The sequence below is a fragment of the Tasmannia lanceolata genome, unplaced genomic scaffold (genome assembly GCF_043159265.1).
Source record: "Tasmannia lanceolata isolate RefF3 unplaced genomic scaffold, GAP_Taslan_0.1 ptg000020l, whole genome shotgun sequence".
Lineage (NCBI taxonomy): Eukaryota > Viridiplantae > Streptophyta > Magnoliopsida > Canellales > Winteraceae > Tasmannia > Tasmannia lanceolata.
The window spans coordinates 22,453,099-22,567,379 of record NW_027518697.1 but is presented as its reverse complement, the minus strand read 5'-3'; the positions used below and the strand labels follow the sequence as shown (position 1 = coordinate 22,567,379).

General features: G+C 40.3%; 1 protein-coding gene across 1 annotated transcript; it reads left to right on the top strand.

Annotated features, from left to right (window-relative positions):
* Window positions 1–38,550: 38,550 nt before the first annotated feature.
* LOC143854114 (uncharacterized) lies at window positions 38,551–107,686 on the top strand. Its single transcript, XM_077363900.1, has 11 exons — window positions 38,551–39,889; window positions 40,121–40,200; window positions 49,996–50,183; window positions 67,082–67,997; window positions 68,149–68,276; window positions 78,311–78,370; window positions 78,460–78,510; window positions 78,724–78,794; window positions 100,389–100,543; window positions 100,670–102,390; window positions 106,934–107,686. The coding sequence occupies exons 1-11, from the start codon at window positions 38,721–38,723 to the stop codon at window positions 107,531–107,533; spliced, it is 5,139 nt and encodes a 1,712-aa protein (XP_077220015.1). The 5' UTR covers window positions 38,551–38,720; the 3' UTR covers window positions 107,534–107,686.
* The last annotated feature ends 6,595 nt before the right edge of the window (window positions 107,687–114,281 follow it).

Genomic DNA, 114,281 nt, shown 5'->3' with positions numbered 1-114,281 from the left:
ATTTCAAAAGATAATTCATTTGAATTTAATTTAACTGGCTCATAAAAACTCTATACTTGATAGATTACTTTGTCTTGTTTTATTTTCTCATCACATTTTACTTGAACTTAATCTAACAAAACCTGAAGGCATCGTAGATTGCGCAAACATATTGCATACACTTACATCACTTGCATCTAAACCCTTGCATCTCACGTGCACACACATCCTATTTTAGGAACCCGGAGTGTTATCTAGCATGGTTGACTGGGATTTCATCACCTGGTGCCTCTGTGCTAGAGAAGCATTCCACCCTTAGCCTAGTACCTTTATGGTACGTAAACGGATCTCTTGTTCACGTACTGATACGCCGGACACTGGTACAGTATATCGAACAGGGATTCGCGCTAAGAGAACTCTTGGCCTTACCCCTAGATTAACCCACACATGCATGTAGTATACGAACACATGTGCATCATGTGTGTGAGCCTAGTTTAGGATATCCTACCCATTGGTGTCTAGATTAGGCCGTGGTCCATCTTCCAATGGTCACGATCGGTCCTTAGATACACGAACAAAGTCATGAGTCGAGATTCTCTCTCCACTCCGATAGATTAGGATTAGGGTTGATGCCTTCAGGTAACACTGATAAAATGTGAAAAAAAAAAAAAAAAAATTTCCCTTTGGGTTAGGATATAAATCCCATAATTTTCAAAGATCTCATAGGATTAGTCATTCATGATCTATCCGTTGAAAGCAATCTTATGCTATCTCATCTAATCTTTTGATCGTGCGTCTTTCGTTCTTCTGTCATACGATTCGATCGTATCTTCATGCCATCCCCTAACTGGCAGATGCAGAATCTCACAATCTTTCGATTATGCGTTCTCATGATCTGATCATGCCTGGTCCAGATAATCCAATCTTGCTTGTACCCCTGGTCTGTTCCTCCTCTAGGGGCTACCTTTTTCAAGATTATTTTGCTAAGTCCTTCAGAGTTCACTCTCAGAATCATTGAGCTAGGGGCATTTCCCTATGCGAATCAGTCATCATTGTCCAAAATTGAAAGTATCAGCCATGATGATGTTCAGAACGAACCAGCCTTCGCCGAGCCTTCAACGCCAAACAGTTGCAGCAGTTAAAGTTTTAGTCACTTACTATTTTATGTTGAGTCAGTCATCATGGTCAGTATAATTGTTGAGTCCGGTCTTACAGTTAAAGGTCAATGCCTAGTCCAGGCAAGTTATCTTCTGTTTCTCTTTCTTATTTAGAGTTGTGAATCGTGAGCATGTTCAGGATAGGTCGTCTGATGTAATAGCTTTTCTTTAAATAAAATTTCAGTCAGTTCCAAAAAGTTCACTTGTGTCTGTTCTTAAGTGTGCTTCTGATCTTAAAATAAGACTCCCTCCTCAAATGAGGACAAAATTGACGAAACTCCACTTGAGTCACAGCAATTACTTGAACGAGAGGAGGAGCGCCAATCCCAACCTTTCAAAGATGAAATTGAAATGATAAACACTGGCACTGAAACTTTGATTCAGTGAATGCCGATTGAAAATACATTACCCTCTAAAGAGTGTGAAGAATTGATAAAATTATTTCAAGAATAAGAAGATTGTCTAGAAAAGCTACAACCGATACCAGGGGCAAGACATAGATGGAAAGCTCAAAGAAAATGAAGAAAGTGAGAAGATATATGCTATACAAGGGGCATAGAGTGGAAACAACTTTCATATTTCCAATCAATGACCTTGGTTCTCAAATTCATAAAGCCAACAAATTCAAGATGAAAAGTTCAAGAGCAAACAATGAAAAGTGATCATCAGATATCGAGAGTACGAATCCATAGATGGAGGATGTCAAAGAACAAGTTTCGCTCTATGAAAGTCAAAAGCACGTATTAGAATCTTGAAAGAAGAAGATCCATTATCTCTTACCTGGAAATGCCGTCAAACTCCGCGAAAAAAAAAAAACAAAAGAGAAAAAAAAATAATCAGTACCAGAGGGACTCTAGTAACCTAGATCGATTCCCAATCTGAACATCGAAAGGCCTCCTTTGGCCGATTAAATCCCAAAATCAAAACCCAATGTCAAAAGAATACCGATTTGCAAACCCTTCGAGCCTAAATCAAATTTTCTTGAAAACCCATCAAACTTGGGGCATTCCCCCGAACTACGCGAGACCTGATCCCTATACTGGGGTACGTAGGCAACTCGGTTGAACCGAGTTCGGTCGATTCAAAAAGGAAAAGAAATTCAATCCTTTCAAAAAAAAAAAGAGAGGGACAAGTTCCAAAAGAAGAGAAGTTAATTGTTCCAGAAAGAAAAGAAAAAAGGAAAAAAAATCAAACAATTTATCTTCAAACTAGGGGCATTCGCCCTGAACTACACACGACCTGATTCCTACCTTGGGATATGTAGGCGACCTGTTCACAGGTTCGGTCGAAATCTTTGTTGAGCCTTAAGCCATTCTTTGAAAAGCCCTATCCTACCTATAAAAGTCCTTCTGGTGTTCAGAACTAATGAGCTAGGTCCTGAGATACAATAAAAAAATGAAATGATGATGAATAAGAAAAATAACGGAGTTTGAAGATCTGCTAGACTAAAAACCTGAAAGGGCGGTCTAGGCAAAATTTAAGATCATTCCCCTGCTAAGTTGAAAACCCGAAAGGGCGGCTTAGGCAAAAGCTAAGGGGATAGCCTGCTGGATCGAAAACCTAGAAAGGTGGTTCAGGCAAAAGTTAAGGCTAGCGCGGTCCGCCAAGTTAAAAACCCTGAAGAGGTGACTTGGTCACGGTAAGAGAATCAGTATAAGAAGGCAACAGCCGGTATCAAGACTGAAGATCAACTGAAGTTCAAGCAAATTCAAGTGATATCCTCAAAACTGGGGGCATTGAAGCTAAGCAATCTTAGGGGTCGTAATTAAATTCTTGAGGCATTACTGTTTCGAGGAAGAAGTCCGGTGTTTACCAATTGAAAAACTATTCCTTGAAAGGATAGACTTACCAAACAAAACATTAACTAAGTCAGAAGCATCACTATGTTTGTCAGTATAGTCAGTCAATCTTTATTATTCTAAGTTCACTCCTTCAGGGCTGCTCAATCCTTTGAGTAGTGCCTTTCATCTAAGTTTTCTCTTTAGAAAGAGTCAATTGTCGTTCCTATGTCCAAATGATGTAACTGTCTTGGTGAAGGAGGCCAGGCCTAGGCAGCTCCCTGCAATTATACCTGAAAGAGCTCGAGAATTTAGTCAAACAACTTCATTTCAAAGAAGATCAGCTCAGAAAAATTCAGAAGTAGAAACATCAGAAAGCCCAGCTTCCGTAAAAAGATCATACCCCAGGAAGGCACCTTAAGCTTGGAAGAACCTCAGATGCAATGGTGGTTGAGCCAATTTCTCAGAAAGATGAACCATTCAAATTCATAATTCCCTTCCGGTTAGTTATCCTGGTCAAGAAATGTTTATCTAAACACCTGTCAAGAAGCAGATCCCGCTTTTCCATGTTAATATCCAAGAGAGTCGTTGTTCTAAATTACCAATCTCAAATGTCTTGTTCAAGGTTTCAGTTATCAAAATCCCCAGAAGACAAGACCAGCAGTCTCTTTGAGAAAAATCTTGTTGAAGTTTCATAAAAATGTTCCTAATCCATTCTTGCTAGTAATGGTTCTTCGTTCCAAAGGTTTGCCGTTTCATCATTCGTCAAAGTCCTAGTTTCCAACATCTTTGTCGGGCACGATCCATAATATCCCCGATTTCATTGAGTTCAAAAAAATAAAAAATTCATCAAATCCAATCTTACGTCAAATTCAAGTTCATGGAAAATCTCTAAATTCTTCGAGCCCGTTTGTGAACGGTACCTCTTTTCTCGAGCCCATTTGCAAATGGCCTCGTCTTCTCCTTGAGCCCGTTTGTGAACGGTGCCTCATCTCTCGAGTCCATTTGTGAATGGTTTCGTCTTCTCCTTGAGCCCATTTGTGAACGGTGCCTCATTTTCTGAGTTCATTTATGAATGGTCTCATGTCCTCCTTGAGCCCGTTTGTGGACGGTGCCTCATTTCTCAAAAAATCAAAAATTCATCAAATCCAATCCCCAATTCAAAAAATCCAATCCTACGTCAAATTCAAATTCATAAAAATCTCTAAATTTTTCATTGTTGAATTCATCAATCAAAGCTATCTTGTGTCGTCGAGCCCGTTTGTGAACGGTGCCTCATTTCTCGAGCCCATTTGTGAATGGTCTCGTCTTCTCCTTGAGCCCGTTTGCGGACGGTACCTCATTTCCCAAAAATAAAAATTCATCAAATCCAATCCCCGATTCAAACAAATCCAATCTTACGTCAAATTCAAGTTCATGAAAAATCTCATGTCCTCTTTGAGCCCTTCTGTGAAAGGTGCCTCATTTCTCGAGGCCGTTTGTGAATGGTCTCGTCTTCTCCTTGAGCCCGTTTGCGGACGGTACCTCATTTCCCAAAAATAAAAAATTCATCAAAACCAATCCCCGATTCAAACAAATCCAACTTACGTCAAATTCAAGTTCATGAAAAATCTCATGCCCTCTTTGAGCCCGTTTGTGAACGGTGCCTCTTTTCTCGAGGCCATTTGGGGATGGTCTCGTCTTCTCCTTGAACCCGTTTGTGAACAGGTTTCTCATTCTCTGAGTCCATTTGTGAATGGTCTCATGTCCTCTTTGAGCCCGTTTGTGAACGGTGCCTCTTTTCTCGAGGCCATTTGTGAATGGTCTCATCTTCTCCTTGAGCCCGTTTGCGGACGGTACCTCATTTTCCAAAAATAAAAAAATTTATCAAATCCAAATCCTTAATTAAAAAATAAAAATAAAAATCCATTCCTACGTCAAATTCAAGTTCATAAAAAAATCCCTAAATTCTTCGAGCCCGTTTGTGAACGGTGCCTCATTTCTCGAGTCCATTTGTGAATGGTCTCGTCTTCTCTTCGAACCCGTTTGTGAACAGGTGTCTCATTCTCTGAGTCCATTTGTGAATGGTCTCATCTTCTCCTTGAGCCCGTTTGTGAACGGTGCCTCATTTTCTGAGTCCATTTGTGAATGGTCTCGTGTCCTCTTTGAGCCCGTTTGTGAACGGTGCCTCATTTCTCGAGTCCATTTGTGAATGGTCTTGTCTTCTCCTTGAGCCCGTTTGTGAACGGTGCCTCATTTCTCGAATCCATTTGTGAATGGTCTTGTCTTCTCCTTGAGCCCGTTTGTGAACGGTGCCTCATTTCTCGAATCCATTTGTGAATGGTCTCGTCTTCTCCTTGAGCCCGTTTGTGAACGGTGCCTCATTTCTCGAGTCCATTTGTGAATGGTCTCGTCTTCTCCTTGAGCCTGTTTGTGAATGGTGCCTCATTTCTCGAGTCCATTTGTGAATGGTCTTGTCTTATCCTTGAGCCCGTTTGTGAATGGTGCCTCTTTTCTCGAATCCATTTGTGAATGGTATCGTCCTCCTTGAGCCCGTTTGTGAATGGTGCCTCATTTCTCGAGTCCATTTGTGAATGGTCTTGTCTTCTCCTTGAGCCCGTTTGTGAACGGTGCCTCTTTTCTCGAATCCATTTGTGAATGGTATCTTCCTCCTTGAGCCCGTTTGTGAACGGTGCCTCATTTCTCGAGTCCATTTGTGAATGGTCTTGTCTTCTCCTTGAGCCCGTTTGTGAACGGTGCCTCTTTTCTCGAGTCCATTTGTGAATGGTTTTCTATCCTCCTTGAGGCCGTTTGTGAACGGTGCCTCATTATCCAAGTCCATTTGGGAATGCTTCTTATCCTCGTTGAACCCGCTTGTGAGCGGCGTCTCATCTCCTTCTAAAAATTGTTTGAGAGCGATCTTTGTCCTTTCCCTTCAGAATCCATTCGAAAATGATATCTCATTCTCTAATTGCCCGTTTGTGAACGGCGCCGCATCGAGTTTTTATTATTATTCAAGTTCTAGGGTTTCATCTAAGGTTTTGCATTATGTTAAGGTGCGTTGTGTCTAGAGAGTCCTTTGTCGATTAAAACTACGCAAAATGGTTCTGTCATTTTTAACTTTGGTATTCAATGACTACGTCATCTCTACCAAAGAGGGGCATCTGTAGACACCCCATTTTGTTTTGTTTTAATCAACAAATAAATTAGTGTGTTAAATCCATGTGAGAACCCCCTCTATCATTGATTTATATGTTTTAGGTCATTAATATCTTGATCTGACTTTACGGATCATCAATCGGGACAAAATAAGCTAGGGTCACTTCATAGCCCGGACCCTGATTCCATTCCGAGACCCGATTTCCGTAAATCGTTAGATCAATGGCAGATCATGACCTGGGTCTAACCATCCAAAACCACCTAACCTCTCCTCTCATCCTAACCATTCAAACCTCACCTAACCTCACCTAACCTCTCCTCCCATCATAACCATCCAAACCTCACCTAACCTCACCTAACCTCACCTAACATCACCTAACCTCACCTAACCTTACCTAACCTCACCTAACCTCACCTAACCTCCTATCCCATTCTCCTATAAATACCCTCTCATCTCACCAAAGAAAAGGAGGAAAAAAAAGAAAAGAGGAGAGAACCCCTCTCTTAGAAAATTCAAGCCCTCTCTCTAGACCAAATCCCTCTTCTCCATAAGTTTGCATGGAATATCGTCTACAAAAAGGTATGTCTTTTGGAATTTTATTTTCTTTTCTATATTTGTAGGATTGAGTGTTGTTTTGCGTATATTTTGGTTGATGTCATGTTTAATTTTGTACTAGTTTGGCCTTGGTCATGTTCTCACTTATGCTAAATATAATTAATGTGTTAGGGTCATTAGAACCTATTTGCGATGGGATGTTGAAATCATTGGCTTGTTAGGGAATTTAGATTTCTTTTGGGAAAACAATTCATTAAAAATTTTGAACATTTACAAGAAAGAAAACTTGAATTTTACATGAATTATCAAAACCCATTTAATTTGGCTTACAAAACCTCCATCTTTCAATTGATAACAACAGCCCCCACTCCAATTTGATAACAACAGCCCCCACTCAATCTCAAGAACCCAATATCCATACCCCACCTTGCCAAGTAGATAAAAACAACCCCTTTTTCAAACATCCCATTTGAATCTAATCTCAGGCCCATTCAAGCCATTTTTCATATTCACCGTCTTTTAATCACTAAAAAAATAAGAACTATCAAAAGAAAACATGGGGGTGCCAATATCATTCCCGTCATAGTGCTAGCTGTTAGACTTTAAACAGATTTTTCGACCTCTAAACAACAGAATCGTGGGAAATGGTTAACTACAAAGTCGTAGATATTTTCGTGCCGTTTCCAACGAGTATTCGTGCTAGATCAGACAGCGAGCGGTTAAAAAGTTAAGTCCAAAATGGTTGCGGCACACCTTTAGGCATTTCCAGTTTAATGTTGCTGTCCTTTTGTTTGCAACACAAATTCGAACCTCTAAATCACAGATTTACAAACAATGGAGAACTACAAAGTTGTAGCCCTATAAAAGATCTTTCCAACGCATGTTTGTACGTTGAATTTGGCCAAGCGGTTAAAGAGTTACGACAGTTTTAGTGGGCTGCATTTGTCAGATCTTTTAATGGTCAATGGTTTGTCGAATTTGTGCAATTGTCAAAACTTGGTTGTGTTAACGTCATTTTCCAAACCAAAATCGAAAGACATTAATCTAAAGTACATCCAACCTAAAATTAACAAAACTAAAATTCACCCATTTAAAATCCACTGATAAAAATCCGTTAAAAGCCATTAACCAAAAGACCACTAAAAATTTCAAATGAAACTAAAACCTTCTAAATAAACAACTTTAAAAGCTACCAAACACACTAAATACCTTCAGATAATAAAAGCTTCAAGAAAACTCTAAAAGTTTCCACAAACCCAAAAGAATTCGAGATTCCCAAGAGCCGGTGGATTCAAAATTCCTTTAGGAACCCTTAGAGCCCAATTTAGGAACACTGGTGTCGTGTCGTGTCGTGTCCTAAGTTTTAGGGAGTCTTAGGTTTTAGGGAGTCCTAGAGTCAGGAGTCCAGCCTCATCACGGACGTTTGCTATGTATAGCAACCGTGCCATAGGTTTAGTTACACTAGTCACCCGATCTTTTCCATAGGACAAGCCTAGTAAACTAGGATGTAGGCTAACCTGCATTAGTCTAAGGGACAACTTGCATTTAGATAAGAATCATATAGCATCTTCGATGAAATCCTAAGATAATAAAATCCTCAACTTGAATTAAATAACTTCTCTTAAAACTGTTGAAACAGTCAATCCCGTCTAGGTCGGTGTCTTAGTTGAGTTAGGCATATGTAACTTAGCTTAGGTGCACCGAACTACGTCGACTCTGATCCCAGTGAGGCTTGGGTACGTAGGCAGCTTGGATGTCTGATGGCATACCACCCGCGAGTCGGCACCACAAACAAATTGTGGTGTTTTGTATATTAATTTTCTTGTAAATGCTTAATCAAATCACTTAGGACTTTCCATGAAATTAGAATTTTAGGAGAACTTTCACATAGATTGAATCCAGACAAATTAATAAATCAAGATACACATTTAGGATTCACATTGAAATTAGATCATAGGATGCATGTCACTTAGTTCGCACATTAACATAGAGTTGAATGAGCCATTTAAAATAAATTTAAAAGAGTTAGCTTTTGGAATCGAAGACCGATTATCGGGCAAGAATGGTGCATGTGGTGGATAACTCCCCATACCTTCCATTCTCGTAACCAGGTAGCGAGTCTAGATTTCTGGTTAATTACGGGTCCTAGATCCCACATCTAGGTGGCGACTCTGTCAGTCTCTTTCGTGTGGAATTCGGATTGCCTTAGTGATCCCAAGTTCACAGGAAAGATTAATTCAAATCAATAATAAAATGCACACGCCAATCGCGTGGATACGAGAGACCAAGAGAGAGAGAGCGGCGGCTCGCGCCCCGCCCCTCTCGCGGGATCCGGGTACCACACTTTGGTTCTCCACTCTCCTTGAGTTTGGCAAATGATTAGCTTCGAATCTCCATATACGTCAAGATTCTCTATGCCTAAGGCCAATGCAGCCTCAAGCCCAACAATGCATGCTTCATATTCTGCCATATTGTTGGTGCAATTGAATTGTAACTTAACGGCAACGGGGACATGCTCATTTCGAGGCGACACAAGCAATGCCCCTACTCCTTGTCCTGTTTGGTTTGCTGCTCCATCAAAATAGAGGGTCCAACCAGTTTCTGGATATTCATCTTCAACCATCATGATCTCTTCATCTGGGAACATCGGCTTGAAATGCTGACTTTCTTCTCGGGGTGCTTCCGCCAATTGTTCAGCAATGGCTCGGCCCTTTACTGATTTTTGGGTTACATGAGTGATGTCAAATTCAGACAACAATAATAACCATCTGGCAGTCCTGCCTGTCAGGGCTGGTTTTTCAAAGAGATATTTCAGAGGATCCATCCTCGACAAAAGCAGGACCTTATGTGATAAAAGGTAATGCCTGAGTCGCTGAGTGGCCCAAACTAAGGCTAAGCAGGTTTTTTCTAGGACAGTATACTTCTGTTCATACTCCAACATCTTCTTGCTAAGATAATACACAGCCTTTTCATGCTTGGTTTCTGGATCTTGCTGTGCTAACATACAACCCATTGTGGTTTCTGTTACTGACAAGTAAAGCAGCAATGGATGCCCCGGTATCACTGGTGCTACTATCGGTGGCTCAGACAAACTTTGCTTTATCTTTTCAAAGGCCTGCTGACATTCCTCTGTCCATTCTTTGGAAGAGTTCTTCTTTAAGAGCTTAAAGATAGGTTCACAAGTTGATGTCAGATGAGCGATGAATCGCCTTAGGAACTGTATCCTTCCTAGGAATCCCCGAATTTCCTTCTCGGTTCTAGGCGGTGGCATCTCCTGGATAGCCTTAATCTTCTGAGGATCTACCTCTATACCCCTTTGACTCACCATAAATCCAAGCAACTTACCGGAGGTAACCCCGAACACACACTTGCTAGGATTCAGGCGAAGCTGGTATTTGAGAATTCTTTCAAAGAACTTCTTAAGGTTCGGGATATGATCTTTCCTTTCCTTGGCTTTTACAATCATATCATCGACATAAACTTCGACTTCTCTATGTATCATGTCATGGAGCAAGGCTGTAGCTGCTCTTTGGTATGTCGCACCGGCATTCTTAAGACCAAATGGCATTACCCGATAGCAATATGTCCCCCATTGTGTAATGAACGAGGTCTTAGTCATGTCCTCGGGTGCCATCTTAATTTGATTGTAGCCCGAGAAACCATCCATGAAAGATAGTAATTCATGCCCGGCCGTATTGTCCACCAAGATATCGATATGTGGTAGAGGGAAATCATCTTTTGGACTTGCCTTGTTCAAATCCCTGAAATCTACACACATTCTCACCTTTCCATCTTTCGTCGGTACAGGTACTATATTTGCGAGCCATTCTGGATATTCCACCACTTGCAGAAATCCAGCATTCAACTGCTTAGTAACCTCTTCTTCTACTTTCAGGACCCACTCAGGCTTCATTCTCCTTAGCTTCTGCTTTTTAGGTTTAATCCCAGGCAATAAAGGTAGCTTGTGCTGAACAATGTCTTCGCTCAACCCGGGCATATCTTTATAGGACCAGGCAAAAACTTCTTTATATTCCTTAAGTAGGTTTATTAATTCATCGCGCTCTTCAGAGGATAGAGTATTTCCAATTCGTATTTCCTGTATTAAATCTTCTGTTCCGATGTTTATAATTTCGATTTCATCTTTAAGAGGCTGGGCTCGGCGCTCCTCCTCTTGTTTGAGCATATGCTGCAATTCAAGGGGAGTTTCGTCGATCCCTCCTTCCTCATCTGAGGAGGGAGTGTTATCATTATTATTAAAGTCAGAAGCAAACACAGAGACATACTGAGAATCAGATTTTATTGAATTGAAAGAAGTTACATCATTATCATTGGACTCATCCTGAACAGGTTCAGGATTCACATAGTAAATAAACTCAGAAAATGACTCGCCTGGACTAGGCACTGACACTGATTCACTCGACTTGACTAGACTTGACTTAGCAATAAAATAAGATGGAAAAACATCAGAACTCCAGTTTGAAAGATTTTCTGTTGCAGGTGCAATCTGACTCTGAGGTTCAGTAAAGGTATCATTACTCTGAATAACTGCCACTAGCGCATCTTCACAATCTGTCTCTTCTTGTTCTTCAGAATAGTAATCAACATCAGGCACATTTTCTTCAAACAAAGATTCCAGCACATCTGGCTCAAGGTAGACTAACCAGTCCTCAACAGTTTTCTCAACATAATATATCGGCGGTTCTGTTTCTGGGAGAGCAAGGCCACTGAATATTTCAAAACCGGGTATCATGATCCCTGTCACTGAGTCATACCATGGTTCAGAAAACCCATAGTATGGAAAGGTCTCACCTTCTTTGATAAAATGACCATTCATTGATAAGGGATATGGAGCCATTAGGAGTACCCTTCCGGTGTGGCGGATTTCTTCCTTCAATTTCAACAATTTTTCCATGGCTTCCTCCTCCTCTTCAGTAGGTACATATCCAAGACCGAAAATTCCATGGTTTGCTTTGATTGGGCGCCAGTGAGATGCCTTGCTTGGATCACGGCCCAAATTCATACCAGGGAAGTAGTTCATTTTTCTCATCATCTTGGCCACCACAGAACTGATGGCGAACGGCAAACACAACTCCTCCCGAGAGGCATCCTTGTAAGAGATAACAGCAACCTCGAATGCGAAACCATTCAAGTTGTAGTCATCTGCTTTTGCAACTGGAAGGATCAAAGTTTCTCCTGTTATTTGCCCTATTTCTGGCTCTTCATCACCTCTGACAGTGAACAACTTCCCATCTTTGATGAACTTCAATTTTTGGTGAAGGGTTGAAGCGACAGCACCTTCCTTATGCAACCAGGGACGTCCTAGAAGCATATTGAACGAGGCTTTGATATCAATAACTTGAAACTCAACCTCAAATTCTTGACCGCCCATAACGATCTTGGTGGTGAGGACTCCGACCACATTTCTTCGGGTGTTGTCATATGCGAGGATACCAAGGGTTGATTCGGCAAAATCAGTGGGACCGAAACCCAAGGTAATGGCAGTTCTTAATGGACACACATTCAACGCGGATCCGTTATCTACCAACACAGATGGTACTTTCTTGCCTCCACAGATAATAGTGATATGAAGAGCTCTAGCATGATTCCGACCTTGAGGAGGCAGCTCTTGATCTGAGAAACTAATGGCCCTGGTGGCCTGGGTTAGAGCAACAACTTCAGCCAGTTGCTCCGGAGATATCTCTGAGGATACCTGTGTTGTATTCAATTCTTTTAACACAGCCTCTCTGTGTTTCTTTGATGCTATCAATAATCCCCATACAGATATAACAGCCTGAGTTTTCTTTAACTGCTGCACAACTTCATCATCTGGATCTTTCACATATTGCGGCTCCTCTCCTCGAGCCAATGCCCCTGGATTTTCGACTCTCAATTCAACAGGTTTGAAAATTCTTCCGCCCCTTGTCACATGTCTGACTTCATCCAATTCAGGCTCATCATAAGTGATAATTTGAGGGAGTTGTGGCTCATAGGTGATTACCAAGGGAGGTACAGACTCTCTTAGGTGTGATTCATCACAGAATATGATTTGGGGTTCAGAGATGGGTTCTAAGGCACATATGAGGGTAAGAGGGTCAAACTCAGGATCTCCTATGGTTATGGCATTAACGGCAGCAGGAGGATTTGCATGACCAGGTAATGGGTTTTGGGTGACATTGGGTCTTGGCTGGAATGCAATGACTTTCTCATCAATGAGTTTCTGGATTCTAAATTTCAAGGCAATGCAGTTGTCAGTAAGATGACCAGGACCTCTGTGGTACTCACAGTGTAGGTCAGCTCGCCAACTTGCAGGTAGAGGATTGGGGGGAGGCCGGATGGCAGGTAAGGTTATGCGACCTGAAGCAAGACACTGCTTAAGCACCTCTGAAGATGGAATGGGAAGAGGGGTAAATTCTACCCGGGTTTGTTGCCGAGGTGCGGTTGCGGTTTGAGCATAGTCCATTACTAAAGGTTCTTGGGACCTAGAGGATTGAGCATTGGAACGGGAAATACTATTGACTTGGGCTGGAGGGGACTTTTTGAAATCTCTAGGGTTTGGGTTGCTACGGTTGAATACACCTTGAGCCATAGCCTCCTCTATCTGGGTGCCAGCCACGATGAAGTGTTTGAAGTCTGGATAGTATTGCAAAGACATGTGATACTGGAGCTGGGGGGAAATATTTTTCATGATTATCTGGACTTGTTCTTCCTCAGACGGGCGCTCCATCATCTGAGCTGCTATTCTTCTCCATCTTTTCACAAAAATCAAAAAGGATTCCCTCAAGTCTTGCTTTGTTCTCTCTAAATCCTTTCTGGTGATTTCTGTCCCATCATCATATTTGAATTGCCTGATGAACTGCTCGCCGATATCCTTCCATGTCCTGTAACGAGTCTTGTCCAAGACCATGAACCATCTCCTCGCAACCTTGGTTAGGGAAACTGGGAACAATTGAGCCATTTGCTCAGAAGATAAGCCTTGAGGCTGACACATGATGGTGAACATTTGCAAATGTGTGATTGGACAACCCACACCATCATATTTGTCGAAATCGGGCATTTGAAAATTGGCAGGAAGGCGAATTTCGGGAAATAAAGTAAGATCACTTGGATTGAAACCACCCTGGTCTTGAAACTGAATGCCTTGAACTTTCCTGGTAAGAGTCTCTAATTTCTCCATAACAGACTTATCAACCATGGACTGAGAAGGCCTACTGTGATTCTCGCTGTACTGCTCTTTTTCTAAGTCTTCTTCGACTTTATCAGGGATATTGATGAACACTGTTTGGGCAGGTGCTACTGGAGTAGCTGCTTGGCGCATATGCCCTTTATCCTTGGACAACGACGGTTCCAACTTTTCAGAAAGCTGAGCCTTGATAACTCGGTTTTCTTCTTTGAGTTCTTGAAGCTGTTGGAGAATCAAGGTAAGAGTATCGGTAATAGCAGCGGGTGGAAGACCATCTTGGTTGTCTGCCATTGGTGAGGATGAGGACGGGAAAGAAGGAGATGCTGGGGTTCTTAGAGAAGGTGGCGGAGAAACAGATTTCCTCTCTAACCGCGAAGAGACCCGAACCCAAGGAGTATTAGGGTTAGCTATGATGTTTATTGCCCTGTAATATCCGAAAGACATATTTTAAAATCAGAGAGAAGAATAGACGATGATGCACACATAGACAAAGATAATGAAAGAGAAGGATGGACTTTATTGATCAATCATTAAAATTTGAGTACATGGTTCAATCTTTCAAAGATAAACATGGAACTAAGCATTCTTTTTAGACTTCTTCTTCGGACGACAATCTTCCTCAACTGACTCCTTTAAAGGTTTGATGATTCTTGCATCCCAAGCAGATGAAACAGCTTTGACAATCTTGGGCTTGAGACCCTCAGGCGGATAGAAATGATGAAGGGGAGGCACAATGGATTGCTCCCTTCCATACTGACGCTGAATCCTGGCAGGAACATAAAAGGAAGTCTTTTTGAGACCAAGAAGGCGAACGTAGTTAGCTTCTCCGGTGTTGAAGACAGCTTCTTGGATTCCGGGAATTTGCCAATAAATCTGATCTTCTTGGCGAGAATTTAACCATTCAACCCAATCGCTTTTATGATCGAAAGAAACATCATGACGCCATTCACTGAAGGTGTATAACGTATGATCAAAATGGACAGGAGCTGCAATTTTTAGCTTGTGGCATAACCACACTTGAAGTAATGCAGGACATCCTGAGAAAGACCCAACGAAAGAGCGAATATAAGAGCTTGGACCTGAACTGGCACGAAGGTGAGCCATATCATCCAATCCATTGAAAGTTTCTGCAAGCATAGTAGGAATTGGATTGGCGCCACGATCCATTTGATCAACGAGGTCCAGAAGAACAGCTGACGCAAAGCGAGAAGGCTGGACAGTGAGGAACCTAGCAAAGGAGCAGAATCTCAAAGCGCGCCGTCGAGCTTTTTGAATATCAACAGCACCAATGTATCCAACAGGAGGGTAAATGTCAATCAGTCGCTGCATGGACACTTCTTGGCCTTTCATGAAAGAGTTCATGGATTCATCTGGATTATCCATCAAGCAAAGGAACAAAGGACGATAATCTGGAACACAGGATGGCTTCACTAGAGGGCCATCCACAGGATATTCCAATAAGGCACACCATTCTTCAAAGGTGGGACACATTTTTTGGTTGCCAAAACGGAAGACATGATGATCGGGATCCCAACACTCTGATGCGGCATAGAGTAATCCCCAATCGAGCTTGATGGTTGCCACGTAGCCGAAGAGATTTTTCTCTTGTTCACTTATGGCGTAGATATGGGATTCTCTTAATGTACCACGGATCCAATCAAGAATTGTACGAGTAGACATAGTGCCCGTAAGCCAAGAGAAGGGATATAAGAATGATCAGGATTACATGAACACGAGATTGGGATAAGTTCCTACCAGTACAAGGAAAGTATGAATACATGATCGAATCATACGATAGAAGAATGAAAGGCATACGATCGAAAGATTAGATGAGATAGCATAAGATTGCTTTCAACGGATAGATCAAGAATGACTAATCCTATGAGATCTTTGGAAATGATAGGATTTATATCCTAACCCCTAAAGGAAATTTTTTTTTAATCTCGCACATTTTAACAGTGTGACCTGAAGGCATCAACCCTAATCCTAATCAAGCGGAGTGGAGAGAGGATCTCGACTCATGACTTTGTTCGTGTACCTAGGACCGATCGTAGCCATTGGAAGATGGTCTACGGCCTAATCTAGACACAAATAGGTAGGATATCCTAAACTAGGCTCACACACGTGATACACATGTGTTCGTATACTACATGCATGTGTGGGTTAATCTAGGGGTAAGGCCAAGAGTTCCCTTAGCGCGAATCCCTGTTCGATATACTGTACCAGTGTCCGGCGTATCAGTACGTGAACAAGAGATCCGTTTACGTACCATAAAGGTACTAGGCTAAAGGTGGAATGCTTCTCTAGCACAGAGGCACCAGGTGATGAAATCCCAGTCAACCATGCTAGATAACACTCCGGGTTCCTAAAATAGGACGTGTGTGCACGTGAAATGCAAGGGTTTAGATGCAAGTGATGTAAGTGTGTGCAATAAGTTTGCGCAATCTATGATGCCTTCAGGTTTTGTTAGATTAAGTTCAAGTAAAATGTGATGAGAAAATAAAACAAGGCAAACTAATCTAACAAGTATAGAGTTTTTATGAGCCAGTTAAATTAAATTCAAATGAATTATCTTTTGAAATTTTAATGAAGTTAGGTGGTCCCCAGCAGAGTCGCCAGACTGTGGTACCCGGATCCCGCGAGAGGGGTGGGGCGCGAGCCGCCTCGCACTCTCTCTTGGTCTCTCGTTTCCACACGATTGGCGTGTGCATTTTAATGTTGATTTGAATTAATCTTTCCTGTGAACTTGGGATCACTATGGCAATCCGAATTCCACACGAAAGAGACTGACAGAGTCGCCACCTAGATGTGGGATCTAGGACCCGTAATTAACCAGAAATCTAGACTCGCTACCTGGTTACGAGAATGGAAGGTATGGGGAGTTATCCGCCACATGCACCATTCCTGCCCGATAATCGGTCTTCGATTCCAAAAGCTAACTCTTTTAAATTTATTTTAAATGGCTCATTCAACTCTATGTTAATGTGCGAACTAAGTGACATGCATCCTATGATCTAATTTCAATGTGAATCCTAGATGTGTATCTTGATTTATTAATTTGTCTGGATTCAATCTAAATGAAAGTTCTCCTAGAATTCTAATTTCAAGGAAAGCCCTAAATGATTTGATTAAGCATTTACAAGAAAATTAATATCCAAAACACCACAATTTGTTGTGGTGCCGACTCGCGGGTGGTATGCCATCAGACATCCAAGCTGCCTACGTACCCAAGCCTCATTGGGATCAGAGTCGACGTAGTTCGGTGCACCTAAGCTAAGTTACATATGCCTAACTCAACTAAGACACCGACCTAGACGGGATTGACTGTTTCAACAGTTTTAGGAGAAGTTATTTAATTCAAGTTGAGGATTTTATTATCTTAGGATTTCATCGAAGATGCTATATGATTCTTATCTAAATGCAAGTTGTCCCTTAGACTAATGCAGGTTAGCCTACATCCTAGTTTACTAGGCTTGTCCTAGGGAAAGATCGGGTGACTAGTGTAACTAGACCTATGGCATGGTTGCTATACATAGCAAACGTCCGTGATGAGGCTGGACTCCTAACTCTAGGACTCCCTAAAACTTAGGACACGACACGACACCAGTGTTCCTAAAGTGGGCTCTAATGGTTCTTAAGACGGAAACCGTGATCCAACGGTTCCGAAAGACACAAGACAAATCGATTTAAATTCTCGAGGTTAGTGAAAAAAAGGATGGAAGAGATGATGAAATAGTGTGAGGGAATGAGAAAGATAGAGAAAGGTGCGACTGAACTTGGGAGTGCCAAATTGCCTACGTACCCCGCGATGGGGATCAAGCCACACGTAGTTCCGCTGGGGAGGTTGCTTGGATTTTGGAAAACAGGATTGGTATTTGGATCAGGAATCGGGTTTGTATTTGAGCATTGGACTTGAGATTCAGAAACATTGATTTAGCAATGGGATTTTGGAATTGGGAATTTGCATCAAAGAATTGAGCATATAGGAATCATCAAGGGTTTGAATTTTGGGAATTCAAAATGGGCGGGCTTATGAGATTCGGCCAAATGGATTCAGACATGCGACTCAGATTGTGTTGGGATATGACTTGGTTAGGCAAAAGGGAGGAAGTTCTATTAGGTGTAAAAGGGCATTAGTAGAATAGGGGAATGACTCGGTTGTGACATGGAAGGCCGCAACTTGGTCGAATGCGACTCGGTTGCATTGGGATGGGTTGATTAAGGAATTGGATTGAGTCAACTAAGGGGAGAGTCCAATCAGTTAAAGAGGTTGAGCATACTCGACTAGAGAGTTGGGTCAACTCGACTAGGGAGGTTGGCTAGAGTTGACTCAGTTGAGCTGGGTTGGGATCCCACTTGGTTGGATTGTATTGGGGCGATTTGACTTAAGCTGCAAGTGGCCTGGCTGGGTTAGATTTAATGTAACCAGATTTATGGATAAATGGTGTGCCTTAGTGAGTGGACAAAGGTATGGCTTGGGTTGATGTGACTCGGTTGAGTTGTGCTAGGGTCAGGTTAGGTGGGGTTAATGGTTTAGTTGGATTGGATTGGGTTAATGGTCAAGGTCAAGTGCGGGTTGACTTGGCTTAGACTGGATTGGAACGGGTTGAGCGCGGATTGGGGTGCGGCTTGAGGTTTGGGTGGTTGGAGTATCTTAGGAACCAATAGGGCAAAGTGGCTCTTAAGGGGAATGAATTAATTGGGCCGAATGGGCCCGATGGCCGGGTTAACTGGGTTGGCCGGGTCTATTGTAGGGGTGTATGAGGGTACTGTTGGGTGGATGAATAAAAGACATGTGGTGTATGATGTGTGGCTATGGTTATAGGGTTTAAGGCTTATAGGTATGGGGTTTAGGTGTGGTTAATGGTTAGGTTGGATTGGGTTAATGGTTAGGGTCAAGTGAGTCGGGTCTAAGTTAGGAGCAAACCCGAGACTAGCCATGGTCTAACCAGGAGGAAGCAGGGTACAAACCAGGGTGCGGACCAGGGTGCACCAGGGTGCGAACCAGCAGGGAACCAGGGTGCGAACCAGCAGGGGAACCAGGGTGCAACCAGCATCGAACCTGGGTGCAACCAGGGTCTAACCAGAGGCTAACCAGGGGGAACCAGGGTGTGAACCAGGGTACGAACCAGAGTACAACCAGGGGCTGACCAGGGTGCGAACCAGGGTGCGAATTAGTAGGGAACCAGAGTGAGAACCAGCAGGGAACCAGGGTGCGAACCAGCAGGGAATCAGGGTGCAACCAGCATCGAACCTGGGTGCAACCAGCAGCGAACCTGGGTGCAACCAGGAGCTAACCGGAGGCTAACCAGGGGGAACCAGGGTGTGAACCATTAGGGAAAAATAAAAATGAAGATAAGATGGGTTAAGAGAAGAGGGAAACATGTATAACTTCAAAGTCTACCATCAAGAAGAATATGATTAAAGATTGATCCTAGATGCTTCCTAACATGGTTTTTCTTTTAAAGTAAAAGATATGCATGAAAACAGACCCTACATAGAATTGAAATAAATGCTTACCTCTTTGAAAACCCACTTTGTGTTTGATTTTTCTTTGATGTTAATCCCTTGAAGATGATTCCTTGCTTGATAATGACTGCTTTTGGTATATATCACCCAACGTATAAAATCACCCGATCCGGCAAGGATGGCCGAACCCTTGAAGAGATGAGGGAGAGGGATGAATTTTCTAAGAGAGGGGTTCTTTTTTTTTTTCTCTTGGATGGTGGGATGAGAGGGTATTTATAGGAGAATGGGATAGGAGGTTAGGTGAGGTTAGGTGAGGTTAGGTGAGGTTAGGTGAGGTTTGGATGGTTAGGATGAGAGGAGAGGTTAGGTGAGGTTAGGTGAGGTTTGGATGGTTAGGATGAGAAGAGAGGTTAGGTGGTTTTGGATGGTTAGACCCAGGTCAAGATCTGCCATTGATCTAACGATTTACGGAAATCGGGTCTCGGAATGGAATCAGGGTCCGGGCTATGAAGTGACCCTAGCTTATTTTGTCCCGATTAATGATCCGTAAAGTCAGATCAAGATATTAATGACCTAAAACATATAAATCAATGATAGAGGGGGTTCTCACATGGATTTAACACACTAAATTCACCAATCAGGGTATTTTTTAATTTTTCGGATCTAATCATCTCACCATCATTTTGTTTTTTTCAAAAAATTTGAGGATGCATACTTTACCAATGAAATTCTACGGATCAATATATTAGGTTATTGTTGGTTAAAGTAAAGCAAAATGTGGGTGTCTACAATAACCTAGCTTTGCTTAGGTGACACATTTTTCATTTCATTTTACGTGTTTATTTCTCCATTCTCAGGAAATGCATGCTTAGGTAGACGATTCCTGAGGATTGTTCCCATTTCACATGATTTTTACTCAAACTTCTTTGGAATTAATGAAAATGGCATAAGAGACCAAGTGCTTGCACTCGGGCGAATTGGGGGTGCTCTCAGACCTTCCCCATTCGTAACCAGGCACGAACCCATATATATTTCTGGTTATCCATTGCACAGAGGATTTGATTTTAGGGTTCCATGGCCTATCCATGGATGGCGACTCTGAGTTCTTTTTAGGTACATCTCGGTTTCGAGCCCCGGCTCCTGATCAGGATGTATCTCATTCGTTTTGTATCGCCACTCGTGCTATGCTGTGAGGGTGGCATCCGTTTCGAGAGTTCCTTGGCAGAGCTCTCCTTCACATTGTGGAGATCTTAGAGGATTGCTGTGGGGACCTCGCGTCCCTCGCCGCACTCGTCCTCTCCGGATCGGGGTTCCACAGGCTGGCGACTCTGCTGGGGAGTTCTTGAAACATTGCCTAACTCTTTAAAAATGCCATTTTTATTAACTTTGGAGAAATTTGAGCTAAAATCATTTTAAATGGGAACTCTATCGTTAGAATCCAGGGGCACCAGGTAGGTGCGTAATTAAAACAAAGGATTCACACACTGCACATCATGCATTGTCATATTTTATTTTATTTTATTTTTATTTTTTTTTTATTATTTTTCATTGTTTTTCATTATTGGCTCCATGGGATAGATTCAATGCGTGCCTGACTGGGATGTTATTACATCCTGATGGTACTGTTGAATCTATTTCCAAGCTATGCGCCAGCGCTGCAGCATATTAAGTATGTTTCATACGCATAGTACCCATTAGATTGAGTCCGGAGCCCTACTTTGTTTTATATATATTATATATATACTTACTGACCTAGTGAAGCCCAACTAGGGAGTACCCGTGTGTATATTGCATTCATATAGGGTCGAACATCTGTTGCTTACACATGTGGAGCCTAGAGGAGCTTTGCCCCATTTGTAGACTAGGGTAGCTCATTTTTACATTGCTACAACACTGTCCTAGTACACTCACCAGTCTGTCTTGAGTCGAGACTTCCTTGACTCCGTTAGATTAGAATTAGGGCTGGTGCCCCTGGTTAGGATTTGTGTGTATGTGTATTTACTTATATATACTGATTATGTATATTATGGTTCTCCTCTTAGTCAGAGATTCCTTTTTCCTTTCAGTCGGTTATATCCATTCCGAATTTAGATCTAGATCTAGTCAGTGGATTTTGACCGTCATTACCTTGGCCGAGTTTAGCCCTTGATCTGTTGATTATAGGGTTTGACCCATTGTTGTATATTCTCACCTTTGGTTAGTCCATCTGTTGATCACCCTTCTCTAGTAACCGTTATTCATACCTTTCGATTGAGCTAGGGTGATCCCTTGTATAGTCGTTATGCTGCCGGATTTTATCCAGAACATTTTGAGCATGACGGCTACTCTTTAGAGTCAGTTTACTTAGTCTGGACCTTGACCTCCTCGTATAGCCGTTATGCTGCTGGATTTTATCCAAAAGTATGTTAAGCATGATTGCTATCCTTTGGAGTCAGTCTGCCTTGTCTTGATTCTCATGTATACATCATTTAGTAGGATTAGATCCTTATTTGTCAACCTGTTTGTCTTGAGATCTGGCCGATAGCTCGTTTGCTGTCCTTATGACCATGGTCTATCATTTCATCTCATATTGATCGTACAGTTGTTGATATCCATCATTCAGATTTTAGATCTGGTCTTTGACCCTACTTTTGTCATTCTTATGGCCATGGTCTATTATCTGAGCCATTGATTTTTTGATCCATGTTTACCTATCATATATCTTTTACCCTTGGATCATATCGAAATCATTAATGGAAAAGTTTGATCTTACCTGTATTCTTTGAGTGCATGATCATTGCTGAGATCGAAATTTATTTTGATTATGGATGTTTATCGTTCCTGACTCTTTCATTCCCAAAAAGAAGAGCAGTTATACTCAAATGAGACTTCAAGGTGTGGATTGAGAATTCATTGAAACCCTGTTGATGTAGGTCATAATATCACTGTCTATTTCGCTTTGACCTTCATAGACAGTATTTCTTTGATTTTTAGAATAAAATACCCTTTGGTGTATTTCAAGATTACTCTTTTCTCTGTTTGTTCACAATCTTTATCCCATGACTATTGATCTAGTGTGTGTGCTTCCAAGTCAAGAGTCTATGTTTAGCGAAAGACCATTTTTTCTAAAGACTGACTATTTCTAATCATACTTGATCCAGGCAGTCTATTGTTTTACCCACATTGTCAACATAAGCCTTTTGTTGCCCCATTTAACCTAGACCTTGTGGAGTTGCCTTTTCTGTGATTTCTACTCCGGGATTGAACTTTATAGTTATCATTATCATGAGGAAAGGTGTATCACCTATAAGCTTTCAGTGTCAGTTCACTACCTTTGAAGAAGTGTCCTGTATCTTTAGATTTGTCTTTCATTGAGTGTACATCAACTTTCTTCTCTCTAAGTTGAAAAAGTTCAGTTACGTAGATGTTAAAAAAAAAAAATGAAGTCATGTCTGTCAATCTTTCTTATACAGAGTCAGTATTCTGTTTTCTATCAGAACTGTTGAAGAGCCCATTGAGGTGTGTCAAAAATCATCAATGTACTTACAGTGTTCAATTCAATAAAATTGTTGATTTCGTATCTTTGATACTCTATGATTCACTCTTAGATCTAATGTTTAAACAACTAAAGACCCCCTTCTCGGATGAGAATGCAGACGAAATTCACCTCGAGATCTGAAAGATGGTCGAACGAGAGGAAGAGCGTCGAGCATAGCCACTTAAAGAAGAAATCAAAGCCATTGATAGTGGTATCGAAATCCGAAACTCGGGATGGATGGATTGGAAAAACTTTATCTCCTAAGGAGCGCAAAGAATTGATAAACCTGTTTAGAGGGGTTTGAGGTAGTTTTGCTTGATCCTATAAGGATAAACCTGGGGAATGCCCTGTCGTTGATCAAAGCAAGACTTCATCTGCTTTAGACATCCAGTTGAGGAATAAAATTTTAAAGAGATAAGCGTCAGGCATCCTGTGGAGCTGATGAGATATTGAGAGAAGATTTTCAGACAGAGTTGTGGAATCTTGAGCATAAATTCAAGATCTTTGAGACGGGAGTGGAGCACAGTGGTTGAATTTTTGCCAGAAAACCACCAGACTCCTCAAAAAAAAAAAAAAAAAAAAAAATTTCAAAGGCTTTGAACCTTAAACAAAAGGGCTTGTACATCAAATACATCAGGAGGCCATCCTTGATCGTTTGAGCTTTTATAGCCAAAATCCTAATGTTTTAAAATCCATTTGTAAACCCTTTGGGCCAAAAGCAAAATTAAAACAACTTCTTTTCAAACACATTATAAACCCGGGGCATTTATGCACCCGAACTACGTCGGACCTGATCCCCACCTCTTCAGGGGTACGTAGGCAACTTGATTAATTCAAGTTCGGTCAAACCTTGGGATAAAATCCCCTTTGAAAATTTTGAAGCTAAATGCTAAACCATTCTTTGAAAAATCCCAAAGCGAACTACGCGGATCTGATCCTCCATCTTTGGGGTACGTAGGTAGTCTGGCTAGACCAGATTCGGTTCAAATCTTTAGAACCTTAGGTATTCAACCCTTTCGAACCCAAGCCCACCTAGAAAGTCCTTCTGGTGAAACAAGCAAAGGTTCGAGGCGAATGAAAAGAAAAACAGAAAGAAAAGAATGAGAGTCTGAAGACCCACTAGGTTGAAAACCCGAAAGGGCGGCCTAGAGATATACATTTGCTAAGTTAACAGCCAAAAGAGTTAGCTTATGCAAAAAGTCAGGGTAGTGGTCTGCTGGATTGAAAACTTGAAGAGGTAATCCAGTCAAGGGCAAAGACTTCCCATGAACAGTTGAGTTGAATAGAAGCAGAAGGAGTTCCTCAGTTACGTAGAATTCCCAAGTTTGAGTACAAGCAAAAGTTGAGATAAGTGGTCTTTCAGACTGAAAGCTTGGAAAGCAAAAGTTATGACTTCTTTTGAAGAGAGAAATCAGGGAGACGGAGAAGCCACCTCTGCACAGGGCAGAATCCTGGAATCCGAGTAGTGTCAGCGAGACTTATTTTGACACCTTTTTAAACTAGGGGCATTAAGACCGAGCAATCCGAAAGGGGTAACAACCATGACGGAGATCCCGATGGAGGAAATTAGGTCATCTTGACATAGTTTTTGAGAGTGCTCTAAGAGTGGCTAACCTTACCATAACAAAATAACACATTTTATCTAAGGGTGAATCAAAATTTAGTCAAATCATTTGAATATTGTAAGTCTTCTTTGAAAGAGTCTTCAGGAGTCTGTTCCTTGTTTATCATTGTTTTCTTTTAGAATCAAAAGTGTTTGGCACTGGAGAGAATGGGTGTATACCTTCCAAAGTGAAAAGAAAATTCAAAGTAGATCCTGGTTTAAGAATCAAAGAAGGGCAAGAGATTTTTTATTCTGACCTGCCTGAAACATCAAAGCCTCAAACACTGAGCAAAATGAAGAATTCTTACGTTCAGCCTTTGTAGAGTTGGTTTTACCACTATACCAAAGAAAGAACCCATGCAAACTCAAATTTTTTCTACTTACCTTGGTTCTGCCTTCTTAAGACTTTGTCATGGAAGCACATCATACTAGGGGCATCTTTTATGACTTGCGTCATAAAAGATATTACACAATGATAACTGGGATATCTATTCTTAGCAAATAGAAACCAGAGAAGCTTGAACATACTCTTTGAGTTGAATTTCTTGATCCAATTGTTTCTTTTGGAGTCAGTTTCAGAAACTTTAATTCCCAGCGGAGTATAAAATCTACTCCTGCATCCTTCAAACCTCATCAGAATGCTTCTCACCTGTTAAAGAGAGTCAGCACCTGAAAATCTCATCAATCTATTTGAGTTTTGCTTTCAGCAAAGATCATGCGCTCCTAGTTATTCTTGGTAAGAGATGACTGGCCCATTAGTGAAATTGATCAAAGATGGTAAATTCTTCATTCCTTTGGAAAGATTTTAACAGAGTTTGAAATTACCGAACTTGCGTTACGCGGTTTGGTCTTTTTGAAAGATTTTAACAGAGTTTGAAATTACCGAACCTGTGTTACACAGTTTGGTCGTTTTGAAAGTTTTTAACAGAGATAGAAATTACCGAACCTGTGTTACACGGTTTGGTCTTTTTGAAAGATTTTAACAGAGATAAAAATTACCGAACCTGTGTTACACGGTTTGGTCTTTTTGAAAGATTTTAATAGAGATGGAAATTACCGAACCTGTGTTACACGGTTTGGTCTTTTTGAAATGTTTTAATAGGAAAAAAATTTTCGATCCTGTGTTACACGGATTGGTCTTTTCTTCCTTCTCCCGGGTATTTAGTACCCTGATGATTAGTAATGTAATGTCAAGTAGTGACTTACCTAATCATCGTTCCGCAATGTGCAGCTTCTTAACGAGTTAGGAGTCATGTGTATCTGCGAAGAGGTTTGTAGGGGACTGTTTAGCAGGACCTACGAATTTGGGTTTATGTGGAACTGTTTAGCAGAACCGCGTGACCCGGAGTGATTCGCTACCTTGAAAGAGAGGAGTCAGAGTTACTCGGATAGTTAAACAGATTTATTTTCAGTAATGATCTGTATAACTATCGCTAGGCTTGAGACTTAGTCTCGCCTCTGGTACTTAGTACCCAGATGATTAGTAGTGTAATGTCAAGTGGTGACTTACCTAATCATCGTCCCGCAATGTGCAGCTTCCTAACGTGTTAGGAGTCATGTGTATCTGCGAAGAGGTTTGTAGGGGACTGTTTAGCAGGACCTACGAATTTGGATTTACGTGGAACTGTTTAGCAGAACCGCATGATCCGGAGTGATTCGCTACCTTGAAAGAGAGGAGTCAGAGTTACTCGGATAGTTACACAGATTTATTTTCAGCAATGATCTGTATAACTATCGCTGGGCTTGAGACTTAGTCTCGCCTCGGGTATTAGAAGTTTGAGTTTAGCTTGAATATTCGATTACCCTAATAATTGGTCGAGTCTTTGACTGATCGGCATGATAAAAAAAAAAAAAAAAACTCTTTGAGTGTTTGGTTTTGAACTTGTTTTGGACGAGTTTCAATACATTGGTCTTTGGCCTATTTTTGCAAGTTTCTAAAAAGAAAAAAACTCTTTGAGCGTTTGGTTTTGAACTTGTTTTGGACGAGTTTCAATACATTGGTCTTTGGCCTATTTTTGCAGGTTTCTAAAAAGGAAAAACTCTTTGAGTGTTTGGTTTTGAACTTGTTTTGGACGAGTTTCAATACATTGGTCTTTGGCCTATTTTTGCAGGTTTCTAAAAAGGAAAAACTCTTTGAGTGTTTGGTTTTGAACTTGTTTTGGACGAGTTTCAATACATTGGTCTTTGGCCTATTTTTGCAGGTTTCTAAAAAGGAAAAACTCTTTAAGTATTTGAGTTTGTGCTTGTCTTAGACAAATTGCAACGTGGTTTCTAAGAAAAAAAAAAATGAAAGCTCTTTGAGTAATTGAAGTGATTGGTTTGTTTGTTTGGTTTGTGCTCTTTGAGCAATTGTTATGTGTACTTTGACTTAGCCTGATATAAAAATAAAAAAAAAACTCTTTGAGTGTTTGGTTTTGAACTTGTTTTGGACAAGTTTCAATACATTGGTCTTTGGCCTATTTTGCAGGTTTCTAAAAAAATTTTAAAAAAAAAAAAAAATGAAAAATGAAAACTCTTTGAGCGACTGAAGTAATTGGTTTGTCTGTTTGGTTTCTGCTCTTTGAGCAGAGGTTATGTCTACTTTGGTTTAGCCTAATAAAAACAATGTATGTGTGTTTGTGTTTTTATAATTGTTCGTTCGTTTTTGTTATCTAGTTTAGATAGTTGAGTCATGAGTATTAGGGAGAGACTATCTCTTTGAGATGTCTTAGTTGCCGAGTTAAGAGTCGGTGAGAGGCTATCTCCCTATTGTTGGTAGAGTTTTATCTTTGTGAATATCGTTTTAAAACTGAAAACCCAAAAATTTGCTTTGCTTTCGGGTCAGTCAAAATGTGTCGTCTGTTCAGCTTTTCCATTCGCGTGTTACACACGCTCTGCCAAAGAGGGGCATCTGTAGACACCCCATTTTGACCGGACCCAAGTTCGCTATGCTTGGGAGAAACCCCATCCGATCATTTCCGCCATGTTTCGCATTTTTCCGTGAGAGGTTGAGAGAGATTATTCATAAGAATCCAAGCGAGGGAGAATTTGGACCCGTTTGGTGGGCCCGCATTGAACATTTGTTTAAAATTCGAATCAACCGAGGGCCCACATTGTGGGGCCCACGTTGTGGGGCCCGCGTTGTGGGGCCCACATTGTGGGGCCTCAGTAGGGCCTCTTGTGAGGCCTCTTATGAAGAACAATAATGATGGATTCTCCACTAAAGAAACATGATGGGCCCTCCACTAAGAACAATAATGATGGATTCTCCACTAAGAAACATGATGGGCCCTCCACTAAGAAGAATGATGATGGATTCTCCACTAAGAAACATGATGGGCCCTCCACTAAGAAGAATGATGATGGATTCTCCACTAAGAAACATGATGGGCCCTCCACTAAGAAGAATGATGATGGATTCTCCACTAAGAGGGACAACATGATGAGCTCTCCACCAACACATCTCTCTCTCTCTCTTTCTCTCCCTATATATATCTTCCTTCCCATCCATAAAAGAGAGGAGAAAAAGGAGAGATTTATCTTCCATTATCTTTTTCTCTTCCATTATCTCTTCCAATCACTCCCTCCAATCCCTTTCCCTATATTCTTCTTCCATTATCTCTCCCAATCACCTCCCAATCCTTCCCTCTAAGAGAAAGTGAAAGACGGCGGAACGGATCGGCGGCAACATTTTTTTTTTTTTTGGGGGTTTTCTTTGCTAATTGAAAGGGTAAGACAAAGCGTATATCCGAGGATTACTTACCCTAGAGACAAGGAGAGCTAGCAAGGTTGGTATTCCAAAACCCTCTTTCATATATCTTAAACTAGAATCATGCTAGGATTGAATTTGTGATTTATTTTTATTTTTTCTTATTGTTATTCAAAATATGTTTTTTTCAATCTCTGAGTGTTTTGAACATTAAGAAGTGTAGAAATCTGGAATTTCGAAGAATTTTGACTTCGTTTTGACCGTAATTTGACCTTTTGAACTTTACCCTCAAAGGGGTAAAATTCTAAAGATTGAATTTAAGAAGATGTCAACATAGATCCAAAATCAATGAAAATTTAAACATAACATAATTTTAAGATTTTGAATTAGTACGAATTTCTTTATGAATTCTTGATTTGATTTAAAGGGTTTAAAAATTCATTTAACTCTAGGGGTATTTTTGGAAAAAACCAATTTTCAAAAACTCTATAATGTTTTCAAAAGTGAAATTTGGATGAGATGCAAATTAAATCTAATCTAATCTCCCGTGAATTTTTCAAGATTTTTGGTTGCTGTTGGATATTTGTTTATGATTTTTTACGTAAAATCATGCATGCTGTATTAAATCTGATAAAAATAGTAAATTGCAATGAAAACTTCTGAAAATATTTGTTTGATAATTGCTACTGGAATTACATGTTTTCATAAAGTTTAAACTGATTTGGATTTGATTTACTATGTGTTTCTTTGTTAATTCATAATCTGGATGGATATTTGTAAAATCGTAAATTAATAGTAAATCATTTGTAAAATTTATGAAACTTTTACAGTAATCCTTTCTTATTGTAATACACATACTATAGAAATTTCATATTGTTTTGAATTGATTTGCTATACGTTACTGTGTTAATTCACAATCTGGACAGAAACTTTCAACATTGAAAAACTAATAGCAAACCACATTTAAAATCTATGAAATTTTTATTATAATCTTATATAATTAAGGAGAAGTTACTGTAAAAATTTCATCTTGTTCTGAAAAGATTTGTTATATGTTGATGTGTAAATCTACAATCTGAATTGAAACCTTTTAAAATCCTTGAGTAAATTGAATTAAAATCAAATTGTTTTAAAAATTTCCAGATCATAATATTCCATCACATATTCAATCATTAAATTATCAAAATAGAAACCTTAGGAATCACTGATTTCCTTCGTAAAATCCTGATGCTGTGATTAGTTTGTATGTTTTATTTTCTCATCACATTTACTCAAACTTAATCTAACAAAACCTGAAGGCATCATAGATTGCGCGAACTTATTGCACACACTTACATCACTTGCATCTAAACCCCTGCATCTCACATGCACACACGTCCTATTTTAGGAACCCGGAGTGTTATCTAGCATGGTTGACTGGGATTTCATCACCTGGTGCCTCTGTGCTAGAGAAGCATTCCACCCTTAGCCTAGTACCTTTATGGTACGTAAACGGATCTCTTGTTCACGTACTGATACGCCGGACACTGGTACAGTATATCGAACATGGATTCGCGCTAAGGGAACTCTTGGCCTTACCCCTAGATTAACCCACACATGCATGTAGTATACGAACACATGTGCATCACGTGTGTGAGCCTAGTTTAGGATATCCTACCCATTTGTGTCTAGATTAGGCCGTAGTCCATCTTCCAATGGCTACGATCGGTCCTAGGTACACAAACAAAGTCATGAGTCGAGATCCTCTCTCCACTCCGCTAGATTATGGTTAGGGTTGATGCCTTCAGGTAACACTGATAAAATGTGCGAAGATTAAAAAACTTTTCCTTTGGGGTTAGGATGTAAATCCCATTCATTTCCAAAGATCTCATAGGATTAGTCATTCATGATCCATCCGTTGAAAGCAATCTTATGCTATCTCATTTCATCTTGATCACAGATTTTCAATCTTATATTATCTGATTTGACTCGTGTTTTCATCTCTTTTAGAGAGTCTTTGACTCATTTATTCCTTTAGTTGGTGTTAGTGGAATCTTTGACTCGTATTTCTTTTCCTTTAGAGAGTCTTTGACTCATATATCCTTTAGTTGGTGTTAGTGGAGTCTTTGACTCGTATTTTCATCTCTTTTAGAGAGTCTTTGACTCATTTATCCTTTAGTTGGTGTTAGTGGAGTCTTTGACTCGTATTTCTTTTCCTTTAGAGAGTCTTTGACTCATATATCCTTTAGTTGGTGTTAGTGGAGTCTTTGACTCGTGTTTTTCATCTCTTTTAGAGAGTCTTTACTCATTAATCCTTTAGTTAATGTTAGTGGAGTCTTTGACTCGTATTTCTTTTCCTTTAGAGAGTCTTTGACTCATTTATCTTTTAGTTGGTGTCATTGGAGTCTTTGACTCGTGTTTCCGTTTTTAGAGAGTCTTTGACTCATCTGTTTTATTTGCAGTATTATTAGAGAGTCTTTGACTTCGTTATCTCATTTCAGTGTTATCAGTTGCTCTTATTAGAGAGTCTTTGACTCGTTTATCCTTTAGTCGCTTTTATTAGAGAGTCTTTGACTCATTTATTCTCCAGTTACTGTCATTAGAGAGTCTTTGACTCATTTGCTCTTATAATAGTATTATTAGAGCATAGTTGATTTGCCGTAAGTGTTTGATAGGTAGAGAGTTCGTTCCGAACTACGTTGGCTTGATCCTCTTCCACGAGGTACGTAGTGCAGCTTGGGATCCACATCCCAAGTCCAGCCAAACTTTTAAAAATAAACATTTCAAACCTTTAAAAATAAAAATTTTAAATCTTTCAAAGTTACAAAAATATTCAAACCATTTTCAAAAAGATCTTCCTCTAGAGTTAGGAGTATGTCCTAGCTGTTTAGGTTGTGTTCTAGAGTTAGGAGTTTGTCTTGATTTGTATTGATATGGTATGTCCTGTCGTGTGAGTGTCCCTAGAGTTAGGAGGCCTCGAGTCGATCGGTTAGACATTTAGTCGAACCGATGGCTAGACTAGGCATATAGTCATCCCGTGGTTTTCATTAGGTTGCACGGCCTAGTTACACATAGGATTGTAGGAACCACCTGCATTAACTTAAGGCTAATCAATCTGCATTTAGTTAGGGCATATAGGATGTCCTAAAATCCACCATTCATTGGAATTTAAATAATAGTTCAAGAAGCTTTAATAACTAGTCCGGTCTTTTAGATCGAGTCTAGGATAGAGGTCTAGGTGTCTTAGGCATCATAATTTTGAATAGGGCATCGAACTACGTGGGCTCCGATTCTTCCCGAGGCCGGGATACGTAGCGCAGCTAGGATGGATGGCCATTCTGGTCCGAGTCCAGTCCTGCATTAGAGTTAGGACTTGTCTTGTCCCGTCATACATAGCATAGATTTGTGTCTCATGTTTTGATATGTTTTCTTACTTTCTTGTACTGATACTATACCTTTGGTTGTAGCTTGCATGTGCGTGTCCACCAGAAACTTAGACACCCATTAGGCATGTCACTCATAACCTAGCTTTGCTTAGGTGACACATTTTTCATTTCATTTTACGTGTTTATTTCTCCATTCTCAGGAAATGCATGCTTAGGTAGACGATTCCTGAGGATTGTTCCCATTTCACATGATTTTTACTCAAACTTCTTTGGAATTAATGAAAATGGCATAAGAGACCAAGTGCTTGCACTCGGGCGAATTGGGGGTGCTCTCAGACCTTCCCCATTCGTAACCAGGCACGAACCCATATATATTTCTGGATATCCATTGCACAGAGGATTTGATTTTAGGGTTCCATGGCCTATCCATGGATGGCGACTCTGAGTTCTTTTTAGGTACATCTCGGTTTCGAGCCCCGGCTCCTGATCAGGATGTATCTCATTCGTTTTGTATCGCCACTCGTGCTATGCTGTGAGGGTGGCATCCGTTTCGAGAGTTCCTTGGCAGAGCTCTCCTTCACATTGTGGAGATCTTAGAGGATTGCTGTGGGGACCTCGCGTCCCTCGCCGCACTCGTCCTCTCCGGATCGGGGTCCACAGGTTCTTTGTTTTTTCACCATTTTCAAAGCAAACTCTTTCCAAAAACCCTAGTTTCTTTTCCCAAGATAAAGAAAGTAGATAAATTCTTAGGGAGCTCACATTGAGCGTCAGCATTCTGCCAAATTTTCGAAGACTCGGAGCGACACCCTCCAACTAGCGTCGTTGTTCTGCCGAATTTCGATGAACTCAAGGCTATCTTATCCAAATAGCGCCGTTGTTCTATCAAATTTTTGGGGAACCTGAATCTCCATCGTCCGATTAGAGCCGTTGTTTTGCCAAATTTTCGGTGAACTTGGAGCTCGATCATCCAACTAGTGCCGTTACGCGACCGACTTTTCGAGAGGCGTTCCCGCTCCTTTGGTAAAATTACATTTATTTCATTGTTTCCCGCATTTCAATTATAAAACCCAGTATAGTGTAGCTATAGGGTCCAGGGCTCCTCTTGCCCCAGGTCTATAACATAAATCCCTTACCTCTCTTTGTAAATAGGGCTACATTCCCTCTCCTTATCCCGCCATTCTGTCTTCGGTCCTACCATAGACAAAAGAGATAGAGACGAGTGCCCTTGTGCTCCAACGGTGTTGGACAAATGGAGGGAATCAGAAACCCACCTTTTTCTTTCCTTTATGTCGTATCATTTCCGTTTATTTTAGTTGTCCTAATTGAGGGCATACTGCGAGATCCTCCAAGGACTCGAAACATGCGGTATATATACCCTCAATCCAGAAAAAGCCCAAACTGATTCTTTTCTTTACAAATCCTAATCAATTAAGGATTAAGACTAATCATAATAAAGATTAAAAGTTAGGATTGCTAATAAAATTCTTTAAAACTGCCAAACCAAGTCAAGAGACCGGGTTTACCCAAGCATGAGGGGTGCCTACCACTTTCCCCGAATATAACCATAACCCTTACTCAGATTTCTGTAAAGACCATGTCTTAACAAATAGAGTAAAATTACGGGTCTTGGGCCCCAAACCTAGAGTATAGCTTTAGTTACTGTTCCTCAAATGAAGCTCGGATATCTATCCCTGTTTCATCAGAAAAGTAGACACAGGTCCTAGGCCCTAACCTAGGTGGCGACTTTGAGACTCTCTTTTCTGGGAAATTCGGACCCCGATCTCAAGTACACAGAAAACGCAGATAAACAAACACCCCCTTCTTAACCTGATGTGATGATCTCGCGCCCTCTGAAAATAGAAGCGGCTGAGCGGGAAAAAATCGGCTCCCACAGACTAACGACTCGGCTGGGGAAGTTTTTTCTAAAAATGTTATAGCTCTAGAGTGACTTAACTTGGCAGCTTTTCAGAAAGTTATCAGAAAAGTTGGCTTTTTCCGCCTTCATTACGATTAATCTTAACCCTACGTTGTGCTCAGGGGTAATCGTAAGTTGCAAATCTCTCGCAAGTTATGGCTACTCCTCACAAACAAAATAAAACAAATGTTAGGTTTACTTTCTGTACCATATACTTGCTTTACTCTTCACAGATTCGCTTGAGCTAATGCTCAAAATTGCCGCCAATTGAGCGAAAATGCCTCGGGAGGCACCTACGGTTTCCTATTTAATTTTTGTCAAACACTGCACATACCATATTTTGCATACCTATTACCCTCGGGAGTAACTAGCGTTTGGTCTGGATTGGTGGTGTTTGGGATGTCATTACCCGGATTGCTGTTGGTCATGGTTCCATTTGACGTGATAGCACGACGTCTTTTCATGCCATCCTTGTGATGGCGTTAAAACAAAACTGTACTGAACTTCCCGCCGCACCAAGGCCTCTTGGTAAGGGTTGTTCACGCAATTCGGCAAGAGGGATCTTCAAGCCTTCATCACAATGCATAAGCCTAGCATATTCACATAGATGTATACTATGCCCACATAGGGTATGTTGAGCCTAGAGTTAGGTAAAGCCAAAACTGGTTACTATAGAGAGATGTGAGTATGTTCCCTAATAGGAATACACTAAACCTCTGGCCCACATAGGGCATGTCTATTGAGTCTAGAAAGGTATCCCCAGGTTGCCTCAATTCTTGCTAGGGCTTTCACTACTCTAGCTCAATGCTTATCGGTCACAGCTTATTTTTACCCAAAACTAGGGGTTATTTCAAAAACCTTATGTTTTTTCTAGAGTCATGGTTATAAATCCATATGATCACTTTTCTTGGACTTACGATCATGTATCCTGGAGGAATGTTTGTCTTATGGTTAAGATGCTTAACCTAAAGACTGATGTTCTGGTCCCATCTATTCAAAAATAAATTTCAAAATGTCACTGTTTCTCTTCGAAACCTTGACCCCTTATTTACCCCTCCCTTCTTTTTCGACCATCATCATGGTCAAAATATCAAAGCTCTGCTCAAATAAACCACTCTTCAAAGTATGGTTAAACCTATTTCTAACCATCACTGCGGTCCAAAATACATCGGGGTTCTCCCCAATAAAAATTTCAATAGGGTTAGATCATTTTCTAAACCTTAATCAAGTGACCATCATCATGGTCAAGGCATTTGAGCTCTCCTCAAAATAACCAGTCTTCTCAAATAAAAGTTAGACTTGTCCTAACCATCATTATGGTCAAAATACGTCAGGACTCTGCCCGACATTCTTCCCAAAGATAGGGTTGGATCTCTAAACCCTGATCAAATTCATTCGTTTCAGGAGCATTCTCCCATATTCATTAGAATCTCAGGCCTTAGGGGCAGGCCTCGCTTTCAACCCCTCACTAGTCCAGGTTCTATCAAAATTTGTGAAAATTATAAAAATTACAAAAATTACATACAAAAGTTTTACCGCTTGTTTTACCGTGGGCATTTGGGGAAGGTTTTTGAAGGGGGGAATCAGATTTTTGTATCTAGGGCGTGGCTATTATAATGTAATTATGTTCAGTGCGCGATCCTATCGTCGCTCCCACTCTTCTTGCTTACGGTCAACTACCCAAGTGACTGAGATAAGCCACTCCACGACACGTCCATGTAGGCAAGACTGGTGCTAGCTGTTTATAGGAGGAGATGTCCAATCTCGACCCCAACCATGAACCTTTAAAGTCTGTAATGAACGGGTATACCATATCTCACTGCTCCCTATGATCCGTGAATCGTTGAGCATGGTATTCCTACTTTGTTGCCTAGGAACGAATATGAGACGAATAACAAGCACATCACACATATTTAATCATATAATACCCATTAGATGTCATGAAATTAAACCATTATTAATATTAATGTGACAAGATATACGAAATGTACTGGATTTTAAGGCAGTAACTCTAACAATCTCCCACTTGGCCTCAAAGCCAGTTATGCATTTACCGTAGACCTATTTCCTCAGCTTCTTGTCAAAACTCCTTTTGATTAAGGTACTTGGTCAGGGGATCCACCACTTTAACCTCCAAAGCACTCTGATTTATGGCTATATCACCCTTGTTGATGATCTCAGGTATTATTAGATACCATCAAAGGATGTACTTTCACTTCGGTTGAGATCTCAGTTCCTTTGCTTGAGCATTTTGCCCGTTGTTGTAATCAGACAACTTAATGGGCCTACCAACAGAGTGTACAAACCCGAGTCCATGTCAGAACTCCTACATCCATACAGCCTCTCTCTCACCATATCTCATGTGGCGGTATACTATGCCTCAGTCGTAAGGTCCTAAATGGTATCTTGCTTGAAAATCTTCTTCAACTAATTAGCTAAAAGTGAAACTCTTTCATGCCTTTGACATGAGACTACATCTGTGTCAATTTTATCCATTGATGATTTTGTACGAAATTTTAGAAGGAAGATCTAGCTAATGAAAGCTTTGAATTCTTTTGCGAAATCTGATTCATAAGACCGGAATTCCTTGGGCGGGGTGGTGCCTAATACCTTCCACTCGCGTAACCTAGTACAAACCTATAATTTTGGTTAGACCTAAGCCTTTCGCAGAGTCAATTAAGGGTCATAGGCCCAATCCTAGGCGGCGACTCTGTAGGCCTTGTCAGATTTTGTTCTGATGAGGATCTTGATTTGATTTTCAAAAAGGTTTTTTATAAAACTCTGGAATTTTAAATAATTTCAAAAAACAAGGAGATCAAAAGACCAAATTTGTGGGGACCCTCCGCGACGCTACTACACAACCATACTGAAATTCCAGGATTTTTTTCTCTCTTTCCCTCTTCCTTCCCCATAGAAGAAGGAGAAGAGTCTCATATTTACATACCTTAACAACTAGAGCATTCGATTAGGATTTATAGGCACAAAGTCTTGAAAAGTCTTATTTCTTAATAGGGAGAATTTCCTCAAATTTTGATAGAAATCAAGTAAAAAATAATAAAACCTTGAAAACTCTTCAATAACTGCCAACTATTATCGGCTCTAGTACATGAACGTTTCCCACATGCCCATTAGGTGTCAGCGTGGCTTATAACTCTGTTGACTCAGTCCAAATGGATTGTTACTTGATAACTCTGTCATTTATGACTCGTTAAACCCAAAAATGGGTTTAAACAAGTGTTTATTTGGATTTGCTTATTACAGCTAGGTTGGTTTGGCTGGATAGCGTGTAGGGATATGAGTAGTAACTTAATTTATAGGATAAGTACTAGGAATGACTAAAAAGGGAGGAATTGTAAGTGCGAAGGTATGCAGATTTAAAAACAAATAACATGAATGAGGGTTTTCCCTGAACATGGGATTTAGCATTGATTTAGGGTGTGTTTGGCGTACCGTTTGAAATAGCATTTGAAACGCCGTTTTGCAAAACAACATTTTGGTTCAAAACAGCGTTTTGCCAAACGGCGTTTTCATGTTTGGTTGGCCAGATCAAAACAACGTTTTAAACGGCAAACAGAGGTATTGTGTGTTTGGTTGCAAATGCCCCAGAACGGAACTTTAGTGGTAAAATGACCAAAAAGGGCATTGTTTTAAGGAAGTTGCAGAGAGAGAGAGAGAGAGAGAGAGAGAGAGAGAGAGAGAGAGAGAGAGAGAGAGAGAGGGTTGGAGAAAAAAAAGGGTGTAAAAATGGGTTTTGTGATGGCAAACACGTAAAAACCCATAGCCCAAAAACTCCGTTCAAAACGGCATTTTGCAAATGAACCTCTCCCCCACAATTTGCAAAACACCGTTTTGAGGGTTTAAAACGGTGTTTCAAATGGCATTTCAAACGGTGGCTCCGCACCCAAACACTTCCAAATGGCCGTTTGGCCCCAAAACGGTGTTTCAAATGCCAAACGGTGTTTTAAACGGTACGCCAAACACGGTACGCACTTTAAGTCCAAAATCTATTCAATAGATGTGAACTAAATGCCTAATCTGGCCATTTTTTTCCTTATATTGGGAACCAATTGTGAGTCTAAAATCGATTATTGAACTAAAATTTACATTTAAACCATGTTGCTTTGCATCATGTAAAAGGAAACTCAATATTGAATGCTGGACTGAAGATTACGTTTAATTTTGACTTCTATAATCAATTGTGGACTTAAAATCATTTATTAAAATCCAAAACAAACAAGCCATTGGACTCAGTCGGTCCTTAAAATCCGAGATTTTGTATGGTGTAAGCCCGTATATCCAATATTTTTCAAAAAGTGTTGTATGGCTTCCACCATAGGATGATCCAAACCGTCCATTTGATGGGCCACAACACAATTAGGTTGTGCCTCAAAAAACATTTCCATAGGATGATCCTAATTTTCCGATCTATAGAGGATTCCATAATATGCAGTTCCTTGTAGATTGGAGGACTAGGATCATCTTATGGAAATGAGTTATGGGACAGAACCTATTTACATTGTGGCCCATCGAATGGACGGCTTGGATCATACTAGACAATAGCGGCTTATACCATATAAAAACTCAAAATCCAGAAACAAACAGGGCCCAAGTAACTTATAAGGTGGACGGCCGTGCATGCAAATGCAGGAAAAAAAAACAGTGGGGCCCACATTATTTGGGTGATCTAAACCATTAATCTCTTGGGCCCTAAGGCAGATAGGGTGTGCCTAGAAAATCTTCTCCATAAGATGATCCTAAACCCTCCAATCCGTGGTGGTTTTTATACCGTGCCTTCCATTTTGACGGATTCGGAACAGAAAATTTTCGGGCACATCCTGCCTAGTACCTACATCAGCGTCCGCCAAATGAAAGGTTTAAAAAATTTGGCCCCCAGTGTGTTTTGGCCCAATTATCTATCCGGTTTTGGAATCAAAATCGATTATCAAATTCCCAAAAAAAAGTGGACCATAGGTTAAAGATCGTACGCATTTCAGTACAATTTCCAGGTGCTGATAAATTCGCAGTCCCTGTAAGATGATTCGCACCACTGACCTGAATTGACGTAAAAAAGCGTTAAAATCTGACGTATTTTGACGCTTTTGACGTCAATTGATCTTCAAGCGGTGCGAATCATCCCACAGCGGGTGTGAATTTATCATCTCCGTAATTTCTTCTATTAGATAAAACCAATTACACGAGGGCTCCTGAATTTTTACTCCAACTGGCACGACCGATCCTCGAAAGAGAAAACCCCCCACCGTTTCCCTCCTCCGTTCTATATATAACCACCAACAAAAACCAGTCATACTGAAATTCTAGGGTTTTTTTTTTCGAAGGTAAAAATTCTAGGGTTTTTGCTCTCTCTCATTTCCCCCATGGAAGAAGGAGAAGAGTCTGATATTTACAGACCTCAACAACTCGAGTATTCGAGCGAGAATAAGTTATTCCAGGAACCTCCCAATAACCTACCCCAAACCGAAACCCTAACAGACATTGAAACCCTAACCCTAACAGAGATTGAAACCCTAGCAGAGATTGATGATTCTCATCTCTCTCGAGAAGAGATGTCCGATGTTTATATGCCTCGAGAGATCGAGCATTCGAACGAGGATAAGTTATCCCAACCCCAAACCCTAAAAGAGATGATTGAAACCCTAACAGAGATTGATGATTCTCAGCTCGTCGGATCTCGAGAAGAGATTTCAGATGTTTATACGTCTAAGCAATTTGAGCATTCGAGTGAGGATAAGTTATTGAAAGTTGAAGAACCACCTATCATTCCCCAACTCGAAACCCTAGCAGAGATTGAAACCCTAACAGAGATTGACGATTCTCAGCTTGTTGGCTTTCGAGAAGAGATTTCAGATGTTTGTAGGCCTCAGCAAATCGAGAATTCGAGTCAGGATAAGTTATTGGAGGCGGAGGAATCTATTTCCCTTCCCCAAACCGAAACCCTAAAAGAGATTGAAACCCTAACAGAGATTGACGATTCTCAGCTCGTCGTCTCTCGAGAAGATCAACAATTTGAGCATTTGAGTGAGGATAAGTTGTTGGAATCCGAGGAACCCCCGCCTCTTCCCCAATCCGAAACCCTAAAAGAGATTCTCGACCTTCCCCAACCAGAAACCCTAACGGAAATTGACGATTCTCAGCTCGTCAGCTCTCGAGAAGAGACGTCTGATGTTTACAGGCCTCAGCAATTTGAGCATTCGAGCGAGGTTAAGTTATTGCTGGTTGAAGAACCTCCCACGCTTCCCCAACTCGAAACCCTAACAGAGATTGATGATTCTCAGCTCCTCGGCTCTCCTCCACCAGTGGCAGCTGATGTGGACGCGGTCTTAGAAGAGGAGGAGTCAATGGCGGCAATGGAGGTGGATGAAGAGGTTGTGGAATCGAGTAGAAGGGGCGGTGGGAGGAAAAAGAGAGGCCGGCCTGCGCGGCTTCAGATGAAAACCCCTGTGAAAACCCCTGTGAGAAAGTTGGTAGGAGATGATGTTTGTTTCATATGCTTTGATGGAGGGAATCTCGTGCTCTGTGATCGTCGGTGAGTTTTCATTTCTTCATTCTTAGGGTTTTTTTCTTATTTGAATGCGTGCTTGGAAACATCATTTTAGATATATTTTGATAAAAGAGTCTCAAAACACGTGTAAAAGTCTCAAATCATGTGTAAATTGATGTTTCCAAGAGGATTTAAATGCTTCTTAATGAGTGCCTAGCAAAACCCTTTTCCATTTGTATTCTATTTTTCTTTATTTTTGAGCTTATTGGGTTTTAGGGGTTGTCCGAAGGCGTATCATCCTTCATGTGTTAATCGCGATGAGGCCTTCTTCCAATCAAGGGGTCGGTGGAACTGCGGTACGTTCTAATCTCTCTATATTTCTCTCGTGTCATGTTTTAATGATTTATGCTGTTTTGGGCCATTTTGGCTCTAGGAAATGTGGTTAATTTTTAATTTGGTTGGTCATGTGTGTTGTTTAGCCATGCCATGCCATGGAAGGGATACTTTTGATTGGAGATGAGTCCACCATTTCGTGCTAAAAACCCCCTGACCAGAGTTACAATTATATCTGTTTTCTTGTTTGTTTTTGTGATCCATAGTCATTCCTTTTTTGGGGGGTGGGGAGTGGGTGTATTGGTAGGTTACAATACTACTTGCATAGAGTGCATAGTAACTTTGGCACTGTTATGTTTCCCTATTCCAGTAATTTTTGACTTTTTGATGTTTTCGTACTGTATGACTTAGTGATGTTTCTGATTCATTGCCTTCAATCTTTCACCTTTGTCATTTGAAAGGTTGGAAGATGGCATTATAGGAGCAAAAATTGCCGAAGAGGAAGCAATGACCAAGCAGTGCGGAATTAAATGTTCCATCATCCCGCAAGACAAGGGAATTGGCAATTGGAAACTCCCAGCTGGTCTCCATTCGAAAAAAAAACTCCCAGCTCGTCCAAGATGTAAAGTCATTGAAGGGGACTCCAAGTAGTAGTTTCAAGTCAGCTGATGTGATAATGAAAACCGAACTCGCTATTAAGATTCACTCCTTGTGGAAAATTGTGAAGGGCGGAAAGGGTGACCCAATGCTTAGCATGTTGATCACTTTGTGAGTTTGCTCAAGCATGTGTAACCATGGTACATCATGGTTATGACTTCAATAGATGAAAAGTCTTGGTTACGTCTGTACGACATGATATTAATGTATGAGGAGGACACATGACTTGTAAACATGGGTGCAATTATAGTTTTGTTGGGATGGGTAACAAAAGATAAGGCCAATTCATTATATTATGGTGACATTATTGAAAAACGGTTTCTTTATGTGTCCCATTCCATGCTTAAATGTTAAATCTTGGGGGATAGGGAGATGTTAACCGCTTCCCTCATCAATCTATATTTGTGTCCCTAGAAGGGAAAGTGAGACGCCATTGAAAATGTACTAGCATTTGCTATGCCAAGGGGGCTGGGAGATTAAGGGGAAGTAGATCGATTGGAGGCAATAGTATTTACATTTGAATATAGGAATAGGTAGGGGATCCACTTACTATAATAGATGGATGTTTAGTGATTAAATTCCTCGAAATTGTGGACACCATCGAGAAGAACGTGGGCACATGAAATGGTTTTCAGGTTTCTGTCAATCATGTACATGCAAAGTGAGTTTGGGGACGAATTCCTGTGCTAAAAAGAGGGTGTTGTAATGAAGCTTCTTATTGGGTTTAGAATCTTTAGATGCCTTTTCCTTGGCGTATCTTCCTTGTTTCGGGAGTTGCGTTGATGGTTGTACCTATTTTTTGGTGGGTATCCCTGCCAGATTTATTCAGAAAAAAACGAATTACATGCGGTTCCCCATTACAATCATTATCTATAATTCATAACAAGCCCTGGGGAAAAGAGGAAGGATGTAAGAGCTTTTAAAGGGAAAAAGGATCTTTTACATAAGTGTTCTGCGGCTCTACTCTCTATTCTCTAAACATGAGAGAATTTCCAATGGATGAATCCATCTTTAAGCTTTTTGATATCAGTAGCAATGCTTCAGGCTCTCTAAGGGCAAGAATATTTATTGGCGATGATGTTAATAGCGTATAGAGAATCAGGTTCATTTGAAATGTTGGTGATATATTGAGCTCCAAAAGGCCAATATATGCAACGTCGCCTTTCATTGATAATGCTGAAATACGTTCACCTTTATCATTTCTGAAGATTTCTCTAATGTGCCTGTTACATTCTTCTAAAGAAGCATTTGCATATCTATCGTAATTTTACCAGCTTGTGGCTTGATCCAAAAACACTTCTCTTCTAAAAACCAGAATTTTAATTTGACAATCCAGATTTCTCCTGATTGTAATATTCTTGGAGTTGCTGAATTCATGGCAATTCAAGAAAGCAAGGCAACTCCGAATTTCACATTAAGAATTATTCTTAGTACAATGCAATTGTGCGATTCATTCTTTGCAAATATTTTGAAACTTTTCTCAATCTTAATCTGAAAGATTGATGATGCAAAAGCAAGATGGAAAGCAATGGTGAGCTGGCCATTACCATGAAATGAGAGAACCCATCTTCCTTCCATCTGAAGAGATTTCATAAGCTATAGAGGTATATGGATAGATTGCATATTGGATCAATTTGAGTACTCCACTTTATGATGATATCTTTCTTATTAAGCCTGCCTTGGGTTTGGTGATAAGTAGTTTGGGTTGTACCTTTTTCTTGTTATTGTTACATAATTTTATTTAGATGAATTGTGCATGTCACTTGGTGTTCACTTTTATTAAAGCAGTATGGATGTTTATCTTGATTATGTGATAATTTCTGTCTGTATTCGTTATTATTCTAATATTTCCCGAAGTTTCATCTTAAAATTGTATATTTTTCATATATTTCTATATGTTTCTATGATGGTACAAAATTTCCACCTAAATTTCCAACAGAAACCAAAACGTTTGTGTTTATGTGGCAACCGAAACCAACGGTAAAAAATGAAATTGAAATTGAAATTTAAAACCTTGATTCCAACAACTTCACCCTTCTGCGTTTTTTTTTCAAGCAAAATTTAGTATGGCATTGTTATCTACCTCAATGGAAAAAGCCCTTCCGCCTCTCTTCTTTGCTTAAATTAACATTTTTTTTTCGTGTAGATGCAACACTATCAAAGGTAAAAGTAATTTGTTGGTCGATAACTGTGAGCAATTCTGGAAGGTTGTTTGGTTAGATGCAACACTATCAAAGGTAAAGGTAATCGTATTTGTCTAGTTAATTTGTGGGTAGCCAATTTAGCCTATTTATTAAACAAAGAAAAAAAAAATGAAAAAAGAGGAAAGAATATCTGACCAAGAATAGCACAAGGGGAGAGCGCCATCCAAAACTCTAGAAAAGAAATAAGGATAGTATTTCTTATCGATTTACTTATTTCTTAAGAATACTAGAATCGAATTAAGTAAGTCCATAACTGGGAGCAATTCTGGAAGGTTTCGTTGTTGTTTGGTTAACCATATCCTTTTAGATTGGATAATATTTTGTATTAGGGAAGAGTGATGATTCTAGGTTCTTTGCTCGTGGCGGTCTTTCGGAATTCCCCTCTAGCTTCTCTTTGAGCTTTTGGGGCGGTCTTTCGGAATAGTGCATACTTCCTTTCGTGTATAACCCTGAAATTCTGCCACGTTCTTTTGTGGTGTGGCACCTGCCTCGTTAGCCAAGTCCGAAGGAACCACCTCAATGGTCCCACGTCTTCTGAGGGCAAGCCTCCCTCTGGGATCTTCATCTTTAACTCTTAGTCTTGCATCCTTCTTCGTCCGGCGCCAACCTACTTCTTTGGGCACACTAATCATTATCTCACCAATGGTTTCCTTGGATACCCACTGGCCAACAATCACACTACTAGGCAGTAGGCACCCAAATCTTCCATCCCTCAGATTGAACAATCCTTTCGGTCTTCTCCATCCTTTCGGTCTTCTCCAGCACTAGTACTAAAAAGTAGCAAGAAACACATTCTCACCATGCTGTTCCATACCACTACAGCTAACTCAAATGTTGAATTCAGCGGTCCTGACGCTTCCCATGAGCTCATCATGCTGCCCCATACCAACACAACTAACCCATATGTGTGATATTTTGCAAATATCACACATTGTCAATTTATACTGTGAACTGCCACCCAAGTACTTCAGCCAATGACCAACTTTTCACCTTGAGTATGCGTCTTCAGGCCGTCGAGGTCGTGAACACCTTCATCCTTAGTTATGAATTCCGTTTCATTCGCCGTTTCATTTTGGCTACTGGAACGGAACGTTTCGCTATTTCTGTCATTTTTCGTTCCGCTACGATGACCGGATATTTTTGATAGTTAAAAATATGAAAAAAATCCAAAAAAATTACAAATTTTTAAACTTTGGAACAACATAATCCATCACTACATCAAGGTTGTAAAGACTCATCATTTACTTAAAGGAAAATCACTATCAGCTATCAACTGAAATGTCTGGACTAGATGGAAAATTTTTAGAGACCAAATTATGAGTTCTTTTTACCGGACATTTTGGATTTAATAATATTTGGACATGATAGAATTTATAAATTTTTAAAATTGGATAACTATCACATCGTTTGGAAGTTAATATTTTGACCCGGCCTGATTTTTTTGTATTTTGTACTAGAACTGGAAAGTTGACTTTTTATCCTTGTAGAATTGGGTCTAAAAGCTATTTTTAATAAATCCAAATGGGCGGTATTCCCTTATTCACATGTAAATCTGAAGTAAATGGACATTTACTTAAATAACTTTACATGCAAATACTAAGAAGAGAGAAGAAGAGAAGAGAACCAAGAAGAGTAGAAGAAAAATAACTAAATTAGAGTATTTCGGACGAAACGGGCAATTTTGTCTTTTTTGTTTAAAATTTGCCATTTGTCTGGATTTCGTCCGAAATGAATGAAATGGACCGATAAACGGAACATAACGGAAAATAATAGCCATTTCGTTCTGGATTTTGGTCTGGAACGAAATATTTCTTTCATTTCGGACGAAACAAAACGAATTTAATTACTAAGCCGTCATCCTTCATGGCCACGCTCTTTGGCTCAATGGTATTAGTGTATTACTCCTCTACCTGGGAGCTCCACTCTATTCATTCCGTAGTGAAAGTGGATATCTTGGCCTAGGTTCTTAAGTTTAATAACTAAGCCGTCATCCTTCATGGCCACGCTCGTTGGCTCAATTGTATTAGTGTATTGCTCCTCTTCCTGGGAACTCCACTCTTTTCATTCCGTAGTGAAAATGGATACCTTGGCCTAGGTTCTTAAGTGTTTCCTCAATTCCTGTTCACCCAAGAGCATCTCGTCATTCAAACTGGTTATGCAACACTGAGCAAGTTATCCACCTCTGTAAGGTCTTCCAATATGATTTCCCCTAGTCTGTCACTTGTCCAAGGGTATGCATTCAGCTCATGTATTTGTTAGATGCTTTCACGTTCAGTACTCCATCACTTGGAGAAGGGTCATGCCAGCAAGCCAACCTCCTCATCACATTTATAGCCCTTAGGCCCCCATCATCACCTTATCCAACATTGCAACAGACCACGTCCAACTCCCCATCTACTTTCGACCTTACACATCGATGGGTTGCTGGAACATGCCAACCCATTCATGGACGGTTGTTGCTCTTTTGCTCTTTTGCGCATTAAGTAAATCCATTAAACAATGCTTGTACCAACTTTGATGGCACAACTTTGTTTATGCCATCGCGCATCTTCTGCCCAACTGATAAGGTAGTGTAGTTCACACCTTCAAGCTGTTATTCTTTTCCGCCGTGCTCACAAAGCAGTCCATGTGACCATCTTGGCTCAATGATATCACACACCACTGAGAAAGTTACGCATCCACTCTTCTGAAGACATGCATCTCGGCTATCTTTTGGACTTTCGAGGTGTCAATTTAAAAGACTCGCGCAGTTTAGCTTTACCAACTGTCACCACTTGGACAACATTCAATTTCGTTTCGACTTTGCCACAAATCTAAAAGGGTTTCCTGTTCTCCTGTGCCATGGCCACTGCCCTTGAGATGCATCAACCATAGCCACAAACACTCCCACAACTGTAACTATGCCAAGTACCGACATAACCAATACCATGACATGCACCAAAGCACCAAATCGACTTTCGATTAGCACTATTGTATGCAGCAATTCATATCTAATCCCAACTAATAGACAGTTGTGATGCCAACTAGCACCAACACCAACTATCTGAGGAATGCACCCCGGCAACACTGGCTTTGGAACTTGCTTTGATACTGATTATATCATGGGCCACCATTTAAGCTCTAGAACTGACTTACTCTGATGCCAACTATCAGAGCAATCATCTTTAGCTCGTCAGGATTCTTTCCTGCTTTGATGCCAACTATTAGAGCACTCATTTAAGCCCTTAGGATCTTTGGCTCTGATACCAACTGTCACGGGCCTTTTCTTTGTAAGCAAGCCCGTGCAGTGCCCTAGCATACGCATTTGCTAAGGCCAACCTTTCTCGGTGCAAGGCCCTGAAGGTCCAACATGTCCAGCACCTCCTATTGCTTTATGCTCATGATCTCCTGCTCTTCTAACTCACTCGTGCTACTTATCTTGCTTTTACCGTGTACCACATTTAACCAACTCTCGTGATCAGCCTGCATCATGAGTTCATCAAATACCAGGCCCTCAAGCCTAGTACAAGTCCATCTAGTGTGAGACATGTCGATGCCATACACACATCCGCTAAGTTTCATGACCTGGCTATTCAAGGCATAGACCTATGCCATGAATCAATCCGCAAGACCGAAGTCCTTCATATCAACTAAATTCATTTGGAGGCGAGGTCAGGTTCAGCCACACTACGCTCCCTTCTGCCAAGCCCAAAGACTTGGGTGCTCACACCACCACATCGAGAAACTATTTGTAAGGTTGTGGCACAAGTCCACTCTCCTGCTCGGATAGCTGAAGTCCACCAAGGAGTGGAGCACTGAGTTCGCCCCGTCCCGATCTGCCAAACCTGAAGGCTTGGTCATATAAGGCGCAATCGACTAATCCGCAAGACTTGCGTCTCGCGAGGGCGGGCGAAGCCACTCTAGTACGAACTCATGGAAGGCCTAGAGATCGACCTACCCACAAGATGTACCATGATGCTAAGGCGTAGTTTTAGTTAACCTCGCCCCCGCTAGTATGCACAATGCAACCATGCAGGTGGGAACCCAATCCAACATGTTGGCTCCTATCTCGACCAAAGAAATTGGAGCATCCCTTTGGAAAAGTCACAGTCCGCACTAAAGCTCCCTTGAGATATGCCTACAAGCTGCAAGTTGATTTCCCGCTGTCTCGCACGCACAAGCAAGGTCCTCACACAACCATGGTTTTAAACTTCGGCCGAAACGAAATGAAATGACCGAAATATTTCGGTTTCGACCATGGCTGAAACAAAATTTACATGAAATCGTTTTTTTACAAGATATTGGTGAAATTTCCTGTTAAAATTTCGTTTTGAGCCAATTTTACAGAATTTCCACCGAAATTTTAACCGTCCACCGAAATAGCCGAAATTTCCACTGAAATCGTCGAATTTCACACTGAAATTTTAGACATTTTGATCGAAATAAAAAAAAAAACAAAATCATTATCATAATTTTACATGATTTTGGCCAAAATTTCGGCCGAAACCGAAATATTTCTGTTTCATTGGTGGCTGGAACTGACACCGAATCCGAAATTTAAAACCTTGCACACAACTCTTTAGCACATATATAAGGTGCCGACCCACAACAAGCTGAGCCTGGGGGTAGCGTGTCACTGAAAGCCAACCCCTAAAGGAGTGGAGGTAACCACTTCGCTTTGATAGGAGTTGATGTGGATGAAAACGATAAAAGCGTGAAACAAGTCCCTTATTGTACAACTTCTATTTTCGTGATCTTATTTGTACTTTACCTTTTAGTCATCAAATCTTGTTCTTTTGGCTTGATTTTGGTATCATTAGAAAGATTTTTCGATTACCTATCTAACGAGCCCAAGATCGCACGATTTGGACGTGATTTTAGGAAGTTATGGCCGATTTACGGGCATGGTAGGTGTCTCGTATGATATTTCTATTTTAGGGCTAGTTTAGTCAACTTTTTAACTTTAACGTAGATTACTTTAGATGGACGATTGAGATTAGTTTCTTATATCTCAGTAGGTGTTATGAACGCATTGTAATGAACTTCTTTGAATTATTGAATGAAACTCTGCCTTTAGGCGTTTGAGTTCTTTAAGAACTTTTTGGGTTGCTAGGATTAGCTCCAGGAGGATCATTTTCTAGTTTCGCTATGAGATACTTGACAGGATTAGCTCCAGGAGGATCATTTTCTAGTTTCGCTATGAGATACTTGACATTGATGGCATCGGAGTAAATATCATCCCCTTCGACGGTGATTGATGTATTCTATTCCCTACAACGGTGATCGAAGGGTCCTTTTCTTCTTTATTTTTTATATCTCACATGTGCTGCTAGGAAACAACGAACCTCTGGTTTTGGAGTTTGGCTTGCATCAGGAATGCCCGCCAAACGTCTTGTAATGACATTTTCGAAGAAGCGACGAGGCCTTCCCTTTTTAATGCCAAATGCGTCCGCGTGACACTAAGCCCCAGTCAAACAAGGAGGGCACTCAGTCCAACACCACAATTGGCCCAACAAGCGCAAGTTGAAGAGCGGAAATATTCCCCACAACTCTAGAAATCACAGCCCCAAAGGGGCCACCTCGCCAGGTGTCGATGTACCTTTAGCCTCCGCAATGAACCACCGAAAAATCAAATAAGACTTGTGCATGTTAATACTGCCCTCTCAAGTCTCCTTGTTACCATCAACCGATACCACCTCTCCACGTGTCATTGATAGCCATGGAGACCTGTCACCTGAAAGGAGACCCGAGCAAAAAAAAACCATTACTTGTTACTCTGCTGGTGTCGTAAACTCCTCTTCTTTCGATGAAAAAGGCAATTCCTTTGTCAACACAAAATACAGACCTGCAGCCTACCGTCAGCCTGTCACCTCCAAGTACAGCTGACCTGCTGGCGTCTGTCAAACCAGCACAATTTGGATGTATTATGTCAATAGAGTATAATTAGCAAACGTGATTCGGCAAAAAAAAAAAAAACGGAACTGCAAAATTTCGAGTTTAATGCGGTATTGGTTCAAAAAACAGTCAGAAAAACGGAAACACTAGAAAATGAGTTTAAAATCTTGTCATTTACACAATATAACGGAGTTTTTTTTTCATTGTAAAAGTTGAACGGAGTATTAAACGGCACACCAATAATGCGAGTTTTGCTAACTATGCACTAGAGGGAACTGGATTAGCCAAGTGTAATGGGCTCATCCAAAAGCATGCCAGTGAAACCAGGTAACTATGGTACTATCAAGCATACTAGTGAACCGGGTAACTATGGTAGTATCACCTTTTAATTACGCCTTGATATTGCTTTACATGGCTGGTGCATATAAATCTCTATTCATTAGCTGTTTCTTGTTAGGCATCCATTGCAATAATCCATGATGAATTCTCATCCATGATGAAGAGCATTTTATTTCTGCCAACTGATGTCTGGCTTTTGCAGTATATTCTCTCCGCCAATAATCCATGATGGGCATGGCCTTGTTTGTTGCCAGTTGCCCCTAATGCATCAAGTTGCTCCTGGTTGTTTTTTGTCCATGAGATGTTTGCTTTCATACTACTAACCCATTCATTTTGTCTGATCATTCAGTTTACATTTCTTTCATGTTCACCTGCATCCGTATTTTTGACGTCTTAAAATAAGGGAAATGATATGGGCACAACCATATTTTTGTATTTTCACAAACCATCTCGTCTTTTAGTATTCAAAGAGCTGTCAAAAGGTTATTACATTTCCCAAAAGATCTCACAAGCGAATTAAAGAAGAAAAGGCAGCTGGGTTTGTGCAAATATCAAAATATGGTTGTGTTGATAACATTTCCCTAAAATAAATGTCTCAAATGCTGTATTCTTTTGTATTTAATAGGCTTTCTTGCAATTTTAAATACTGTTGATGTTCTCAAAGCCGTGGTACTCTTTCTTCTATTGTTTTTTTGTTATTCTAGTTTACATGCTTCTTAACCTCTTCTCTTTCTCTGGCTTAAGGTTGGCATATATGCAGCAATTGTGAAAAGCCTGCCCAACATATGTGCTATACTTGTACATATTCCTTGTGCAAGGGGTGCATCAAGGAAGCTGTATTTTTTAAAGTTAGAGGAAACAAAGGCCTCTGTGAGACTTGCATGGGAATTGTAACGCTGATAGAAAAGAATGGGGAGGCAGACCAAGAAATGGTATAGCCTTTTCCAACTCTCAGATACTATGTTGTTCATGTTAGAAGCTTATCATCATTCTTTGAGTGTGATCAAAATGAGTTCTTTATTACGGTTTGTATGCAATGCGGTAAAGAAATGCTCAGATTTGTACTCTGTGCATGTTCAAGTTTTTATAGTCCTCAGTGATATTCAATGATCTAAGTATGATATTTATGTTTCGTAGGAATCTTTGCTTGTTTGGCATATTACGTCCCATTTCAGATATCTCTTTTTTTTTGAAAAAAAATAAAAACTAAATGAATCTGATTGCCCTGCAATTCTCCATTTCTTTTGAGATGCGACTCGTGCAATTAACCTTGCCGAGTGCTGGCATATTTTGATCTAATTACACTGACTCATTGTAATTCTTTACCATTGAAAAAAGACCCATTGTAATTCTTTTGTTAATTTTTTATTTCGAAAATTAATATTTTTTATTAAGAAAAGTGGAATATAGGCATCGAATTCATGAGAACGGGAGGAGCTAAATTACAAAGATGACATTTTACTCTTCTTTTGTGTATTTTATTCATTACTGATGCCAAACTCATTCTTTTATGGATAAATATTCAGCGGATTATTACCATTCAAAAAAAAAAAAAATTCAATGGATTATGTGGATTTATTTTTCTGCTACAAAAGCTGGATCATCAATGGGGTAACATGGTTCGATTGTTTTGCTGGATATCCACTTTCTTGTCTAAAATTTATTCTTCTTGTTGTCACGCTTTTTGCTGAAAGTCCTGAGAATTTATGAGAATTTACTTTTGCTTGGTATGCAGTGATAAGTTGTTTGTTTACAGTTCAAGGTCTCCATATTCTACTTTGTAGGCGTAGGCTTAATAAGGGGCACATCCTTGCATTTGAACACCTTCAAACTTAGGAGAAGGTGTGCATTCTTCCACGGAATGTATTTGTACTCTTTCTGGACCCTAACTTTGATTCATAGCATGGACAAATGATTTTTGCCATGTTCATGATGACCATGATTCCCATGTGACAAACCCTCAAGATGTTGAATTGGGTTGATGCGAGTAGTAACTGGACCAGTATCCCTGTCTCTCTCTCTCTCTCTCTCTCAAAAAAAAAAAAAAAAAAAACAAAAAAAAAACTTGACTGGTTTCCTTCCTTCAGATGTTCACTTTCAATCCTCAACTTACCATTGCTTGTCCAATCCACAACTGATGCCAGCCTATCTAGCCCTTGCTAGACTTGTTGGAGAATTTGATCTAATTGATTGTTCCTCTCTGAATCTATGGCAGTAACCTTATTTTGAGCCATCGCGTATCCCAAATAATGTCCTAAATCATACTTGCTTGGATGCCAATTTGGTGCATGAAAATTCTACTTGTAATCCTCCAAAGAGGTTTAGTTGCTTTGGAATTGAATAAAACCATACAAAATTTACCAGTTGGATTGCATAAACATTTGAGAGAAATAATTTGACAAATAGGCCCTAAAATTGATCAAAGTTGTACAAAAGCAGAGTAGCATAAAGGAGAATAAACATATAAACCATTTGATCTTCAAAAAACATGTAATAATTTATTTTTTGTAAATTACATATATAATAATCTCCAAAGCCATGGAAATGTCAAAGCTAATGTTGTATCTGCATGGGGTACGAGTTTTGGAATCCGGCACAAGTAGTGGGTGTCGAATTCAGCAAACCTAAAAAAGAAAGATTCATGGATTCACCCAAATATTTTAATCAATTCTCAAATTTTATATTTTTACTTAATAATATGATTATAACAAGTACCATTTCCAAAAAAAAAAAAAAATGGTTATAACTAGTGTATATTAAAATTTTTACTATGTTAAGTAAATATGCTGATTTATTTCTATACAAACTTACTCTTAGGGTATCTAAAACTCAAAATGTGCAGTAATTATAAAGTTTTTGTTTTTTTGAATGGAAAGAGAAAATTTCATTCCAAGAAAAAGACCGAGGCGGTCTTTACAAAGGAGCAAGAACAATAGGAAAGAGAAAAGAACAAGCCCACATGGGAAAAAAATAGAACGAAACAGGAAAGATTTAAGAAACAGGACTAAAGAGGTAGATAATCAAACAACTCCACCTCCGTCTCAAAAGCCCCGCTCTAGCAAGATAGTCAGCTACTGTAAATTGCAAAGTTGTGGTTGTAATATTCAAAAAAAAAAAAAAAAAAAAAAAAACAGATAAGAGAGATCTATTAAGTGTTGCTGCGAATCCTAAACTAATGAAACCTGGCACGTGTCGAACAGATCCACGGGTACTTCGCCCATTAAAAAGAATCCGTGTGACATGGCCTCAAATCAATCCTAGCCATACATGGTATGCTAGTTTCTATCCTTAGGTGAAACTCAACTCAACTTAGCCTTTGTCGCAAACTAGTTGGGGTCGGCTCACTATCCTTAGGTGAATCGCTAAAAAGTCTCAATGATGGCAAAAAGAATCCTAACTTGCGAAACTGATGAGTAACTATCCTTAACAACTTTCCCCATTAAACTACAACAGAAAAGGAAAATAACAATAGAACTTTGTTGCTACCCCACCCTCAAAGAGAAACTTAGCAGGTAAGTTCAAGTTTCAAATATGTATTTATCAAATTTGATGAAATACAACGTAAATCAGCTACTAACATGCTTTTCAAAAAAAAAAAATGCTATAAGAACCAAACGCAACCACAAAGCAATCTCAACCCTTGATTTATATTGTTCTTAGCCCCTCCCACATGCACGAGACATCCTCTCTGGGAATGAAGACCTTCACCGAAGGCTTTCCGCAATTGAGAATAAGAATCTTTAGAACTGTTTATTTTTCAAAAAAAAAGAGAAGAGAATAAGAATCTTCAGACTCTGTGCTTTAAACTATTGAGAATTAGAATCTTCAAAGGCCTTCCATAGTTCTCAAGTAGAGGGAATATATAGAACGTGTACAATAATTTCTGGGGAGAGTGGAGTTGCTCCGGCCATCCAGGCAATGATCAATTGATCCTTGGTGTGCCAGGTCTCTTAATCTAGATTCTTCTCCCATTCGGGGTCCTTAGTGTCAACTCTTTCCTTTTCTCGCATTGATATTAGAGGAATAGTTAGTCCCTTAAGATGTGCTAGGATGCCTTACCACGTGCAATGGGGAATCTGACCATTCTAGAATAGGTAGTTTTCATTGGTAATATATATATATATATATATATATATATGAGGAAAGTGTTGGTGAGCTTAAGCTCACCAAACTTATGGTGAGCTTAAGCGCCCCAATCACATGGGTCCCACATTTTCTGTGGTGATCCAAACCATTCATTTGCAAGGCCCTATCATAGATAGGGTGTGTACCAAAAATCAGCTCCATAGGATCATCCTAACCCCTCCATTTGTGGAGGACAAAAATGGGCAGATTTGTGGACAAATAATGTCTGTCCATTTTGACCTCCACAAATGGATGGGTTAGGATGATCCTATGGAGCTGATTTTTGGTACACACCCTATCTATGATAGGGCCTTGCAAATGAATGGTTTGGATCACCACAGAAAATGTGGGACCCATCTGATTGGGCGCTTAAGCTCACCATTAAGCTCACCAACACTTTCCTCATATATATATATATTGACAAGCTAGGAGAGGATAGGGAAGTAGAGGAGGAATCAAGAAGATAGGAATTGAGGTAGGACAATTCTAGAGGGAGTGTTTAGGAATCAACCAAAGGCTGATTTAGGAGTTTAAAGATAGGCCAAATTTGGAGCTGTAAGCCCAATGGTTCACACCTTGGCATTCCCATCTTGTTCTAATGATTCCAAACACAAGTGATTTTATATCACTAATGTGTTTAGTTGTTGATCTCTTGATTAGTGTGCAAATCAATGATTGCTTGGTTCAAGACCTAGAAGCAAAATTGGAGCATATATTTGGAGTGCCAAAGCCTTAGGGTGATCCAAGGAGCCAAAGTGGACTTGAAGCATTGAAGCTTATAGTGAAGGTCAAGTTGTGTCCAAGTCACTTTTAGAATGAAAAAATCCTTTCCATGTTTGGAGTATATTTGAGGCACTTATCTAAGTCAATTAAAGTCCCAAAACATGATAACTAATGAGGGACAAGACCTAGGCCATACACCCAAAGGATTGGAAAATATAAAGATTGAAATGTGCAAAATCTGGCAGGACCGGTTGACTAGAGATGCATGCTGTTGGAAACAGCATGTGGTCCAGCACACTGGATCGGTCAACCGAGATGGGTTGGTCCACCGGATTGGGCTGGAAATTATAGCCGTTATAGCTCTAACAGTTAGTTTTTTGGGCATTCCGGTATCTACCGAAATAGCCCTAAAACGACTAGTTTTTGTGTAAAACTATATATATGGTTCTCTAACCAATCTAATGAAGGAAGGTTATCCCCTTGCGGCAAGATCGCTATGCGTCGCGGAACAAAAATCGCATAGATCTTTAAATTTTCTTTTAGATCTTGCTTTTGCCCAAGATCCTAAAGTCTAGATTAGTTATTATTGTTAATTAAACATAAAGAAATACCTCTTTGTAGAAGAAATCTAGGAACCACGCTGCTAGATCTACTCTAACGGTTGCGATCGTTCTGAACGCCGCGAACCCCGCAAGTTGAACCGATGGATTCTTTTCTTTGCACCATTGATTGTGGATGTGAATAACACTTATTCATTTCAGTACCTTTGGTATAGAGATCAGAGAATTAAATTGGAAGCCTTTCTCTTTGGAACTTTGGTGTAACTGTTTAACGATTGGAGAAGAGAGACAAAAAGAATGGAAAACGATTTTCCAGGGGGGGGGGGAAGAGGGGAACGGATTTTGAAGCTTCCCAAGCATCAGAAAACGTTTAGCCCTTTCCCTTATTTATTCACAAAGAGTTTGGTTTGATTTGTCCTTGTTTCCCTCTCCTAATTCCTATCTAATTGAGAAACTATTTGCATTGAGACTGCTCGAAGCATTGGGACTCCTCCAAACGTCTAAGGCTGACTGGGGCGCCCCTCACTGATTGGGAGAGTGTTTTTTTGAATCATTCTCCAGCCCATTGTGGCCTTATCCAGTAAGTGTTCAAGTTGGAAACGAATTGCTCAAGTCTAGAAGCTTCATTTTAGCAATTCCTATCCAAAGTGAAGTTCTAATGCAATTCGAACTCCTAGAGCAATTGGGAAACGTTTCCCCCAGCTCTCCCATCTGTTTTGGGTGTGTGGTGGGCCCCGCCAACCTTATCCAAAGTGTAGGACAATTCTAATTCCCTATTCCGTTCCAATTTCGCACTTCTTGCAAAACCGGTTTGGGAATAACTATTCTCATTTGGATTTCACATTATCATATTTATTATTAATCACATTAATAATAATTAATAATGTATAATAAGTGAATAATTAATTAATAATTAATTATCCACTTAATTAATTAATAACTCGCATCCAATGGGAGTTATACAGCTCCAATTTTGTTCTCGAAAAATTCTCTTAGAGTCTTTTGTTGCTTACCTAACAAAGACATGTATATATACATATATCAACATATATATATATATATTTAATTAATAAATATCCACATTAACCCAACGGATCATATGTGTCCGTGCAATTACATAAAATGATGAACCGTGATCTGTTTGGATGTTACCGGGTCATTCGAGTTATGAGTGGGGTCGTCGCAGGGATCCGACGGTCGATCCTGTAGAACCTTATGGTGGGCCCCACTGCGATCTCGCTCTGTAGTTATACTACACTCGCATTAGGTCAGTGGCCTCCATCGAGATGTAACCCTGAAGATGACCGTCGATCATCTTACCCCTAATCTCTTGTATGTGCAAGTCCTTTCTTGGCTACATCTACTTAGTTGTGTCATACCGAGGGGGGGGGGGTGGACACCTCTTACCCCCTTGGCCCACTCTTTGTATACCATTTTGGTTAAGCGGCGTTTAGCTTCCAAATGCATTTGTAAAATCCTTTGAAAACATTTCAATGTTTCATAAAACATTCCGATAAACCTTTTATCAATTCCGTCTGGCCAGGCTATTAATAGGTCTACCGTTATGACAAAATTGTAGATGTCAATCCCTAAATTTTAGGGCGAAGAATCCCATGTTGAGTATCACTATTTGTCTCGAGGGTTTGCGCTAAGATATAGCTCTATCTGAATGTGACTCTAAACTAGAATCACTATGAGATAGACTAAAGACTCTAGAACGGGCCACAAACCGATAAGATCCCTCAGGTCTAAGGACATATAGAGGGTTTTGTCTAGAAGAACAACTTTATACTATTTTGTCCACAAGTTGTTCTTTGTTTGATCCGGTTCGGTTGCGCGATCCAATCGTCGCACCCACTCTTCTTGCTTAGGGTCCATTACCCAGATGACCGAGATAAGTCACATCACGACACGTGCATATAGGCAAGACTATTGCTGGTTGTATACAGAAAGAGTTGTCCAGTCTCTTTCCCAACCAGGAACTATTAAGGCTTGCATAGAACCGAAATGCCATATCTCCTTGCTCCCTTGGATCTGTGAATCCTTTGAGCATGGCATTTCTACTATGCTACTTAAAGACGAACATGTGTCAATAAACAAGCACATCACACATTCATTAATATAATTACCCATTTATGTTATGAAATAAACCTTTATTGATTACTTAATGTCATTCTACTGGCTTTTCAGGGCATATACTCTAACATCGAACACATCCAGCACACTCTTAAACTTCATTTGAATACCTTAAAGAGTGAAAACAACTTGATTATTGCCTCTCTCATCTTTGGATCAAGGATTTGGACATAGGACTTATTTGTACATCTTCTTTATACTTTGTAACCCTCTTTGAAGGGATTTTAGTTTCAAAGGATTGTATTTGGGTGAGTGAGGGAGAGGCAGAGCTATCTCTAGGAGAGCTATCTCCAGGGCGAGTGTAGGAGACACAGAGCCATCTCCAGACCGAGTGTTGAGGACACAGAGCTTTCCTCGGTTGTAATTGGGTTTAGTCTCCACCTTTAAGGAGATTAGATAGTGAAGCTATCAAGAAGCCCTTGGGGGAGTGGAGTAGGCCTTGCTGTGGATCCTTGGACTGAACCAGTATAAAAATCTGGTGCACTATTTCTATCTCTTTCATTCATCTCTTTCATGCATTTGTGGTTTTTATTTTCATTTGTGCTTAAAGTTCAAATTTGCCTTTGTTTCTTAATTCTGCATTAACTAGGGCAAAAGTTTTCAAAACCCAATTCACCCCCCCATCTTGGGTTGCCACATCCATTACTGTGATTTCAGGAGCAACTTTGACCGTCGGTTGGATCATCCAAATCTGAAGGTTTATCAGATTTCCATGTTCGGAAAAATCATTCCAGAATTTTTAATCATGATTATGAATCTCCTAGGGCATGGAATTCTGTAGTGATTAGACTTAAGCAAGGGGAACTTTATTTGGGTGAGTGACCAATTTCGAAGATCCAAATTGAGGGTTTGGATCTTGAATTAAGTCTCCAATTGTTGAGATTAAAATAAGCGACGAAAATCAAGGAAAATTTGTTAGAGAAAAGAATTGGAAGTAGAGAAGGGAGAGAAAGAAGATGATCAAACCCCAAAGATAGAGATAAGAATTAACTCAATAGAAGTAAAGATAGGCACTATAGCATCACACCTATGATCGTTGGGTAGGAGAATCACTCATCCACAAGGCGACAAGCTTCTTCAATCTCTTTGTTTGTCAACTATCAAATTCATGGCACGAGCCTAAGAATTTATGGACTAAAGAATTCTAGACCCTTTTAAACTCGCACAAAATGTTTGCTGCCAATTTAGGAAACAAAAGCACATGCCCTATAGTTGTCTCCATTGTTGCTATTAGTAGCCTACACCCTTTGACTTCAAAAACATTAGAAAAAAAACATAAATAAAATTTCCCCAAGACAATAATACTGAATTTGGAAACTAACGTAAGAATCTTATGTGGGAAAAGGAACTAATCCAACCCTTTTACGCAAACACCTTCTAGAAATGGTAGAAACAGAAACTACTAACTTAAAGAACCTCAACTTTAAACATTTTCAAACAAAAATCCACGCCAAAAAAATACTCAAACCCAATCTTGCTCTACCAATCAAGTGTGCCCCCCTCCCCTCTCTCTATTTAACCTACAGATCCCAGAATAAGGGGATTTATCATTTTTGATAGTTTGACCAAACTCAAATTTGTCAAAATGACCAACTTACCCTGATGCATTGTTTTGGATTATTTAATAAGGTCCTGAGGGGTCTTGTGGGTCCATACTTGACCATAAACTTCCCCGTAATGGTCTTATTCTGTTGGGTTGAGGATGGTCCCTCTCAAAAAGAGGATGCCATGAAATGAGAGAGAGAGAGAGAGAGAGAGAGAGAGAGAGAGAGAGAGAGAGAGAGAGAGAGATGTATGTGGTTTTCGAAGAGAGAAAATGCGATGTTTGGTTTGCCTTAAGGTAGATAGAGGAATTAAGACTTGCGATTTGGTAGGCGAAGGGGTTTAATTTAGGGTTTCGAGTGATAAAAGAAGAGATTTTGTGTTTTCAGAATGGTCTATGAAGAGATTTTTAGTTTTTGAATGGTAGAAGTGATTTGTATGGTTTTGAATGTGGTAAGAGAGAGAATGAGAAACTAAGGTTTCAAATGAAAGAGGGAAGAGTACAAGATTCATTAATGCAGATCCAGAGGCATGTGAGAAGATCACATTTCATCGATTATTTTGGAGAAGACGCAGTTAAATGGCAAGGGACAAAAGAGGAACTTGGTGGACTGGATTTGCTACAAGTGCTCCTGACACTTCAAGAGAAGAATTCCTTGTAGGTGGTGCGAAAAATATTCACATTGCAGCTTGGTTGACAAGGAAGTGCGTGGGGGGGGGGGGGGGGAGTTGGGGGCGGGGGTTTCGGTTTCTGATTGTCTATAGTCAGTCACAGAAGGCTAAGACAACCGACTTGTGGTATTAGAAGCTCCGAGAGGACATGGTGTCAAATTCAGGGATCATTCTTATAGTCAGATCCTGATCGGTGGGACATCAATGGAAGCTATACTTGGCCCCTCGTGTTACTGGCCTGATTTTTCTTGTGTTGGAGATCTTTCATTTGCGATTCGAATTTGGAGATTTAGAGCAGTGACTAGGGATAGTTGGAGTTCGTGGTTGGGTAGTTATCACGAGAGCCAACTCAAACAAAGTTTTGGTTCAGGTTCCGCAAGTGGCTTGTCTAGGTCAGTGCACTCCAGTTGCTTTGGCTATAAGGTTGTCCCTTCTCCAAACTAGAAAGATTGACTAAATTTTGCATAGCGTAGGTGAGAGACTGAGTGGAGGTGAGACTGATCTGGTGGGAAGAAAAGTTGTCTGGAAGAAAAGTTGGTGTGTTGCTGGAAGAAAAGTTGCGGGCGGGTTCGGTTTCTGATTGTCTATCGTCAGTCGCAGAAGGCTAAGACGACCAACTTGCGGTATTAGAAGCTCCGAGAGGACCTGGTGTCAAATTCAAGGATCATTCTTATTGTCAGATCGTGATCGGTGGGACATCAATGGAAGCTATACTTGGGCCCTCGTGTTACTGGCCTGATTTTTCTTGGGTTGGAGATCTTTCATCCGCGATTCGAATATGGGGATTTAGAGCAGTGACTAGGGAGAGTTGGAGTTTGTGGTCGGGTAGTCATCATGAGAGCCAACTCGAACAAAGTTTTTATTCAGGTTCCGTAAGTGGCTTGTCTGGATCAGTGCACTCCAGTTGCTTTGTATAGGGCTGTCCCTTCTCCAAACTAGAAAGATTGACTAAATTTTGCATAACGTAGGTGAGAGCAGTGTTTAAAAACTCCTTGACTTGGCAAGGAACTCCCCCGAGTTGACTCCTTTTTGCCTGGGCCGCGTTCCGCGCTGGACCACATCCGCATTCCGCATTTTGTCCTACAGAGCCAATAAACTCCTTCGACTCTCCCAAGTTATGTCCGCGTCAAACTCATCAACCACGCTCTTGGCCGCGTCTGCGCCGAGTCAACAAGGATTTTTCTTGGCCGCATTCCGCATCACATCCGCGTTTTTAAACACTGGGTGAGAGACCGATCTGGTGGGAGGTGCGAGGAGTTTCGTGGCATACTTGGTCCTTAGAGACCTTTTTCAAGATCGGAGGTTAGCTTATAGAACTTGGATCGGTCTTGCTACCGCTGTCTTTGATCTGTCGGTGGAGAGGATGTGTGTGAAGGTGACCTCGTTTGCCATTCCAATCTATACCTTGACATTGAGATTGATGGAACTATTTTCTGGATTGAAGTAGTGGCTGAGAAGGACGACCCAGTCGATGTTGAAGCAACTAGCGAGATTAGGTGGTTTAGGGTCAGACAATGTACAATTGAGTTGGTTTCTTAAATTTCAATTTGTATCGTTTTCCTGATGACTGTCATAAAAAATGTTATTTCAAGGAGATGGTGAACTTATTACCTTGAATATATGGTTCTGACGATGCCGGCTATTAAAAAAAAAAAATTATGCGCTTCTCTCTTTCGAGTTGTGTGGTGGTATCGTGAGTTTCTTATACGATATTTCCTCATCTAGGTTGGGCTTTATTTTTTGGGAATCATACTCTGGAGTCCTTTACTTTCATTTCTCTGATAGTATTATGCAATTCAATTGTTTTGTGGGGTGGGGGGCCAGGGGGGGTCTTGTTCTTTTATCCTTTCCTACAAAAGACAATAGTTATTATAGTTTGGGCATCTTGCTTTCATGCGGTGCGCATTTTCCTTCATAGGCAACCTTTTTTTTTTTTTTTCATTTGCTGCTTGGCTCAAGCAAAGCTTATGTTTCTGCTTTGAAAGTTCTATTGTATGGACATTTTAGCATTTTCGGTTACCTGGGACATTTGGTCCTCTATCTCAAATTTGTATTGGAATGCCAACATGTGTCAATGTCTAAATATAAATGACATGGTTTATGAGCATAACATATCGAGTTTTGACATTGCTTTGTGAAATGTGGTCACTTCGTGCATGCTTGTGTACGGATTCTATTTTCTTAGGAAAAACTTTCCCCGAAAAATGAGTTTTCCACTGTTTGGTTAACTCATTTACCAGAGATTTTATATTCCTAGATTAAAGTTTTCTTCAAAAAATTGAGAAAAAAATTGATATATGCGCACACGCGCGCACACACACAGGTTATATATAGTAAGCTAATTGAAAGGTCGTATATAGGAAACAATAGTAAGCTAATGATAGGTTATATATATATATATATATATATATATATATATGTATATGTATGTATGTATGTATGTTTTTGTGTGCGTGCGGGCGGGGGTGGTGGAGTCTTTTTCTAAAGAAATGCGTTGAGAAAAGGCAAATGCATCGAACCTTTCAACGAGATAGGAACTATCGGCCACTTGCCCATTAACCCATTCACACAATTGCCAAGTCACTAGATTCACCAAGTAGGAGTTTGTGTGATTTGAGTCATTGAATCGTGGGTAGCGCAGTCTGTTGTAAGTTTAGGTCTTTGAGTCTCTGAATCGTCGTCGAGATTCCGTCGCGTGATTGAAAGACTCTTTGTGTTAACGCGCGAGAGGCGAATCGCCTTCGCATGAATCACAGAGCCGTTCCACACTAATTCAAATCAGAGGGCCACGCCAACCAAATGGAGTTGATTGATCAAGTTGATCTGCACTAATGTCAGGTTACTGATTCGCGTGGACTGTTTGAACTCAGAAAGAATAACATTAGATTGACTTTTGAACCCTTGTTCAGTCGGTGATGGGCAGTGCATCCTCGTTAAGTCTTCTGTTCACGGATTCATCTTCAATGTCAGCAACAGGGCATTCCATGCACTATAGTATCTTGACAATGAAAATTGTCAACATTGGCAACCATGGGGATGACTGGTGCAAGTCAAGAATCAATAAACAAGCCTTGTCCATAGGGCTAGTTAGAGGTTAGAGAGAATGATAGAAAATGGCTGCAATTGCAATAATAATAGCAAGACTGAGTTGTATACTAGTGAATGTTTCGCTCTTGAAAGTTCTCACTTTCCATTCAAATGAAATTATTAGCAGAGGAACGAAATGAGTGTCCAGGTTCACTATCAGAAGCAGTGGCACGAAAAATGGATGCCCGTATTATATTCAGAGTCGCAACACTGAGAAAAAGTTTTCTACAAAAAAACCTTTTGGCCAGTTTGACTGGAAGTCCCTCTGGAATTGAGTGCACTTCACCTCTCTATCTTCCTCTTCAAGACTCCAGAAAGGTACTCTTGGAACACTGATGGGCATCAAATGAAAGAATTTTTTTTTTTTCTTTTGAAAATTATAAAATGAAAGAAAAATTAAGTACTCTTTCACTTTGATGTGGAAACATAACTGCCCATCTTCTCTTTCGTCTCGGGAGAAATACGACCGGGGTGAGCTAATTCAAATCCCTCGGGGTGGGCGTGGGGTGGGGGGTGGTAGAAAGGAAAGCTTGGCTCTTGGGCCGTCTGAAGGAGATTGAGGGGAGGGTGGAGGTTGGTCTGGCCTCTGTTGTGGAAGAGGAAGAATCGGCAAAACTCAAGGAAGAATATAATCGTTTTCTGCTCCAATATGAAATATATTGGCGTAAAAAATCAAGTGTGAAATGGTTAACAGAAGGAGATAATAACACAGCTTACTTCCATGCCTTAGCGGGAGTGAGAAGACGTGGGAACCAGATTGAGGCTTTGCAAGTGAATGGGGCTATGTCGGATGACAAAGAGGCAATTACTAAAGAAATTGTGGAATATTATAAAAATTTATACTCTTTTGAAGGAGAGGATCGGCTCATTCTTGAGGGGTGGTGTTTGGGAGATTAGATGAGGAAGATAGAAAAGCTTTGGAGAGGCCTTTTTCTGAGGAGGAAGTTGAGAGAGGGGTCTCTTCCTTGGGTAAGGATAGAGCTCCCAGGACCGGATGGCTTTTGTCTTGCTTTTTTTTCAATCTTGCTTTGGAGATGTGAAAGATGACATAATGTTATTCTTCCATTACTTCTTTGAGGGGTTGGATCTTGATAGAGGGGACCGGGGCTACTTTTATTGCTCTTATTTTGAAAGGCATTGGGGGTCAAAAGTTTTGAATTTCCGCCCAATTAGCTGGTGGGAAGCCTTTACAAGGTATTGGCAAAGGTACTAGCAGAAAGAATCAAGAAAGTATTGCATAAGATTATATCCCCAAGCCAATGTGCCTTCATTCACAAGAGACAGATTCTGGATTGCTCCTTCATTGCAAATTAGACAATAGTCTACTACTCAAAGATGGGTCTTCAGGGGATTGTCTGCAAACTCGTTATGGAAAAAGTGTACGACAAAGTGGAATGGGGTTGTTTAGACTATCTCTTGGTGAGGATGGGATTTGGTCGGAAATGGAGATTGTGGATACTGAAATGTGTCTCCTCAGCCTGGTTCTCAATTCTTGTTAACGGGTCACCTAAGGGATTCTTCAAGTCCTCCATGACTTAGATAGGGTGTGACCCCCTATATCCCGTCTTATTTGTGACAGTAGCAGAAACTTTGAGTAGACTGTTGGATAAAGGTAAAGAGAAGCCGTTAGAAAAAGAAAAAAGAAAAAAAAGAAAGGCTTGATAAAAGGTTTTGAAGTGGGTTAAGAAAATATAGAGATTTCACACTTGTAGTTTGCCGATGACACACTCTTATTCAGCTCCCCAGATCCTGTAAAGGCGTTGAATCTCAAAGCCATTCTTCGGTGCTATGAAGTAATCACAGGTCAAAGATCAAATTTCCATAAGTCAAAGGTAAATGGCATCCACCTGAAAACAGAAACCACCCTAGGCTTGGCAGGAATTCTGGGTTACTCAATGGAATTGCTGCCTTCTACCTATCTCGTTTTGCCGTTGGGGGTGGGAAGACCTAAAAAAGAAAGCTGGGAGCCATAATGGAAAGAGTAGAATGAAGGCTATACATTTGGAAAAGGAATTTGGTTTCTAAAGGAGGCAGGATTACTGTAGCATACTTGTTGAATATCCCAATCTACCAGCTGTCCATGGTCAAATGTCCGGTTAGTGTGGCTAACAGGCTAGAGAAAATCCAGAGAAGGTTCCTATATAAGATTCAAGGTACATGCAGCGGACCGAATAAGATTTTGGAGTGATGTGTGGTGCGAGACACTCCCATTGAAGGATGTTTTTCCGGATTTGTTCGTGGTAGCAGAGTCAAGAGAGGCATTGGTAAATGATTGTTTTATTCGTAGGGACAATAGGGTGGTGTGGATCCCAAAATTTAGGATCGGTATTTTGTTATAGAAGTGGAGTCAGTGGGAAGACTAATGGCAACACTGGAAAGATGTTATGTTAAACGGTCTGGCTCGGATAAAAGAATTTGGATCTGGAACCTGGAAGGCAATTTCACAGTCAAATCTTTCTACATTCACTTAGTGCCATGCCCTGTATCCTCTAAAGTTGCTAAGGTATGGAGCATTCCAGCACCACCACGTGTTTGTGCCTTCGGATGGACGAGGTCACTAGAAAGGATACAAACAATTGATTTCCTAAGGAGACGGAATTGTTTAATCATAGACCATTGCACTCTATGCTTAGAGACGAGGGAATCAGCTGATCATTTGTTGGTGCATTGCAAAGTGGCAAGAGAGGAGTGGCGTAGATTATTATCAAGATCTGGAATTGCTTGGGTTTTCCCGGCGAAGCTATTGGATCTATTGGAAAATTGTGGCGTAGATTATTATGAAGATCTGGAAGTGCTTGGGTTTTCCCAGCGAAGCTATTGGATCTATTGGAAAATTGGGCCATGGCTCCTTGGAAGCAAAAAGGAAAGACTTTATGGCATGTTTCTTTTCTTGCAACCATCTGGGTACTATGGAAGGAGAGAAGTGGGTGGGTGTTCAAGGGATACTCGAGAAGCCCAACATATCTATTCACTAAACATCATAGCACTTACAATATCATGGGTAAACACGCTGCCGAGTTTTATTTTCGTTTCGGCACATGATCTATGGTATGGTTGGAAAGTAATATGCAACGAGGTAAGTGGAGAGCATAAAGCCGCTCAAGAATGGCAACTACCCACCCAAGGGTTGCTCAAGCTCAATTTCGACGGATCGAGTATGGGAAACCCGGGTCCTTCTGGGATTAGGGGAATCTTAAGCGACGATCAAGGGACAGTGATCTGGGTCTATTCGGGGCCCATAGGGATCATAGACGCAAATGAGGCGGAGGTAAGGGCGGTGCACCATGGAATAAAACTCTACAAAATGCAGAAATGGAAAAGGTAGTGATAGAGGGGGATTCAATGAATGTCATCATGTGGCTTAAAGAAAGTCATCCAATTCCCTGGAGATTTGCCGCCCTCTTTGATGAAATCCACGATTTGGGTAATGAAGTACCTCTAGTTGTTCATCATGTCATATGCTCCACCAATGGGGAGGCGGATGGGTTGGCCAGAGACGGAGTATCTAGACAGTCCATTGAATTGTTTGATTTCCTCCCCCCTTAAATGGAGCTTTTGCATTTGCTGTGCCCTCATATTGTAGTTCTTTTTAGACCCTCTCAGCCTTTGCTCTATTAATAAAATCTTTTGCCATTCAAAAAAAAAATTTAAAAAATCCTTACGACCTAGTATCATCAGTCTCACGATGTTTTTCTTCTTGGGGGGTATTAGTTGTTAGCTGGTTAGACTTAATAGAAAGGAGAAACAGAGAAGGAGAGGCAATGGGGAAGCGAGGACGAGACGGGTTGGGTAGAGAGCAGTTTCGTACCCATTGAGGAAGATGCTGCCATGTTGGATGAGCAAGAGGGGTTGGAGCAAGAGAAACTAAGTCAGCTGTTTTGCATTTTTTTCCTCTGTTTTTGTTGCTGCTGATCAATAAATTTTCTTCTTCTTCATGTCTATCTAATTCGAGCATTGACCAGTTGGAGTTTTCCATTTTGATCACCACCGATGTTCCTCCATGGCTCTCTCTCTCTGACCAATCGAACGGTGATACCATTTCTTCTCTTTTGTCCTCCTGAATATGCCCTGTTTTCTCTTTTTTATTTCTTTTGATTTGTGGACTGAAAAATAGCTTAGAAGCAATGTTTTATAAATGGGTTTCTACCAAAAAGAAAAAAAGGCAGATGGAATTGAAGCACGTGGTTGGAAGGATGAGAGGAATGAAGGTGAGGCATTGTCTCATGGCAATATTCGGATTAGCAGTCTTTTTGAATATTGACGGGATTTGGTAGAATCCAAAACTGCTGTCATTGACTCTATCTTGCAAAAACTCATATGAAAGAGAGAGAACTCAACATGTTTTTTTGTTACAAGAGAAAAAGGAAGAGGAGATTTTTCTCGTGGGAGGGGAGATTGGGATTTCAAAGGTTTTGTGGAAGCAAGCAGGATTTCTTCCACTGTATTTATTTCTGTTATCTTGTAAGTATTGTCTCAGTTCGTTGACTGCTTTTCTCCTCGTTCTTTCCTAGCTTCAGTATTTAGGTCTATTTCTCATATTTCATTCACGCATAGTTTCTCTTTTCTCACTGAATAAACCAAATGCATGACTTCTTTAACCTCTTGCAGGCTACCGTGGTTTATATATTCCACACTTGTATCTGGTTATTACGCTTTCTAGACTTGCACCTTTTTGGGATCCCATCCAGTTTTATGTTTTATATTAATTAATGAGTGCTTTTCACATTGTAAAAAAATTCAAGAGTTACTGTAGAAGGTTCTGTTACCTGTGGAACTCCATTTGGTATTTTTTCATAACTAGAATATAACTCTCTGTGTGTGTGTCTTGTGGTAAGCTGGGATTGAACTCATGGCCTATGCATTGCATCCATTGGTTTATATTTTCTTGGGCAGAGACCCCAATGTGCACATCTGTTTTCTATTATCATTACACATCTATTCCTTTTTCCTTGGGCATGAATTTTCTGGCTTTGATATATATGTAGGCTCGCATAGATTTTGATGACAAAAGCAATTGGGAGTACTTGTTCAAGGAGTATTGGTTAGAGTTGAAAGGGAAGCTATCATTAACTTCAGAAGAGCTTACCAGAGCTATAAATCCACGCAAGGGGCCTGGTGGTTTGCCTCGTAATGAGGAATCTTCTGATGAATTATATGATGCTAATAATGATCCAGGTTCCAGTTCAGATATCTCTTCAGGAAATCTTGAAGTTGGTAATTCTGCAAGAAAAAAAGGGACAAAACGGTCAAAATCCTCTACCATCGAAGAGGATTCTCCCAGTGCGATAAAATCATCTGGTACGGGAGGGAAATCTGTGGTACAGGACACCGAGTGGGCTTCGAAAGAGCTCTTGGAGTTTGTTGCTCACATGAAAGATGGCGATAAATCCGTCTTATCCCAGTTTGATGTTCAGGCTCTCTTGCTAGAATATATAAAACTAAAAAATCTTAGGGATCCGCGCAGGAAAAGTCAAATAATTTGTGACCCGAGACTTGAAAATCTCTTTGGAAAACCACGTGTTGGGCATTTCGAAATGTTAAAGCTTCTTGAATCACACTTCCTTATAAAAGAGCCTCCTCCAACCTTTGCAGATGACAGTCTAGATACTGAGGTTCTTCATACGGAGGTTGAAGGCAACAGTGATGCCATAACAAAGACTGGCTCAGATAAGAAAAAGAAAACACGGAAAAGGAATGAGAGGGGCCCACAGACTAATCTTGATGATTATGCAGCAATTGATGTTCACAACATTAACTTAATTTACTTGCGACGCAACTTGATGGAGGATTTAATTGAAGATATGGACAGGTTCCAGAATAAGGTTATTGGCTCTTTTGTGAGAATAAGAATTTCTGGTGCAGGTCAAAAGCAAGATATGTATAGGCTTGTTCAAGTAGTAGGTAAATTTTTTTATCCTTTTGTCATCAATTTCTTTATTTACCATTATCTGTTATTCTTTTTCTTATAAAAAAAATCAATTTCTTTATTTACCAGTATGTGTTTGCTTTGTGGAACAAATAAAATCACGAAGGCTGACAGTTTTCTATGCAGGTACTGGCAAGGCAGCAGAGCCATATAAAACTGGCAAAAGGACAACAGACGCTACACTTGAGATATTAAATTTAAACAAAACGGAGGTTATAACTATTGACACAATTTCAAATCAGGAGTTCTCTGAGGTGATTAAGCATTGATGTTCATATTCATAGTTTTTTTGCCCCCATCATTCTATGTATATTCAGCCTAATGACATTGTATATGGTGTTATGTAAACTTTCTGTTTGGCTGTTTTAGGATAGTTCTGAAAAATTATTCATTGTAGAGGTATTCATTTAACCGTAAAAGGTTCTCTATCCTGTAGTTTGTCACACACTAACCTCTGTCTGTTGTAATGATGTCATTGAAGGAAAACTGAAGTATTCGACTTATTGTTTCTCGACATATATGTGTGACGATCTAAATTTTTTTGTCTAGGACCCACACAGACACCTCTCAAGCTCAATCTCACATACATTACTCTTGCAGGGTTTAAAATAGAAAAATTAAGAAACATATAAAAAATAAGTACACAATCTAGAAAAAACATGTATTCTATTTAGATGTTTGCTTTCGAGAACTTAGTCTGAGCTAAAAGTCCACAATTTGATTCCTTGCATGCATCCCCACCCCTAGAAACTTTTTATATAGAATATTAATTCCCATTCCACACTCGCATTGCGGCCTTGCCGGCTACGGACACACGGCGGCAGCGAAGGTGGCTAAGTACGGGAGTGGTTTCTCCCCTTTCTTCCTACGTTTTTTTAGTGGGTGTGAAAAATACAAAAAAAAAGAAAAGAAGACAAAGAAGGGAAGTAGATGAAGAGAGCCTAGAGCCCTCGTACTGTGTTGACAATGGGGTAGACAAAGAAGACAAGAAAGAAATGGGAAAAGTGAGAGTCTATAGTCCGCTGACCAAAAAAGTGAGAGTCTATATATATATATATATGAGGAAAGTGTTTCTAGTCGGTCGGCTAGAGAACCTTCTCTAGTCCGCCAACCAAAAAACAAGGTGGGCCCACAATATTTGGATAATCCAAAACATTCTTTTGATGGGCCCTGGCATAGATAGGGTGTGCCCAAAAAATCAGCTACATAGGATCATCCTAACCCTTTGATTTGTGGAGGTTAAAAATGGACAGATTTGTGGAGTTTATACGCGTCCATTTTAACCTCCATAAATCGAAGGGTTAGGATGATCCTATGGAGATGATTTTTTAGGCACATCCTATCTATGACCGGGCCCATCAAATGAATGCTTTGGATCATCAAAACAACGTGGGCTCACTCTGTTTTTAACCTCCACAAATCGAAGGCGTAGGATGATCCTATGGAGCTGATTTTTTGGGCACACCCTATCTATGCCAGGGCCCATCAAATGAGTGCTTTGGATCATCCAAACAACATGGGCCCACTGTTTTTGGTCGGCGGACTAGAGAAGGTTCTCTAGCCGACCTATATATATATATCGGATTGGCTAGGGTCCATCGCAAAAGGCATTTCGTGGAATGTCTGTTGCTTGAGAGAGCAGTCACCTCATGAATTATTACAAACTCTGTTGGAAAGTAAGCCTATGTGGCTGATGTCTCATGCAACAGACGTTCTGTGAAATGCCTTTTCCGATGGACCCTAGCAAATCACTCAACTCAACTAAGCCTTTGTCCCAAACTACTTAGGGTCGTGTATATATATATATATATATATATATATATATATATAGGAAAGCGTTCCTGCGCTTTAGTAAATATAAAGACTCCCATTGGCTTGTTTAGTGGTCCCGCTTGTGAATAGATAAGAGGAATCCCGACTAAATCCTGTTTCACATGCATCTCGACACGACAAAAACGTTTGTTGCCCATGTGTCAGCCTTTGGATCAAGTGAACAGTTTAGATTAGAAGTTCTAAAAAACCCTTAAAAAGGTAGCCGGTAACCCAATTCCTCCTCTTTTGTAATTTTTCACGCCCAAAATACCGCATTTCCAAAGAAACAGAGTCAATCTGCTCCTCCCTCTTACGTTTTTTAAGGAAGAAAATCCAATGAAAAAAGGTGCAAGTTTCTCATTCCTCTCTATCTCCTTAACAAAAATTTCCCGTGGGTGATTTTTTGCTCAATAACCGCTAGTACGGTCAGCTTTCCTGGGAGAAGGAAAGAGGTTGAGATCGAACCTTCGTGATTTTCTGGATTTTGATGCCTTGGGAAGGAGATCAACCAGAAAGAATTAGTCCCTTATACAGTTCAGATCTGATCTTGGTAGATCAGCTGAAATTACAGGGATCGATGTGTGCAGGACTATGTTTAGTTTAAGGTTGATCCCAGTTTAAACGAATGGAGTGAATGTACTGAAGCCTGCTAGATATTTGATGATTGTTATGCCAATTGGCTGTAATTGGAATGTTTCTGTGACAAAACCATAGAACGGATTTGTTCAAGACCTCTCATACTCTTCAATTGAACGAATTCTAGAGGGCCGCAATACCATCTCTGGGATCCGATCACCGGTTGTGTTGGCTGTAATTGGAATGTTTCCTGGGAGCTTGGGATTCATGTTGTATTGCGTCCAATGAACAACAGGTACCCGGTTCAATATAATTGGGAGAAGTAATTTTTACCAAAGTGAAGGCCAACCGATTCTAAGAATTTAATCTCGGTGGGAAGCTCACCATATGTATGTTGGTATATGGGAGAAAGGACTTACTTCCTCTCACACCTAATCCAAATATGGTTTGAAATCCAATTGGAGAAGGAAGGGTCACCCATAGTCCCCGTGAAAATATCAAAAAATCTAACGCGAAATAGTAAAAACTTTCCCGAAATCCTCTTCCTACTTTTCGCCTCTGGTTCGAGGGAAAGACTGGTACGAAGCTTAGGGTTTTCATTTTGTGGTACAACAGCGAAAGAGACGAGTGGTTTTTTTTCGCCTATGGTTTGACGGAAGGGGAGAATAGTCCAGATTTAGTCGAGATTCCTCTTATCTCTTCACGAGCGGGACCCACAAAACAAGCCAATAGGTGTCTTTCTATGATGTACAGCGCACAGGAACGTTTTCCTCATATATATATATATATATATGAGGAAATGGTTTGTGTGCAGCTGCACAGATAAGCTATCTGTGCATGGCTGCACAAACCATGGGGGGCCACATTTTTTGGGGGATCCAAAGCATTCATTTGGAAGGCCCTTCCATGGATAGGGTGTTTACCAAAAATCAGCCCTTTAGGATCATCCTAACCTTGCCATTTGTGGAGGGAAAAAATGGGCAGAAACAGTGTCTGTCCATATAGGGCTGATTTTTGGTACACACCCTATCCAAGAAAGGGCCTTCCCAATGAATGGTTTGGATCCCCCCAAAAATGTGGCCCCCACTATGGTTTGTGCAGCCATGCACAGATAGCTTATCTGTGCAGCTGCACACAAACCATTTCCTCTCTCTCTCTCTCTATATATATATACACACACACACACACACACACACACACACACTAGTAAAATACCCCGTGCGATGCACGGACCGACAAAGAACTGTATGAACCACATCATAGGTTGATCCAAACCGTCCATTTGATGGAGCACAACATCAATAGGTTGTGCCCGTAAAATCATTTCCATAGGCTGATCCTAGCCCTCCAATCTACAGAGGTTTTCATAATTAAAAAAGCATAAAGGAGGGGTGTAGGATTGAAATTATGTGGCTTTAATGGGTGCCTTTGTTAAAAAGCATAAAGGAGGGGGTAGGATTGAAAATATGTGGGTTGAATGGGTGCCTTTGTTAAAAAAAGTCAAAAAAAGTGATGTGTAATTTTGATAAAATTTTGAGAGAAATTCAAATAATTCTATCCTTTTCTCTTCTGCTATATAGTATACTAGTAAAAACCTCGTGCGATGCACGGGCTGACAAAGAACTGTACGGACCACATCATCGGTTGATCCAAACCGTCCATGTGATGGACCACAACAGAAATAGGTTGTGCCCGTGAAATCATTTCCATAGGCTGATCCTAGCCCTCCAATCTATAGAGGTTTCCATAATTAAAAAAGCATAAAGGAGGGGGGTAGGATTGAAATTATGTGGCTTTAATGGGTGCCTTTGTTAAAAAGCATAAAGGAGGGGGTAGGATTGAAAATATGTGGGTTGAATGGGTTCTTTTGTTAAAAAATGTCAAAAAAGTGATGTGTAATTCTCATAGAATTTTGGGAGAAATTCAAATAATTCTCTCCTTTTGTCTTCTGCTATATATATATATATATATATATATATATATATATATATATATATATACACAAACACACACACACACACTTGTAAAAAATCCCGTGCGATGCACCGGCCGACAAAAAACTGTACGGACCACATCATAGGTTGATCCAAACCGTCCATGTGATGGAACACAACATAAATAGGTTGTGCCCCAAAAATTATTTCCATTGGCTGATCCTAGCCCTCCAATCTATAGTGGTTTCCATAATATGTTGTTCCTCTTAAATCAGATGGTTAAGATCACCCTATAGATTTTTTATTAAAAAAGGATAAAGGAGAGGGGTAAGATTGAAATTATGTGGCTTTAATGGGTCCCTTTGTTAAAAAGTATAAAGGAGGGGGTAGGATTGAAAATATGTGGGTTGTATGGGTGCCTTTGTTAAAAAAAGTAAAAAAAAGTGATGTGTAATTCTCATAGAATTTTCAAATAATTCAAAAAATCCTTTCCTTTTCTCTTCTCCTATATAGTATAGAGATATATTAGTGAGGAGAGGGACACACGACTCTCTCGCCCCCTAATTTCTCCTCCACTTGTTTCTCACGTAACATGATATCATAGGCCTAGGGTTTTCGATGCCCTAGGGACCAAACTTGAAGAACCTTGCCACTCCCGTCACCCACCAATCCGTAACCCTACAATCTGCAACCGTCCACCTTGGGCAATCCCCAAAATCCACCCCACCTATTGCGCAACCCCCTTATTGCCGTAACCTATCCTGCACAAGTAACCTATCACCCCACCTTGCGCAATCCCAAAAAACCCACCCCACCTATTGCGCAATCCCCTTATTGCGGTAACCCATCACGGGCAAAAACCCCCCTCGCTCTTATCATTGCCGTAACCCCTATCCTTCCTCCATCCTTTGGTTGCCGCGCTACCCAAACCCTAATCTCCATCCCAGACATCCCCATATTCCCGAATCTCCATATCCCATTGACTCAACCCCAAATCCCCAATTCCCTTGCCGTGATCCCCAAATTTCCATATCCCTTTTTGTAAATCCATCCATCTTCCCATTCCTATTCCCCAAACTTCCAAATCCCTTGCCGCGATCCCCAAATTTTCATATCCCCTTCTGTAAATCCATCCACCCTCCCATTCCCCAAACCTTCAAATCCCAGCGAGCCCCAAATTTCTATATCCCTCTCTGCCCCACCCCAATCCCCATCTCAACCCTTACATCTCCAAATCCTAATCCTAACCCTAATTCTTTCTCTTTGACGACCTAAATACTCTAACCCTCTTTTTCATCCTTGTGTTTGGCGGCTTCGGATGGATATGCCTGTTGATTTTCAGTGTTATTTATGGTGGTGGTGCTTGTCGGGTTCTTTTCATGTCCCGAATTCACTTGGTGATGTTGATTTGATTTATCACTGGTATTATGGCTCTCCCTATGTGTTCCTCTTCTACAAGTTTGGATATTTCGAACCTTCAGATGACCTCTATTAAATTGGATGGGTCGAATTACCCACCTTGGCACATGGGGGATGAGAATTATTTGCTTGCTCGTGGTCAAGTCGAGTTTATAGAGCATTATCCCCCTATTGATGATAAAACCTATGCTAAGTGGCGCAAGGAGGATGCTGTGATTCGAACTTTGTTGTGGAATAGTAAGGAGACAAAAGTAGCTGGCCCGATGATGTAACTTAAGTCCCTCTCAGGACATATGACAATGAGCTGACACTTTGTTTTTTGTGGTGAAGAACCTCACCCGTATTTGTGATATTTACTCTGAGTGGATGGGTCTCTAGCGTGGGGACAAGTCGGTATCAGACTTTTACTGTTAGTATGTAGCCCTTTATGAACAACTTGATCTCTACATGCCATTCATTGTAGATCCTACTGTTCTTGCCAAGCAGGACTTATGTGTTATCAAGTTTGTTGATGCCTTGGGCCCTGATTTTCTCCCGATTCGGCAATAGATTGTTGGCGCAGGGACCCTTCCCTCTCTTGATGAGGTGTTCTCTCGCGTACAACCCTTTGTGATGGTTGTTGGGCCCAGTGACCCTGCTCTTGATGGCTCTGCTCTTGGGGATGATTGTAGTAGTCGTGGTGGTGGCCGGTTTGGCTGTGGTCGAGGCCGTGGAGGTGGTTGTGATTCATGGGGAGGTCGTGGTCCTAGTGGACGTGGATCTCGTTATTGCACTCATTGTCATCTGGGGGGCCACACTATTGATTACTGTTATAATTTATATCTAGAGCTTCGTACGTCTTGTTTAGTTCACTGTAATGTATTAAGGCTATATCACTAACTGTATATGTGTGTGTGTGTGTGTGTGTGTGTGTGTGTGTGTGTGTGTGTGTGTGTTTGTATTGGTGAGGAGAGGGACACACGACTCTATCTGTCTCTCCCTAATTTCTCACGTAACAAAGATGAATTTTTCCAAAAGCTTGATAGCTGGGATTAATATGGAAGATGGTAAGGTGCTGCGTCATGCGAGGGTACTAGGGTGTAGAAAGAAGGAATTGGGCTTTGGCATTTTCAAGGCATCTGTTTGGACTCGGTGATTGAAAGAATTAAAAGGAAGCTAGCTACTTGGAAAAAGAAATACCTATCATGTGGGCGAAGGATCACTCTTATCAAAGCAACATTGAAAACATGCCTGTTTATTTCATTTCCCTAGATAAAATACCGGTGAAAGTAACGAAACGAATTGAGAAGCTACAAAGAGACTTCTTTTGAGGAGAGCATGGTTTTAAATTTTGGTTTCGGTGGAAAACGAAATGAAATTCACAGTGAGTCGGAAAAGTACCAAACTTCGCCGAAACATTTCTGAAATTTCGGTGAAACGTTTCGGTGAAGTACAAAATTTCGGTGAAACGTTTCGGAAATTTACCGAAATTTCGATGAAATTTTTACAAGATTTCGTCTGAAATTTCGTACCGAAACCGAAACGTTTCGGTTTCATTGATGACCGAAACCAAAACCGAGATTTAAAACCTTGGAGGAGAGGGCAACAAAAAGTTGAGGCACCTCATGAACTGGAAGAAGGTTTGCAATTGTAGAAGCGTGGCAACGGAACCTAACAATGTCGAACAAAGCACCCATAGGGAGAAGTTGCTTTGGGGATATGAAGAGGAGAAAGAAGCTCTATGGCACAAATTTATTGGGGATAAATATGGTAGGGCTTTGTTGGGGGGTTGGTGTTGGGAGTGTAGGGACCCTTTGGGTAGATGTTCAGGTGCGTTAAGTCCATTTGTGGTCTTAGAGGCCGGTTTGAGTCCTTGGTTAGATTTAGAGTGGAGGGGAGATGGGATAAGATTTTGGGTCCATTTCTAGATAGGTGAATCTCTGTTGTGTCACACATTTCCGAATTTATATCTCTTAGTGACCGATAGAGGGGCAAGACTGTGTTTCTTAGAGAGGAGAGGAGGATTGGGGCGTGGGTCATGATTGGGATGTGGGAATTAGAGGGAGAGGGGGGGGGGGATTGTTGTTGTTGCGAGTGTAGGGACCATTCTTTTGGTAATGGTTCGGGTACATGAAGTCCATTTGTGCTTTTAGAGGACAGTTTGAGTTCTTGGTTAGGTTTAGAGGGGAGAGGGGACACGATTCTAGGTAGATCTCTGGATCAGTGAGTCTCTATTGTTCCATGCATTTTGGAACCTATATCTCCGAGCAACCAATACAGGGAGAAGAGTATGTGTTTACTTCGAGAGGAGAGGGGGATGGGGGGTCACGATTGGGTTATTAGGCTTAGAAGAAATCTGAAGGACATTGAAATTCAAATTTTATTCTTCCTTGTTGGGCTCCTTGCCTCCTCTTATTGCACTTCCATGCATTTTGGAACCTATATCTCCGAGCGACGTATAAAGGGGCAAGAGTATGTGATTAATTGGAGAGGAGGGCGGATGTGGGGTCACGATTGGGTTATCAGGCTTAGAAGAAATATGAAGGGCATTGAAATAGAAAGTTCATCCTCCCTTTTTGGGCTCCTTGCTTCCTCTTATTGCTCTTCTAGAATTCCATATCATAGAGTGTGGCCTTCTGGTCCTCAAGGTTCTTTTTCTGTAAATTTTTTTTTCCACAGGTTGGTTAACGTGGTGAGGGATGACGCTCACGTTTCCAAGCTTTGGAAAACTATCGCCCCTCCCTCCCAAAATGGGTGTGTGAAGCTTAACTTCGTTGGTAGCTCCAAAGGTAACCCTATAAGGGCAGGCATCAAAGGCATATTCCATGATTCGAACGAGGTGGAAGCGAAGGAGGTTGGACCATTTTCAGGGTTGGTGTTCAGGTTTCCTGGGTGTTTTGGCTGTATTTTCTAGGGACGCCTTGTCCCTGCTATTTTTTAACAGAACTGTTTCTTTCAACTCAACTCAACTCAACAAAGCCTTTGTCCCAAAGTAGTTGGGGTCGGCTAAATGAATCCTTTAGAAAAATTTCATGAAGAAGGTGAAAGGAATCCACCCGTCTCTAATCTTAGTTCTAGTTGGGTTCTTCTACTTGGATCATTTTCTTCCATTTTATCCTAAGGTCATGTTCTCTGTTATGTTCCTAGCTAAACTGTTTCATTCAAAAAGAAAAGAAAAAGAAGAGTTGGTTGATTAAATGTTGGCCAGAATCTTGTAAATCACTACGATGGTTCCAGTGGGGCCCACCCATTTTGAATGCGCACATGCGCACAAACTTAGTTGATCATATCCTGTCTTTTGTGTCTCAATTTTAATCCTTTAGGTATTCTTATTTAACTTTTAGGGCTGTGTTAACTTTTAGGTATTCTTATCTTGTCTCCAAATGAATTCATCTTGGATAAGATTATAATAGTTATAGGGATGCTGTATAGTATGCAAATAAGGATGAAGGCTGCCTATGATGGAGAGCTATTATTATTTTGCTAGTTTATCTAGGATTAATGTGATGTAGGACCATAAGGCAAGAGAACTGGTTCTTGTAGCTCTGTAGCAAATATTGTGTTGAACTAAAGGGGAAGCTAGGGTTCACAGTATGGTAAGATTGGCGTCAAGCTAGATTAAACTTTGGTTTTAAATTTCGGCCCAAATATTTCGATTTCGGCTTGGTACCGAAACCAAATCCACTTTGATTCATAAACATGCAAGATTTTGCCCAAAATTTTGGAATTTAATTAATATCACAGTCAAAATATGCGAATCATGCAATTTTTCAGATAAAAAACAAAGACATTAACCCTGAAAAAAACAAATTTCACTCTCAGAAAAGTGAAGAACCACGAGCTTCCTTTAAGATATTTCTTAAAAAAGGACAAAAATAAAAAGAAAAATCAATGTTGAAGAATTTTCCTTGGATTTCGGCCGTGATTTTACAAGATTTATGCTGAAATTTCTTACCGGAACCAAAATATTTCGATTTCGCTGATGACTGAAACCGAAATTTGAAACCTCGGATCAAACTAATCGTGGTATTTGGAAGATGCGCACACACACACACACACACATGCCCACACGAACACGCACACATACACGCATTTCATATTCATTTATGCAATAGTATATATCCCAATGCATGTGGAATCTGTGCATTCTTTCATTTCGGTGTGAATGGATACTAATCAAGATATTTAGGCATGAAAGAAAAGTAGTCATGATGTTAACTATGTAATATCTGTAATCTATGCATTGTATTTTCAGAGTTGGAATAGATAGTAGTCAAGATATTCAAACGTCTAAAGAACTGTAGTCATGATATTGACTTTGTACGAGTGGTAGCCATATTCTCACATTGAGGGATGCGTTCATGATATTGATTTTGTATGAGTAGTAGCCACATTATCACATTGAGGGATGCGTTCACTGTTGGGGTTTCATTTGCTATTTGCATCATCATTAATGCTAATTCAGTTGTATTTGTAAAGGTCATAATGGTGTGACATAATTACTTCTATGCCTGGCTTCCAGTTAATTGTCCTGTTGTGACTAATTCCTTTTTTTTTGTTGTTTGCAGGAGGAATGCAAGCGTCTACGTCAAAGTATAAAATGTGGATTAATTAGCCGACTAACAGTGGTAATACTATATTTCTTTCTACTTCCTCTTTTGGTATAATAATGCACACTTTTTTATATCATAATATGATTTATGTTTCTCTTTTGCAGGGAGAGGTTTATGAGAAAGCCAGGGTGCTCCAGGCAGTGAGAGTCAATGATGTGAGCACTGTACCCCTTCATTATCTTTTGATATTTATTTGTTTGTGTCATTTGGTTACTTTATGCTTCCTATCCTGCTATAGATCTTTGTTCAATTTATTAATTTTCGGCATTTAAGCCATTCAAAAAATAAAATGAAATAGAATTTCGGCATTTAATTTCTGAACATGATTTGTGTGCTTTCAACTCACGATTCTTGTGCCCCGTGTGCAGTGGTTGGAAACAGAGCTGTTACGGCTCAGTCATCTTCGTGACCGAGCAAGTGAAACAGGCCGTAGAAAAGAATATCCTTTCATGTTTAAACTCTATCGGTGGTTTTTCAGTATCGTAAAAACAAGGAGCTGGTTATAAAATCATTTCTTGTTAACTTGCTCCATAATTCATGCGGAAATTTGATATTTCCTGTTAGTCTATCTATACTTTGGTGGCACGTTAATCTTTACTGTGGCCAGAAAAATGAGTAATTGCACTATTTAGTTGCTTTTCAGCTGTAATAATGAGAGGAATGATAGAATGAAGGGCGCCCTTGCGAAAATCAGCTTCAAGGGCGCCCTTATTGGTTGATTTATGCAAAGTCATTACGGTTTCCACTTTTTAGGTGCTATCCACTTTTTTTGGTGCCACACTTTGCAGAAATTAACCAATAGGGGCGCCCTTGAAGCTGATTTTTGCAAGGGCGCCCTTCATTCTATCATTCCTCTAATAGTGAATTCTCAGAATTGCTTCTTTTTATATAATCCCATTTTAAACCATAATAATCTGTAAGGATATGAATTTAATTAATAACTTGCATATTGATCTCTCTCTCTCTCAAAAAATGTAGAAAGAATCTTGCACATTGTTGTCTTTCCCTCAAAAAGCAAAAATGAACAAAGAAACTTGGATACCTATCATCAGAAAAAAAGAAAAAAAAGAAAAGAAAAGAAACTTGCACTCTCTCTCCAGAAGGAAAAAAGTGAAGAAAGAAACTGTCATAATGATATCTTTATGTTCTAATTATAGATGTTCATGGTCAGTAGGAATAGAGATGTTCATGGTCGATAGGTAAAATGTTTGGTTTAAAGTTTTATATGCTTTGTAGTAGTTAGATTGTGGATGGTTGAGGTGAAAGAGTTTGCATATCTGTCTCTCCCTCTCTCTCGAAAAAAAATGAAGAAAGAATCTTACAATTGGACATGAAGTGAATATGTAAGAGAAGGCATATTTCGATGGTTTTTGCCTTGCTTTTGGGGAAAGATGGAGCTCCTGGACCTGATGTTTTTTGCCATGTTTTTTTTCAAAGATGTTGGGAATATGTAAGAGAAGACATATTTCGATTCTTCAATGAATTTTATGACGGTTTGAATTTGGATTGTGGTATTGGGGCAACATTTATCGCTCTGATCCTTAAAGTGAAAGGTGCCTCATCAGTATCAGTATTCCGCCCTATCAGTTTTCGTAGGATGCTTGTATAAGGTTCTCGCCGAGGTTCTAGCTGAATGTCTGAACAAGACTTTACTCTCAATAATATTTGATAGCCAGAGTGCATTTGTTAGCAAGAGACAAATTCTCGACTGTTCTTTGATTTCCAATGAAGTAGCGGATTACCACCATAAATTTAGAAGGGGACGGCTTATTTGCAAGCTGGATATGGGAAAAGCTTATGATAGGGTGGACTGGAAATGTTTAGACTATCTTATGGAGAGAATGGGGTTTGGCTCTAGGTGGAGGGATTGGATATCTAGTTGCATATCTTCCGAGTGGTTCTCTATCCTCATTAGTGGAATTCCTAGAGGTTTTTTAAAGTCGGGTTTAAGGCAAGGGGACCCTCTCTCTTCTTTCCTCTTTGTAATTGTTGCGGAAACTTTGACCAGGCTCATTGAAAGAGGAAAGAATCTGGGCTTAATAGAAGGTTTTAAGGGAGAGGGGGGGGGGGGGGGGTGAATTAGAAATATACCATCTTGAGTTTGCAGATGATACGCTTTTATTTAGCTATCCGGATGTGATGAAAGTGTTAGAATTTGAAAGCAATTCTGCGGTGTTACGAAGCAATAACGGGTCAAAGATCTAACTTCCATAAATCCAGAGCCTTTGGGATCCATTTAGAGTACAATGCAATTCAAGGGTTGGCTGGCATTATAGGGTGCGGAGTGGATTCCCTCCCCTCTTACCTCGGCTTGCTGCTTGGGTTTGCTAAACCCAAAAAGATGTGCTGGGATCATGTTGTGCAATGAGTAGAAAAAAGGCTGGATACGTGGAAGAGAAATCTTGTATCCAGTGGAGCTAGAATCACTCTGATCAAAGCAGTTTTAGCTAATATCCTGATTTACCTTATGTCGGTTTTCAAGTGTATTGCAAGCGTTGTTGAAAGAATTGAACAGATTCAAAGCCGTTTCCTTTGGGGTGGTTCCGATAATAAGTGGGGTATTCCCTTGGTAAAGTGGGAAAGAGTATGCTTACCTATTAGAGGTGGAGGGCTCGGAATTAGAAGCATCGGTTAACGTAGTTCTTATGGGCAAAATGGCTGTGGGCATCGTTGTAAATTTTGTTTCGTTTCGTCCGAAATGGTTTTCGGCCGAAAACAGGAACAAAATGATGAAAATTTCGTTTCGTTCCAGATTTTGGCCGAAATTGACCGAAATCGACTGGAATTGACCGGAATTTACTGAAATTTACAGAAACTTGACGAAATTTACCAAAAAGTTCCGAACGAAATTGTCCGAAATTTTGTTTTGGTGGCCAAAACGAAATGGCCACCGAAATGAAATTTACAACTATGGCTGTGGGGATTTTGTAATGAGAAATCTCACCTGTGGGTCAAAGTCATTGAAGCGAAATATGTTGCTCTCCCTGGCAAAGGGATACCCTTAGATGAGTTTAGATCCCAAGGCTTAACTATTTGGAGAGATATTATGAGATTGAATAGCCTATTTGAAGCCGGTACTAGATTCAGGGTTTATTCTGGGGAGAGAATTCGTTTCTGGGTAGACATTTGGTGTGGTGATTGTTCATTAAAAGAAAGGTATGCATATTTGTATGTCATCGCAGTGAAAAAGGACGGTTTTGTTAAAGACAATACGGAGAGAATAAATGGAAGTATAGTTTGGAGGCCACAATTTAGAAGGAACTTCTTCGATCGTGAGCTCACATCCATCGGTTGTTTGATGGAATTGTTGGATGGGAGTTGCTTAAAATCGGACGGGGTAGATAAACGAGTTTGGATCTGGAACACATCTGGGAATTCACTGTAAAATCATTCTACCATTATCTAGTGACTAGCTCGGTGTCTTCCAAAATTGCTAGAGCGTGTGCAATCCAAGCCCTCCTTCTGTGTGCACTTTTGGTTGGGCAGCATTAAAAAAGAGGATTTAGATGATGAATTTCCTTCGCAAAATGAAGATTCTTATCATTGATCATTGCGCTCTCTGTTCTGAGGCGGGGGAATCTGTGGACCATCTTCTCATTCATTGTAAATTGGCTAGAGTGATTTGGGGTAGTATTATAAGAAGATTCGGCATCTGTTGGGTTTTTTCGGCTACTTTAATGGATCTTTTCATTTGATGGTCTGTGGCGCCTCGGAAGAGTGAAGGTAAAATCCTTTGGAACATATGCTTTCTAGCTATTATATGGGTGATATGGAAGGAAAGAAACCCTAGGATATTTAAGGGGATTTCGAAGAGGTCGGCTTTCCTATCCGTCAAAGGTAGTTGCATTGGTTATCTCGTGGGTGAAATCCCTTCCAAATTTCCATTTCGTTTCGGCCTATGATCTTTGGGAAAGATGGGGAGATGTTTGTAGTAGTGTGGAAATCGAGCAAAAGATTGTTCTAGTTTGGGTTCCTCCTGCGTCTGGCTTTGTAAAACTTAATTTTGATGGCTCTAGCTTGGGGAATCCAGGCCCAACTAGGATCAGGGGGTGTTCTGAGAAATGATACAGGAGATGTTATTTGGGCTTTTGTTGGCCCAATAGTAGTAGCGGATGCCACGGAAGCAGAGGTACGTGCTGTGCATCAATGTTTAAAGCTCCTTGTTGAAGAGGGTGTTGATAATGTGGTGGTGGAAGGGGACTCATTGAATGTGATCTGTTCGATGACTGGCTTCAAATAGTCACCATGAAGGTTTGACAACTTGTTTGACGAGATGTTTGGCTGGGCGAGATCGTGTTCTATTGTCTTCCATCATGTTCGTCCTTCCGCCAATGAGGTAGCGGATAGCCTTGTTAAAATAGGAGTCTCCAAGGAGTCTCTGGCATTGTTTGATTATCTTACGCCTGATTAGTCTTCTCTTTGTATTTATTTTCAAGTTAGTGTTTTTTATCCTTGTATTGACCATCTCGGTCTTTTTGTTTCAATAATATTGGCTACCGCTTTCACAAAAAAAAAAAAGAACGAATCTTGCACATTGTTCTCTCCCTCAAAAAGGAAAAAAAATAAAGAAAGAAACTTGTATACTTATCATTAAAAAAATAAAAGAAACTTGCATACTTTCTCTCTATCTCCAGAAGAGAAAAAAATGAAGAAACTGTCATAATGAGATCTTTATGTTCCAATTATAAATGTTCATGGTCAATAGGAATAGAGATGTTCATGGTCAATAGGTAAAATGTTCACTTTAAAGGTTTAATAGTCTTTAACACAAAGCTGGTCAATATTACAAAGGTTTGGGTTTGACCACGCATTAGTCTTTGGGATTGAAGTGATTGCTTCTAGTCTATGATATTTGACTTTCAGATGCAATCCCACATAAACATTTTAGCCAATTTTTTAGGAAGACTAAATCTAAGTGAACTATGCAATGTGGGATTGTGGAGTAGGAGACATGATTAAAGTGCTTAATCTTTTCAGATAGCTTGTTTTGTTTCTGTTCTTGTCGAAATCTAATTTTCCTTGTCCTCTGGTGGGTCAATTAACTTTTGATCAAATTTTAGCTAAAAAATTAGTAATATCTTTATTAAAGTCTGGGGCTTGAATTCAGTCCCTTAGAGGTCCATTTGTAACTATTATGTGTTGTGGAAGAAAATGGTGATTCTTTGGACAATTCTCTTATTAAAGCATGTTGAACTTGGTATTTATTTAGCAGCCCATGAAGTCTGTTACGACTCAAAACAGAGTTCTTGGAAACGTTGATGGTTCATTTGCTATGAAAAGTGAATATGATCACTAGGTTTTGGTGTTAATCTCCTACTTATGAATGTGTGATTTGGTGCTTTATAGCTAGCCATCACCTGTGGTGGTCCGTGGAAATGTCTGTGGTACTTTGTAAGCAGAGATGCATAAAAAAGACTTCTTAACTAGCATAAATGTGAAGGGCACTAAAATGCGATGTGATTTTCAAATCATGAGCGTGATAATGACAGTAAGTCATGCTTTGAAGTTGGTGCCGGACGAAATTCTTGATGGGTTTGTTGAGAATGTTTAAAGAAAGGTTCAAGAAGGTTAATTGTTTGATAAGAAAGGGTAAAGATCGATAAAGATTGATTATATGGGGGAGAAGATTGATAAAGATTGGTTCTTAAGCGATTGGGTGGTTTATAGGTTGTGCAAGGTAAAAGATCGGGAAAAGAGAAGGTGAAAGGGAATGTGGAAATGGAAAATGAGTGAGGAAAAGGTGTTGGCGGAGAGAAGGATATACTTTGTGCGATGGGAGTTTAGTAGACGAGAGGGTATGCGGCTAAAGGTGAGGGAAAATGGGAGGTGTGGGTAAACTGTGGGGAAAAGGGGGTGCGCGGCTAACGTTTAGGGAAAAAGGGGTGCGGCTATAATATAAGAGAGAGCTGGTTGAGGCCAGCGACCACTTTGGCCATGACTTTTTCTTTAGAGAGGGAGGGAGGGTGCCCTTGAGGGTTTTCTCCTAGGCTATGGTTCAACTAAGTCTTGGAACAAAAATCTTCTTTCTCTAATTTATTCTCAAAATTGGCCAAATGCCTTATATTTATAGAGACCATAAAACTTGGGCTTCAAGACTTAATCCAACAATTCTAATAGAACATAAATACCAACTTAAAAAATAATTTGAGTGGTATAATAATAAAAACTCCTGGCCCGCATGAGTCTAAACTGTGAACTGCCAAATCATTAGGAACATTTAGAATTTTCAAAAACAAATAAATAAATAAATACCAACTTAAAACAAATTAAAATTCCTAACTTAACTAGATCTCTCTACATGGACATCTCCTATCACCAATAGACTACTAGACTTCAACTAGATCTCTCTACATGGACATCTCCTACCACCAATAGACTACTAGACTTCTTTTAAGTTGCAAGATGATCTTGGCGTTGCTTAAATTTAAGTGATTAATTACAAATGACATAATTACCCTTTTTTTGAAAGATAATAATTACCCTTGTCACTCAAGATTTTAACAATATAATTGGGGCTCCATTTTAAACACCTACAACTTAAAGAAACCTAGTGATATTGATGGGAAAAGACCGTGGTACCTTTACTATAACTTAAAGGACTCAAAAAACACCTAAATGGCACTTAAAATTAAAATATTGGCCATAGGATGATCCCTATCATTCTCTCCCACTTGAAAAGACCTGACCCAGTTGAGTATAATTGTGAACTTCTTTGGTTGCAGCATGGATCTTCGCACATGCCGCTTATGGTTGTCATGTCCAATGAACTAAGTATTTTCATCGCATAAGTAACTTCAGGCACTGTTGTCATTGGTTCAGGGTGATGTGGTCAGAAGGTGCTCTCGAGGGAATCCTTGTACCGTGTTTGTTTATTTAGAAAGAAAGTTGGTCCTTCTACTTCTGTAGGTCTATTGACATCCGCTCGCATGTTGATGATTAAATAGTAGAAACTAGAAGAGTGTCCAAACAAGATGATTGGCATGTTGAGCATGTATTGAAAGTAACGTTTTTCTCGATTTACACGTGCTCTCCTTTTACAGGCTTTTGCTCATTTGTTAGATGGTCTTCTTTGAATTGACATCGTAGTTCTTGCAAGGTTTAACACAAATCGCAGAGTTGCATTTTCTTACCCGCTTTCTCCATGTCAATTCTCACCTGCCTTCCTATGGTTGTCTTCTAAGCTCCTTGACTTGTTTCTCCAATCTAGCGCCGACACAAACTTCCTTAAACATCATCTGACCCTCATGCTGAGTATGTCGAATGATTCTATGATTCTCCTTTTTTAGGCAGGTTGGATAATACTTTTTTGTCCTTTCTATTCTCAGATAGTATTCACGGCCTAACTTTTGGTGGGTCATTATGATGGCCACTTTCTTAATCTGTAAGTACTTTGAGCTAGCCATGTACTGTCGGAATCGACTCTGGATTGACAAGTGTAGCTCTTGTTTGTGCTTGAAGTCGAGCACTTTCTGCATTGTCAATACAGAGTTGGATTGACAAGTGAAGCTCTTGTTTATCGGTTGAAGTCGACCACTTTCCGCATTGTCAATTCTCGCACACAAGCCTGTATCCAGATGTTCTCTTGTATGCATGATTGGCATGATACATTCGCTAAGCTTGCTGGATCCTAATACAAGCGGATAACTTCACTACACGAGCCTTGGCTTTCTCATCTTTCTCCTCTTGAATCCTCCTAGACCGTAACTTTTGGTATCTCTGAAAAGTATTTAACACAAAACTTTCTAGAAATTAATCCCTCGTATTGATACAACGGATGATGGGTAGGTTCCTCATTAGGCTTCGTTACAGCACCAATTAAAGTTTTAAATTTCGGTTTCGGTCATCAGCAAAACCGAAACATTTCAGTTTCGGTATGAAATCACGGCCATAATCCAGGCATGATTCTTCACCACTTGGGTTTCTTTTTATTTTTTGTTTTGTTTTTAGAAATATCTTAAAAGGAATCTCATTGTTCTCTTTCCTGTGAGTGGAGTTGATTTTTGTCAGGGTTTCTATCAAATGTCGACATTTCGACCAAAACTTTGCTTTTTTATTCGAAAAGTCGCATGTTTCACATATTCCGACTGAAACATTAACCGAATTCCGAAATTTCGTACAAAATCATGCCATACTGGGCAACATCTGATATTTTTCCGAATGCAAATGTCTTGTTTCGGTAGCATCCGAAATGAAATGTTTCGTACGAAATTTAAAACCATGGCTCGAGTGTCATCCACCACACTTTGGCAAGCCTAGCTCAAGTTAGCTTGGTAATGCAAATCGTCTCGTCATCGAATGCATTATGCTGCCACAAATGTCTCCAACACATCTTACTAATCAAGACAATTCCCATTCAACAAATCCATGAAAATCTGGTATGCCTTAATCCTTATTGTGTATTGACTATGACCCATAGGCTCGAATCTTCCCATCAAAATCCTGCAGTGATGTGTAGTCATTTTAACCTAGGCTCTGATACCAAACTAATGCAGGATGAGTACGGAAAGATCATTATGCACGTGCCTCTGATATCAAATTGATGTTGGGCGAAGTTCTTGAAAGATGCTTGAATTCTTGATTAATTTCTTGAAAATGTTCGGAGCAAAGTTCAAGAGGTTAATGGTTTGATAAAAGGGGTAAAGGAAATGTGGAAAAAATGATGCGAACAGGTAAAATGGGTGAGGAAAAGGTGTTAGTGGAGAGAATGATGTGGTGATGGAAAGAGGTGAGGAAAAGGTGTTGGTGAGAGAAGGATATAGGTTGTGCAATGGGAGTTTAGGAGATGAGAGGGTGTGTGGCTAAAGGTGATGAAAAAAGGGGTATGCGGGTAAAGTGTGCGAAAATGGGGGCATGCGGTTAAAGTTTAAGTGAGAAAAAGAGTTGAGGCTAGTTTTTAGGGGAAATAAGGGTATGTGGCTAAAGATAAGGAAGAAGGGGGCGTGCGACTATAAGATAAATGAGAGCTAAGGTGAGGCTTGTGGGCACTTTGGCCGTGGGTTTGTGTTTGCGAGAGAGAGTTCTCGTAGGCTATGTTTTAGCCAAGCTTTGGAGCAGAAATCATCGTTCTCTTATGTGTTCTAGAAAATGGCCTTACATTTTAGCCAAGCTTTGGAGCAAAAATCTTCTCTCGGTGTTCTCAAAACTGGCCTTGCAAATAGACGAAATAAAATTCGGGCTTCGATACTTAATCAAGTAATTCTAATAATTCTAATAGAACCCAATTACTAACTCAAAACAAATTAGAATTTCTAAGTTAACTTGAACTCTCTATATGGACATTTCCCATCACCAATAGACTATTGGGCTTCTTTTAGGTTGCAAGGTGGGCCCTTAGGGTCACTTAAACTTAAGTGATTAATTACAAATGACTTAATTACTTGTATTATAGTTTTGGGTCCCATTTGACACCTACAACTAAAAGAAACCAAGTGATATTGATGTTAAAAGCCCGTGGTATGGTATTCCTATTGTAACTTAAAGGACTTAAAAAAATGCCTATATGACACTTAAAATTAAATATTGGCCATAGGATGGTCCCCATCCAGTTATTTCATTTTTATGGGCGTTTATTATCCCAAATGTGGGGGCTCTCTACATCACCCCCGCCCCACCCATGACTACCACTTAAGTGACAAGAAGAAAAAAAAGATACATACTTGCTATTTTGTGACTACAAATTATTTTTTTAGTAAAGACAATCTTATTATTTTTTATAAAGATAGAATTATAGTAAACATGGGCTTACTAAGAACAATAAGTAAGAACCTTCGTAAAAGGTTGCTCAACCTCATATAGAAGACTTTAAGGAGGATGCCATAGAGGATTTGAATTTCTGAGCCTCTCTTTTCTTCCCCTTTAGCAGCCGCTGTGAGTGGTCATCTATCACTCTAGGTTCTTCTTCTTCCCCCAACTTCCTACACTTTCTTCCTCCCCCTCCCTTCTCTTTGCGTCTGTTTCTTTCTTCTTCTCATTGTTTCTTTTCTTCTTTTCTTTCTTTGTCTCACCCTCTCTTTCTTGGCCAGCCTATAGTCTTGGGACCATAGCATGTCATTTCCCCTACCTTCCTCTCTCATTTTCCTCTATTCTCTCCTCTCATAGTGTTAGCAATGTTACCGGGATCGCCCTCCCACCCTCCGACCACGATCCGGGGTCGCCGACGCCAAACATGGGTCGTTTTCTACCTGGATCGCCAAAAATGGCGACCCAGACGACCCGCAAGAAAGGGAGAGATGCATAGAGGGATTGAAGAACGGGGAAGGGAACAAAAAACAACTCTCCTTCCCAGCTTTAATCTAATCATTCCTCTTCTCAGTTTCTTCTTTTTTTAGCCACTTAAAACCCTAAACAAAAAATCCGACCACAAACCTATTGATATTGGCACTACAAGTTTTAACCTCTTTTTTAAACAGTCGACAAATGTTATTACCTTACCCACAAACTGATATTGGCGCTACAAGTTTTAATCTCTTTTTTAAATATCTGTCAAATGTGATTAACTTTCCCAAAAACTGTCAGCGGCCACCAGTTTATATGCGTGACCGTCATATTTAAGATGAGGCCTAGCAATGCTTTAGCATCTCCTAGCATAACATTAAACTAGAGAGAGACAACACTAGAGCGACCCGGATTAGTGCTCCAAATCAACCTGCGACCCCATATATCGAGAACCAACATAGCCTACCCTCATCGTACTACATACCGAGCTACCATCGTACCCCGTACCCGTTCCCGTACCGCATACCGGAGCGAACCGCATTCCAGGTAACCTTGGTTGTTAGCTTGCACAACATCTTGGCTGCAACTCGCAATCAAGATTTTCGCTCCGACACCCATGATCAACCCCTGCTGATCTGTATTTCCCATTCTCTTCTTGTGACAGGCAGTCATCCCCATTATTTCTACTGTCTTTCACCTAGTTTCAATGATATGTTTCTGAGATCTATTGGTTGGAATCTCTTATCTTTTTTTTCTGAGATTGTACTTTTCTACCGATGATTCAAGGCATATGGCTGCAATCCTAACCATTTGTAGACTGCAATCTCTACCATTTTTTTGAGATTTATTGGCTACAGTATCTATATTGTAACATGTCATTGCTTGGTATCCTGACATCTTATGAACATTTTCTTTCACACTACTAACATGTGTTATTATAAAGAAAGGAAATTGTAATATATATCTCCAGCTGCTTCTTGCCTTTTGAGCATACAATAAACTTGAGCTGTAGATGCATTGTAGTTTTAGGACATGGACATTGCAATTTCTTAGGAAAACAAGAAATGTTGCACTCAGACTTAAAACGAATTAACTTTACATCAATCTGCAATGGATTGAACATCATCTCACTGCAACCATAAGTAAAACCGGTTTCTAAACTAAAATGGAAAGCTGAATAATAGTTGATGCATTGATTACACATATAGAAATTTTTTTCCCTGTAATTTGTATATCATGCTTTATATCTTTGATGTTTGCAGATATTTGGGTGCCTACCCGGTACGCACCCGGAGAGTACCCGAGAGCACCCGCACCCGATATGCACCTGATACGGGTGCGTGGGCCTCTGGAGAGTACCCGTGCTTCGTAGAACACCGGTGATGGGAGTAGTGGGCCCATCAGCAAGGGTGATGGACTAAGAGCTAGAGGGAAAAGACCGAAACGAGGACATGTGAGAGGCGTTACTGGTCGTATGGTTTGAGGCTCCTGAATCAATGATCCATGACCCGGAGCTCGAAAGGAGAGTGGTGGGTGAGCTACCTGGCCGGGCAAAGCCTGTCGTAGGCGGTCGGGCACTGAGACAAAGGCGAGTGGTGGGTGAGCTCCTCATAGTTAGCTCGAGATAAGGTGTATGAATCATCAGCAGGTACAGGAGCAGTGCAGAGGGTTGAGGTATCTCAGACGGACTAGTAGCACTCAGGTGTGCCGAGCGAGCGTTGACGAAGCTCGAGGTGAAGAGTGTAACAAATGTCAATGTCGTGGCCCTCATAGGCTGAACAAAAGAGTACAAAATAACCGGCCACGTCCACCACCAGCACGGCCACTTCCCCGTCCTCTATGGCCGCCAATAAGCACGGGTGCGTCCCTGGGCCCGGGGTACCCGTATCGGGTGCGTATCCGACTCGGGTGCGTGTCAGGTGCGGACCTGATTCAAAAACCATTTAAAAAAAAAATTGATGGTCGGGTGCGCACCCCGACACACATTTGGTTTTTTAAAAACACAAAAAAAAAAAGGGGTGTTTCAGCCAAAAAAAGGGGGGGGGGTTAAAATGAAGGAGGGGGTGTTTTCAGCAGGGGGGGGGGGGTGTTAAAAAACACTCGTGTTTTTTAATACGAGGGTTTTTCTAAAACCCTCTCTCTCGCATCTGTCTCCCTCTCTCTCGTTCTCTCTGTTCTCTCGCTCTCTCTGTTCCCTCTCGGTCCTCTACTCTCTCTCTGGCTCTCCTCTCTCTCTCAATCTCTCCTGTCTGCCTCTCACTCTCTTCTCTCTCCTTCTCACTCTCCTCTCTCTGTTCCTCTCTCTTTCTCTCGGTCTCTCGTCTCTCTTTCATTCCTCTCCTCTCTCAGTTTCTCCTCTCTCTCGTTTTTTCCTCTATCTCTCTCCTCTCTTTCTCGGTTTCTCCCGCCACCGTGGCCCGCCGGAGCCCTATGTTCCTAACCCTTAGATACTAAAGGTACTCACTCTCTCTACTTCTCTCTTTCTCTCTTGTCTCTCTCTATTTCCTTTTATTTTATTTGTGATTTGCATAACTGCATTTTTTTTATGATTTGCCCTAAAAATTACCCTAAAGCCCTAACCGATTGTGACCCATCCCAAAATCAGTTTGGATCTCACAATCGGTTGGCATAATCTTATTTTGGTATGTGATTTTGAAGCCCAAAACTGATTTTCATTTAGGAGCTCAAAATTGGAAATTTGGGATTTAGGGCTTTAGGCAAAACTGATTTTCATTTAGGAGCTCAAAATTGGAAATTTGGGATTTAGGGCTTTAGGCAGGGCCCTGTTAATTTCAGATTGACATTCAATTGGGAGCCCAAAACTAATTTTGTGAGTAAAAAATTATGTTTAATTTTGACTCTCAAAATCCGTTTTGGGCTCAATTAGAGGGGTTAGTTCGTTAGGACTTTGGCCTTTACCCTTTAGAGCCATGATAAATTGTTAATTTAGCCTTTAGTCCTTTACCCTAAAATCTAAACTTGTGTTTGTTCTTTTAATAGAATGTCTTCATCCGGGGCTAGTAGTGCCACACATGCACCACCTTCTACTTCTAGTGATGAAGACCTCTCGAAGCCCTTATGGAGGTATGCCACTAGACTTGATGAAGATCCTAAGGGTGGAGGGAATGTGAGATGGGAATGTAATTTTTGTCATAAGAGTTGGAATAGCTCCTACACAAGGGTTAGTATGCACTTGTTGAAGGTATCCGGACAACGAATCAGAGCGTGTCCTAAGGTGAAAGCAAGTGACCTACTCAGAATGCAAAGGTTGGAGGAAGAATGCAAGGAGACTATGACGCAAAATGCTCCCAAGAGAGTGCCATTGCCGCCATCATCAAGTAGTGGATCATTGAGTTGCCCAAGTAATATGTTTGTCTCTCCAAGTTTTGATCTAAAGAGGAGGAAGACAAGTGGTCTAAGTAGAAGTGTGAGTGCTATTAAAAAGGCATTCAACATGGCGGCCCGTGATCACCTACATGGCGAGATTGCTCCGATGTTTTACTCCGGTGACTTGCCATTTCACCTAGCAAGGAACCCACACTATGCGAGTTCATACTCTTATGCGGCCAACAATCCAATTTTCAGTTATTTGCCTCCGGGGTACAACTTGCTAAGGACGACTCTACTACAAAAAGAGAGGGCAAATGTTGATAGGTTGTTGCAACCCCTTAGTGATACATGGAAGGTTAAAGGGGTGAGCATTGTTAGTGATTGATGGAGTGACTCACAAAGGCGGCCTCTCTTTAACTTCATGGCGGTAACCGAGGGTAGGCCTATGTTTCTCAAGGCGGTAGATTGTTCGGGGGAGACAAAGGACAAAAATTTCATTACCAACTTGTTGAAGGAGGTAATTATGGAAGTTGGGCATGAAAATGTTGTCCAAGTAATTACCGACAACGCCGCAAATTGCAAGGTATCCAGGCAACTTATTGAGGCACAATTTCCTTCCATCTTTTGGACCCCATGTGTGGTGCACACCCTCAACCTTGCTTTGAAGAACATATGTGCAGCGAAGAATGTGGAAGCAAATCAAGTTACGTATGACGAATGTAGTTGGATAACGGATGTTTTGGGAGATGCTAGCATCATTAAGAATTTCATAATGAATCATTCCATGAGACTAGCCATATTCAACGAGTTCAACACTTTGAAGTTGCTTTCCGTGGCGGAGACTCGATTTGCGAGTGTTATTGTTATGCTTAAGAGATTGAAACTCTTAAAGCAAGGTCTTCAAGCAATGGTTATTAGCGACAAATGGACTTGTTATAGGGAGGGTGATGTGGGGAAAGCGAGGTTTGTAAAAGAGAAGGTGTTAGATGACGTATTGTGGGATTTTATCGACAACATACTCGCATTTACATCTCCCATCTACGACATGCTTAGAGAGTGTGACACAGATACGCCTTGCCTTCACTTAGTTTATGATTTGTGGGATACCATGATAGAGAAAGTAAGGGCGACGATATATAGGAAGGGAGGAAAGAGGAAAGAAGAGGAGTCCAAATTTTTTGACGTGGTGCACGAGATTCTTCTTGCTCGTTTGAATAAGAGCAACACTCCACTTCATTGCTTGGCTCATTCATTGAATTCAAGGTTAGGTGACTTTAAATTTATTTGGATTATTAGCTATTTATGTTTATTTCTAACTTCTAACTTTTGACTTGAAATTTGAAGTTAAATTAGTTTTTTCTTTCTTAAAGGTATTATAGTGAGCAATGGCTTAGTGAAGATTCAAGTCGGGTGCTCCACATAAGGGTGCGAAAATTTATACCGAGAGGATAAAGTGCTTCAAGAGGTACTTCACCAATTCTGAGGATCGCACGAGAGCTAATGTGGAGTTCATCCAATTCCCCATAAGGTCCGGATTATTCAATGATGTTGATTCCATCAATGAACAATTCACTATCAAGCCTCATGAGTGGTAGGCCATCCATGGTACATGTGCCCCTATGCTTCAAAGCATAGCTTTGAAGATTCTTATGCAACCTTCATCATCATCTTGTGCCGAGAGGAATTGGAGCACTTACTCTTTTGTGCATTATCTCAAGAGGAACAAGATAACTCCACAACGAGCTCAAGATTTGGTTTTCGTTCATAGCAATCTTCGGCTTCTCTCAAGACAAACTCCACAATATAAGAAAGGAGAGACAAAGATGTGGGACATAGGTGGAGATACATTTGATTCCTTCGAGGATGTAGGGGTACTTGAAGTTGCTAGTCTTTCTTTGGATGAGCCGAAGTTGGAGTCCATTGCTTTTACCGACGACGTAGAGGACGATGTTGTCGATATTGGAGATGAGACGACGGACTTCTAAGATTGATGTTGCATTGATGCTTTATGTTATTTTGGTGTTTTAATGATGAACTTAATCACGTATGAAATGAAGAGTAATATTAGAATTTTCCATTTTGGTGATGTTATTGTTATTTGATTGCTCTCCTATTTTTTTTAATTTTATAAATATATAATAAAATAATAAAAATATTATTATATTCAACGCACCCGAACGCACCTGCACCCGAGTTTTTTGGAAATTCACGTACCCGTGTCGTGTCGCACCCGCACCCGTGCTTCATAGATGGCCACGTCCATGAACAAAAGATGCATTACCACGGTTTTGATGAGGACTGCTATCATAGGCTGCTAGAGCCGAGCCATCAACAACAACGGCAGATGGCGAGGAATCACTGAGAGAACACTGCTAAACACAGGAATAAACCTCACGAAGAATTCGATCAAGGTTTTAAATTTCGATCGAAATCCAAAATTTCGGGTTTCTGTGGATACCGAAATCGAAATCCATAAGATTCGAAACATTACTTTATTTCGCGGCCTGAAATTTCGTTCCCCCTGAATTTTCGGTCGAAATTCAAGGGATTTCACCCAAAAATTTGATTTTTTTTATAATTATTTAATATTATCCAGAAATTTCGGTTGAAATAAATTTCGTTATCAAACGACCGTTGAATTAAGTTTCATGGATTTCGCCCTGAATTTTGGCAGAAAATTTCGGTTTCGGTGAGAACCGAAACGCTTTCCGAAACCGAAATTTAAAACCTTGGAGAGAGAGAGAGAGAGAGAGAGAGAGAGAGAGAGAGAGAGAGAGAGAGGTCTTCAATGGAGGTCCCTAGGGCACGCTAATCCTAGGGCTCAGATACCATGTTGAAAGAAAGAGTCTGAGAGAAATGAATGAGTTGAGAGGATTTGCCCCACTCGTTTATTTATACTAAAGAGGTATGGTACAAAGTCTATTATGCCCTTAGTCATATTACATACTCTAACACCTTTAAAGCAAACCCAAATGTTGTTTTACTTCTTTTATAGAGCTCAAACCATTGAAGCAGCCTAGCATTAATAGATTGGTTCTTAACCAGAGGCGAAAATAGTTTGCAAAGTGGTTTCTCATCGACCGAGCTACATCATTATGAGTGAAGACATGATTTAGGTCCTCTTCCTTTGGCCTGACATAGTACATACACTTAAGTGATAGGTATGAGAATATCCTGCAATCTACTGTCAACATAAACAACATGCATGAAAATTTTCCATATGAAACATCCAATTTTAGCTGGGAGGTCCTTCCAAATGAATGAAGTTCACCCATCTCTTCTTAGGGACTTTGTTTCACACCAAATTGCACGATGATCGTACTGAAATAACCAGACTTGATAAGAGTCTAAACCAATTCATTTTCCTTACTAGTTACTTTAACCATCGTGGATTTAGTGGCATTGATGGTCTTTTGCATAACATTGTCCTCTACTAGTGATAGATTCTATTCTCCATCTCCATTTACTACGTCCGTAAGAATTAACTTCAAATTTACTCGCTCCCAGTTAGAAACTTGATTTAAGAGAGGAAAACAATTTTTAAGTTAAACACACACACACACACACACACACACACTCATACCAAAAAAAATGGAAAAATAAATAATCCATGTACTACTGCTTATCCATCTTCTTTCCACAGGATCAAGTCTTTCCATTGTTTAGAGTCACATGGTTTTTTATCCATCAAATAGAAACTTTACCTCAAGTACTTGAATCTCATAAAGTAAATCTAGCAGACTTGGTATATAAGTTTTATATACTGTTGATTCTAAAAGCATTGCTTACGTCTCACAATAGTTTAGTGCCATTGCCAAGGGCTTGCAAGATTTTCCCATGCCACCCAATGATTTCTTTTTTCTCGGTCCGTCATTCCCCACCAAACGTTTTCAAATATACTTTCTATCCTTTTTGGATGGCTGCAGGTGGTCTAAGGGTGGATAAAATATATAGGAACGGATGTCATTTCATAATTGAGGCAATTTTACCTCCAGAAGATTGGAGTTTTCTTTTCCAGCCTTCAACCTGTATTCAAATTCTTTTATTAAGGCCGTCAGAATAAATATCAATAGACAACCCTTATAGAGAGTTGCACCTAAATATTCCATAGGAAGACATTTAAAAATTGAACGATGTTGCTATATTAAGAATTCTCCTCCTATAGAGAGACCTTAATCAAAGCATGAGAAGCAACACAACCTTAGAAAAAGTAATAATCAGCTTTGAGAAGATTGGAAGTTTATGTCTACCATTTTGTTTTGCGGTAGAGTTGGATTTCATGTGCATGCAACGTCATGGAGATGATTGCTTTTATTCGATCTTATAACAATCTGCATCGCCTAATTTAATGAGAGCTTCAGTCGTGCTGATGTAGTTTGTGGATATAAGTTTCATGAATAGACCCTATGTTAGTTCAATCTGAAATGAATAGCCCATCTATTACTTGATCCAATTTCTTATTGCTGTCTTCGCCCATTTGTCAGTTCAATTTTTTTCAAGGTAACGAAGATTTATTCATATGGTATCAACCGAGGGCGAGGCATCCTACAAATGCTATAAACAGTTACACCAAAACTCCTACACGAGAATACATTGCATCACCAACCCATAGTACCACTCCGACTACCCCAAAGGCGTGATTACAGAAAATTATTTGCCAAGAAACAAGTCCCCATAGCCAAAAAGATGTAAAGTCAGACGACAAGACGACACCCTGAACTTTTCAAGGCTGAGGTAATACATTTTCATGACCTGTACTTCCATCGATTCCACTCCCTGTTTTGCCAGAGTCAATAGCTTTGTTTGCCGGTCTTCTTATGCGTTGGATTTCAGGATTTGCAATCCAAATGAGGTCCCGAATTTCAGCAATGATTGGGGCCAACGATTAAGAGCCTTTTGTTTCCTTTGAGGCCAATGCTACTATGTTGGTAGAGTCACCTTCGATCAAGACAAGGCTGATCCGAGCTTCCACACACCACTTGAGAACCCATAATAAATGATGCAGGACAATACCTAATCTAGGGAGAATCCTACACTCCTAATGGGATAATGGTTTCAGGAAAGACTTAGGGTTAACTCGGAAGACTCAAAACTTCTAAAGGGACTAACCTAGGGCTGATTTAATGAAGGTTTAATTAACGGGCAGCAGCAATATCGAGGCTTAGAATGCATTCAATAATTAGAAGGGACATAATTAGCATGAAAAAAACCTCATACAAATCAACCAATAGGTAAAGCTCTTTCAAGTGTCTGTGACCTATGCTAGAGTCCCCGCGATCAGTCTCGTCCACGTCTACGCTTGTAAACCTTGAATCCACGCTTATTGTTGATGTCCCCATCAATAAAGCTTTTGCTTCTGCTTCATTTTGACTCAAAAAAAAAAAAAAAAAAAGTTGGACGTGAATACGACATTATTGTTCTTCCATTTGAGTCACGGATGATTCCACCAATCCCTGCTGGCCCCAGTTTGCCTCTGGCGCTTCCATCAAAATTCAATTTGAACCACCCGTTTAGAGGTGGCTGCCATTTGGAGACACATTTGATCTTGGTCTTCTTGTGCCATTGCTTGCCATTCTCTCAAAATGTCCCCTACTTGATAGCTTGCTCCTCTATTATCCTTTTGTCTCCAAGCTATTATATCAATTTTAACATCTAAAGGAATCCTTCCCCAACTTTTCTTCTTGTCCTTGAAAATACTATTGTTCCTTTCCTTCCAAATATGCCATGTGAGGATGTAAGGAACCGCCTTCCAAAGAGGTTGGCCGGTTTCTCCAAACGGACCATTACACCAATTCGAAAAGATTTTACTAATTGATCTTTGAAGCACCCATGATAAACCGAAGCAATTTATCGAAGCTTTCCACAAACGATATGAGAAGGGGCACTACCATGATTCGATCTAGTGTCTCTTCGTGCTTTCTGCGTAAAACACACATGCTTGCAATGTGAAGTTTTCTTCTTTTAAGCCAGTCACATGTGTTATTCTTTTGCATAACCATTGTCCAAGTGAAAGCTGTAATTCTTGGATGAGCTATGGATTTCCAAATTTTTGCATGCCGGATAGATCTCCCGTTACTTGCATTCACGTGTAAAAGAAGGAACGAACAGAAAAATAAGCCTTAAGGGCCAGGGGTCCAAACTCTCTCATCAGGAAGGTGGGGGGAGCAATAAAAAGACTGAAGGGACTCTAGAAGAGCAGAAAGGCTAGTGATCTCATCTTTTAGGTTGCGCTTAAGTCTAATATCCCAAAATACCTATGATTTGGGGACACGGACCCGAATGTCACATGTTGACACAGACATGTAGTGTCGGACACGGCAAACCCCCAAAATTTAGAAACGGAGACACCGCTAAAATAAAAAGTTTATATAATCATGATTTGTGGATACAAATTTGTGCGTCGAGTTTCGACACGGATACAAGTCCCGACACGGTAACGTCTAAAATTTTAGATATAGTGACATGTACATACATATAAAGTTATTGATTGCTATCATAATATGTAACAATATAAATATCTTTTTACAAACTAATAAATCTTAGGGTTAATCAACTATAATCTAAAACAAACATTTGATAATAAAATAACAACGCATTCATTAATTTAATCTAGTTCTCTTCCGTCTCCAATATATTGAGAGAAAGGGCGACCAATGTGATACAATGAATATAGTATTAGAATAACAATTTCTTTAGGGTTTTAAATTTAGGGGAGGGTATATAACAACAAATGGTTTTTTTTTTTTGAAAGATACATAACAACAAATATTACTTAAAGAAGAGCTAAAAAGGAGTTTATAATAAATGAAGAGTTAATAATAAAAGAGGTAAACACAATACTCAATAATAAAACATAATGTCACACTTGACACAGCACTAAAACGTGTTGGCAACTATTCAAAAAAAAAAAAAATGACGTCTCAGCACGCCCATATTAAATCAAATCCATATAACAATACATTTAAAAGTATTCAAAGGCGTGTCGACACATGTAGACACGCGTGTCATGTTGGACACGGCATGCCACGTGTGTCAGGAATAAATTCAATGTGTCTAAATCATAGCAAAATCCCCTCCCCTAGATATATAATCAGACACTCTCGCTAAAGCTGAAAGCCTGAAAATAATTCTCATTGTGAGTTAATTGAAAAAGGCGATCAGATTCCATTTATGCATATGCTATTTTCAAAATGCAATGCAATTTTTGACTGTGCATGAACTCTCCCAACAAAAAGTAAACTATATGCTGAAGTGAACTAAGTTGACATTTGCCATTGTAAATAGGAAGGTTATCAAACCGCACGATCACTTAAAGAAAACAATGCCATTTCTTATGAATTTTATATCTATTTTTATTCTTATGAGGAGCCTATTTGCACTCAGTTCCCGTAGGTCTACAATCTACTCAAAATTAGAAAAGGCTTTTTTGCGATCATTATATGGTGTATGCGGCTAGTTATGGCTTATATAACATAGTAAGGAGCCGTGTTGGTAATAAACTGAAAATAGTCCCCCGGTAAAGTTATCCGTCCATGTCAAATTTTTGGCTTCTTTCCAAAAGGAAGGGTTGTTTCCACAATCAATTTGGTATTTTTTTCAACTATTCTGACACAAAATTTCTCATGAACTAGATAGATGAAAAATGAAAGACATCATGAAATGTGGTCTGATAAGCTGGAACCTGTCAAATTGTAAAGTAACGATCCGTCATAGGTGGATGGAAATTTGTCTTCCTGTCCTAAAATGAGTTGTTTTCAGAAAATTGTTGGATAATTTTTAGTAGTGAAATGATTTTATTTCATTGACTCTTTCTTTTAGTTATCTAGCTCCCGTGAAACTTTAAGGATCCCTATTGTTTTGTGATCTACATGGTCCCTTTATTCTCTCAATGGTTTTTGAAGCATTCCTTGTGACTCTGAGCAGTGTTTCTTGGTGATATTGGCCCATTCAAGACAGTACGGCATATCATGCACAGGATATTTTATGATGTTTGAATGAAATGTTTTTGCTGTCCTCTGTTTGCATATGTGAGCAATAACTTTTGAAACCTATTCATGACATAAGCAGTTAGAAGTGGAAAGCTAGGTTTTTTCTTTTCTTTTCTCTTTTCCAGTGGGCCATTATCACATAAATCTAAGTGTTATACCATGATTAGCCTGTTTGCTTTAGGACCTAATGGATGCTACACTTCTAGCAAAATGGATCTTCAATATCTTGACTCCCTCGGCACTTTATATTCCTTGCATGTTTTTGTGTTATTAAAACTTTTTTGGTGCTTAAATTAGTGCTTACCAATATGTAGCCAATGGCTGCAGATCACATCTTAGGCCTTCAAATATGTTATGTCCTGATGTTTTGTTCTATTACTCCACACTTTTATCCAAAAGGTGATCAACTCTGATGATAATCTGTATTCCCTATTCTAACTTGTACTGGATTTGGGTAAAAAATTTAGAAATTGTGTCCCGTAATCCTTGACCTTTTTCACGCTTAGAGAGTGTGTAGAGAAACTGCAGCTCCTGAACACACCCGAGGAACGTTCTCGTAGACTGCATGAACTTCCTGAAGTACATGCTGACCCGAATATGGATCCAAGTCACGAATCTGACGAGGAAGAAGTAGATCCAGATGATAAGAAACGAGGTTCTCCACTACCTGGATTTTGAAAACAATCCTTGTCTAAGGAATTTCTAGAATTTAATTTAATTTAATTTATTTTTTTATTTTTTTTGTATCTCTTAATGGTAGATTTGCTTGCTATCCATGCAGACAACTACATGAGGCCCAGACATGCTGGATTTTACAGAAAGGGAAGGGAGCCGATCTCTCCAGGAAAAGGAGGTTTGACTTCAAATGATGTGTGGGATGGTGGACGGAGAATTTCAACAGATAATTGGGAATCGAGTAGAAATATGCCGACAAAAGGAATTGATAAAGGAGATGGTGCTTCTGAGAGGGCAAATGAACCCTCATGGAATCAAGGACGAGATGTACATCAAACAAACAGTTGGGAGACACCAAAAAACCAGGCCATTACAGCTTCTTCGGAGGGTGGTGCTTGGAATAGTCAGCCCGTGTCAGGATCTGTTTTGCCTGAAAAAGTCGATGAGACGGACAAAGTGTGGAATTATCAGGATCCATCTGGGAAAATCCAGGGGCCCTTTTCTATGAAACAGTTACGTAAATGGAGTACAACTGGGTACTTTCCAGCTAATCTGAGAATATGGAAAGCATCTGCGACGCAAAATGACTCTTTATTGTTGACTGATGCACTAAGTGGTAAGTTTGATGAATTGGGAACTCAGTTGGGGGTCAATAACAGTTGGGGTTCATCCACCCCAGAAGTGGTCAATCCCAAGGATGGATTGTCTGGAAATTCCTCTCGAGGATGGGATGCATCAAAAGGTTCCAATGCTTGGCCTGGTCAGCCCCAAAGTAATAGTCCGAGGCCTGGAACCTCATTTTCTGGGAAGCCATATCAAATGCCCTCCCATCAAGGAAGAGAGGCTCGAGGTGGACGTAATGCTTCTCATCAAGGAAATGAGGGTCCTGGTAGAGGTAATGCTGGTAGATTGAACCCTAGCCAAAACCATGGAAATACTTGGAACACGGGCAGATCCCCAGGGTTTCAATCTGGTAGTCATGGTTATGAAAAACCATCGGAAGGTTGGACGGCACAACTAGAAAATAACTCTTCAAAAGACTTGGGAAGACCGTCCTCTGTCGCACCCCCTAAGTTGGCAACAGGAGGGTGGGGTCCTGAGCAAGGGAGCAAAAATGATTTTTCAAGCTTGCCTACTCCTACTCCAAAGTCAAGCAGCGGGGGATTTACAGGGGTCCAGGATGCCGAGAACACATGGTCTCCCACTCCAGCTGTTTCTTCTCAGCCTACAAGCTCTGTATGGAGTCCCACTCCAAATCAAGGCGGCAATGGGACCCAACAAACTCCTATGGTTACCGATCCTAACCAAATTGCTGCCGGTTGGGTTAACCAACCTCCTCCTCCTTTACCAACACCTTCAGCTGGCAGTTGGGGCCCACCCATAAATGATTTTTCGAGTCCTCCTTCTCCTACCCCAAACCCTAGCAGCGTAGTGACGAGAAGTGGCTGGGATGTAGGCCAGGGAGTTGCTTTAAGCTTGCAAGGCACGCAACAGGTTCCTTCGCAGATTATTGCTACAGATCAGTTGCCACTTGTCCCACACAGAGATATTCTTGAACCAGAAAAGAACTTGGCTAGTACAAATGCTTCTACACCTGCTACAATTGCAATGTCAGATAGTCGAGCTCCTGTTCCTCCTAGTGATGGTTTTCAAGCCAGTTGGCAAGCAATGAGTGATGTTTCCACTGAGAAAGGCCTAATTTCTACCGTTCAACCCTTGGTTCCATTAAAAACAGTTGGAACTGTCCAGACTACCTTTCAGAATGAAGTTCCTCTCCCTGCTTCCATGGACGTGCGGTCGATAAATCCTGTTACCATCTCATCACAGGTATATGGCACCTCTGGTGGTGTTGACTAGGCATCTTTATATGTTTTTTTTTTCAAAAGTAGCAGTTAACATCATACATAATTCAATTGTCTAAATCTGATGACAATTTAATCATACATTTTATCGTATGGTCGATAAATCCTGTTACCATCTCATCACAGGGAAGGTTTTAAATTTCGACCGAAATCTGAAATTTCGGACCGAAAGTTCGGGGTTTGGTCGATAACGAAATCGAAATAGGGGAAAGTCGAAACGTTACTTTATTTCGACCGAGATTTCGAAATTTCGGTCGAAATTTCGTTTTCCTGAAATTTCAGGGATTTCACCTAATAATCTGGATTTTTTGATATTATTTGATATTGCCCCGAAATTTCAGCCGAAATTACCGAAATTTCGGCCGAAATTACCGAAATTTCGATCGAAATAATTTAGGAGAAAAAATAGACCTTTAACCCATTTCGTCAAATTTCGCCCTGAAATTTCGGTTTCAGTGAGGACCGAAACGCATTCCGAAACCGAAATTTAAAACCTTGATCACAGGTATATGGCACCTCTGGTGGTGTTGACTTGGCATCTTTATATGATTTTTGTTTTCAAAAGTAACAGTTAACTCAACTCAACTCAATAAAGCCTTTTTCCCAAACTAGTTGGGGTCGGCTAAATGAATCCTTTAGAAAAATTTCATCAAGAAGGTGAAAGGAATCTACCCGACTCTAATCCTAGCTCTAGTTGGGTTCGTCTACGTGGATCATTTTCTTCCATTCTATCCTATCCAAGGTCATGTTCTCTGTTATGTTCCTAGCTATCAAGTCTTTCCTCACTGTTTCTACCCAAGTTGTTTTCGGTCTGCCCCTACCTCTTTTTACTCCATCAACTTGGCACGAGTCGCCTCTTCTCACTGGAGCATCCAAAGGCCTACGTTGGATATGTCCAAACCATCTTAAGCAGTGCTCTCTCATCTTCTCCTCAATTGGTGCCACCCCCATCTTTTTAAGAATGTCTTCATTTTTAATTCTATCTAACCTTGTGTGGCCTCACATCCATCTAAGAATTCGCATCTCTGCTACACTCATCTTATGCACATGCTGCTTCTTGGTGGCCGAACATTCTGAGCCGTACAGTATGGCTGGCCTCACAACTGTCTTATAGAACTTTCCCTTCGACTTTGTAGGGATTTTACGGTCGCACAAAACTCCTGAGACAAGCTTCCACTTTAACCAACCTGCTCTTATTCTATGGTTAACATCCTCTTCAATCTCTCTTTATGTAGAATTGAACCAAGATAGCGAAAGATATCCCTCTTAGGTACTTCCTGTCCAGTCATATTTACTACATCCTTGTCCCGCCTCCTTACATTACTAAAGTTGCACTCCATATACTCTGTCTTAGTCCTACTCAGTCTAAAACCTTTGGAATCAAAAGTAGTTCTCCATAACTCTAACTTAGCATTTACTCCTGCTTTGGTTTCGTCGATTAATACTATGTCATCTGCAAATAACATGCACCACGACACCTTATCCTGGATACCCTCTGTAAGCTAATCCATAACTAGGGTAAAAGATAAGGGCTTAGAGCTGATCCTTAGTGCAGTCCTATTGTAATTGGAAACTCACTAGACGTGCCATCTGTGGTTCTGACACTAGTTATTGCTCCATCGTACATATCCTTAATTACATCAACATATTTAGTAGGCACTTTTTTCCTTTCAAGGACTCACCACATAACACTCTTGGGAACCCTATCATACGCTTTCTCCAAATCAATGAAAACCATATGAAGGTCATTTTTATTTTCTCTAAATCTCTCAATTAACCGCATAATCAAGAAGATAGTTTCCATAGTCGATCGTTCGGGCATAAAGCCAAACTGATTCTCTGACACCTTAGTCTCTTTTCGTAGTCTATGCTCAATTACCCTCTCCCAAAGCTTCATGATGTGACTCATTAGCTTAATTCCTCGGTAATTGGTGCAACTCTAAATATCCCTTTTATTCTTATAAATAGGTACTAATGTACTCTTCCTCCACTCATCAGGCATCTTCTTAGTCTTCAAAATATTGTTAAATAATCTAGTTAACCAAACCAAACCAAAATCACCTAAGCATCTCCAAGTCTCAATAGGAATATTGTCAGGCCCCCTAGCCTTATTTAATTTCATATTTTTCATAGCTACTCTTACCTCTGATGTTCAGATTCTACGAACAAACTTCCGGTTTGTATCATCAAAAGCGTTATCAAGTTCTCCCAAATTCACTATAGGTTTTCCATTAAACAACTTATCGAAGTAACTTCTCCACCTCTTTAACCTCGTTTTCTTTACTAACAATCTTTGATTCTCGTCTTTGATGCATTTTATATGATTCAAGTCACTGCTCTTCCTTTCTCTCATCTTAGCAAGCTTGTAGACATTTTTTTCTCCCTCTTTCGTCCCTAACCTATAGTACAAATCCTCACATGCCTTGCCTCTAGCTTCCCTTACTGCCTTCTTAGCTTCTTTGCTAGCCAATTTATACTTCTCAATGTTCTCCTCATTTCTACAATTATGCAAACATTGATAACACTCCCTTTTAGACTTAATCGCCTTTTGGACCTCCTCATTCCACCACCACGTGTCTTTAGACGGAGGCCCACTTCCTCTAGATTCTCCAAGTACCTCTCTAGCCACTTTCCTGATATAACTAGACATCCCATTCCACATAATATTAGTCCCCTCATCACGACTCCAAAGTCCTTCTTTAAGCAGTCTATCCTTAAACATCTTTAGTTTTTCTTCTTTGAGATCCCACCACCTAGTTCTCGGATGTCTAACATCTCTATCTTTTCTCCTCCAACGTTTGATGCATATATCCAACACCACCAACCTATGTTGTGTGACTAAACACTCCCCGGGTATGACTTTATAATCTTTACACGCAGCTCTGTCCTCTCCTAGTGAGGATAAAATCTATCTGGCTACAGTTGGTGCCACTGCTAAAGGTTATCAAGTGAATCTCTTTTCTTAAAAAATGTATTTGCTAACATCAAATCATATGCCACTATAAACCCCAAAATATCTTCTCTTGCCTCATTCCTATTGCCAAAACTCAGTCCTCCATTAACCCTCTCAAAACCTCCACTAGTTCTTCCCACATGTCCATTTAAATTTCCTCCTATAAATAACTTCTTTCCATGTGGTATTCTTTGGACTACTTCATCCATATCCTCCCAAAATTGCCTCTTGATAGAATCATTTAATCTTATTTGAGGGGTATATGCACTAATAAAGTTAATCGTCTCTTCACCCAATACTAATTTAATTAGAATAATTCTATCACCCTTCCTTTTAACATCTACAACCTCATCTCTTAACCTTTTATCTATTATAATCCCTACACCATTTCTATTCCTCTCCTTCCCTGTATACCATAAGTTGAAACCCGTATTTTCTACTTCCCTAGCTTTTTCTCCTACCCATTTTGTCTCCTGAAGACAAGCTATATTAACTCTCCTTCTACTCAGCGTATCAACTAATTCCCTTAGCTTACCTGTTAGTGAACCTATGTGCCAACTAGCTAAACGAATCCTATTCTCTTGGACTAGCTTCCTCGCCCCCCACACCCGTCCAGTAGAGTGCGAGGACCCTTGCACATTTTCCACCACACCTAGGCGCCGATGTGGCGTGTCACTAAGGGAGTGACGGCCCAGGACTAGCCTCCTCACCCCTGGCACCCGCCCATGAAGGTGCAAAGACCCTTGCCCATTTAACACTACATCCAGGCGCCGATGCAGCACGTCGCTAAGAGGGTTACGCCCCAACGAATTTTCTATAGGATTCATTTCATAGAAGAGAGGCAAAGTTTAACGGCCGGCTACCAACCTGACGCCAACCCTCCTTTATCGTGGCTTGGGACAGGCTGTGAAAAACACAGGCGGAGTTAAAAGTAACAGTTAACATCATGCATAATTCAATTGTCTAAATCTGATGACAATTAAATCATACTTGACTTTTTTTTAATCATACATTATTCAATTGCGAGGACCCTTGCACATTTTCCACCACACCTAGGCGCCGATGTGGCGCGTCACTAAGGGAGTGACGGCTCAGGACTAGCCTCCTCACCCCCCCGCACCCGCCCATGAAGGTGCAAAGACCCTTGCCCATTTAACACTACATCCAGGCGCCGATGCAGCACGTCGCTAAGAGGGTTACGCCCCAAGGCGCCGATGCAGCACGTCGCTAAGAGGGTTACGCCCCAACGAATTTTCTATAGGATTCATTTCATAGAAGAGCGGCAAAGTTTAACGGCCGGCTGCCAACCTGACGCCGACCCTCCTATATCCTGGCTTGGGAGAAAAACGCAGGCGGAGTTAAAAGTAACAGTTAACTTCATGCATAATTCAATTGTCTAAATCTGATGGCAATTAAATCATACATGACTTTTTTTTAATCATACATTATTCAATTGTCTAAATCTGATGACCCAAGCACCAAAAATTGGGCCTCAAATGATGCTATTCATAAACCCGCTATTGAGTCTCATGGATGGGGATCTGCTTTATTTCAGGAATCACAAGTTGCATCTCATGGTTGGGGACCTGCTCAGAATATACAGCCACCCGGTTCGATTCCTAAACCTGGAGACGCAGGTGTTGGATGGGGATTGAATCCATCTCAAATACCACAACCAGTGCCGGCTCCTGCAAACTGGGCAGGCCAGCCTAACGCAATGGGCCCCAACTGGTCGACCCCATTGGCAGCTCCAACTACAAATTCTTTAAATACAGGTTGGGGACCAGCACCAGAAAATTCAAACAAAGGATGGGGGCCACCAGAGGGAAGTGCGAACCCGAGCTGGGGACCAGCGACCCAACAAAATACAAACATGGGCTATGGAGAAGCCCCACAAGGAAATACAAATCCAGGTTGGGGGGCAGGATCACAGGTAAATACAAACATGTGGGGTAGTCAACATAAGTACAATGGAGGACGTGGTCAGGGGGACCGGGGCTTTCACGGGAACAATTCCGGGCAGAGTGGTGGGCGATCACAGTGGAATAGGTCATCCTCCTTCGGGGGCGGAGGGTCTTCCGGGCCGGCCGTGTGCAAATACCATGAGAGTGGACGCTGCAGGAAGGGAACGTCATGTAACTATCTGCATACTTGATGAGAGAGAGGAATAACATAGTAAAAGCTTTTTATTTTCTGTACATGGCATTTTTGTTCTAGGAGCTTTACTGAATTAAGTTTGTTCGGTTTGTTTGTCCTGTAAAACTTGTGCAGTTAGCAGCAAATAACATACCCCCTCTGTTTCTCTTCCTACCATTTTGTGGTGTTTTTCTTTATTCCTTTTGTTTTGCATATTGTAAAGCTGTTTTCTAGAATAGGTACTGTCACACTTCGTTTATACTCATCTTTTTGCAGGCCATTGATTGGAGTAATTTTTGAGCACCGGCTTAATCCGCTTAAGCTAGGGCCAGGCACATGGGCTGTGGAGAAATGTTGCAGCCCATACTCTATGTTTGGATACAGCAGATGGGCGCTTGGGTTGGGAGAGTTGAAGTTGTAGTGCACTGTGTGGGAGGGGTTTAGTGTCTCTTTGGATGCCACCAAAATTGCTCCTTATTTCCAAAATAAGATTATTTTAATTTAATCTTATTTCCAAATGGGACATTATCAATCATAAAACTTTTATTTTTGAAGGGAAATGATATCTGCGCCAAAGTGTTTTGATAAACATGCGCTCCACTTGTCATGTGCTCCACATGTTTTGATATTACGGTTCTCAAAAAGCTCTTAAACCCCTTCAAATACTACACGACAGACAAGTGGAGCGCATGTTTATCAAAACACTTTGGCGCAGATTTAATTGAATAGGAAAGAGGCGACTGAGAAAGTCCACCCAAAAATACAAGCAAATGCAAAAGACAAAAAGCAATATAGATAGCGAAAGACAAATAGCAAAAGGCCAAATACAAAACAATATGGAGGAAGGAAATAAAAAAGCTCCAAAGCTTGTTTATCTACATCTTCCTTGGGTAATCTATCCGTGATCCCATTGGCCGATCTTCTGACATGATGCGCCCTCAGTTCTATCCCATATCTCATCAAAGAATTGAGCAAACCTCCATTGGGGGACTGTTGAACCTCTAAGCCATCGGATAACATTAATGGAATCACCTTCCACAGTCACATGGTCCATAAGATCCTTTGCAGGTGAATGATCACCTAACGAGTGGCTCGAATGCCCGCTTCACTCGCACCTTGAAAATGCGAAAATGACTTCGACCCTGGAATCCCTTAGCACGCCTCCTATGCCTGCCGGTCCTAGATTTTCCATGCTATAGCCATCAAAGTTAAGTTTTAGGACTCCAAGAGGAGGAGCTTGCCACTATTGCACAATTGATGGCCTACGCTCTACACTGTAGTATATCTCCTTCCAACCTTCCCATAAAGTAAAGCCCGATACAAAGCTGAAAAAAGAAAGGGATTTTGCCCGGCTATGGTTAAGGCAATGACGTTAATGAATAGAAAGTGGGGCGACTTAGTGGACCTTCAAAGACTATTATTCCTCTTTCCAAAGAACCCACATGGTTGCTAGGAAAGATAATGCCCAAATAACTTTTCCTGATGTTCTTCCAAGGAGCTAGCAACCAACTTGCAAGTAACTCTTGGAGGGTGGAAGCGAAAACCCAAGCCATCCCAAATCTGGAGAGAATACCACTCCATACCTCCATGGCTATTCTGTAGTGAATAAAAATATGAACTACCGATTCCCCCTTGGTAATACGCAATGCACAATGATCAACAATCAACATCTTACGATGTCTGAGAAAGTCTACCGACTGAATCCGCCAACAACCTATCCTCCGGAAATTCTCCATTGTCCAAGCAAAGGGTGAAGGCAAATCGACCACCATGAATCTTTCTTGCCTTTCTTCTATATCCTCGAATGGGTTGTGTCCCACATTCTTCCACGGTTGCTTACAAAGGCCCGAATTCGCTTCAGTTTATAGGTTGTGTCCCTAGAGACTACATTTTATGTTAAATCTTGGTTCCAGTTCAATCGATTCCACCCAAACCTCTTCTGGGCATAAAGAAGGTCTAGTGTTTGGAAAATTTTCCAATTCGATTCTGCCCCACTAAGTCAGGTTATCATCTTCCTCCAATATTTCAGGCCCAACCCTACACGAACTCCTCCATTAATTGGATGCCCTGCTTCCACTATATGGTTATTCCTGACTTATAAAACTATTATAATCATTATTTGTAAAGGATAATGATATTCGTGCTACCATGTCTTGATAATTGCACACACTCAGCCTGTCTTTTCTTACTTAGTTGGGTTCAGAGAAATTTTCGGGGACTGTAATTTTTTCCAGGATTTTGTGCTTTTTCTTTGTTTGATTACATAAGGAAAAAGTGATTTGACCCACTACAATTCAAGTTGTATTTACAGGTGCCTCTAATCTATAATGATATTGCATTTCACTGCTTTTGTTTGACTTTACTTGAAAAGGTGGTGGAAGTAGTTCTAGAAGTGATCTCTATTGGCATCATAGGTAGATCATGATATTTGCCCTTCATATGACTAGTGGCAGTTTGTTTAAGCTAGAGAAGGTTTCAGTTGCCTCTCCCTCAATTTCAGACTTTACAATCTGTTCTCAAAATCCAAAACAAATAGGCCTAGACATAATTTTGAGTCCAATAATCAGTTTTGGACTACTAGCTACAGGAGGCTATATCTGTGGGACATCTTATCTCGATTTATGTATATGGACGCTTTTGATTAATAAAAACATTTTTTCTAAAAAAAATGAAAGTAATTTCTCTTGCACATTGGGTGTTATTGGATTTGATCGTGGGTGTTATTGGATTTGATCGTGTAAGGATTGATTTAAGAGTAATGATTTTCTTCTTGTAATTTCTTGTAATTGCTGCTTACAGTAGAAGGTAGTTTTTTTCTCTTGTGGATGTATGCAATCTTGTTGAACCATGTAACAGTCTTTAGTGGGTGGCTTGTGATTTGTTTACTATTTTTAGTGTATGCATGGTGTAGATCGTATTAGGTTTAACGAATTTGTTGCAACAAAGAGTAATATGAGTCATGATTGGAGTAAGAACGATAAAGAACAACAGAGTTTTGAAAGCTTGATGGCGATTCTAGAGGGTTGTAGAATTTTGTGTACTTCCCTCATGGGTTAACATTTCATTTCAAGTCTCTGTGCTATATGTTAATAATTTCAGAAGTGTAGTGGATTGATCGGAGGAGGTTCAGATTGACTGATGGAGAACGAGGCAAACATGCTTTGATTTTAAAATCTTTTGTCGTAGTAGTGGATGGGAGTATCACCCAACCAATTGGCCAGGGTACAACTAGTTGGTCAAACATTACTCTGATCAGATGGCTAAAGCCCCCAAGAGGGGGAAGACATCAATGAAAATTTTCAGGGTATTTGGGAAACAAGTCAAGGTGGAGACAGAATAAGTATCTTATTTTCATGCAAGTGCAGGCTCTCATGTAATCTCCTAATGGGATTAGAAAAGAGAAGAAATTATCCCATTTGTGAGGTTCTCTCTAAGGTATTCTAGTTTGAGTAGAATAGTGGTTTTGAGAGGTCTCTCTTAGTTTTACTAGGGGGATGAGTTAGTTTTAGATGAACCTTTATAATTTCACTTGTTAATCATGAGAGAGGAGGAAAGAAACAGAGCTTGAACAAGTAGTTTCGCTTAGATAATGAATGCTCTTAGGTTTGATCTTTGAGATTGTGAGCGTTGAGCATGTAAGGATTGGATTAAGGAACTGACAATTATCTCCTTATAATCTCTTTTGCTTGTTGGTCACAGTGGACGATGCGTTCTCTCTCATGGATGTATGTGATCTTGTCGAACCACGTAAACTTGTATCTTCATTGTCTGGCTTGTGATTTTTTTACTGTTTCTATTGTGCATGCAGCATGTAGATTGTCTTAGGCCTAGCAAATAAATTACAACACATGACATACATAGCTTGAAATTAAAGTGGACCTATACTTTAGATCACACTCAGAAATTTCATCAAACAGTTGGATAGGAAGTTTATCACACAGTTGGATAGATTAAGTCAAAGGTCTTACCTTAATATATCTATCTAATAAAATATTATAAATTATGCATTTTGCATCAAAACCCAATTTGGAAGAACATGGATTATTCTACTCATCATGAGTCTTGATGCATTTTCTGAGCAGACCCACATAGAATTAGATGTTTGTAGCGGGGAAGAGATTATCTAAAGGCCCCAAGATTTCTAGAAAATAAGGAACTCGTCCTAGATTATCAAAGGTCACCCAGGAAACTGTCCCATCTTTGAGCCCTTTCCATCCCCATGAAGCAAAAAATGATCCTGACCGGGCAAATCAAAAGGGACAAACCAAGGAAGCAGGATTCGTACCCAGAGTTGGGGATTCGCGAATCCCCGAATCGCGAATCCGAATCGTGATTCGATTCGAATCCCCGATTCTGGGGAACCCCGATTCCCAATTTTGGGAACCCCGATTCCCAATTTTGGGAAACCCCGATTCCCACTTTATAGGAACCCCGATTCCCAGGCGATTCCCTGCGAATCCCCAGCGAATCTCAACTCCCCACGACTCTCAGCGATTCCCCGACGATTCCCCGACGAATCCCCAACGAATCCCCAACGAATCCCCGGCGAATCCCCGCCGACTCTCTGGCAAACCCACGATTCCCGCTTCCCACCATCCCAGGAGCCTTCGATTCCCGCTTTCGAATCCCGAATCGAATCCCGCTTTCGATTCCCGCCTTGGCAACCTTGGGACAAACCATGGAGTTCCCTCTTTGCCATCCCAAAACAGAACTCCCCCTCAATGAACTTGAAATACATCGTGCTATCCGACGAAGATGAGAAAAATGCTCGAGTAGTCTATGGATAAGAAGATTTTGATGAAGCAAGAGAAAGATGGACCAATTCTCTGGTAGGATATTTCGTTATCCTAAAGGATAACCTATCCAGAAAATGGCCATTGAAGGGAGAATACCAACTCTATAGCTTAGCAAATGGATTCTCCCTTTTCAAATTTTCCAACCCGGAGGACTGTACGCAAATCCTGGAAACACTTCAACACATCTATGGAGGAAGAATACTGATTCTTTAGAGATGGACGCCAAGCACCTCCCATGAGAGTTTACAACCCACTTCCATTCCGATCTGGGTCAGGTTCCCAGGTCTACACCTCAAGTTTTGGACTTTGAATAATCTCAGCGAGCTTGCAAGCATAATCGGGAAACCTCTCTATGTGGACACCCCTATAGCTGAGTAGACAAGACTAAACTACGCCTGGATATGCATCAAAGTCGAAGCTGGAAAAACTCTCCCAGAGGAATAGAAATACCAACACCGGAGGGAACACAATGGCAGAAGGAAAGAGTATGATTGGAAGGCCATGTGAAAAGACTCTAGTCACAACACAAAGAATTGCCAGGGAAAAAGGGAGACTATTTTTGAGAGAAATAGAAATGCTTCAGACTCGTTCGATTAGGCTGAAATAGAAGAAGATAAATATGCAATAACGGATCATGAGGATTCTGACAGAGAGCCATGGCAGGAGGTTCAAAAGAAGTCATTTGTGTACCCCCTACCGGAGACCCTTACAACAAGGCTGAATTCTTCCAAGCCTAGGAAGCCGGCAACAATGATGCGTATATTTTGTTCTAATTTGCCTAGTTTGATCCTAAACTTATGTTTGTTGCATGTATTCAAGGGGATTCCCTCCCTGTTTGCTTTCCCCTCTCTTTTAGACATTGTTCTAATGATTGGGCTAGCAATTTGGACTCTCGAATGTAATATGCTTTCTATTTCAATACACTGGTAGGGGTCCGCCTAACCTCAGGTTACCCACCAAAACAAAATTGGTGGGAAAAATTTCTATTTTTGCGTATTGATCACAACTTCGATTTCTACATTCCTTAATGTAATTGTGTTTGAGATGAGAGAATGACGCGCTGAAACATGGTGGGGAAACAAGGAAAGGGTACCTCCATGACAATAACTTGAAGATACTGCAATGTGATATTGGTTTGAGATGGTTATGTCTGAGATGGTGAGAAATTTGATTCCGCTTATTACATTTCTTGTTTGAATATGCTCATCTTTTGTTAGACGTGTGAAACCCTAGTTATTCTCTTCAATATCTTTAAAAAAGAACAGGAAATCGTGATTCTTGAACATATCTTTAGCTCTCTCTTGATTCTTGAACATATTGGTACCTTCTAAGTTTGCCAACCACATAGGCAATATCTAATATCAACATATACGACATTCCTAAAGACATAATGGGTTCTCTCCATATTCTCCTGCTCTTAATTGCCCTAGAATTTGAATGCGGATGAATATATCATCCTCAACTATAGTGGCATCATAAGTAGAGTATTTATCAATGTATAACCAGCTAAGGACTTTCTTAATATAGGTTTTTTGAGACAATGCTAGTAATCATTGAGTCTTGGCGAATCACAACTATCACATAAGATGCATCACTTGTTAGTTAAATCCGGTACGATCAAGGGATCAAGGTGTAGCAGAATGCCTTAGAACATGCAAATAATAATTTTTTTTACTTCCCCAGTTACTAGATTTCGATGGTGATAAAAAATAAAATACAACAGGGATAGAAAAAATACCGATTTGATTACCTGAATGGCAATCTCTGCTTGATCTACTCTTCGTTTAGCTTTGACGCTTCTCAAACCCTACACCTTGAAAGTTGGAGTGATGGACCCTCTTTGATTGCTTGGACTACGGAGGAATCTTGAAGAACCATTCTTCAATAGATGGAAGAAGAAAAAACTTCTTCAATTTTGGAGGAGGAAGAGGAAGAAAACCCATGAGAGAAGTTGAGATAGATAGGTCTCGA

Bases quoted from the DNA above. Each gene is read 5' to 3' on its own strand.
- LOC143854114 (XM_077363900.1), top strand. From the start codon at position 38,721: ATGGAAGAAGGAGAAGAGTCTGATATTTACAGACCTCAACAACTCGAG. The intron at 68,277-78,310 runs GTGATTAAGCAT...TGTTGTTTGCAG, and splicing joins CAAATCAGGAGTTCTCTGAG to GAGGAATGCAAGCGTCTACG. The intron at 102,391-106,933 runs GTATATGGCACC...GCTTTATTTCAG, and splicing joins CTGTTACCATCTCATCACAG to GAATCACAAGTTGCATCTCA.